The sequence below is a fragment of the Coptis chinensis genome, chromosome 7, assembly GCF_015680905.1.
Source record: "Coptis chinensis isolate HL-2020 chromosome 7, ASM1568090v1, whole genome shotgun sequence".
NCBI lineage: Eukaryota > Viridiplantae > Streptophyta > Magnoliopsida > Ranunculales > Ranunculaceae > Coptis > Coptis chinensis.
In genome coordinates this window covers 86,934,648-87,075,623 of record NC_141462.1, presented here as the reverse complement: position 1 = coordinate 87,075,623, position 140,976 = coordinate 86,934,648, and the positions used below count along the sequence as shown (strand labels likewise).

The window sequence follows — 140,976 nt, the reverse complement described above, 5'->3', positions numbered from 1 at the left end:
AAAGGTGGAAGCAATATTTGACATGAAGGAAGGCTCCTTGCCTGAGGTATACTTGGGGGTACCGCTATTCAAAGGTCGTGTCACAAAATCCAGCATGCAAATTCTAGTTGACAAGATAAAAAAAAGAGCAAGTGGATGGGCAGGAAAGTTACTTTATTTCAGGGGAGAGTGGTCCTTACGCAGACTATACTGAACAACATGCCAGTGTATAACATGGGAATCTACAAATGGCCAAGACAGTGCATAAAAGAAGGGGGAAGAAGCCATCAGAAACTTCATATGGTCTGGAAACCCAGTAGTAAGAAAGACTATCACACTAAAATGGGTGAAAGTTTGCAAGCCAAAAGCAGAAGGTGGGCTAGGCCTTAGACCCCTGAAGGAGTTGAACCTTGCACTTCTCATGAAACTGGCATGGCAAATGATCACGACGGACAACCAGTGGTCACAATATATGGTACAAAAATACAAATTGAAGTATGGAAGGTGGTTAGTGAGTCATAAATGCTCATCCATCTGGAAATGGCTTAAATGGGCTTTGGAAGAGATGAAAGGGCATATGGCCTGGACTCTTGGCTCAGGTAGCTCTCTAGACGTCTGGAGAGATGATTGGGCTAGTCCAAACTCGGTGATGAACTTGCATCCGCACTTTGACTGGAGTAACCACTCTTCAAAAGTTCGGGACCTAATTGTGAACAACCAATGGAGCTTCCCTGATATTTTGATCAATGTCTTTGCTTTGCTAGCAATGGATCTAAACTCCCTATTGCCTCCCAGTACCGAACTTGAGGATAGAAGAATTTGGAAACTGGATAAAGAAGAGAAATTATGGGTGTTCTCTGCCTTCGACACAATCAGAGAGAAGGGGGCAGTTGTTTTGATAGGATTATATACTAAAAGCATTACTTTTGTATTAACTCTAATTCTTTATATTTTGAATGAGAATCATACGGGCAAATGTTATGCATATTATATATGTTATTAGTTATATGCATGTGTCTAATACTTTATGTTGTAAATGATATGGTGTGAACACATAGAAGATCATATCATCAGCACCTTATAAAGTATAAGTAATCGTTCACAACCTAAATGGATTTGGACAAACCATTGGTACAGTTGTAGTATAATCTGATATTAGTCTATCTTGACTATAGGATTACACTAGTACACTTTGTGTGTATTGAACAGGACCAAGTGAGGTTATTTCTCCTTATACTGACTATATAAGAGAACAAACACCTCTGTTATTATGGATGCTTGTCCTCTTAATCCGGATATAATAACAGGCACTTATGTGCATTGTATATTACTTTAAATCATCAATGAGTGAGATTCATTTGTGAATCAACAAACTCGATGAATTGGGTAATGATATTGTATGTAAGGTGTGCTGTTGATTATAGAAGGAATCTGTGGCCCGCAGGAAGTTGGGTTGATGATGTCCCCTTGAGGAGCTCAAAAAGATTGTCATGTAAACCCTGCAGGTGGATTTATTCCGACATGACAATGAGGTTGAGTGGTACTACTCAAGGACATAAGAAGTTGATCAATGTAGTTGTTAGTAACTTGACTTAATCAACGGACATTCGATATCTTAAACACGGGGAGATCAACGAGCATATAATATGGAGCCCATAAACGCTGACACGTAATTTGGGATTAGGGCAGTAGTGCAACAATGGCCTTTAGTGGAATAAGTCATTTGTTGACGGACTTGGGCCGTGTGTTCTGGGCAAACATGGGAAGCCCAAGCCCGTCAAGAGGCCCAACCTTAATTTCTCCTCATGGTCCCTGTTGTAGCCTATAAATAGAACCTTTCTCTCCAGGCCGAAAATCACTATTCATTGTTTAGAAAAAGAGGCAAGAAAACTAGATCTGATTTTGGTTCTGATCTTGAGAGAGAGAAAGGGGTTGGTAGATCATTGCCACACAACGTCCAATCTATTGAAAATAATACAACAGAAGATCAAGAGGTGGTTGCTGATTTCATTTCTATTGGATTCACAGAGATATCACAAAGCCGGATCTAAAGGTATGTTTTCCAATCACAAATCGTGGACACCCATTAATTCTGTTACGCGTGGTGTTCGCGGTTTGTAGAAAAAGTCATTCTGAAATAACGGTTCCTACAGTTTTGTTGGGATCAACCATCTGGAACAGCTACGTGCACCCCAAGACAGCTGGAATTGCATGGAAAGTCTTACAAAGAATCATTCCAATGGATGATAAGGTGAAGCGAAAATGCATTCCAATTGTTTCCAGATGTGATGGATGCAAAGAAGAGGAGAGTTATGAACATTTGTTATGGAGTTGTCCCACCTCTCAAGCCCTTTCGGAATGGATGTTACAAATATTCCATTTGAATCCACAAATAGCAAGTGGAGTGGCAGACATAAAAGGACTTATCAAAGCAAAACGACTTGCAAGTCCTTTGATCAGAGAGCTGTGGACTTCTGCGGTTCTAAGTATGCTAGTAGCCATTTGGAAGATGAGAAACTCTCAACGATACAACGACTCAAGCTTCAGCTCTGGACACATAAGGAAACAGGTAAGGAAAGGCATTCAAACTACTGGGCGTCTGTCCAAGAGTCACATGTATAACACTGTTGCTGAACTCGCTATACTCCACTCTTTGGATATCGAATGCAAGCCTAAGCCGTTCAGTGCAATCCAACAAGTTAACTGGTATCCACCTGAACAAGGAGTGATTAAAATTAACTGTGATGGATGCTCACTTGGGAACCTGGGACGTGGAGGCGCTGGACTAACTATCAGAGATTACCAATCCAATCTACTTGGAATTTTGGCACAAGGTCTCGGGGTGGTTACAAATTATGAGGCAGAAAGCATTGCGCTTGTATTAGTAGCAGAGAGTGCCATTGCTCTCGGCTGGAGGGTAATATGGATAGAAACTGACTCCCAATTGGTTGCTCATTCTTTCGCAAATGGACACATTTCTTGGAAACTGAAAACAAGATGGGAAAGAGCCACTCAAAACTTGATCTCCTACAGGATAACACATAATTGGAGAGAAGCTAATTTCAGTGCAGACTCGATAGCTAAGCATGGTGCAACTTTGGATAAAGATGCATTGGAATGGAGTACATCAAGACCATCTTTTGTACCCAAAATCGAGAGTCCAAACCAGGTGTACTTTAGATTTAGCTAGAGTAAGCTCACTTCTTTTGCTCTATGGTGGGAACCTATCCTGTAACATGTAGACAGCTGTCTCATCATGTAACCTTATATTTATATTAATATATTCACATTTTGCTTGCAAAAAAAACTACCATAGATCTACATTTATAAAAGTGCATCTATCATTTAATTCCATAGCGCTATACTTTTATTTAACTCTAGAGGATGTGTGTGACATATGGGTGTAGCAAACTCATCAGTTGGAAGAAAAGAAGGGTCATCACTCTTCATCGATGAGTTTTCTTTTTTGAAGGAGAGTGCTCAACTGACTTAGATCCTTATGCCGCAGACTTACCTTAGATTTGATGTCCTTGTCCATTCTTTCCCATGGTTCCTGCATGACACCCCAAGATCAGATATATCTCAACACACACACACACACACACACACACAAGTATTTTCAGACATCCATGGTAACCCTCAACCAATAGCCAATCATATCAATGCTACAATCAAGAAACAGTGCAAGTACAAGAAATGAGCCCTAAAATAGATGTGTACCCAGATGAAAAATCTCACAAACAGTAGTATTATATACTAAGTTATTAACTATTTTATGTATTGAATAAATAAGTAGAATTATATATGTACTAAAATGCAGATATAAGCAGTTGCCTATTGAGAAGTTTACCCTGCAAATAGGTGGTATATATTGAGATAAAGGTGGTATATGGTGAATATGTGATGCAGTGTAGGTTTTTACTGAGAAGTACCTAGATACACATGATGGTGTCGTGAAAGTCTGAGAGTACTATTAGTGGAGGTGCGAGGGTGCGCGCGCTCAGTTTACCCTTCTGATAGGCGTGCACGTGCTCCAGGCTTTTCTTTGGGCTTTTTATGAGTCATCAGTCTTTTGTTTTGTTTGTTTTCTGTAGGATTGGTTCAGTGAACTCACTGCTTATTTGTTTTAGGGTTATAACGCCTATTTAAAGGCTTAGGAGAATGGTGACATTATTATTAAGAGATTTTATTAAATTTATTTCATCGTTTCTTAGTTAAAGAGCTATTATTTGATTATTCGTGAGCTAACGCACTTAGTATTACATTAGTTGGTATTAGATTCAGATACGATCTAAATATGCCTCGTCTAGCTGGAAGAGGACGTGATAGACCTCAGAGAGAAGCTAATCTGGATGATGTGTATGCTCGTGATCTAATGGCCGAACTTTAAAGGCAGGTAGCAGCGCTTAACCCATCAGGTTGAGGCCCTTAATCGGCAACCCGACCAACCACAAGACCGTGAACCACAGCTGGTAAAGGACAATCTGGAGGCAGATGATAATAACCCCTTTGCCGATTTGGGGGAGATTGACAATTTCCAGCATGTTCTGCAACACCGAGAGAACAGACACGGGGAATCTAGTTTGAAAATTGATTTGCCCGAGTTTCATGGTAGCTTACAACCAGATGAACTGATTGATTGGCTCGGGACTGTGGAGGAAGTTATGGAGTTCAAAGACGTGCCCGACGACAAACAGGTGGCACTCGTGGCAACTCGGTTTCGAGGTCGTGCTATGGCTTGGTGGCAACAGTTGAAGGCGACTCGTGCACGAAGAGGTAAATCTAAGATTGTTGCACGGGAGAAACTTAAGAAGCATCTCCGTGCGGATTTTTTACCCTTTAATTATACTCGTGAATTGTATCAACGACTTCAGAACTTGCGCCAAGGTGCTAAGTCTGTTTATGACTATACTAAGGAGTTTTACCAATTATTGGCTCGCGTAGATATCACATAATCGGATGAACAGTTGGTGGCACGACACATTGGTGGTTTTCATTCTAATTTACAGGATGCCTTGAATCTGTTTGATGTGTTTTCTGTGTCTGAGGCTCATCAACGGGCAGTCTTTCTGGAGAAACAGTTGAGCCGTCGGGGTGGTATTACTCCTTCCCATACTCCAGTTGCTCTTATCCCTAAGCCGCGGGGCTTTCCAGAAGCTGTGGCTTGTGGTCCTAACTCAGCTAAGTGTTTTCGATGCGGGGAAGTAGGCCATTATGCTAATCGATGCTCTAAACCACCTGCTCTTGGGAAGATTTTATTTGCTGAGAATGAGGATGTGGATGAGGACCCTGTTGGTGGTATCTTGGGCACCCCCATCTTTGATGCCGACTCTACGAATGTGCCTGAAGAGCTCATATAGGTGAACAGGGGTGAACTTCTTGTTGTTCGCACGTTATGTTTGGCTTCTAAGGAGACTGAGGGTGATGGTTGGCTTCGTAACCATATTTTTTAGTTTACTTGTACTACACAGGGTAAGGTCTATAAACTTATTATAGACTCTGGGAGCTGTGAGAATGTGATCTCTTCTGAAGCAGTTTGCAAGCTTGGGTTACCAACTGAGAAACACCCAAACCCTTATTCATTGTTTTAGCTTAAGAAATGTACTGAAGTTACAGTCTCTAAACGTTGTTCGGTTCCGTTTTCCATTGGTTCTACGTATACAGATAAGGTGTGGTGTGACGTAGTCACTATAAATGCGGGTCATTTATTATTGGGCCGACCGTGCCAATTTGATCGTAGAGTAGCCCATGATGGTTGGCGCAACACATATAGCTTCTTGTTCGGCGATGTAAAGATCGTTCTAGTACCCAGTAGAGAGGCGGCTCCAGTTGCTCCTCCAGGCCCCAAACCCTCTTGTTTGGCTATGCGTAGTTTTGAGACTGAGCTGCTAGAAGCGGGTCAAGTGTTTATTTTAATGTGTGAACCGAGTTCCCTAACAGCCACAGTTCCCAATTGTGTACAAGGTTTGGTACAGGAATTTTCCGATCTTTTCCCAACTGAATTGCCTACGGGTTTGCCCCCCCATGCGGGACATTCAACATCAAATTGATTTCATCCTTGGCTCAAAAATTCGAATCGTCCTCACTACCGCATGAGCCCAATAGAGCATGCCAAATTATAGAGACAAGTGACTGATTTGCTTGATAAGGGGTTTCTTCGTGAGAGCCTCAGTCCTTGTGCGGTGCCCGCACTGTTGGTTCCAAAGAAAGATGGCACTTGGCGCATGTGTGTCGACAGCAGGGATATTAACAAGATTACTACGAAGTACCGGTTTCCCATTCCAAGGTTGGACGACCTCCTTGCTCAGTTACATTGTGCTGGCATATTTACAAAGCTTGATTTGAAGTCTGGATATTATCAGATCCGCATTCGTCTTGGTGATGAGTGGAAGATGGCTTTTAAGACAAAGGAAGGTCTTTATGAGTGGCTCGTTATGCCTTTCGGCCTCTCTAATGCTCCTAGCACCTTTATGCGTGTTATGAATCAAGTCCTGAAGCCATTTTTGGATAAATGTGTGGTGGTGTATTTCGATGACATTTTGGTTTATAGCAAGGACACCCAGTCTCATCTCCAGGACCTCCGAAATGTCTTGTCTGTACTCCGTCAGGCTCAGCTTTTTGTTGTTGTGGCTAAGTGTGTGTTTTGTACTGACTCAGTGTTATTTATGGGTTATGTGGTTTCCAAGGAAGGTATTTGGGTTGATCAGTCTAAGGTGGAGGCCGTTCGGTCTTGGCCTAGCCCGACGACCCTGACTGCAACACACAGTTTTCATGGGTTTGCATCGTTTTATCGCCGCTTTGTTCATCACTTTAGTACTATTACTGCTCCTATTACTGATTGTTTGCGTAGTGGTAACTTTATGTGGTCTCAGGCTGCGGAGGAGAGTTTTCAAGTGCTCAAGACTAAATTGATTTCGGCCCCAATCCTTAAATTGCCGGACTTCTCTTGTCCTTTTGAAGTCTGTACGGATGCGTCGAAAGTTGGTATTGGCATTGTTCTTAGCCAAGGTCATCACCCCGTGGCTTATTTTAGTGAAAAACTCATTGGGGCGAAACAAAATTATAGTGTTTATGACTTGGAATTCTATGCCGTTGTTCAGACTCTCAAGCATTGGCATCACTATTTGATCCACTCGGAATTTCTGTTATACTCTGACCATGAGGCCCTTAAACACATTGGTAATCAGGATAATGTTAGTGCCCGACAATTACGTTGGTTTAGTTATTTGCAGGATTTTACTATTGTTTTACGTCACAAATCCGGTGTTCAGAACCGTGTGGCTGATGCACTGAGTCAGCGTTCATTCTTATTGGTGCCATTGCGCACTACTGTGTTGGGTTTTGATTCCTTCCCTGATCTCTATCCGACTGATGCTTATTTTGCTCCTATCTTGAGTGCCATCCAGGAAGGTCAATTATCTACATTTTCTTTACAGGACGGTTTTCTGTTTAAGGGTAAGTGCCTTTGTGTTCCTGACTGTAGCCTCCGTCTTCGTCTCCTTACGGACTTACATAATGAGGGTCATTTTGGCCGTGACAAGACTCTCAAGATTTTATCTGGTTCATATTTCTGGCCATCTTTGGGCAAGGAGGTTCAGAATTTTGTTGCTCATTGTCAGGTCTGTCAGGTCTCTAAGGGACATGCTACTAATGCAGGTTTGTATATGCCTCTTCCAATTCCCACTCTCCCCTGGTGTGATATTAGTATGGATTTCATTCTAGGTCTCCCTCGTACTCAACGAGGATTTGATTATATTTTTGTGGTCGTGGATAGATTCTCCAAGATGGCTCACTTCATTGCCTGCAAAAAGACTACTGATGCTGTCAATGTTGCACAATTATTTTTTCGTGATGTTTACCGTTTGCATGGTTTACCAGATTCTATTGTTTTTTATCGTGACACGCATTTCCTTAGTCATTTTTGGCGTTCTTTCTGGAAACTATTGCACACTGAGTTGAAATTTAGTAGTGCCTATCATCTATAGACTGATGGTCAGACAGAGGTCGTTAACCGTTCTTTGGGTAATTTATTACATAGCTTGATTGGTACTAAGGTGAAACAATGGGATTCTTTCCTCGCACAGGCCGAGTTTGCTTTCAACCAATCGGTTAATCGGAGTTCTGGGTTTAGCCCTTTCCAGGTTCTCTACGGGTTCAATCCTCGGGTGGCTGCTGATCTAGCGCCTGTCCCTGGCTTATACCCTGTTCATGTTACTGCTGCGGAGTTGATTCAGCACGTTACGAATATTCATACTGCTGTTCATTCTAATCTCTTGGAATCTACTGCTAAGTACAAGGCTGCTGCTTTTCGGCATCGTAGACATGTTGAGTTTGAGGTTGGTGACTTTGTTTGGGCACAGCCCTCACTAAGGATCGTTTTTCTGCTGGTGACTACAATAAACTGAAACATCGCAAGATTGATCCTCTTGAAGTAGTTGAGAAGATCAACACCAATGCATATCGTCTCCGTTTACCTAGTCATATCCGGACTTTGGATGTCTTCAATGTCCGGCATCTCATACCATTCTGTGGTGATTCGTCTGACGATGAGGATGATTTAAATTCGAGGACAAATTCCTTCCATCCAGGGGGGGAATGATGCAGTGTAGGTTTTTGCTGAGAAGTACCTAGATACACATGATGGTGTCGTGAAAGTCTGAGGGTACTGTTAGTGGAGGTACGAGGGCGCGCGCGCTCAGTTTACCCTTCTCATACGTGCGCACGTGCTCCAAGCTTTTCATTGGGCTTTTTATGAGTCAGTCTTTTGTTTCGTTTGTTTTATGTAGGATTGGTTCGGTGAACTCACCGCTTGTTTGTTTTAGGGTTAGAAGCCTATTTAAAGGCTTAGGAGAATGGTGACATTATTATTGAGAGATTTTATTAAATTTATTTCATCGTTTCTTGGTTAAAGAGCTATTATTTGATTGTTCGTGAGCTAACGCACTTAGTATTACATTATCTTGGTGTAGTAGTAATACAGTATACACAACGTAAATGTTAAACACAACTAGTAGAAATAGAGCAAGAAGGTCTTAAATTATTGAAAGTACACAATGAGCATGCTCTAAAAACAACATATCTAATCGCCAAAAAAATGAATAACACAAACAAGATAGGGGCCCGCACAGCTACACTTAAGTCTGTCAACTTGAATATGCCCTTACTCCCTCTTAAAATAACATCAAATGAAACTCAAGAGAAGGGCCTACACTTAAGACGGTCAACTTGAATATACTCTGACTCCACTCCTCCTAGCGCCAGGGGAAGGTCCTTAAGTCTCTCAACTTGAATATGCCCTTACTCCCTCTTAAAATAACATCAAACGAAACTCAAGATAAGGGCCTACACTTAAGACGCTCAACTTGAATATGCCCTGACTCCACTCCTCCTAGCACCAGGGCAAGGTCCTTAAGTCTCTCAACTTGAATATGCCCTTACTCCCTCTTAAAATAACATCAAACGAAACTCAAAATAAGGGCCTACACTTAAGACGCTCAACTTGAATATGCCCTGACTCCACTCCTCCTAGCGCCAGGGCAAGGTCACCAATGAAGCGTAATATGTGGATTGGGACATGCACGATTAAGAGTTGGTTTGAGATGGTGCTAGCGGTCTCCGAACCAACCTTTGATCACGTCATAAGTCACAATGTCAAATGATATTCCTATGAGTTGCTATATTATATGAAGCCCTTGTTAGGAGTGTTGTTTTTTTTTGTATCAAATTCAAGAACAGTAGCAAAACTGAAGCAGTTAAAGTTATAATACTTGCATAATGCTTAGAATTATTGGATACAGACATGACTCAAGTAAGCCAACGAAAACTGTGGGCACACTCGATCGATAAATCTCATTCAATCATAAAATGAAATAGAATGCAATAAGACTAGCTTTTTAGAATGAAGGGGAACTTTGGACGTGGACATAAACTGCTGACCAATGTAGTGTTCCTTTTCTAAGCTCTATGAAGGCTTGCTTTTGTTACTATCACCTAAGTAAGCAACCACATCACTTCATGTCACAAGCATTGAAGGAATGAAGGGTATCATATCCATGAAAGTTTTGACAAAGAACTTCCATTATAGGTGGAGGGCCGATTGTTATGCATTTTTTAAAAAAAAGCTTACCACTTGCAGAGTCAAATGAAACAAAAAAAAATCAAGTTTTTTGACGTTTATAAGTAAGCTCATGTTTTCAATCTAAACACTAATCAAGTGAGTGGGTTTTAACGTTCTGGCAGAGGGGAGGGGTTACCGGACAAAAAGTGTTTGGTTGGTTTCTGTCTGTCCGTCCTCATCTCTTCTATTCTACTTGTCCCTCTCCCTCTCCATGCACTCTCAATCTCCCTCCTTCACTCACACTCTCCCTCTCCCTCTCCCTCCTTCTCAACCAAATCCAACTCTCTCTCTCCCCACGACAAACCCATCTCTCTCTCTCTCTCTTCTCCACCTCCGCTCATGCCCCCACTACTTGCAGTTATCTAGTCTAACAAAGTTAGTATTTAATTCAAAAGTCACCCTTCTTCAAATAGAAAATGAATAAAGAATGGGGTAAAGGGGAAAACCCAAAAAATGAAACAAAAAACAATTGAAAAGTTACTAATTACCTTTAGCACTAGAAAGTAGAAACCAAACGATGGGTTGTCACGAGAAGGAGACCAATTCGGAACGCTGTCACGAGAAGGAGACCAATTCGGAATGCGACATGAGAATGAATCGAAAAGATTAAATCCAGAAGTTGTGGGGTTGGTCACACAATTTCCAGTGAGAAAGCGGGTTTCTCACGAGAAGAAACCGATTCAATTCGCGCACGTTGGGTTTAGCGTGGGAAACATTCTCAACAATGGTGAGTGGTAGGAGTTATTGAGTGGTGAGATGAGATGAGATGAGAAATTAGAACATTTTGGGTGGGTGGGGAGCATAAACCAACAAAAAACAAGCAAGTATAAGGTGCGTCAAAATAATTCCAACAATAACAATGAAATCCCACATTTTTCTATTTAATTGAATATGGCTTCGCCAAATACAAAATGTTATTTGATCAACAAATAATAAATTGGTACAAAGAAGAAAAAAAATGTACTATGAAATAAGAAAATCGTTTCCAGTAGCCATCTCGGTCTTTTCTTGAAGTTAAAGAGCCTCTTGAAGTAATCCTTAAATGCAAAGTTCAAGGCCTAGTGCAAATTACAGAAACTCTGTTAGTACGCATCACCCAAGATATAAAATAATTTTGTTAATGTACGTTACGTAAAATCTGATAAGAAAAAAAATGTCACCTGAGTAGGGAAGTAATGAATCACATTTGCAATGTTTCCTCTCCACAATGACCCAAACCCTTCTTCCTTGATTGTTATGCTTAAGCATTCCCCAACACCCTTGTATGGCGTATAAAAAAAAAGAGAAAATAAATAATATGTTACTAAACTTGGACAAGAGTACTAGAAAACAAGTGCACCTATATCCAACATGATATGGTCAAAATTAGAAAATGTCTAACCAAAATTTACAAGATGGCATTCAACTAAGGATTAGAAGATTGCATTCAGCTAAAAAAAATGTAGAATCTTGAATAAAAGTGCATAGAAAGAAACATTTATTGAACCAACCGGAGAAGATATAAAATACAGCCAAAATCCCATTACTTTGTTGATGTCGATATTGATGCCAAACCTGAGAAATACAACCAAAATCCAACTATTATACGAGATTGAATGAACCAACCTGAGAAGAGACTAAGTACCAAGATCCAATAGTAATAGGCCAAAATAATTAAGATTGAAGAATTATAAAATAAGACAGCATATGGCTGTGCACACAACAATAAGAACCACGCCTATTATATCCTTGGTAACTAGCATACAGATATGAACACTAAAATATTGTTGGCTCAATCCTCATATTTGTTATCTCATACTTTGACTGAAATTGTTTAAATATAAAATTTTAATGCATGAGTTCTAAAATTTACATTTAAATAATGTAGCGCCCCGAAACCGATCTCTTTAGTTCTCTCTATCATTTTCTCTGAAAACTTAACATGTTGGTTTCCTTTGATGGAATGTACTCTAAAACGTTATGACATTAGTAGAGATGATAAAAAAATAATTTAAGACACGTAGTATATAGTACTGGGACATTTACATGATACAGCTTAATTCACACTCATCAATTAAAGCAAAACGAGTAGAAAATTCAGTTAGACTAGTCTATCTTCGACTAAGTACAACTTTTGACTTCGATATCCAAATGCAACGAAACTAGATTCATTATAAAACTGACATAAAGTACTATCTTTTTAATGTAGGTAGCTGAACCTAATTTGGACAGTAGCTATGTCAAAAGTTATCTCAAAACCAGTCCAGTGCACTGCCCAATGCAAACTACCACACTATTCAACCTTCTAATACAAGTAGTAAACAAGACAATGGATATATTAAAGTAACTAATTACCTGACCATTGAACATCTAAACAAAACAAGGAAAGCAAGAAAATATCAAACCAGTTCACGTTGGTGATTAGATTTCAATTAATATGCGCAAATGACGCGGACAATTGAGTGTGAACAGCCCACCTTTCAAAATAGTTAACTCTCAACTCAAATATCCAAATCCAACATGGTTTGATTCGTTGGAAACTACATTCCAAAAACTAACTTTTTCATGTTTTAACTAAAACGTCATTGTCAATCAAACTCTATGATAATTAAGCCCAAAAATAGTTCATGAATCAACCATGGTCTAGGAGAAGAAAGGAGTCATTTCCCTTTCCATTCATGTGTCAACATCCAAGGAACTATAGTTGATTGAAAAGGGGAAGCAAATGTAAACTCCACCTTTTCCACGCCCAGTAGCATTCCCAATAGGTGAAAAAGACATCTAGTTAAAGTGAACTGTGTGTTCTGGACGTCTTTTTCTCCCCTCCTTAATTATCTAAAAACCTCTAACTAAGTGTATATTATCCTTGCTTTTTTATCAAGCTGGTGTTGGGTTCCTCCCTCCTCTTATTCATAGTGCTTCCAATTGTAAGGTTTCACTCTCTCCATGAGCCGAATACCTTCCTGGTCTCCCTTTTTTCCGATCCCCACAGATAAGATTAAAAGAGAACCAATAATCCCTTTTTGAATGCACAAACACGAGGTGTATGTACCTCTTACCTCTTACTCTCCCCAGGTGACACTTAGAACCTACTTAAGAACATATCCTAATCTAAAACCAAAGTCACATAATATAATGTAAATTAAACTAAGTAGGCACTGTAGCACACGCTAAGCTAATCTCAAGCAAATAAATCTACTTGGAAACATTTCTGCTAAATTAACATCATTCATTTGTCTAAATTAACAAATATTTGAATCAACCATAAACGACAAGATATAACTCACATATAGTAGCAAATTATAAATAATAAAAAACATGAGTTGCAATCAGTTCAAACATTGCATTCGCAGTTCTCAATTTTAGAGCTAAAATACCAACTAAAAACCCTCATTTCAACAAAACTCAAGTCATTCAATATAGCCATACTTAACTCTAAAACTGGTTACAAGCTAGGCCATTTGTCTAAATTAACAAATAGTTGAACCAACCATAAACGACAAGATATAACTCACATGTAGCAGCAAATTATAAATAATAAAAAACAAGAGTTGCAATCAGTTCAAACATTGCATTCGCAGCTCTCGATTTTAGAGCTAAAATACCGACTAAAAACCCTCATTTCAACAAAACTCAAGTCATTCAATATAGCCATACTTAACTTTAAAACTGGTTACAAGCTAGGCCATACTTAATGTAAGTGAGCTTCTTTAAACAGTTAAATGGGTTAAATGGGATCATCTTACAGCCTATAACTTCTTTATCCACTTTAGTTGATTATCAAGTTACTAAAATCATAACAATGAAGTCAAAAACCTCAAAGCAATACTACATAGTCTAATTGCGTTGATGTTTAGCTCTCAATTATATAACTGCATTGATGTTCGATCATTTACTTTCTGGTGTGGAACTGATTTTTTTCTACAAATGTGGGGGATAGACTGTCCATAAGACTTGCAAAATATTAAATTAAACCAAGTCCTATAAGTAACTAACAAATTAGCCTTAGGTAAATTCAGGGTCATAACAGTTACCTTAAATTTACATGTGTATTTCAGCTTTTCATCTCTACGAGACTCTTTCTCCTGAGACACACAATTCAAGCATAATGTTCATTAAAAACAGGTTTCTTCAATAAATAAATAAATAACAGCATGAGGCAAACAATGTTAACCTAGCATGCATAACTAGATGACCAAGACAGATACGAAGCTTATGTTAAAAAAAACCTACCTTTTGTATTCTTGAAAACAGATGCTCAAAAACTCTAGGAGTCATCCCGCAATTAACACTATGTCTTCGAGTGCCTCCCTCAATGTCTCCCAACATTGTGTGGGTCTTTCCACTACCAGTCTGCAAAAAGCAAGCTTTAGTAAATAATATGTACTGGTTTCAAAATGAAAAAAAGTTACCCAAGGAAAGGGAAGCAGCCAGTGTCCTTAAAGAACAATGCAATGACAAAAGGTAATGTGGAAAGTAACCTGTCCATAGGCAAACATGCAACTGTTATAGCCACCCATGCAATTCTCCACCATAGGCAATCCTGCAACTTTGAATAGGCTTTCTTGTTACAAACATTACTTTAGTACTAAGGCTACATAACCACTTTCAATATCAAAATGCATATAAGTGAATAAATGGACTTAACCTCAGGTAACATTCTCATCAGCCACATGATCGAATGTAAAACGAGACTCGGGGAGGCCCACTCCAAGTGCTTGTTTGACTACTATCCCTGTCTAACACATTTTTTTGTTGCCTTGTATTGATATTTCGTAATTGCTTAGAGGACGTATTCTAATGATAACCTGTACATAATATCAAAAAAAAACGACAAATTTATCACTAAACAGCATTACAAGATAGTAACTCTAAGCTTGCACACCAACATTATATACATTAACTAACAAATAAAGTAAACCCTAATAAATGAAGTATATACCTACACATATTGATCTTTCCAGAAAGATAAATCTTCTTCCAACTCAAAACTCTGAACACTATCAGGTTCTTCTACTTCACCGAAATTTAATGAAGAAGAAGAAGATTTAAAAAGGGTATCTTACGAAAAAAATTAGCCTTAGGAAAAAAATTTACTTTTTTTGGATGGAGATTTCAGTAAGGTGGAAAATGGGTTTAACTATATATGATCAATTAGAAAGAGAAATGGTAGAAATTGGGTTTTACTTTAGCCGCCCATGTTCTCTTTAATACTGGTGAGAGAGAGATAAAACCCTTAAAAACTTGGGTGGCGAGAATGAAACGCAATCTGTTTTATTTTTCAATTTTTTTGTTCGATAATGAGCGGCGAGATAACGAAAACATGGGCGGGATAACGAAATAAAGCCACGGGTCTTTTTTATTCGTTTTAGATTCATTTATAAATTTATTCATATATTATAACCAATTAAAAAAATATATTTTGCCGCGGCCAATTTCCTTCCGAGACTAGAAGTGAACTTGTAGCTGCGGGAAGCCTATAGCCGTTGCGAGAAACTGAGATTTGGCTGCGGATGCTGACAAGCCGTGGCCAAACACCATATTTTGCCTCAACCGAAGATGGCTGCCACAAAAGGTTCTTTTAGCCTCAACAATTTATGGCCGTGACAAAAGACTCACGGCAAGAAGCCCTTTTTTTTTTTTGGGGATTTTACACCTCTCCAAAACAAGCCAACTCAAGAACGTTCGCATACGCTCACTTGATAAATAACAACGCATTCCCATATTCGTAAATACTAGAATAACTGCCATAGCAGTGGAGAGTGAGCAGAGGCCCTGCGTATCAGCGTATGTTATGGTTATTTGACAAAATTAACAGTTAGCAGGAAAAGAGAGATATCTCGGCAGCAAGATATTCGAGGAGTAAAAAAAACAATCAACAAGAATCAATACTTGGTTCGCTCAAAATCAACTCAACAAACATTTTCATTAACACTAACTATAATAAAACAAAAGTTATGATATGCTCAATTTCCAACTTTTTCAAGTTTGTGGTTCTATAAAAAAAATTAGCATATTATATTTTTAAATTGGGGGTTAATAAAGTTATTCTTCTAACTTCTACTTTGCATGTTTATACTCAATGAACTATAGTGTAACTAAGAAAAAAAATGTGGAATGGGAAAATGGAAAAACTCACCTCACTACGGCAATCTGAAATCCCAGAAAGAGAATCAATAAAAGCCAAATGAAGAATCAATCCACAAAGCATCAAGTGCAAACATAACAACTCCTAAAATCCCAATAAAATAAACCAAAAAAGAAACATTTTGGTGGTATATATAAAAAACAGTAGCATCTTCACCAACCTGAAATTCATCCACCACAACCGAACTCTTCCATATTGTTTATTCAAGTGAAGTTCTAGCCCAAATTCTATTTAAAACTTGTTGAAATATAAAGGGGTTGTTTGGATTTCGATTTAAATGTGTTTTGAAGATGAGTATTTTGAATGGTATATGAAAAACAAAAAATATTGAATTGAGTATAACAGTGAGAGATAATAGTGGGTTTGAGCATAAAGAGATAAAGAGAAGGATGAAGCATAGCAGAGACGAGCGAGAGAGGTGGAGGGGAGGGAGAGAGAAATTTTGAGCGAGTGTGGAGAGATTAAGGACAGACAGAAACCTACCAAACACCATTTTGAGCCACATACTGCACCCGGCAAAAGAATGTTCGCTCCGCTCACCTGATTAGTAAACATTTTGTACAAGTAGGCATTTCATCAAACAACATCATATAAGCATATACCAAACCCCATTAATGTTATAACTTAAGGACGAAAATGAAGAGAATAAGAAAGAAGTGGGGTTTGAAGATTACCTCCTCCGCGACACAATTGCTTTTTTAAAAACGAAATTCTTGTATTTTCTTTGCTTGAATCTTTCTTTACCGGTTGGAAAAAATGAGGGAATTTTAAACTAGTCAAGTGAGCGGAGCCAACGCTTGGGGAAAGCGGTAAGTATGCGGACAAAAATGTGTTTAGTTGGTTTCTGTCTGTCCTCATCTCTTCTCTTCTCTTTGTCCTTCTCCCTTTTCCTCTCCCTCTCCCTCTCCCTCCGCTTATGCCCCCCCCCCTGCTTAGTAGTATACTAGGTTTTATTTTGGATTCGAGGATTTTTTAAGTAAAAATAAGGACCTTCCATTGGGCTTTTGATGAATCTACTGTAGTGTGAATCTATTTTAGTGAATTTATTTTATGATATTATGATTGTTATTTATGATCCGTTACGTCCACTTCTTATCAAGAAGCAGAAATTTTATTGCCACAGATTCAATGGGATTTAAATCCAAGGTGGATTTAAACAATTAAATGAATGACAACAAGATGTTCCTCCTCAGCTAGTATGGCATGACATTTTTTTTTCTCTCTTAGAATTGCCAAAAGAACAAGGTAGTTTAATTGGGCACTCATCAAATTGGATTGGGCAACCCCTAAAATTTTTTTTTTACAAGTTTGCCATATTACAAATTTGCCATCAAAGCCCAGGCCCAACAACCAATTCAACCGGTCTTGTCATAACGAAACCTCCGGGTCGTTTGAGTGTACACCTAAACGATACTGCCATGTCGTTTGAGTATACACTCAAACGATACCACTATGTCGTTTGGGTATACACTCAAACGATACCACCATATCGTTTGAGTTTACACGCAAACGATACCACCATGTCGTTTGAGTGTACACTCAAATGGCTTAACCATATCGTTTGGTATCACATGAAAGTGGTACGGCTGGGTCGTTTGGGGCTACTATGGGGCAACTTGATTGAGTCGTTTGGACTAAAATAATTGATTAGCCCGATTAACCAAGGAAATTCCTGATTAACCAATAAAAATTGATTATATAAACACCAATTACATTTTTCTTATACATAAACACTGAACACTTTTCTTATAATACAAAATCATTAATCGGTCATAATTGTACAATAATTTATTTAAACAATTATTTGCAAAATTGAATTAGTAATGATTAATTATCAACACATCCCAATTGAATTAGCAAAATTGAGATCCAATTTAAAAAATTAGGTTAGGACAACACAATTAGTTGCACCAAACACAATTACATGCACTCAACACTCTTTATCTGTTATGACATAATATCTATATAGCCAACTTAAAACATGTAATCAAATATGCCAAAATCTAAAATAATGTAATCAAGCATGCCAAAATCTAAAATAATAATTTGTTTTATATCTAAACTTGTTATTTTTCATTATTTTTTCAATTGTGAATTATAAACTAGTTCAGGGTTTAGGGTTCAGGGTTTACAAATTTCGTACCAACATATTTCACTTAATTATTCGAAATAATAATTTGTTTTATATCTAAACTTGTTATTTATTTTTATTTTTTTTCAATTGTGAATCATAAACTAGTTTAAGGTTTGGGGTTTAGGGTTTAGGGTTCAGGGTTTACAAATTTCATACCAACATATTTCACTTAATTATTCGAAATAATAATTTGTTTTAGATCTAAACTTGTTATTTTTTATTATTTTTTTCAATTGTGAATCATAAACTAGTTTGGGATTCGGGGTTTAGGGTTCAGGGTTTGCAAATTTCGTACCAACATATTTCACCTAATTATTCAAAATAATAATTTGTTTTATATCTAAACTTGTTATTTTCCATTTTTTTTTCAATTGTGAATCATAAACTAGTTTGGGGTTTGGGGTTTGGGGTTTATAAATTTCGTACCAACATATTTTACTTAATTATTCGAAATAATAATTTGTTTTATATCTAAACTTGTTATTTTTCATTTTTTTTTTTCAATTGTGAATCATAAACTAGTTTAGGGTTTAGGGTTTACAAATTTCGTACCAACATATTTCACTTAATTATTCTAAATAATAATTTATTTTATATCTAAACTTGTTATTTTCTATTTTCTTTTTCAAATTGTGAAAATATTCGAAATAATATATTCGAAATAATAATTGTGAAAACCCTAAACCCTTAATTATTCGAAATAATAATTTGTTTTATATCTAAACTTGTTATTTTTTATTATTTTTTTCCAAATTGTGAATCATAAACTAGTTTGGAGTTTGGCGTTTAGGGTTTAGGGTTTACAAATTTCATACCAACATATTTCACTTAATTATTCTAAATAATAATTTATTTTATATCTAAACTTGTTATTTTCTATTTTCTTTTTCAAATTGTGAATCATAAACTAGTTTAGGGTTTAGGATTCAGGGTTTACAAATTTTGTACGGATAAAAAAAAAAAATTAATTTCAAACATATTTCACTCAATTATCTAAATCTAAAATAATAATTTTTTTTTATATCTAAACTTGTTATGTTCCTTCTTTTTTTTTCAATTGTGAATAATAAACTAGTTTGGGGTTTAGGGTTTAGGGTTTACAAACATATTTCACTCAATTATTCGAAATATATTCAAATTTCAAATATCTCTACATAGAATACTCAAGTTTCTCATTTACTCCTTACTCCTGTTTTCATCAAAATTCTTACTCATTACATAGAATACTCAAGTTTCTCTACATAGAATACCCAATCAAAATCCTAAATGGAACATGAAGATGAAGATGAAGCATTTGAGGTAATGCTTGAGGTGTAACAAAAAATTAGAGAAGGAGAAAATAAAAGAAAGTTTGAAAGTGAAGAAGTGGCATAAAATGTTGAAGGTGAAGGTGAAGAAGTTGGAGAAATAGAAGATGCGACTAGTCGAGCAAATGAGATACTGAGAAATCGTTGACAATAAAGACAGCCAAACCTAAATAATGAGGTAATACTTGATTGATTGAATTAATGAATGAATGAATCTACAAGAGAGCATTGATTAGAATGAATGCAAAACACTTGATTGATTGAATGAATGAATGAATGCAAAATACTTGAATTAAATATTATAGAACCCGAGCCCAAACGAAACCACTGGGTCGTTTGGGGACTCTATGGAACTACATGGCTGGGTTGTTTGCGTACCCTATGGAACTACATGGTTAAGTCATTTTACCTTTGAACAAAACGATGTGGCTGGGTCGTTTGAGCTTTGAGCCAAATGATCTGAGCTGGTTGTAACGCCCGTATTTAAAATACGTATTTATTTATTAATTTATTAATTAATTAATTTATATAAAATCTGTTGGATTGGATTTGAGATATGTGGGCCTAGTTTCTAGGCCCGAGTCTGTGTTAGGCTTGGGTTTCAAACCCAAGTATATATTCGTATTGTTCTGGAGAATAGGGTTCTTAGATAAATAAAATAATAAAAATGGAGGCAGAGATAGAAACTCATTTGCTAGAGCGTGGGAGCGCGACGGTTCGGACGATGAGGAATTCGTTGGGTTTTAATACAGGTGAGTAGTTAGTTTTCTACTTCATCGGTATACAGTAATAGTTTTACTGTTCATCATTATTCGTCACGTCGCGTTATTTATTAAACTGGATAATTATTAGTATATTGTTTTAGTTATTATTGAACTGTCCGTATTACTGGAACTCGGAAGAAGTCGCCAATGGCGGCGCGAGACAGAGAAGTCGTCTCTGTATTCTGGTGGAACTATTCTTATGTTTTGTATGTGGTTGGATTGGTTGTAAAGGGAGGCGCGAGCCCCCAAACCTCCTCCCCTGTAAACATGCATTACTGTGATACTGAGGGTTTGGATTTTTATTTGTAATTTTCATTGTTGTGAACTGTTTTGGTTGTGGTTTTAGTTGGATTTGGATTGGTGATAGTGGGGTGTATGAGGGTTGTTGGGACCTTGAATGAGGCGTTAATGGCGGCGCGATTTGGCCGGAATTCGTGCTGGCGTTGGTGAGGGTGAGAGGGAATCGAGTTGGAGGGTATCGAAATGTTGGGTTTTTATGGGATTGCAAAACCGAGTTGGTTTAGTTTGGGTTGGAGTGCCGGTGAGTGGTGGCTGGTGGCTAGAAGCGGTGGAGGAAGAAGCATGATGGAGAAGATGAACTGTTGGGATTTGGGCCTTGGGCCTTGGGCCTTAGCTAGATTAAGTTGTTGAGCTTAGCTAGTTTAAGTGTTTGGGGCCATTTCATTTTAAGTTTTGGGCCAGCCCTATTAGTTTTCTTTGGGCTGAACCAAGTTAAGTTTTGGGCCAGTTCTTTTTGTTTTGTTTTAGGCCGAAATCTATTAGTGTGTTGGGCCAGTTCCAGATTAAGTTGTGGACTAGTTTTGGTTTAGTTTGGGCCTAGTTTAGGTTAAGTTGTTTGGGCTAAAACTAATTGCTTTTCTTTGGGACAGTTTCAAGTTTGTTTTGGGGCCGGTCCATATAACTTAAAATAGATCTAAATGGGTCTTTCAACATTTAGACTTTTGGGTTCTAAGGTTTGGGTTTGGGTTCGGCTAGTTGGGTTCGAACCATTTCCTTAGTCATGAGCCCATGAGCCATGCACCTTTGCCCTTAGCCATGAACCATGCAGGCTATGACCCTGAACCTATTGAACATGGGAACGACAGTTTGACTTTGACTTTGATCATTGACCGTTGACTTTGACCTTTGACCGTTGACTGTGGAATGTTGACTTTTTCCAGTTTTTAACATATTTAAGAATAGGGACACATGTAGTAATAAAATATTATCGAAAATGGTATAACGTTGATTGTCATTATCTAATTAAGTTTTGACGTGAGTAGTGCAATATAATATTGGCACGTAACTAGAGGGGAATTCTGATAATAAGAATTTGATATATTTGTTTTTATGAGTATTAAATTTTATATGGACTTAGATTTATGGACTTTAGTATTGGGCTTTGATTGTGGATATTTCCCACGGGAATGTGGCGTAGTGCAATAATATATTGGCACGTGAAAGAATGAAAGTGATTATGAGATATAATTGAGATATTTCTAAATATTGTGGCATAGTGCAATAAGGTATTTGACCTGCACGTGTTATAGTGGAATTATTATGAGTCATAAATGTATGACACTTGAATAAACTACGTAACGAAAATCCTAGAACCTAGCTACCACAACTCATGTGATTTGGCCCTTCGGGCGTTTCAGTGAATCTGAATGGCCCTTCTGCCGTAAGTAATGTGATTGGCCCTTCTGGCGTTTTGGTAAAATTTGAATGGCCCTTCCGGGCGAGCCGAATGGTGGCTTGATTATTCCGTCGCAAAATTAGAATGAGATCTTGCCGATATTGTATGCGAATAGTGGCGATACTTACATAATGGCTTTCGTGTGAGGGTTACGGTGTCGCGCATCCATTTCGGTAGTTATGCGCACGGAGTGGTTCATTATGTAAGGGGAGGCATGTGGATGTACATGTTTGGCGTTGGGAAGCGATTGTGGTAGCCAGGGAAACTAGGTAAGACATAGATACGACGTGATTTTAGGGACACGCAAAGAAAGCCTTAATTAATATAATTATGGTAATATGTTGGTTAATGATATATCTTTAGATATATGATTGTATATGGCTTTGCTGAAGGGTGGGTCAAACTAATTACTTGGGTAGAGACGACCCACTCTGTGATTGAGCATGAAATGCGGTACATATATAATATGCTTGGTTGGTTATTTGTTTAGTTCGAACCTAAGGCGCCTCGATGGAGGAACTACATGCCTTATTTATTATGCGTATAGTTTGTTGTGTGGTTAGTGGGAAGTTAAGGCGTCTCAATGGAGGAACTACCTGCCTTAATTATTGTACGTAAGGATGTTACATTAGTCGTTGAAAGTTAAGGCGCCTCGGTGGAGGAACTAACTGCCTTATGGATTGTGTATATATATGTATAAGTATATGTTGTATTTTAGAGCTACTCACACCAGCATTTTTATAATGCTGACCCGATTTGCATGTTTGTTTATCGGGTGTGTTCATTAAATGAACATAGTTGATAAGTCTTGACAGGTTTAGTGTCGAAGAAGGTTGGTTCTTTCTTGTGGTTTTGCGTTAAGCGTTCATCTCGGGGATATGTTTTGTTTTCCCTTGAGGTGATATAGATTTTCAGTCTAGACAATGTTTTGTATTTTCATTTGTAAATTTAATTAAAGAGTTATTGAAAGGGGTATTTAGCTTTTGGGCCACATTATAAATGGGTAATTTGCAGTTGGTCACCAATTGTTCGTTTATTAGCGATTGGGCCAAAATTGACGGTGATCCGTCCATATTTTAGAAATTGACACATTTACCCTTACACGTGTGATGACGTCATGTCATCGTCCTCAACATAAAACCCAAAACAAAAAATTGAGATGTTAAAACCCAACAATCTTAATTAGTGATGACGTCATGTCATCGTCCTCACATCAGAACAGTTTCTCAGCTATATCTAGTTTATCTGCTTCCACTAAATCAATAAGCAGACTGTTCAAGTCTTTACTCAATACAAACCCACTATCTTTTTCGAAATAGTTAAGAAACTTGCTTCCTTCTCCAGAGACTAATAAATTTCTAACATTTTCAACAAAATCACTTTCAAAGTTAGTGTTTTTCTTAGTAGAACAGGCATTCACTTGATTTTGTGGAGTGGGTATTTTAGTTACTTGACCAAGAAATTTATTGTTCTTGTTAAGAGGATTGAGAGTTGCTGTTGAAGTAGAGAAAGACAATGGTGCATGGAGAGTCAGCTTAGCTTGTTGGGTTTTGAGATGTTGTCTGGTTTTGAAGGAAAGATGGGGAGAGAGAGGAAGAGAGCAAGATAATGGGCAAGTCATTTTTCATGAACGCGTGTTCAAGGAAAGAGGACAGGACTCACTTTCCAAGTCCAGTTTAATTGACTGCAAATTTTATGTAATTCAGCTGTTGTAATAAATTTACATTTAGATCAAGTTAAACAATTGAAGGTTCAATTAACAAATGAAAGGGAAACACCAGTTCTGACAGTACATTTCTGAACTCTTTTTGTGTTGTCAATTTTGAGCGACTGTCAGCTAACAAGTTGGGACACTTACAAGTTACAACCCAGTTTCTGTAAATTCCCTGGTCTTTGACTAAATAGACGTCACTTAAATTAATTTCATTGAACAGATTACGGAAAAAGCGGAAGCCCTCAGGGCTGATGTCTCTGCACAGTAACCCTTTGCTTTTAGCTGTAAGAAGATGCTCCTTTGCCATTGCTGGAGCAATACCTGTTATTGCTGCATCACTTGGGCTTATCCAGTGGTAGAGTTGTTGGTGGCAGTCAAAGTAGTGTTAGCAGTAGTGGTGGAGGAAAATTTGGCAGTGGAGGAAGTTTTAGTGGTAGTGGAGGAGGAAAAGTAAGCGGTGGTGGTTTCAGTAATGGTGGAGTCACTGATGGCACTCAAGGCGGTTATACCAGTAATGGTAATGTTTGTGGTGGTTTCAGTGGTCATGGTGGTGGTGATGGTGGTCAAGGTACTGGTAGAGGTGGTGCTGGTGGTAGTGCTGATGGTGGATTTCATGGAGACACGAGCAAGGGTGTTTTAGTCATTATATAAAATTTGTTTATTTGACCAACGGTAAAATCACGGTCAATGCAAAGTCAACGCAGTCAACCGTTAATTTTGGCCCAATTACTAATAAACGAACAATTGGTGACCAACTGCAAATTACCCCTTTATAATGTGGCCTAAAAGCTAAATACCCCTTATTGAAAAGAGATTTGTAACCTAATCTTATTTGTGAATTTTTGTAATGAAGAGGACTTTTGTTTAAGTTAAAATTTTTATTGGTTTTTAATTATCCGCATATTTAAACTGTTTATGGGTTTTTGGAAGTGGAGAGTGCGTCGCACCTCGAAGATCGAAGAGTCGGGAACAAATAATGTTTTTCCGAATTCTGTCGAAATTCGGGGTGTGACACTGGTCGTTTGGGAAATGTTGTCTGTTTTTTTAGCCAAACGATCTGCGCATGTCGTTTGACCATTATACCAAACGATGTGGCTGGGTCATTTGAGCTTTAAGCCAAACGGTCTGAGCTGGTCGTTTGAGAAAAGTTGTTTGTTTTTTAGCCAAACAATCTGAAGTGGTCGTTTGGCCTTTATACCAAACGATGTGGCTGGGTCATTTGGACAAAAAAAATTTAGAATTTCATTTCGTTTTTACAACACTTTCATATCCATACAACCACACAAACATCAAATTCCACTTAACATCAAATAACAACAAATTCCACTTAACAACAAACACAAACATCCATCATTCATTCAAAATCAAATAACAACAAATTCCAAACATCCATCATTCATTCAAAATCAAACATCCATCCATTCCTTACAAATTACAAATTCATTCATTATAACGCCCACCACTGTACTTACACCTAGTTAAGTTGTACGCCTGTTCGAAGGAGGACCTTGCTTCCTCTGGAATATTATTCCTAGCCAATTGCAGACCTCTCTCTAGCATGTGAATAGTTTCATTGATGACGTCGTTCTGTCGAAAAAAGGGAAATCAAGATAAATTGTCAATCGAATGCAAAAAATCACAGTTAGAGAAACTCAATTAAAAATCACAATATTCACAATCGGTGAACAGTTAGGAAGTGTCTCCAAGGAGAAATGAATAGGAAGACGCTCAGGGTTCACCAATCGAATATGAGAATTCCTCACATACCAAGTCATGTAGTTTGGATGACACTCCCATGGATAAGATGAGATAGGTCCTCGATTGCAGGGTTGGATTACGTGATTCTACCATGACTCCCAGTAAGTTGGCCCAATATTGGTCTATTTCACCTCATACCCGTGTCCTGCTACATTTTTTGTTCTCTAATTTGGTGTTGGAGGATCTACGAGTATAAGTTGCACGTGACCCAACTGACGCACAACCCTTGCGACAGCGTAAAGCTCGACAATGTTGAAAAAACATAACAATCCCTCAAAAAATACAATGTCATCGATCGGGCTTGTAGCTTTGACATTATTGTAGGGATGTCAATCAACCTGAAACAAAATCAAATGTGTCATTAACAACTCCAATGATCAATTACTTAAAAAAATATAGATATAAACAAACTTAAATACTTACATTGAAACAATTCATATCATAAAGTATCGCTCGATAATACTGCAATGCATGCATTGTACCGTCATAGTGTATAGCGACTACTGTGTGTTTATGAGCACGCGCCTGAGACAAGCTATAGTCCATGTTTGGGATTGGTCTGAATACCGGAAAGTACTCATAGATCCACGTCTAGATATATATATATATACACAAATAGTTAACATATTGATAAAGTAATAAAGTTAACATTAAAAAAAATAATCTCTAAAATACTAAAGTTTTACCTGTAGAAGAGTCATATAGCCTGTAACCCCTTTCACCTTTGCATATATGGCAGCCCCAAGACCTCTATACAAAAATGCCAAAACTGCTGCACCTCATGCATACTCTCCTATCTCACTGAATTTCAACAATGGGCTCAGATAACATAGAGGCACTCCAGTCCCAGACTTATCAGTAAAAACGGCACATCCAAAGAAAAACAGGATAAAAGCTCTGACATCCCGTTGGACTTCCTACAAACTCGAGGCCTTCTCCACCACCTTCCCAGTAGCGTCACATATGGGGCTATCATGAACCTTGTTAGCAAAATGCTTCCAGAGGAATTCTAGCCTTACTTTTGAAGTGAACTTGCTAGCTTCCATCTCCGCCTTAATCAAATCAATGGAGAGACCTAGAGCACGATGTAGGAGATTTATCGATTGTTGTAAGTTTAACTCACTGTCCCCGGCCTTGCACCACTCTTCCTTTAATTGTGACTCCACAGATTTGCACAACATCGTCCAAAGTCACAGTCATCTCCCCAAATGGCATATGGAAGGTGTTGGTCTCCGGATGCCATCTCTCCACAAATGCAGAGACCAATGGTGGATCCATATGTTCGTGATAACTTAACACGAGATCATGCAACCCAGTCCTTCTCAACTCGTGGGCAAATCTTGGAGACCTTCTAAATTCATTTATAAAATCCCATTGGCAGAACTTCGCTAAGTGCGAAACACACTTCAACGCTCCGCGATCTTCCTGAAACAACCAAGCACGCATTAGATATATATGAGCAGAAATAAAAGATTTTGTAAAAGAAAATCAAAGTACTACAGAAAAACAAAATATTACCCTTCTCTCCCAAACATCGTGAGCGACATGCACCGCATAGTCATACAGCAACTCTTACTCATACGGGCCACCCCCATACTCACCTCTTTTAAACTCCAAATCATCATTGGATTTTCTTACAAAATCCAATACCAGAGGTGCTTCTTTCACTGGTGGTACGACTTCTACCACATTTTCTTCCACATCATCATCCTGCTCATCCTCCTCATTCTCATTGTCATCCTCTTCGTCACCCTCCTCTTCCCCCTCCACTCTCCTCTTCCACTATACTCTTCTCTTTGTCCATATTTACATCTAGACCTATATTGCTATCACTATCTTCACTCGATGGATGAACTTCAGGAACCTCAGGAACCTCTTTTTCTTTGTGGTCCCCTCTACGCGCTGATGCCGTTAAACCCTCTGCCCTTTTTCTCTTTCTTCCAACTGCGTCACCACTAGAGGAACTTCCGCCAAACAATTTCTTCACACCCTTGAATGTAGTTTTCACTACATTCTTCACATTCTTTGAACAAGGACCCATTGCTACAAAGAAAAATAAAACAAGTATTAGTAACTATAATAAGTTTAATCAAATCTACACCTATGTTAGAAACTTTTGTTCAACACCCATTTACTAAACCAAAAGGAGTGAACTAAATTGTTTTTCACATAATAGATAGAAACAACAAGTAATACATAATAGATAGATGTACAGCCATAAATAAACCCAACTAACAAAATTAAAGAAAACTTAGCTCTAGACTAGGTTAATTATCAAACCAAAATACCTAGATTTGCCTAGATTTGCATCAATTTTGGTAGGATTTTAGTGGTGTAAACACCTACCTAGTCCTTCACTCAACCCCGTTTAAGTTCAACATCTACCTAGAAATATTCCCAATATATGCAAGTAAATAAGAATAGGCAGAGTCTAAAGTCTAAACCTAAGTTACATTGACACGGATAGATGATCCCATATCCGACACGGATACAAACTATCTAACACGGCAAAGTATAAAAAATGGAAATATATCACATACAATGTGTCCGACACGGATTATTTTTGACATATGGCATGTCCATGTTACATAGGTCTAAACTGATATAGTAAATCGATAAATTCAAAAACTCTTAACTTCGTAAGACCCATAAATAAACTTCAGAACTCAAATGGCAGTTTATCTCCCTTAACATATTCCCTAGTGAAAAGATGTGAAACTTCTATCTGCAATACTAAACAATGACCACACAATACAAACCAAATAGGTTCCTCTACTATACAAAAAACTCAAACCATCCCATCAACAACTAAAGAACATTGCTCCAAGCTTCTAATGTAAATTCCGCAAAGCATAATAATTTATTTCGGGTTTGTTCTACCATATACAGAGGCAAGAAAAATCACACTATAGATTATGGATTAGCTAAGGTTACTAAAAAAGATTTGAGTCATATCTCTTTGATTGCGTTTAGAGGGACTAGAAACTATGCTGCCCCAGAAATGTGGATGCAACTACCAGCAACTTGTAAAAGTGATATTTAGAGCTTTGGGATGATGCTGTTTGAAATTTTAGGGAGGAAAAGGAATATTGATGACCAAAATTGGTTTCCTGGACAAGTTTGGGCAGAGTTCGCAAAAGAACAACTAGACAAAGTTTTGGAAGATTGTGATATTGAGGACAAGGACAAAAGAAACGCAAGGACATTAACTATAGTTGCGTTATGGTGTACTCAGCACACGCCCAATGACAGACCAAGCATGAGCCAGGTTGTGCAAGCTCTTATGGGGGACATGCAACTTCCTTCGCCTCCAAATCCACTATATCCTTATAGTGTATCTTCAAGCACAAGCAGTAGGGGAGGTGTCTCCACTACGGTTGGAAGGTACGATCACTAGCTATGTCATTTTTCTTTCTGGATAATGGTCCAACTGCTCACACGTTCCAAAATGAGTATAACTGTGGTTAACATACAACATTATTTGCTAATGTAGTAGCCAAACGGCCCAAACTAACTCTTATTTTTTCAGACCGTACAAATAGTACAAGGATAAAATTCAGGCCAGAGAAGACAATTCGACTCCAAACGAGGAACAACGAGAAGTTAGAGAAGAATTCACCAATGAAACTCCCAAGAAAGAAAGTAGTTTACCCATTGGGAAAGATAGTATGAGTCGAAGTGCCGTCGATAACAATGTTTTTTCAGTTTTAGCCCATAAGACTGCTAATGTGCACGATCTTTACAAGTTTGGTCGTGAATTAGGACGAGGTCAATTTGGAAGTACTTATTTATGTATCGAGAATTCAACGGATATTTTGTACGCTTGTAGATCTATATCGAAGAGGACGTTCATTTCTAGGGAGGATGTGGAGGATGTTAGGAGAGAGATTCAGATAATGCAACATTTTTTGGGTCTTAACTGTTAGAATAGTTGTATGAACACAGCAACTAAAGTAGAACAGAAGGAACGATTGATGGCGGGAATAACCAAAGTAGCGGATTAGGGTCGTCCTTAAGGAAAGATTTAAGCCCATCTTCCAATGGTGCGAGAAAGGCAATAAAGATGGCGTCTTCCTCCACGGGATTCAATGGTTAACGGAGAGCGACTTTGCACTAGAACGGACTACCCTCTAGAACGGAACGCCGATGAAGAAAGAAGAAGAAAAAGCTGGTTTGAGTTTACGTTTCTCTCGAGTTGAGTTTCGATCAAGTTTTTTCTCTATGGACTCACGGTCTATTTATAGAGGTTAGGAGAAAGAGACCAACTCTAATAGAACAAGGAAACTTGTCGCTTTCAAGAAAAAGGCAAAACAAGTTTAGGCTATTGGTCAAACCACTTGACGGTAAGCCCAAGCCCAAGCCCGAACCCACCCGATGTGGTGGATAACCAATGTGGGACTATCTACTATGCACTAAAGTGGAGAGAACACATATGGTTCATCTCCTCCACTTTGCACACACTCACAAGTATTTCGAAATACACTTAGAGATTCCAACAATCCCCCACTATTTCAAAATACTAATAGTCCCCCACTATTTTGGAATAGGATATTACAAAAAAGAAATGGGTTAACGAAATGCCAGAGAGAATCGAAAAAACAATGCATAAGATACTGGTGCTTTTCGGGCTTGAACCAGTCATAGGGTAACATGTCTTATAATACGTGAAAGTGGTGGATTAAAAAATCTTTGAACCAACATTCCCTTGTAGTAAAATAGAGGACATGCACCCACATTGCTCTTTCATTATATGCGTTACTGCGGATTGCTTTTTGGCCCTTGCTTGTTTTTTGTGTTATGTGAATGCTCTAGAGTACTTGCACGAATACTCATAAGAACCAGGCCAGTTCTACATTCCGTAGGTGGATATCCATCAAGTGTACATAGCGGTTAAAATACACTATCTCATAAAAATAATGGACTATGGATTCCATTAAAGAGTAAAATAACTCATCCTTTTCTCATTGCTATTCAAGTTATACAAAGTATACAATAATGCTATCTAGTCATAGGGTGGGACGTCTCAAAGAAAGACAATAGCATACCGGGCGGCGAGGTGACTTGTTTTTCCCTTTGAACCTACTTCGTGGGATCTCAATCACATAGGTGGGGTTGCCGTCGATGTAAGCCCTCTATCTAAGGCAAAAGTCCCATCCCCTCGACGTATAACCGGTTGCCTCCAAAGAAGTGGTGCGGTTAGACATGTGGCCAAACTAAGTCCAACCGGAGCTTGATTAAGTTATATCTCAACTTACATGTATTCTTTTCCCCATTGCACATAAGATAACATGTCTTAGCTATTGCAATGAGGCGGTTGCAAAGCATATACACATCCTGTTTAGAGCCAATGGGAAGATTTGCCAAGAGGTTGCTAACCCACTCCGGCATCATCACATGCCTTTTCTAAAGGCGATTAGCTTGGATGATATCCAAGACACTCAATTTCCACCAAAGGTAAAACACATAAACATTCTTTGGATCCGGTTTATAACATATTACCTTCTTAACAATGATGGAAATCTACTAAATATCGATCCATAATCAATGGCTCTGCTATAGTACTTGGATAATCGACAATATACATCAAAGTTCCTTATAAGGACACAATGGGTTATCATTTCGATTATGCCATTAATGTAGGCAATGTCATGTCTCACATACATTATCCATCAAGTACAATTGGCTACCAATGATATTGACTTATTTAGTATGAGAAAACACAATGAGATTATTTTTCATAAGATGGATATTTGCCACAAAAGGTGTTAACACATGCTTACTATCATAATATCCATACTTTTCAATGAAAAAATATTTCTACTAAGTGCTATAACAATATAATGAGACCAATATAAGTTTTAATTCCTATATTCACGGGTCATTCAATTCAGTAGTGCCGAAATTCCCTATACCATCCGGCGATGCGGTTTAAGATGTATGTTGTGGCTTTGACCATATTCAAGCGTCAACATCTTGACAACTGAATATAGCAATTACAGAAATGAGTTTAACAACATAATAAACTATCATTTTCAATGACGGTTTATGATGTGTTTCAAATAGGAATTTCTCTGTCTCATACACATTCTCAATGCTAGCACTCATGATATTAAATCATCTAAACAAAAGAGATTAACACATATGTCTTGCTTTGCTCTAAAGAAAGTACACATTTTTTATCAACAACGGTGCTTTGACATCCATATGACACTAATATGTTGTTGAATTGCTCATGCCATTTATAGGCGCTTGAATCAACTCATACAAAGATTTAACTAAATTGTATACCTTCAGCTCATCACTTGGTACTACTTGGTATTGTAGTTCAAGACAACTACTCAACTAGAGTCTTTAGAATGACGTAGAAGAAATTCTAGTTATATGAGCAAGGTTTCAAAATAGTATAAATCTTGTCTCTCGATTGAAACCCCTTGGCTATTATTATTAGCATTGTATGTTGCAATACAACTATCACGTTTTAGTTTTCTTTTGAAGATCAATTCAACCTATAGATCCCCGATAAATCAAGAGTCCGGTTTAGAGGAGTTGTTTCCTCAAAAAAGGACACTTCTCGTAGACGGACAACTTCTTTTATAGGTTAATGAATCTTCCTCCGAAAACATATATAAACATCATCACCGTGAATGGTGGAAATACTCATTGATAGTCTTCCAAATTTCTTGCGAGAAATAATGGGATTATCTTATGTAGTTCATTATGAACATTCAACCACTTTATGCGATTTCTCGAGAAAGCACAACCTCAAATAAAATTAGCATATAAGACATTCAATAATAGTGTGGTATCTACAAAATTGTTATCACTCATGACAACCGAAAACAAACATCACTATTATGAGTTTCACCAATGAATATCTACTAGATAATTCTAGGTCTCAAAAAACTTCTTTTTAAATTCATTCATGATAGCCTTGGCAAGACACCCCACATTTTGAAGCATTTTTTGGATAGGCCCAAGACCTTTCCATACTTTATAGTTCGGTGTCTTTCCAATTATCTTGTGAGATGAACTATGGTAAAAGCAAGATGTTATGCATATGGGTCACCACCCCCCAGTTCAATAGTTACTCAACCTAATCAAACTTACATGCAAAACACATTATACCATTTACAAACACTAAAAAGAAACAACAACAATAAAATGCACTCTTATGACAAGAATGTATTTTACTCAAGTCTATGATTTGGATCATATAAACATAGTCATATTATGTTCATGTTATCTATATGAAAGGAAATCCACAAAAGATTCTAATGAATCTTAAAGAATAGAAGAATCGGATGAAAAGGGTTTTACAGAGATAATATCATTATCATCCTTCTTTTCATTATTCAACATTCCAACTATCATGGGGAGACAATCCACGACTTGTACATCACCTTAGCTATTTATCCATAGTCATAGGAGGATAATGCCTAATAAGACAATCCAAAGGCGTTACATCTCTTTGTCTAAAATAGTCATTTGGAGGATATTGTCTAAGAAGACAATCCATAACCTTACATCTCCTTGACTAAATTAGGTTTAGGAGGATATGATTGTTTCCCATATTGTTTCCTCTAAGTGAACAACGATACTCATTACTTAATAATATATGACATGGTTAAACTTCATGTCAATGTTAAATAATGCATTCATGCCAAAACATGATAAATATCATATCATAGGTTCGGGGAAAAGTAAACTTTAAGCTGTACCCTCACAACAAAAAGTATCACGATATTTAAGCAAATCTAGCCTTTGAATATGCAAAACAACCGAGGACTTCACCTCCTCTTTTTACATGAGCTCAAGCAAGATAGGATACCCTATTAACAAGACCTCAAGTACTACCACAACATCTAATGGCTCAACCCATTAATGTCTTCAACTAGAAAATTTTACCAATAAACTATTATCAAGTTTAAATTAAATCCATCCACGATGATTAATATCCAAAACTAGCATGCTACACAACTTTAACATATGCTATATTGGATATATGCTACAAGTTACTTCATCTAACATGTATTTTCACAACAGTACAATTATACCCATCGTCTAACAACACGTTCACTCAATAAAGGTAAGCAATTTATGCATTGAATACATTATAATTACTATCTAAGATTTGAGAGTGGTTGATATTAACTATCTTAAGGTCACTCTTAGACCATCTACATACATCTACATATGTACAAAGAAAATAATATCAAACTACTTATAGTCAAACCAATTAATATCTTAGTGATAAAACATTATAATTTGTTGACTAGGTTATTAAAAAGTTTAAGCTTAGGGATTTTCCTCCTAAGAAAAGCTAGCATGCAACTCAAGGCAAGAATATCACCATATAATCAAACCAAAAGAATTGCAATGAGTGAAAGAATCGATTTATACCTAACCGATTGAAAAACCGGATTACCATATTTTTCTCCTTCTAGAAAAACAATTCAAAAGAACTATAATTCTGAACTAGCTCAGGACGAATTGGGTATCAAGCCTTATACCACTGGAAAGCTCTTTGAATCAGCTATCCAACACAAGAAGCGGATTGCAAAACCGAGCTCTGAGCTGAAAGTTATAGCAGTTTTCGTAACGAGTGACGCAGCTGTCAAAAAGACGAACTTTGACGTTTTTCTTGATAGAAATCTCATATTTGACTCCCACAAACGTAGGAGAAAAGTCTACAACCATATAGGGTTTGATAAACCACAAAAGATCAATAAATATTCAATCTTTAATTGGTTTCCCTATCAAAAACGAAATTATTAGAAAATTTCTAAAGTCATAACCCAATAACACAAACAATAACTCAAAGTAAAAGACTTATCTTTTGATTAATGATTATTAAAGCACTCTCCTTTGTTCTACTACAAAACTCTTTCCTTAAGATTGTTAGAATAGTTGTATGAACACAAAGAACTAAAGTAGAAACGAAGGAACAAAGAATAATAAAAACAAGGACGGTGATGGCAGGAATAACCAAGGCGGATTAGTCCGTCCTTAAGGAAAGATTTCCCCCTTCCAATGGTTTGAAAGGCAACGATGGCGTCTTCCTCCACGAGGATTCAATGGTTAACAAGATGGCGACTTTGCACTAGAAACGGACTACCCTCTAGAAGCAAAGATATAACTCTCAAGGCGGTAAGAGAGAAGAAGAAAAAAAGCTGGTTTGAGTTTACGTTTCTCGAGTTGAGTTCGATCAAGTCTTTTTTCTATGGACTCACGATCCTATTTATAGAGGTTAGGAGAAAAGAGACCAACTCTAATAGAACACTTGAAACTTAACGTCGCCAAGAAAAGGCAAAACAAGTTTAAATTTATTGGTCAAACCACTACCCACAACAAGAAGCCCAAGCCCAAGCCCGACCCGAAACCCGATGTGGTGGATAACCAATGTGGGACTATCTACTATGCACTAAAGTGGAGAGAACACATATGGTTCATCTCCTCCACTTTGCACACACTCACAAGTATTTCGAAATACACTTAGAGATTCCAACATTAACTACATGGTGTCGATTAAAGGTGCTTATGAGGGTTCTTTGTATGTTCATCTTGTGATGGAGCTTTGTGCTGGAAGGACATTGTTCGATCGTTTTATTCAGAAAGGACATTGTAGTGAGAGGAAGGCGGCTGAGTTGACAAGGATCATTGTGGAGGTTGTTGAGACTTGTCATTCTGTTGGGGTTATGCATAGAGATTTGAAGCCTGAGAACTTCATGCTGGTTAACAAGGACGATGATTTCTCTCTCAAAACCATTGGTTTTGGGCTCTCGGTTTTCTTTAATCCTGGTATTATGTTACTTCTGTTATGTTTCTACTTTCATCAAACAGTGTTTGGTTAGTTTGCAAGCCATAATAAACTAAGGTACTCGTGTACTTCTGTTAACTAGTTCATTTATGGACTAATTAAAATCTACATGTGACTTTCTACTCAGGTCAGCTTTTCACAGATGTAGTTGGAAGCCCATGCTATGTTGCTCCTGAGGTACTTTTCAATCATTACGGGCCAGAGGCTGATATGCGGAGTGCCGGAGTCATTATGTACATTTTGTTGAGTGGTGTACCACCGTTTTGAGCAGGTATGTTAAATTCTGGCATCTTGAGCTGCAATTTGTTTGGTTCAATGGGTCTGTTGTACTGAAAAATGTTACATGTTTTGAGTTCAGAGACTCCAGAAGGGATATTTGATATGGTTCTGAGGGGAGTAATTGACTTTGAGTCACACCCATGGCCTTTAATCTCTGACAGTGCCAAAGATCTTCTCAGAAAGATGCTCTGTTCTCAGCCATCGGAGCGTTTCACTGCTCATGACGTATTACGTACGTTATGTAACTATAATTATTCATTGTGCAGCTTTCAGCATTCCTTACTAGATGTATGATTGTATGTGAGTCAGTGAGTGTGATGGGGACAACCACTTAAATATGCTTTTGCCAGTCAAACATGTCATCAGACAAACTTCTTACTTGCAATGATATGCATTAGCTGTTGCCTTATTGGGCTTGCAACCACAGTTTAGTTGGTCGCCATATTAGATTGTGATTTGTGGCCGGTCTGGCGGCTACTTGTATCAAGATATGCATGGTGACTGTTGATTCAATCCTATTCTATTGCATACTATTATTTTTCTGCAGCTTGCAATGATCTGTTTATATGTGCCACTTAATACTACTTAAGGTCTATCACGTTGTAATATTGTATAAATCTTTTTGCAATTTTAGGTCATCCTTGGATATGCGGCAATGGAGTAGCTACTGACTGTTCTATGCATCGAGCCTGTCAATTTGGGTTTTGTTCTGAATGTCCTCTCCTTGTGAGAGTTGCTCTCTTTATATAAAAACTGTCGAGCTAATTACAAGGCTGAAAATCAGCCATTACATCGGACTATGTAAGGTAAGAATAAATGTCTATCAATTATGTTTATATACAATATACTCTTCTATATATAGCTAGACTAAATAAGATAGAATATATGCTGCCTTAATAAACTAGCCCGCACATATCCAGCTATCAATTCTGCTAACATCCCCCCTCAAATTGATGCAAGGCGATCAAGTAGCAACAATTGGTCAACCATGAACTGATGGCGAGGACGAGAGAGAGCCTTGGTGAAGACATCAGCAGTTTGGTGTTCAGTGGAAATGTGTGGAAGAGTAATCTCCTTGCGAGTAAATGCTTCACGAATGGAATGACAATCCACTTCAATATGCTTGGTGTGCTCATGAAAAACGGGATTGGCAGCAATATGAATAGCACTGGTATTATCAGTATGAAGAGGGGTAGGAGTAAGCTGTGGAACACTAAGTTCACCTAACAACCCTCTAAGCCATACAATTTTAGAACAGTGACGACATAGCTCGATATTCGGACTTCGATGGATGACTTGAGACAAGAGCCCGCTTCTTACTCTTCCAAGAAATGAGGGCATTGCCAAGAAACATACACCAACCCGTAGCGAGCGGCGGTATCCACAACAACCCGGTCGGCATCACTAAAACCTTCCAATTGTAAAGAATTCCCTAAAGGAAAAAGCAAGCCGCGACCGGATGTCCCTTTGAGATATCGAAGAAGACGGACGGACGGCCAAAAATGTCCGACACGGTGCCTGCGATAAATTGACCGACTCTTTGAGCGACAAAGCGAGATATCGGTCGAATAATGGTCAAATAATTCAAAGCGCCCACCCAAATGCCGGTACATGAAGGATCGGATAAAGGGATCACCACCGCCTAATGCGACTTCAAATTGACCTCCATAGGTGTAAGAACCAATTATTGTCTTGAAGGCTCGCTAAAGAAAGAAGTTCTTGGGTATACTAATGCCGATGTAAGAGTGTGCCATTCGGACAATGTTGAACCTCAAGGCCAAGAAAATACTGCGATGGACCAAGATCTTTCATATGAAGCGAAGATTTGGTATTTGTTGGAGTTGTTCAATTAATTGGAGATCGATCCAAGTAATCACAATATCATCGACATACACAAGAAGTATAACAATCCCAAGGGCACTCTTGCGAAAGAAGAGAGGAGTCATATTGACTCACGAGTAAATGTGAAATCCGGTAGAGCGAAACTTCTCAAACCAAGCCCGCGGTGCACGCTTCAAACCATACGAAGAGACCGGCTTCAAGCGACAAACCTCAACCGTAAGAGTAAAGGAAACAAGCGGGGAGGAGGTGACATAAATATTTCTTCCTTCATATCACCATGTAAAAATGCATTCTTCACATCCATCGACGGTGACCATCCTTTCAAAACAGCAATGGCCATAACGGTCGCGGACGGTGAGTCATTTTGCCCACGGGAGCAAATGTTTCCTCATAATCCGACCCCATACTCCCGCCAATTCCCGAAAGTGCCACCGGACGAGCTTTATATCTTTCGATAGAGCCATCAAAGATGTAGCTTGATGGTGTAGACCCATTTGCACCCAATAAGCTTAACTCCAAGAGGGACGGGGGCGATGTCCCAAGTGTGATTGTCCCGAAGAGCACGAAGTTAGATCTGCATAGCTTAAAGCCAACACTCTTGAGTGGAAACCACGAGAATAAGACTTAGGTACGAAGTAGTATCAAGAGTAACTGAAGAGCGGAAGAAGAGAAACCATACCAATCCAGGGGCTGGGAAACCCGAGTAGACCGGCGGGGTTGAGGCAACACAGGATCAGGTGGAGGTTCAGAGGAAGGAAGAGGCAGTGGGAGACGTCGCTGTCGCTGATACACAATACCTGGCTTAAAACGAGAAGGAGTACTAGGCACATCATCAAAATCAGGAAGTGAAATAAAGGAAGAAACAAGATTAGTACGAGACGGAAAGAAATATTGATGTTCAAAAAAAATCACGTTGCGAGAAATACGAAGCTTGTTAGCATCCACATCATAACACACAAACCCTTTATGAGAGTTACTATAGCCAAGGAAAGCCCACTGAACTGATTGAGCAGCAAGCTTGTGACGTTCAATGGGAGGTAAGTGAACAAAACAAACACAACCAAAAACATGCAAAGAATTATAATCAGGAGGAACACCAAACAAACGAGAATATGGGGAATCAAGATGCAAGGTAGGAGAAGGCAAACGATTAATCAAATATACAGCCGTAGATAATGCTTCTACCCAAAATCTCGGAGGGACAGAAGATTCAAGCATCAATGTACGAACAACATCTAAAAGATGTCTATTCTTACACTCGGCAACACCATTCTGTTGAGGGGTGTAAGGACACGAACGCTGAGAGAGAATACCCTTCTGTTGGAGAAAAGATTGAAAGGCATGAGACATGTATTCTCCCCCAGAATCTGAGCGTAAGATCTTAATACAGGTAGAAAACTAGGTTTCTACATAGGCAACAAAGGTTTTGAAGGTTGAAAACATATCAGATTTAGAACGAAGAAAATAGACCCATGAAAATTTGTAATGTCGTCAATAAATTTCACAAAATACCTGTATTGAGCATGAGAAAGAATATGACTCATACCCCAAACATCAGAATGAATAATTTCAAAACATGTAGAAGCACGACTACCCTGCGAGGGAAAAGGTAAAGATTTGCTTTTTCCAAGTTTACAAGGAGCACAATCAAAAGACAAGGAAGAAAACTCATTTGTATTACTCAAATAACCATGTTTCATAAGATGTGTCAAAATTACAGAGTTGGGATGACCCAATTTCTTATGCCAATAATGGCTATTATTATTAGCAATAGCAGAACAACCAACATAAATTGAAAGAGGAACGGAAAATGACTGAAGAGGAAAAAGATGTCCCACTTTAGGCCCCTTCGCTATCTCCTGTCCCAACGCTTGATCCTGCACACGACAACCAAAACGATCAAAATGAACAGAACAATTTTCTTCTACTAATTGTCCAACAGAAATGAGATTGGCAAATGAATCAAGAGACACGAAAACATTAGTAAAGGAAGACCCCAGATTTCCAACCGCAGTAATAGGAAGAGTATTGTCATCTGCGATCTGAATATGTTGTTTACCATCATACTTACGAGCATCATGTAAAGCTGCTGGACTGCCAGTCATGTGATTGGAAGTCGCAGAGTCAATTAACCAAGGAGAAGTAAGGAGATGTTTCTTGCCCTAGAGACCAAGAGCGAAAAAGCGGAAATAATCATATGTTGAACACCTTTCGGGAGTAATGTTGGAAGCGAGAACGTGAATAACACGGTAGTAGAAGCGAAGATGTAGGCATAAAAGTGGACTGAATAGCAAGTATGAAAAGCAGGAACGGATTGATTCCCGAGGGTCTTACAGGACCTCCTTAATGATATGACCCTCCGCTTGCAATAATTGCAGAATTTCTTCTTGCTGCAATGTTTTGCAATGTGCCCAATTTCCTTGCAACTATAACACGTTGTGGTGGAGATCCGGATCGTCCTGCGCCTTGAGGCGTAGGCCATATTAACCATCTCGGAACCACCGCGTCTTGAGCAAGGCCAAGCTGTGAGGCAAGACGTATTTGTTCTTCACGCAAAGAGTTCACCCAAGCAAATCTCCAAAGATGGGACAGGCGTGCGATTGATTAACCCAGCTCGTGCACTTTCAAACTCGGGTCGGAGCTTCATCAAGTATTGATCCCGCTGGCTCTCATAGTGAATCGCTTGTAGTGGTGCTAAAGCTTCTTTGGGAACTTGAGAATGCACCAACCCAGAATAATCACTCCATAAATTAACAAAACCGGAATAAAATTGCTCAATAGAGAGGTTCCCTTGGCGATAGTTTCCGATGTCTAACTCCAATTGAAACTTTCGGGCAGAATTATCTTGATAATAAATTCGCCGAAGGTAATCCCACATCATCTTAACAGTAGTGAACCCACGAAGATTGTTGTCCATATAAGGTTCAACAGAGCTGAGTAGCCAGGAAGTAATTTTGGCATCCTTGCCTTCCCATGAACTAAGTTCCTTGGGATCAGTTGGAGCCTCAGAAGACCCATCCAAATGTCCCCATAACTCCTTCCCTTTCACAAACATCCTGAACTGGAATTCCCAACTGGTGTAGTTCTTGCCATTAAAGCGAACAATAGAATTTTCCCTTTCTCCAAACATAATAACTATCAAGAATTCGTCACAACCAAAAATGCTCCAAGAAACCAAGAATTCATCACAACTAGAATACTCTAAGAAACCAAGAATTCAGCCAAGCCGAGAGAAAACCACGAAAATAATTTGTGGCTCCGATACCATGTCAATTTGGGTTTTGTTATGAATGTCCTCTCCTTGTGAGAGTTGCTCTCTTTATATAAAAACTGTCGAGCTAATTACAAGGCTGAAAATCAGCCATTACATCGGACTATGTAAGGTAAGAATAAATGTCTATCAATTATGTCTATATACAATATACTCTTCTATATATAGCTAGACTAAATAAGATAGAATATATGCTACCTTAATAAACTAGCCCGCACATATCCAGCTATCAATTCTGCTAACAGAGCCATCAATTGAATTCTGCAGATTGAGTTGTTGGCTAGGGTTCAGACACAAGAAGCGGATTACTTGTTCTACATAGGTGTGACCCATGTTCAAGTTGTGGGCTGGCCACTATTACCTCCATTTGCAGAAATGAATATAACCACTCAGGCAAGTGTGCTGAAGTATTGCCCTGAGAGTGATGATTGCACTGAAGAGCCATTGGAAGAAGATCATGGTGAACCCTCTTGGTTGAATACTTACACAGCAAGGTCAATGAGGAGAGTCGTGGTTTTGTGTGAGTTGTTTATACATTACTGGCCGGGAATAGTAAGCAGACCACAATACCACATTAGAGACAATTATTCTGATGATGAGTTGGTTGATTAATATTGATATGGTTAATGTGTTACGATTTTTTTGTTTGCTACTAAGTGGTACTTAATATTGAGTCAGTTTTCGTGTAAATAATTTGAGCTGGAATTAAGGCTAAAAAATAAGGGGAGGTACTATCACTTGTTTTGAGAGATCCTCATCTCGTTTGTTGGAGGCTCGAGATTTCCTTTCTTTTTATGTTTCTTTGTTCTTCTTCGTTTTGTGCTGGTTATTGATTGTCAGAGATTTGTTCTTCTTTTTTGGTAAGACCGTTTTAAATGAGATCAGTAACTCTTTGATGTTGGCGGGGTTCAAGCCCCAGACCTCTGGTATCATCACCCAAAGATTTTGCCGACTTTACTAGTCAGCACAAGTAGGTATAGACTTAGGATTGTTTGAGCTAGATTAGTCTACGATTCATTGTCTTATCAACCATTCAATCCCCAACTTTGCACTGGGTGCAGCTTTGACGACATTCGATGGCACATTGTCACCATTTCTCATCCGGTGGCCACCTAGTAAACTTACACAGTTACACGGTTACACCACACATGCTTGGACTCCTGTGGCCACGTAAGCACTTGACGAGAGATTATGAAAAGCTGCCAAAAAAAAAAGGTGATTTAATCGGGCACTCATCAAATTGCATTGGGTAGCCTCCGGCTCAAGCCCGATAACTAAGTCCAATAACAATAGCCCAATACACCCCCCCACCTCAACGCATACCGGCTACCATTTTTTTCAAACCTTTTTAGCCGGTATCATCTCTCTCGCGAGACTGAACCCAAAAAAAAAAGAAAAAAAAAAAGAAACATCGAGTTTTCTGTCGTGTTCATACTTCGAGTGTTGAGTTATGAATCAACAATGGGAATTGAAGTTGGCGACTTCACCAAATTCGAGTCGTGTCCCGTTTGAGTATATACTCAAACTTGGTTGAGTTGATTAAATTTGATTGGGTGGAAAATTGGGTTGATTAAATTTGATTGGGGTGGAAGATTGGGTTGATTAAACTTGAGTTCGAGTTTGCCCAAGCTTGATGAAGTCGTTTTGAGTTTGAGTTCGAGTTTGGGTTGATTAAGCGGATGTTGATTTTTAAAATGAACATCATGACAAACAAACTAAATTTTTTAAGTTCAAACGACCCAGCCATGTTGCCTAAGAGAGTCCCTAAACGACCCCGCCATATTGTCCTGGAGACCCCCAAACGACCTCGCCATATCGTCTAGCTAAAAACCAAGAGTTTTGTCTCAAACGACACGCGCAGACCACTTGATTGTACACTCAAACTACATGGTGAGGTCGTTTGAGCTAGTGTACACTCAAATGACATGGCGAGACCGTACACTCAAATGACCAGAGGATCTCGTTATGGCGAGACTAGTTGGATTGGTTGTTAGGCCTGGGCTTTGATGGCAAACTTGTAATATTTTTTTTTTTTTTTGGAGTTGCTCAATCCAATTTGATAAGTGCCCAATACAGGACCCAAAAAAAATAGTAAAATGTATAAATTGAAAAACAAGAAATAGTTCGTTGCTTATTTTGCCTATAGACGTTGAACTTCCCTCAAATTCCATCTCTGTCTATGCTATCAATATCGGATTTCTCGCCGATTAATCGTGTATCGCTGGTTAACCGATTAGTTTTTACCGATTTTTTAATTTTTTTCACCGAATTGACCGATTAATCGGCCGAGATGAACGATTTCTCGCTAAACTGAGAAAAATAAATTATTGAAAATATCGGTTACCCACCCAAAAAAATACGTAAAATTAACGAATTGAATTCTTAAACCGTATTAATAATAATAGAACTCAATCAATATACAAAGCTAAGAGTTTACTTATTTTCCCATCCTTAACGAAAGTTAAATATACAAATTATTGTATTATCTCTCTAATAAACATTATCGCTTCTCAATCCCCTTATTTCTTTAAATATTTAACGTAATTTTTGTGTTTGTCATTTCTATAGTATTCCAAAATTGAGATAGTTAGATGTGATTATGAGAATTTAATAATTTTTATTGTATGTCGGATAACTGTTTAGAAATATTTGATATGATTATACTATAATATATTTTGAAAACGTCAAATATATACCTCCGATTAAATCATTGATAATTGTATATCGCTCCTCGACCCATTAGTTTTGAAAACCGATTTTAACTTTTTAGATCTATGTTGAGGAGTATTCAGACAGACAACTTCAAATTGTACAAATTGATGTTTGGGAAAGAATTGATGTTTGGGAAAGAATGCAAATTGAAATGCCAAGTTTTGGTCCACTTGCCATAACAAAACAAAGAGCGCCTCCAATAAATTTTCTCCTGTTTATCGTTTTTTTTTCTTTTTACCAAAATGATTGTGGCCCGTACCTGCATTTTGGGCCCATATACCAATAATCTCTGCCAAAAAATCTGAAAGCACTAGAACGCTTTATAGTTTACTGGCCTCTTTGGTACGGGTCTTGCCGTAATCAATCCCAATAATTTCCTTTTTTTTTTTCCCTCACGTGGTGGATCCCATTTGAATTTAGATTGTTTTTCTTTAATAATTTATTGGGTTTTTTAGACACTAGGGTATCTCTGTGCCTACGGCCCGCGAGACCTCAATGCGTCTGCGGTGTTATCCCGACAACTTATCGTGCCTTAGGTGCAAGGCGTACGTGCGCCTTTTGCGCGAAACAACACATTGCGCCTTCGGCGCAAGGCTAACCTAATTACCCATTATCCATAAGCCCAATAACATTAATTGAGCCAGCTAATTGATCCCAATTGCCTATTATCCATAAGTCCAATAACATCAATTGATTAATTAATGCGATATCATGTCAAATTTAGAAGCCCGTGATCATAAAAATTTGCCAACGGTTTATAAGCGGTAGCAATTGTTGACTTTTGACTAATTTTTTGATAAATTTCATGATATTAATTGCACTTAACAAAATTGCATAAACCCTCCAAACACTTGAATCTGCCAAGTCATATTTTTATGAGAATAATTACCTACCATTAGATGGAGCTTTTTGGGCCAGACACTTTCTTATTTTGTTAGATAAAAAATACCTCCTTTATAATTGGGAATTCGGCATACCCCACTCTAATTTTCTTTAGACATGCCCCCAACTTTAACACCTTGATGCCGGTCAACAAGGTTTGACTGTTAGTTTAGATTTTTTATTTTCTTCCAATAAAAAAATAATAAACAAAGCAAAAACAAAACAAAACAAAAAACACCTATGATAGAATACCGAATATGCCCTTTAAAAAAACCAATTTTTAACGGTTAGTCTAAGTTTTTTATTTTCTTTCGAAAAAAAAAAAAAAAAAAAAAAAAAAAAAAAAATATATATATATATATATATATATATATATATATATATATATATATATATATATATATATATATATATATCGGTTTGTCTAGAGTGCCACTCTTATAGTGACACTCTTATCTCACACTTTTCGGTCCCTCGGATCTCAAGATGAGATGACCGGATCTAATTTTGATAAAACTTCGAAATTTTGAAATTTGTAAACTAAAAATGAGGATAAAAACGTCTTTTACATATCATCTTCTCAAAAAAAAAAAAAAAAAACAAATAATGGTTATGGTTATGCGGGGTTATTTGATTTACCGTAAAGTGGAAATTTGAGTGTTAATGCGGTTGAGTCGTCTTTCATACCGGATCACGGGCATTCTATCGGCATTTAACAAGGAAAGAGGAGGTACAACAGGATTGGTTTTTGGGTACAACAGGTTATTTGATTTTTTTTGTTTTTGTTTTTGGGTTTCAACTTGTTTTACTTGCGACATCATTCCCAATTAAGGTTGCACGTGATTTGAATCCCTTGATAACGTGGACAATGGGCTCTAATAGCACCATGGTTTGAAAGGCAAAAGAAGGAACTTGATTTGAACACACAGGCCAATCTTCTAATGGCCAGATGGGTGGTATATGGTGTTTTACATAGGTGTCGCACGGTGCAACTCTTTGAGGGTTTGCTTCTTCACATTCTTCCACTTATCTTGGTTTGGATAAATTTTCTTGAAGGAATCCATGTTCAATGGAGAATTCTGAGGCAAATGGGATCATATGCTCCCGCTATCAAAGTTCTTGAAAGATATTGGGAACAATTCTTCACTCAAACATAGTAAAACTGTTTTGCTGTATTTCTTGTGAGAGCTCAGTACTTCTTGTTTATGAATACATGGTGAATAGCAGCTTAGACCGATGGTTACACAAAAGAAAGAGAGAATCAATATTTTCAGATTCGATTAACCATGTTCTCTTGGATTGGCCTACAAGGTTGCATATCGCAATTGGAGTTGCTTTCAAGGTCTTTGCTACATGCATCATGGATGCTCTCGATCCATCATTCATTGTGATGTGAAATCGAGCAATATCTTGTTGGATGCCAACTTTAATGCTACGATTGCGGACTTTGGATTGGCAAAGATGTTGGTTAAGCATGGGGAGTCGGATACTGATCTGCGGTAGCGAGACTCTTCTGGATACATTGCGCCCGGTGAGTCTTATTTGAGTACATTTCTATATTTTATAACATACTTAAAGTTGGAAAATCGGCTAAAACTGCGGTTGGTTGATTGAATTTGAGTACACTTACACAACCAAGGTGAATGAAAAGATCGATGTATACGGTTTATCTTTAGTTATTCGTGTTTTATCTTTAGTTCCTAATGATATTGTTCCAGATTTTTGTCACTTCACTTCGTTCATAAAAAGCAGGGGATTCATATGTTTATGAATAATCAATAAGTTCAAATAGAATGTATATGGTTAATTTTTATCATTCCCTTTGCTTACCTTACGGCCCGTGTTCTTTGAACTATCTAGGAAAATGCGGTTAAGCTCATTTTGCCTCATCTTTCAACCAAAAGTTCCTTCATCTCCCTTTCTTTTGATTTTGTTCTTTACTGTTGGGAAAAATTATTTAACTTCGTGGCTAAACCATTATATCCTAATTCGATCAACTCTTCTTCATTTTTCCCCTTATATTTGCCCGAATTTGAGTTTGTAGTTTTTTTGCTAGATATTAAGGGTTCTTGCTCATTGCGAACGTCTTTTCTAATTTGGAACTCATTCATTTCATTTTTTCAGTTAGACATGAAAGTGTTTGGGCGCTTCAAGTGGTCTACTAGCTTGTGCTCTTCTGTCAAGTTGCAAATGGCATGGGTAGCATTGAACTGTTGCTTCCTTATTGGTCATAGGCTATTGATACTTCAGTTTTTTTTGTTTGTTCTTGGTGAGGTGTTTAATAGCATTTTCTGATTTTACAACTTCCAAGCGGGATCAAAGGCACCACCTCAGTTGAAATTGCGTCCCGGTCTCAATTGGTATTTGAAGTATTGGTGCGGTGCTCATATTTAGGTGGGACAAAACTGGTGGTGTTAGGTTTGTCGTCCATTAATTCCAAGCCACGGAGCACTACCGGTTGTAAAAGTTGATGTATCTAATGTTATTACTCATTAGCGAGTCGTGTTTCTTATAATATTGTAGTGAATATGAAGTCCTTTTTTTTTGGTAAGCCATTTAAGCGGGCATGGATGTGCTTGAATTGAAGAATGTAGGATCTGTTCATGTAAAAGTAATTGATTATACTTTTATCAAATTTGTCTCTTTTATTTGCCTAGTATTTTTTGTCTTTCATATTTCTAGTACAAGGAAACAATGTGAATTGAGAAACAAAGTTCATTGCGATCTGCTTTTACGAGCCCAAAGATGACAAAAGAAGCCTATGCCCTAACAAGGCATCTTGTGATGTTCCTTAGCTTCCAAACAATATGACTATGTTAGAAGAATCTAGCTTTGTGGAATTTTTAAATTTGATGAGAAGTAGGCTTTTGGGATCGGGACGTGTGTACTAAAAGGGGCAAGTAAATTAGGCTTTTGTGCTAGTGGGAAGTGTTGGAATAGCAAGCAAGTACTGCTTTTTTTTTTTCTAACTTTTGAGAAGCCGTGTACATTGCAGCTATACATTGCTTAGTAATAGAAGTTTATGCAGTTCCTTAAAGCTCGAGGGAATTGCACATCAAAATTCTAGAATGAGCGGGATAGGCAGATTTTACTTGCCGGGTTCTCGGCAAGTTCATCTAGCTAGAGCATCCCATCTTATAATTCGACTCGACAAAATTCGGCATAACAAAACTTCGACATGCATACCAAACTTACACTAACACTATAACAAACTCGACATGCAGCCTAATGTATAAACTATAACTCGACATAGTTTATGACTATAACGTTTGACTATTTCTTGCGAAATTTTGTTGTTATATCGAACCTTATGAACTTGCAAAAAAATTAATCTGTTTGGACTTAGTCCCCAAAGCGGCATGGCCACACCGTTTGGCCTTAGTACCAAGCGGTGTGGCCATGCCGCGCCGCCTTAAACCAAAGCGGCATGGCCACACCGTTTGGTACTAAGGCCAAACGGTGTGGCCATGCCGTTGGTACTAAGGCCAACGGTAATAACCATGCCGTTTGGGACTAAGTCCCAAACAGACCGCCATTTTTTGCAAGTTCAAAAGTCAAATCACCGTTTGGCCTTAGTATAAGCGGCATGGCCATGCCGTTTAGTATTAATCACCAAGCGGCATGGCCACACCGTTTGGCCTTAGTACCAAATGGCCACACCGTTTGGTACTAAGGCCAAACGGTAAATGCCGTTTGGTTTATGCCGTTGGGGACTAAGTCCAAACAGAATAACGCCATTTTTTGCAAGTTCAAAGTCCAAGCGGCATGGCCACACCGTTTGGCCTTAGTACCAAACGGTGTGGCCATGCCGTTTGGGACTAAGGAACAACGGTGTGGGCATGCCGCTTGGGACAAAGTCCAAACAGAACCGCCATTTTTTTTACAAGTTCAAAGTCCAAACGGCATGGCCATTTATGTTGTCTTGATGTTATATTTTTTCTGTTGTCTTGATGTTATATTATGAGAACTATAACGGCTTATGAGGGTTGGCATGATAACTTGAGAGACACTACTATTTTTTCTGTTGTCTTGACGTTGGACTAGGTCCCAAGCGGTGTGGCCATGTCATTTGGGACTAAGTCCAAGCGGTATGGCCACACCGGTCAAGGGCCCAGATACCGTCATTTTTTTATCCAAGTTCAAATGATGCTAGTACCATAGTTAAGAGTGGCAAGTCTCCAAGTTTTCAACAAAGATCTCCAATACAATGAGGATGGACATGGCTTTGGGTGGAATCGTATTCGTTAGCTGCACTCAAGACCTCCAAATCAAGTGCAACGCTATGGATAGTCGGATCAAGATGGGAGATGTAAAAAATAGTCTGCGCCGCCTAATAGTCTCAATGCCTTTGGGAGACATAATCTTTGTAGCAGATTTTTGGTGTAAGAATGTAAGATTACAAGTTGACGACACTTTTTGTATGAAAGGACCCCATGGTTATATAAATGGAGGTCCGAGACCAGTCTAAGAAAATATCACTTAACACGGAAAATACTCTTTTGGCCTACAAGCACTTTATTGACTCGTTGACATACATATATATGGTCCGCACAACCAAAAGTTTACAAGCAACTACACCTCACAAAAAGTACAAATAACCCTTGTAAAGAAAACAAATGAAAAACTGAATAAAGATGCACATCACAAGATTAAATATCAACCAAATTTAATGCCCATTGAGAGAATCAAAATCAACCAGAAGCACAATACTCTTTAACATAAAATAGTTTCCATTTTCCTCACAAAATTAAATAGAACAATCTTCGTTTAAACACCTTTAACATGAACTTCACCAGCCCAGTAAGGGAATTCAACCTAAGCTACCAAAGTCTTTGGCAAAGTGGTGGATTCAACGCACAAAGAAAGAAAAAGAAAAGCATCGAACGAGCTAGACAAGCATCTAAAACAGATTTTATATAAGTAAGAAGCGCGAACACGTGAAAGATAGCATCATAAAGAAGAGCTCCGATTATCATAGCACTAGATACCATTTCAATAAAATCGAGAAAAGCCAAAAAGAGGTTTGATGGGGTGTTATAATCTGAGAAAATACATGGGAGCGGGATCTTATAATCTGAGAACCACCTTCCCATAAAATCGGGGAAAATGTCCCTACCTACAAGTCATGGTCTATAAAGAACCAACAACAACAAATGAAGCAAGACTTTTTAAGTTTTAGCATTCAAGAACCAACAACAACGAATGAAGCAAGACTTCTAACATTCAAGAACCAACTTATTATAATTCATTATACATTGAACAATTATGAAAAATACAAAAACACATGCAAGCACCATTTTGGTAACTTATGGATTAAGACCTAAATCTACAATTATTAAACATAAATATATCATTGCCTTTGAGCATAAACGGACTTAATTAAAACAATAAGGCAAATGAGCGATAAGCAAATAAGTTAGCCTTAAAGGGGAGGAACACCAAGTTTCACATTAAAATACAATCATTTCTTAGAAGTTAGAACTTAAGACACTACATACCATATTCTAATAACCATAGGCATTGACATAGAACCAAGTGATTTTGGTAGGAAGCTTAAACCTAAAATGCATTGAACCCGAATGTATAGGTTTATATTGATTTTTATTGTCTACTCTTTAAGCGTGAAACGAGAGACATGCATCCAAGCCGCCGGATCTCTAATTTTGCAACCATAAACCCAAACTTCACCAATTATTTCTCAAAACATTGGGTTCATATAAAATATGAATATTGACATCAATACTAATAAGTGCATACAACAACCGGTGTATATAACTAAACAATGTGTGCGAGTCCACTCACTATTTCGGTGAGGGGAAGCTTCTTGGTCCTCTTGTAGTAACGAGTGAGCTTATGAATCCTCTCAACCAAAATCAGCCTAAACTTCTTCAGGGTCCTTATCCTTCCCCGTTCCTCTCCAAATGCTTATGGATACGGCTTCTTAATCAAATGGTACAGATCTTGGGAATTTTAGGTGCAAGCCCTACAACCCCACAATATAAAGCAACCATTTTAAAACTAAAATACAAAAAAACAAGTGAATAAATAAATAGAAAACAAAATGGATTAGTACCGTGGGACTTGAGAATATGCAAGATCTTTAGCACGAGTAACACTTTTGACCTGCGCGATACTGTGATAATCACGAAGAAGCACACCGATTTGAGATGGTGGTAAACTCTTCTTAGCAAAAGATGTTATCCAAAACCGAGAAAACATTATAAAAAATAAAAAGGATGAATAAATATTATAAAATAGATTTGAGGTTTTTATTGCTTACATCTTGAGATTGGACTTTGAGCCTGGTGAGTTTCTCTTGTATGCCAAACCGTATGCTTCATCGAAGAGATCTAGTTATAAAAAGCTTAGATCGAAAATTTCTTGTGTGTTCATAAGCGAGATCTAGTTATAAGAAGCTTAGATCGAAAATTGAGAAACTTTTTTCGAGATTTGAATAATGTTCTCAAACCCGAATAATGTTCTTGTTGATAAGAAAATTGATTAATTGTTTGGTAAACAATTTTTCTAGATCGAAAATTTACGGGTGGTGGAGAAGAGGACGACCGTGAGAGATGATCAAACATTTCGCATTTTTTAGCTTTTTGGTTTCGAAATACTTTAAAATCTTGAAATATCGGATATTTGAGTGAATTAGATCGATGATCTAGAGAAGAGATCCAAGTTTTTAAGTGTGAGATAAGGGTGTCACTATAAGAGTGGCACTCTAGACAAACCGATATATATATATATATATATATATATATATATATATATATATATATATATATATATATATATATTTTTTTTTTTTTTTTTTTTTTTAAAAAAAATTCTTTAAAAAAAAAACAAGTAAAAAGCATAAATAATTATTTAATTTATTATTTTTTTAAATAAAAAAAACAAAAAAACAAAAACTTAACAATCAAACCCTGTTGACCGGCATCAAGGTGTTAAAGTGTGTGTGTGTGGGGTGGGGTGGGGGGGCATGTCTAAAAAAGATTAGAGTGGGGGTATGCCTAATTCCCAATTATAAATGGGGGATATGTCTAAAAAACGGATGTGTAAGTACAATTTTACTCTTCCAAAAAAGACAAAATAAAAAAATAAAAAAACAAAAATAGCATAAACTGTAATATTGGCGTTTGGCAAGGGGCAAAAAAAAAAAAAATAATAATAATGACGTGATGATTATTTATTGTAAAGCCCTCCGTTTTTTTTTTTAAAGAAGTAAGATATATTCTTGTGGTGTAGAAGTGACTAGGCTGTGAATGGGTTTCGATAACCTGATAACCGATTCGAACCAAATCGATAAACAACAGTTTGGATTTTAATAATTTTGTTTGCTTTTTACCGACTCAAAATCGAATCGAACTAATAAAATATTGGTTTGGTTTTGAGTGGAGGATGTCCGAACCGATAAGATTGTATTCTAGTAATACTTTTAATTAATTTTGTATATATTTATCAATTGTGTGACTGAAATTAACCGAATTAATTTAGAATTTAATTAATTTTATAGTGTTCGGTTTAAAGTATAAATCAGTTTGCAATATATTTTATCACTTCGGTTCGGTTTCAGATAAAATATAATATTATCGGTTCGGTTTCGGATTCTCAATTTCTTATCGGTTCAGTTTCGGATTTTCTCTAATCCGACATAAACCGATCCATTGAGAGCTTAGAACTCTAGAAGTGACCAGTTACCGGACCTAAAAACATTCATCAGCTGGCTTTACCGAAAAAAAAAAAAAAAAAAAAAAAAAACACCCGACCAAAAAAATAATTGTTACTCTTCTCATTACCATCATCATCAGCAGCTCAAATTCATTGATTGAACAATCATAATAAAGTAATTGGAGAGACGGTAATAAAGATGGATTCACCAGCAGGAGTAAAATTTCTATGTACTTTCGGTGGAAGTATTTTGCCGAGACCACAAGATGGTAAATTAAGATACGTGGGTGGAGAAACGAGGATTGTAAGTTTACCAAAAGATATATTTTTTGAAGAACTCAACTTAAAAATGATAGAACTTTTTGAATCTGCTGTTATATTGAAGTATCAACAACCTGATAAAGATTTAGATGCTTTAGTTTCTGTTGTTAATGATGCTGATGTCATTAATATGATGGAAGAATATGATAAATTGGGTGGGAATGATGGGTTTACGAGGTTGAGACTATTTTTGTTTCCACAACATGAAACTCCTATGAATAATGACTTGGAACTATTTTTGTTTCCACAACATGAAACTCCTATGAATAATGACTTGGAAAAAGTGGGCAGTGGAAGCTCAATAGCCGTTGAAATGTCATTAGGTGAACTTGAAAGAAATAGAATGCGACGATTTTCAGAGGAGGATCTTACGAGCATTACTGACGACTTTAGTAGTCATATAGGTTCTGGTGGGTATGGAGATGTCTTTAAAGGTCAATTTCCTAATGGGGTAAAAGTAGCTGTTAAGAAACTGAAAAATATCGCCATGGATGTTTTGGAAAGCACATTCATGGCCGAAGTGAGAACAATGAGCAGTATTTCCCATCGTTATTTAGTTCGACTCTACGGGTATTGCTTTGAGACCGAAATGAAAGCACTTGTCTATGAGTACTTGGAGAATGGATCTCTGGACAAGATTTTGTATGAGAACCACCTTAATTTACCGTGGGAAAAGCTGTATGATATTGCAATTAACACAGCAAAAGGATTCTCTTATTTGCACGAGAGTTGCATTGATGAAATAGTTCACTATGACGTAAAGGCAGGTAATGTGCTCCTTGACAAAAATCTCCTTCCTAAGATTGCAGACTTCGGATTAGCTAAGATAACTTCAAGGGATTTGAGTCATATCTCTTTGATTGCATTTAGAGGAACCAGAAACTATGCTGCCCCAGAAATGTGGATGCAACTTCCAGCAACTTGCAAAAGTGATGTTTACAGCTTCGGAATGATGTTGTTTGAAGTTCTGGGCAGGAGGAGGAATCTGGATGGCCAAGATTGGTTTCCAGGGCAAGTTTGGGCAAAGTTCAGTAATGGAGAACTAGACAAAGTTTTGGACGACTGTGGTATTGAGGACGAGGATAAAGAAAATGCAAAAACTTTAACAATACTTGCGTTATGGTGTACTCAGCACATGCCCGATCACAGACCAACCATGAGCGAGGTGGTGCAAGTTCTTGAGGGGATCAAACAACTTCCACCGCCTCCCAATCCATTTTATCCGTATAGCGTCTCTTCAAGCACAAGCAGTCGGGGAAGCGTTTCCACAAACTCTAGTAGAAGACTCCCTTCACAATTTTTTCCAGTTGCCTCTCTCATTTCTGCTAAAAGGTACGACCATCACTAGCTATATATGAGACTTTTCTTTCTAAAATCAAGGGTTGTTGTATCAATTGAGCTTAAACATCTATTGTTTCTGAAAAACGAAGGCGAGGTACCCTCTAAATTGAGATTTAGTGCGAATTGAGTACATAACAAACTCCTGAACTAAGTTCTATGACAGTAAGGGTCCTATTGCTTAGGCATTCTAAAATAACTCTGAAATAATAACAGTGGAAAAATGTAACTCATGTAGATCTTCTATATAATATTTTTACTGGCTTGGTACTAGCCAAATTATCCTTTCCTTTTTCAGCCTGTATGAGAACAGAATTGAAGCCAGAGAAATGACTTCAAAATTTACAAGTATGGTCTTAACACATTTTCCAGAGAAATTACTTCAAAATTTGCCACTAGTTGTGAGTTATGACAAATTGACAAACAAGGCCTTACTCTTAGTGTGATGGAGTACTTTTCAGGTTCCAACTCTTGGATTTAATACACAGAGGAAGGTATAACCCACTTTTCAGGTATAACATTAGTGCTGTTGATTGTAAGTGGTTGTCTCTGGAGTTGAGTTCGAGCAATGATTGGAGTCGCTCCAAGTCTTCATTATTGATTGAAGCCCTTTGGAGCATGGCTCTTCGCGTCGGTGGCGGAATGGTGGCAAGGGGAAGTACATGGGGTGCTTGGTGAATATGACCATGAGGGGAGAACTGCTAAAAATTGGTGGTTCTCATTCATGTATTATGATTTGGTTTCCAAGTTTGAATTGCTTTGGAAACCAACTTCAAATTGGTTTTAGAAACAGACAGAACAGAACAAGGTGGTTTTGTATATGAGAGTAAATTTTGAGAACGTGAGATTTAAGGCAAACCACTGATTAGAATAGTATGTGAAACCAGCAAACAGTTTCGTCCTTTACTGTTTAGTAGCTGAGCTTGTAAACTTCTCCCTTTAATAGACTCCAACCTATCGATTCTGCCCTTGCATTAGGCAGCACACCAAACCACGTTATATACTGTGCTCTTTGCTATTGTCTGTGTTTCATTCTTCGTTATTGCTTTGTCGTTTTAGCATGTGATTTCAATATATATAACTGGTGATCCGTTTTTGCTTCCAATTTGCCCAACAGGGAGAACCCAGTGGGGTTATGGAAAAATGCAGTTGAGTACTCCATTTTAGAGAATGTAGCTGCAATGAAGATTCAACATGCCTTCCGCAACTATCAAACACGAATAAAGATAAGAGCTGCTGCGAGGATCCAATCAAAATTCCGATTAGAGAATGTAGCTGCAATGAAGATTCAACATGCCTTCTGCAACTATCAAACACGAATAAAGATAAGAGCTGCTGCGAGGATCCAATCAAAATTCCGATTAGAGAATGTAGCTGCAATGAAGATTCAACATGCCTTCCGCAACTATCAAACACGAATAAAGATAAGAGCTGCTGCGAGGATCCAATCAAAATTCCGTACTTGGAAGCTCCGGAAGGACTTTCTCAATATGCGTTTTGTCAAACACAGTGATAATTTTGTCAAGCACAGTGTTATATATTTGTGACCTTCATAGTATAGCTTTTAGGCTTGGTAATTCACTGCTCTCTCATCATATCCAGCAGTCTTCGAAGCAAGTTTCATGTTTCGATTCAGCTAAATTCATGCCAGCTTGCCATTTCATAACTAAAGTCCCTCAAATATGTAGCCTTTGCCGTTTTGTTGTCTATTCTCTTCTTTCTTTTCGAGTTGTTATTTAATCTTCTTGTACGTCTCCTATTCCAAATACAGGCTGTTTTCCGAGTGCACCAAGTACGGAGGCAGTACTGTATGAACCCTTTTCATCTGTCAGGATCGTTGAGAAAGCGATCCTTCGGTAGAGCCAAGGACAACAGGGGCTCCGTGGCCTTTAATTTGAAGTGACTGAGGTTGTGGCTTTGGAACAAAAACAAGGAAGTGGTGTGAAAGAGGATTTCTTCTGGATCAGCTGGAAGCAGGCAGAAGAACGTATTGAGCTCAGTTGTACGGGTGCAAGCCCAATTCTGATTGTACCGAGCTCAGCAGGATTATCGGAGGATGAAGATAGCATATGATCAGGTTAAGGTAGGTATGAGTGCAAAATTTTGAAGTTCTAGTTTTGTTGTTGTTTGAATTGTTGAATTTTTCTTGGTATGTTCCAGTTGAAAGAGCTTCTTCATTCTGAAGTGAGGATATCAACCTAAATCATTCCTGGTCATGCCATGATCCAAGGTGATTAGTAATGTTGATCAACCCACTTGTAAATTAATTGTTTCGACTGGTTGTGTACAGTTTGACATCTTAAGAAACTGAGCTGGTCATGCGTAGCACTTATCTAGCTCCATTAAGTTTGAAATAAAATTCTAATATTTGGGTCTTGGGAATTATCTACTCGTAGAATATTTAGGCACGTGGAGAACTGATTTTTGTGGAAAAGAGCAGAGGTGTACTGATCCTGAAATGTTGTTGACCCCAACTTCTGTGCTACGTAGGTACTAAGATAAGTTACTCTTTTGAAGCTCAAATTCTGCAAGCATTTTTGGTCCCCTTTTACGCATTCACTGTGACTGTCTCAACACAATCTGAAACCCCCATAGCAAGTGCCCATGAAGAAATATGAGAAAGATTGCAAATTCGAAATTGTATGTTCTTAGAACTACTTCTTGATATCTGACAAGAACATGAGCCTGCATAATACTTTATTACATAAATAAATAAATGGTTAGTTCTGAAATTTTGCAGATTTTCAGATAGAGACACAAGCTCGCACACTTGATACTCACTGAGAAGGTTTGATGTTATATGGAAAATCTTAATAACAAAGTGCCTTGGCTGGTTGGGTTTCACTAGATTTACTGTGAGTCTGTGAGCGGTAAGATCATCTACTGTGATACCGAACCCTTTTGTGATTTCTAAACATTGTTCAACTTTGCATGATAATGGTACGGTAATAAAACTTGGACTCCCTAGTCCCTAATTATTTATTGCTAAATCCTAAAAAAAATTATGGAACAAGCCAAGAGAAATTATGACAAGGCCCCACCGATGTCGTCAAAGCCGCACAGAAATCTCATGTTTGGCGACTCCAGCTCTAAACTGATTCAAACATGTTTGGCAAAACTCGTCTAAACTTTGATTAGTTGATTACTGATATATGGGCGGCTATTAATTAATTAACAAATAGATAGAGGTTTCCAATGGGACGAATAAAAACTTTGCCAAGTTATTTCCATCTCCTTTTATGTGATTTTGCTGGCGGAATCACGCTTTTCGTTTAAGTTATTCCAGATTTCAAATTCAAAGAAGATTCAGTCAGAGTCGGTGTCTAGGCAAAAATTAAAGATCAACCTATGAGTCAAATACTGTGTCTCTATGCCATAACCATATTAATTTGGCTCAGGTTAATATGGTTATTCTCGAAAAAAAAAATATTAACTTGGCTCAAAAAAATATTAATTTGGCTCGAGTCATCTACTATCTACTATCATTTTTCTCTATATTAAAGCAGAATACATCTTAGGTGGACAATCTCTCTTTTAGGTGGCGCAATCTTAAAGAGAAGAGCTGCTGATGGAGACTCTTTTGTGGGAAGAGATCCCCACGTCGGCTCCTTGGTGGGAAGAGATTTTCAAGGCAATTTTTTCTAATCCAGACTAACTAAAGTTTCCTAATCCTGATTGAATACTAACCAAAGTTTCTTATCACCATAAAAACTTCTAAATTGATTATCACAATTATTATCGTTCCTGTCTCTACCTCTTGGTCAAATCCAATAAATTTTGTTTTGTTTTTCCTGTTTCGGTTGATGTACTTCAATTTTGATTATTCTGTAACATCTAGTATGGGACTGTATCTCATCTTTCTGAAGTTTTGAAAAGTTATTTGTAGAGTTTAGTTTAGGTTTAATTGATAGAAGCGGTCATCGAGAACCATTAGAAAAGAAGAACATTCAGTTGACACAAAGAGAGGTAAATTTTTAAAAACTATCAGTTTCTAAATTTATTTTGTTATATTGATTTCAAATCTTTCAATGTATGAAATCTAATGTCACATGTCAGCGATGAATTATTAATTTGTAAGCTATTGTCTCATGGTAGCTGTAGAAAGTACTCTGAAGATGAATTCAAATTTAAATGCCACTTCGACAACCTTGAAGATGCATGGAAACTCAACATTAAGTTTTTTTATGAAGATATGAACTGTGCAAGATGATAAGTGGAATCTATAAATGAGCCCGGCTGTATCGCCCGTATTTAAAATACGTATTTAGTTATTAATTTATTAATTAAATTATTTATTTAAAAATTCACTGGATTGGATTTGGATATGTGCCCGATTTAAGGGCCACAGTGCGTGTTGGAAAAACCCAAACCAGTATATATAATCACATTATTCTAGAGAATAGGGCTTTTAGAGAATAAAAAATAATAAAAATAGAGGCAGAGCTAGAAACTCGTTTGCTAGAGCGTGGAGCGCGACAACTCGGACTCGGAGGAATTTCGTCGAGGTGTTCATTATTGTGAGTAGATATTTTATGAATTTTTATTTTATAAAATCTTCGTTACTGTCGATTTCTTTTCTGTTAAAATCTGTCGTGTTGTTAAAACTTAAAACTCTGAAATTCGATATTGAACTGTTGAACTGTTGAAACTCTTAAGTGATGGTTCATGAGGCGCGAGCCCCAAACCATCACTCTCTCGTTTATACTGTCAATCTGGGATAATGAGGTGGTGTGGGTTTTTGTTATTTGAACTGGGGTATAATGTTATTGGTTGATTGAAATTGGTGGTTGAACTGTCGGGGGGGGTTGTCGGGATTGAAACCGGAATTGGGGGTCGCCGGCTATGAAACACCAAACCGCTTTTTCGATCTCCGCCCGAATTGATGGGGGTTGAACTCGTATAGCCGTGGTTAAGATTGGTTTAGGATTGGTTGTTGTTGGGAAGTGTCGGATAGGTGTTTTGACGCTGGGGGGAGGTGTTGTTGAAGCTTGAGTGTTTGTTAATGGCGGCTCGCCCAAACACTCCAGTAAAATGTGTTGAACTGTTTTTCGGTGGTTGTGTGGTGAATTGATGATGGGTTGAAGTGGGGGAGTGTAATAGAGTGAGGAGGCAGCTGTTAAATCTTGATGAACCATTAATGGAGATCGAAATATTGTAGATCTAGGTTTGATGAAATATAGGGATTGAATGATTTGGGATTTGTGCTTTTGTTAAAGTTGGTTGGTTTTTGCCAAGGGCAAAAACCGATATGATGAAGTGGGAGGAGAAGGAGAACCTGACTTGGTGGCTAGTGGTGGAGGAGAAGCATGAGGAAGAAGATGACCGGCTGGGCTTGGGCCTGGGTCGGTTTCTCTTGGGCCTTGGGCTTAGCTAGGTTAAGTGGTTGGGCCTTAGCTAGGTGAAGTGGTTGGGCCTTAGCTAGTTTAAGTGTTGGGCCTATTTCATTTTAAGTTGTTTTGGGCCAGTTCAGTTTAAAGTTTTTTGACCGGTTTCAGTTAAATTTTTAGGCCGAACCCATTTGTGTTTCGGGCCAGTTCAGTTGAAGTTTTTGGGCCTAAACACTAGTTAGTTATTGGGCCGGATTAATCCTTTGTTGTGGACCAGTTTTAGTTTAAGTGTTGGGCCGGTTTCAGTTAAATTTTTAGGGGTCGAACCCATTGGCGTTTTGAGCCAGTTTCTAATTTTGGTTTTTGGGCTGGTCATATAACTTAAAATAGATCTAATTACGTCTTTAAATGTTTAGACTTTCGGGTTCTAAGGTTTGGGCTTGGCCCGTTGGGTCCGAACCATTATCTTAGGCATGAGCTCATGAGCCATGTACATTGACCTTAGCAATGAACCATGGCGACGACCCTGAACCTGTCGAACATGGAAACGACAGTTTGACTTTGACAATGACAGTTTGACTTTGACTTTGACTTTGACCGTTGACTGTGGAATGCTGACTTTTTCCAGTTTTTTAACATGTTTAAGAATATGGACAAATATAGTAATAAAATATTATCGAAAATTGTATAACTTTGTTTGTCATTATCTAATTAAGATTTGACGTGAGTAGTGTGTAAATCATATATATATTGGGCTTTGATTGTGGACTGTGGACTGTTTAATTGTGTTACATTTTATGTTGTAAATTGTATGGACAAATCCAATGCTAAAATGCTGTGGAAGCTTGTATAAATTTGGTGGTTATTATCTAATTAAGATTTGACGTTGATATTATGACATTATATAATATGTTGGAATATATATATTAAATGCAATAATTTTGGAGACATAAATGTATAAACGCTCCATTATTTTATATGTGAGATGCTACTATGAGGTAGTATAGTATGTGTGGATATTTTCCCACGGGATTGTGGCTTAGTGCAATAATATATTGGCACGTGAAAGAATGAAAGTGGTTATGAGATATAATTAAGATATTTCTAAATATTGTGGCTTAGTGCAATAAGGTATTTGACCTACACATGATATAGTGGAATTATTATGAGTCATAGATGTATGACACCTGAATAAATTACGTAACGAAAATCCTAGAACCTAGCTACCACAACTCATGTGATTTGCCCTGTGTGGGCGTGTGTAATTTGATTGAGCCCTTCTGGCGTTTCAGTGAATCTGAATGGCCTTCGGGCTAAAAGTAATTTGATTGGCCCTTCGGCGTTTTGGTGAATCTGAATGGCCTTCGGGCATAAGTAATGTGATTGGCCCCTTCGGCGTTTCGCCAATTAAAATTTGAATGGCCCCTTCCGGGCGAACCCGAATAGTGGCGATACTTGCATAATGGCTTCCGTGTGAGGGGTTTACGGGTGCGCGGCATCCCGCCGGGATAGTTACGCACGGAGTGGTTCATTATATAAGGGGAGGCATGTGGATGTACATGTTCGGCGTTGGGAAGCGATTGTGGTAGCCAAGGAAACTAGGTAAGACATAGATACGACGCGATTTTAGGAACACACAAAGAAAGCCTTAATTAATATAATTATGGTAATATGTTGGTTAATGATATATCTTTAGATAGATGATTGTATATGCTTTGCTGGTTATAGTTTAGTTCTAAGGCGCCTCGTGGAGGAACTAAATGCCTTTTTATTATGCGTATAGTTTGTTGTGTGGTTAGTGGGAAGTTAAGGCGCCTTAGGGGAGGAATTACCTGCCTTAATTAATATACTTAAGGATGTTGTATTAGTCGTTGAAAATTAAGGCGCCTCAGTGGAGGAACTACCTGCCTTAATTAATATACTTAAGGATGTTGTATTAGTCGTTGAAAGTTAAGGTGCCTTAGTGGAGGAACTACCTTCCTTAATTAATATACTTAAGGATGTTGTATTAGTCGTTGAAAGTTAAGGCGCCTTGGTGGAGGAACTAACTGCCGTATGATTTGTGTATATGTATATATATATGTTGTGTTTTAGAGCTACTCACACCAGCATTTTTATAATGCTGACCCGATTTGCATGTTTGCTTATCGGGTGTGTTCATTAAATGAACATAGTTGATAAGTCTTGACAGGTTTAGTGGTGAAGAAGATTGGTTGCTGCTTGTGGTTTGCGTTAGCGTTGCATTTCAAGATAGACTTTGTTTTCCTTTGAGGTGATATAGATTTTCAGTTGAGATAAATTTATTTGCATTTTTCATTTGTTAATTTTTGTAATGAAGAGGACTTTTGTTTAAGTTAAAAATTTTTATTGGGTTTTTATTATCCGCATGTTTAAACTGTTTATGGGTTTTTGGGAGTGGAGAGTGTGTCACACCTCGGAGATCGAAGAGTCAGGAACAAATAATGTTTTTCCGAATTCTGTCGAAATTCGGAGTGTGACACCGGCCATATGGCCGAGTCCAAAACTTTGTCTATATACTAAAGCAGAGACTTTTAAGAGAGATTTTTTTTTCTCTTAGTTGGCACTCTAATATGAGAGATAGCCTTTTATCTCAATTTCCACTTTCCAAAAGAGTGTTTGCACATAGATCTACTTGTGATTAATAGATTTTTGTGGCACTCTAATATGAGAAATAATATTTTCTCTCTCCTACGTGGATTTTTACAATGCTTTATACCATGCCACATGGACTATTTAGAGAGTTTGATTCAATTTCCACTTTCCAAAAGAGTGATTGCATATGGATCTACTTACAATTAATATAACTCTACCATATGGTTTCCTATTTTAGTATAACTCCCCCTACTTAAGTGCAATTCAAATTAGTATGTATATTTATTTCCTAAAACATAATTATTTTTAACTAGTTATTATTTCCTCAAAAATATGAAAGAAATTACCCACAAATTATGCACGTATAAAGAATATATCAAATATTTCCTAAAAAATGGGAAACATGATCTTATTACCCCCACAAATTATGTATTTTTCTTTAATGTTGGAATTAAAGATCAACATAAGCCATTTAATAAGACGTAAATCTGAAGCTCTCTCCTAAAAATCTTAAAATAATTAGAAGTTTCGGAGCAACAAAATCAACCAGGGATTACGCCCAAACACAAAGCCCAATAATAGTTTTGCCCCAAGTCCACCCTAAATTTTAATTACAAATTTAAGGAAAACCGTCAGCAATCTCCATTAATAATTTTGATTTTAGGACAAATCTTCATTAATCATTTCGACTCAAGGGCAAACCGGGATTTATATATGACAATATAAAATTACAAGAAATTTATAACACCCCGTCTTTTTATTTGTTTTTCCTATAATAATAATAATAATAATAATAGATAAAACTAAATATATGATAACTATCAGCTTAGGGATAAAAGTCCCGTAAGTAAATAGATAAGTGTTATCCTTGTTTTTCGGTGAGGTTTTTAAAACTAATAAAAAAAGGAGTTTTCTTACGTAGAGTTTTTGGAAAAAAACACAGAGAGTTTTACACAGAAAAAAATAAGAGACGGAAGGGAGAGTAACACCCGTTAGTGGATTGTTGTTGGAGAGTAAAAAGAAAAGGGTTTTGAACAAGGAAGATCGTCTTTTTCGCGCGACAGTCGACTTCGATCTTTCGGGGTTTTTCCGCTTTCGGAAAGCTGTTCGGTTTATAAACTGTGAGTAGATATATTATGTTTTGATAAAGTTCTCATTGTTTACTGTAGATTGCATGAGGATGGAACCAATATGATTTTTTACTGTTCATATAATGTTGTATGAGTCTGATTTAGACTGTATACTATTTAGTCTTAACTACGTATGCAATTTTGAATAACCGTCTCTCTCCGGAAAACTTAAAATGAGGGTATTAAATTGATGATGGCTGCTGTAAAAAAACAGTGGTCGACTTATGTATTGGCTACGCGTTTTCGCCAAAGAACCAAATTGTCATGAACTGATATACTGTTGTTCTACTGTTGTGGTGTGGGTTGTTTGTTTTGATTTGGTTGATGTCGGGGGTTTAGAATCGGTGGTTGGGTGCTATTGGGTTGAAATTGGGTGTGCTGTTAAAGCTCTGAAGGAGCGTTAATGGTGATGCGTTAATGAAGGCGCGAACTCAAATTGTATTGTTTGATTTTGTTGTTTGTTTTGGGTGGGTTATGATGTGGTTCTAGTATGGAACTATGTTGGTGATTGGAGAGTTGATTTCGTAGTGGGTTGGGGTTGTTGAAGCTCCAGAGAAGCCATTAGTGGCAGTCGATCCCGATTTACACAGTATAAGGGAATTGAGATTGGTTGGTATAGGTATGTACGGGTTTTCAAAAAGAATCAAACCGCTAGGTTAAAAAGTGGTGGCGAGCGGTGGCTGGTGGTGGAGACGCTGGAGAGTGTGAGAGAGGAAGATGAACAGTGATTTTTGTTGTTGGGCTTGGGCCGAATTTCGTGGGTGGGCTTGAATGTTTAATTTTTGAATTTTCATTTTTGGCCTTAAGTTTTAGACTTTGGGCCTTAGGCTTTGAGCTTTTGGGTTAGAGGAGTTTAGGTCTGGTTGACTGTTGTTGACCTGGCTGGTTGACTGCTGTTGACCATTGGCAGGTTGACTTTGACTGTTGACCAGGGTTGACTTTGACAAGTTGACCCACTTTGATTTTTAACTCGGATTATGATTCGGTCTATTAGGATAGGTCTAGGGCTATTAGCATGCTTGGCTTTAGGCTAAGACCTTTCTATATATACTTGTATACGTGTATTAACTACTATGTGATATTTCAGTCTTTTGTGATATACAACGTTATGATACTTAGACATCCATATAATTAATAACGTGTAAACCAAAAAAATACAAGAAACAAGATACTCCTTCAATTCGTTCTCTGAAATAATATATGCAATAAAGTTCAATAATGCGTAAACAAATTTACCGCACCCTTTTAGAACTCTCCACGCCTCAAGTTTTGGAAATGAGTTTTATGACTGATGATGTCATATGCTAGGTGGGCATTTATTGAATGTGCCATAAATGACCCGTTAGCGTTATAAATGGGTATTCATTGAATGTGCCATGAATGACCCGGGTATTCATTGAATGTGCCATGAATGACCAGATTGTTTGGACTTCCCTAAAGAGGAACTAAGGTATTCACCTTGCTGGTTAGTTGTATTCCTTGAGTGTACGGGAATGTAGGGTTGGGTTTTCCTTGAATGTGGTAGGAATGACCCAGGGCATTCATTGAATGTGCCATGAATGGCTCGTTAGTGATATGATAGGTATTCCTTGAATGTGGCGGGAATGACCTAAGGTATTCATTGAATGTGTCATGAATGACCTGAGTTTTATGCCTTAAGAGGTTGTGAAATATGTGTATGAAATCCCAGAGATGGCTATGATATTGTGGTATTCGGTGGGAGAGAGAGGCACATAGAAATGTGTGTTTTGGCAAATGTGTGGAGTGCAAATCGTGGAGTAGGTACTAAAGGGTGGGTGTATAAGAAAAGTAATTGATTAATTGATAAGAGAAATTGATTTGATTATGCGAGTGTGTATGGGCTTACATTTGAATACATATAGGATATGTACATATGTTATATAAAATTACTAACTTTCTTTTGCATGAGGGTAGGACTTAATAATATTTTGTGCAGGAACGCGGTCCTACCCTTATACCGTATTGGATATCGGTAAGTTTTAATTCAATTACTTAGTTATTAAAACGAGTTATTATAATGAGTTATATAAATGGAAGTTTTGCTTGGGAAGAAACTATGCCGGTTGAGATGACGAAACTACCTGTCTTCCAAGCTGAGAATGATTAGGTTATGATAGATTTAAAGTGTTAGTTTGATAAGTAAAGTCTGGAAATGTTTATATGTGGTTAGTCTACTCATACCAGCAAATTCCATTTTGCTGACCCATGTTTGCTTAATTTTGGCAACGTGGGTGTGTTCTTGGGAACATAGGTGGAAGGCAGTGGAACCGCGGCGTGTGATTTGGATTTTTGCCTGGAGCAGTCAGTTAGTCCTTTTATTAGGTCCGATTCTTATTAGAAGGATGTAATAACGTAGTTTACATTTCAGCATGGCTTGAGAATAAGATATTGAAGACTTTTATTCTTAGAAGTTTGTTTGATGTTTTGTTTGGACGAAAGATAGCTTAATAAAGTGATGGCGGTTAATTATGGGGATTATGTAATTCTAAGTTGATTCTGTTATGATATGGCTTTTATGGGTTTTTGTATGTGTTGTATTCACCCCGTCATAATCTGGGTTTTTAAACAAGTGAACATAGTGATGTTTGAGATATTTATATTTCAAATCTTCACTTTGTTATTGTTTAGAAATTTGGGTTGTGACAAAATTGGTCCCAAGACCCATTTTCGGGTGAAAATCACTCTCAAAGCCAGTGTTATGAAAATACAAATTGACCGGAAACTAACAGAACACGGTGATCGTGAAAAGAACAATATTAAATATGCATTGATTTCCATTCTCAACAACATAAATAGACTTCATATTATTATTCTAAAACTATTTATTTGCAGCATAAACCACATGTATACAGACATATCACATCGCATTATCTTACCCCCAATGGTATTAGCAATTTAGCTGAAAAGCACAAAATCTGGGTGAGAGGATGTCTTCATAAAATTATAGGCATTGACTCCACCAAAATAAATGTGCATAATGGAACTGTAAATGAAACGCATTCATTAAATTCAAAGTTGTAAAAGAATGACCATTGTATTGAATTAAGCAAGACTTGGCACCAAGACATCTCCACCCATGTGAATAGATTTTGATCTTTCATGTTGGAATTAAAGAAAATAATATCATTATTGTTGTGGCCAAGTAACATCATTGCCAATTAAGTAATCTTTTGATCGGAACCAAAAATTAAGCAAACAAAATTGTGTTGCCTAGTGTATGAGTGGAAAACACAAAACGGGACTCAATTAGAGAAATTGTGTGTTTTTAAAAATCATGAAAAAAGTCTAGAAACTATGTTCTGTACGTGTATAGGTTCTATCTTAACATAAAATCCATTTGACATAACATCACAAAAACCTTTACTGAAAATGGGACTTTTGTTTGGACTTAGCTTCAAAGGGGTTTAGGGAATGGGACATATGGGATAGATTGATGATAGGCGCAATTGAGCATAGAATACACTTGGTCCAAATAAATACCTATTTTGAAGTATTGACAGGTGGCCAGAATACCACTAGAGATGAGATCGACCAACTGTACGTAACTTGGAAAAATACCATAATTTATTCAAAATCTATAAGAAAGAAATAAAGAAGAAGATAAATTGAGTATGGAAAATACACAAGGATCAAAGACTCTTAATTGTTGAGATGGCCAAAAAAATTTGAATTAAGCTATCAAGTTTAATATTAATTAAGGGGACTAGGGGAGATAAAAAAAAAACTTGGATATTTTGTACTTATAACTTATAACTTACTATTTATAGCTTATAAGTTATTACTACTATAAGTGTTTGCTATAGTTTGTACCTACATAGATTAATTGTGATGTATTAGTTGGGGTGTTAATGTGTGGTACGTGTCAGGAGTTGCTACCAAATGCGTAGTTAAATCCTATTGTATATTGGAGGGTTTAACTAAAGCATCACATTTTGTGCTTGAATTAGATTGGAAAATTTTTAAATGTAAAATCTATCAAAATGAAGCATATCCTGTTAGGAAACTCTCGATCTATATGGGAAGTTTAAATCTTATTAACCTTAGAATATCTAAAAGATCCCGAGCGTATGCCCGGCCGGATCCAAAACAAGCTTTTCAAGTCAATAATGTTCTGATAAGTATATTTTCAAATGCTATCATCTTTTCAATTTGCATTATTCCCTGACCATCTTAAACGCGAGTTGATAAAGCTAGGTGTTAGAAATTTCAGATACAAGTAACATCAAATAAGGATTTTTTTTTTCTCCTAAATCGATCAGGTGGGTACTAAGTGCACATACACTTATGTTGGTCATGTAGTTACACGTATAACATGATCGAGCTGTAGGCAATTACTCATAAAGCAACCCTTAGAATGTGCAGAAACATTGGCAGTATATGTGATTTGGATCAGACATAATAAGTTGAAACAAGGTTGTAGTGGAGAATACATAAACGACTATTGAAGAATTATAACCCATGGAGAACGGCAGTTAGCAATATTAGGAAGCACTCGGGACTCAGCAACATAAACCAAGTCCATTCTTCTTTCTGGATGAAGCATTAGGCCATAATATGTTATTGACTAAATTTTTACTATATTATGAAGAACCCGAGTCACACCAATTAAAGAAGCACAACGATAAGATTTGCCTATCCTAGAATTTATGTGTGTGATCTAAACTAAGGTACACTAAATGTTTTTGTACTACATACTTTTGTTTTTTTAAAATTAATTTGCTAACTAACAGTAGATTTGTCAAATTAAAGATCGTCATTTAGGTTGACAAGTCATTAGTCTTGAACGAGTTGATAAAGCTAGGTGTTAGAACTTCCATATACAAATAGCATCAAATAAGGATTTTTAATTTTTTTTTTCTCCTTGATCAGGAAGGTGCTAAGTGTTTACCAAAAAAAAAGTAGGTGTCAAGTGCACAAAGCCACACACACACTTATGTTAATTTGAGTCCAGTTGCATAGCACACTTATGTTGGTCATGTGTAGTTGCACCTATTACATGATCGAGTAGAAGGAAATCCTTAACAAGTGCAGAGAATGTTGGCAGTGTATGTGATTTGGACAAGACACACTAAGTCGAGACAAATTTGCAGTGGAGAATACATAACCAAGTTTGGAGCACATAGAGAACGATAGCTAGCAATATTAGGAAGCACTCAGGACTCAGTAACAGATATGTTATAATAGAATAATGTGTTAAATGAGCGAGAAATATGAGTGTGCAGTGAGTGTATGGTCAAAAGAATTAATTACTACTTATTATGGAATTCAATGAGTAATAATATGCGTAGGGGATGAGTTTGGTTTGAGGACAACGACTGGACATGAAAAAACTTAACATGGTCTTAATCTAAAGGTGTTGTACATCCAAGCTCAATGCCTAAAGTAGAGCTCAAGGCTTTCAATGTCATGTTTGAAATTCAGAAACAGAAGATATGCACTAAAAACCTTACGCACAAGTTTGAAACAGAAAACTACTTATGGTGTGTTGAAATCTATGGAATATTTAGTGTGATAGAAAGAAAAAAAAATGAAAAGAAATTTGTTGGATTGGCACAATGTTGGTTATGAGTTATGAGGGACTTTGAGCAACAAATAAATAAGGTCATATATCTATCTCTTAATAAGAATTGAAGTAGCAACTTAGTTCTGAAAATGATTTCAATCTGTCAGTGTAATATAATATACATAATGGTGTGGCAGCATATGCAAGGGAGTCACTCAGATCAAATGTAGGTGAAGATATTGTATATGACACTTTCAAAACTAAGATCACTAATGCTATTTTAAAGTTGCAAAGTTGTTAGCTTAATTACTCACAAGGGCAGCTTGAGACAATTGGGGATCCTAAGCAAAGTTCGAATAGGAGGCATCTATACTATTAATACTAAAATTCGAAATATCAAATTATAAGATAATAATTAGAGTAAAAAATTGATCACAACCTTTTCCTTTTTCTTGCTTGAATAATATTCTTAAACTAACAAACTTCGATAAATTTATTTAACAAATAATATAACTATCTAGATAAAGAAAAGAATAATTCTACACCACAAAAGTAGAAAGAATAAAGGATTATAGAGAAAAACTATAGAAGGCAAGGAGAGATGATGGAGGTAAGATTCTATTGTAGCTTTTAATCTTTTATATTTGTTAAAAGAGAATTTAGGTTAAAAACTTTTATTAGTTATGGATAGGCGAGAAGTTTTTTGTTAGAGAAGGATGAGGGAAATGTGGAGAAGACGAGGGAGTATTATTGTTAGCTAACGGTTAAAAAAAAGATAGAGAAAAAGCTAGGACAATAGTGGGCTAAAATATATTGGGGGCCCCTTAGGCTGTAGGGCCCTAAGTAATCGCATATTTCGCTATATGGTTGAGCCAACCCAGGTTACTCAACACTAAGCTCATTATCATGTATTATTTCTTCTGAATATTCCCTATTAATTTTTTTTAAATTTCGCAGGCATCAACTAAGCTCATTATCATGTATTATTTCTTCTGAATATTCTCTATTCATTTTTTTTAAAAATTTTGCAAGCATCAACGTTAAATTTTCTTATCGCTATAGTCCATGATAAGAAAGTTTTTCACATTGTAGGGCTTTTGTACTTTAGCTATTAGGGTGTGTAAAAGTTTGTTTTTAAGACAATTATGAGGGGCAGTGTACCAATATTAACTGTTTTACAATGAGTTTTTATGAAGCAGTTTAAAAATTGTCATTGCTAAAGGTACGTGTTCTATAGACGTGTATATGCTTGACTTGATGATAGCTTCACATTTTTCTTTGATGGGGAAAGGATTTAATTTTTTTGATATCTAAAATAGTAGTCCGGCCATGTGAGACTTCTCTAACATCCGTAATATATAATGTTTACAATAATAAATTGCTTAGAAACTACAAAGTCCAAAAATTTGAAATGAAATTGGATTAAAAAAAAATCATCCTATCATGCAAAATAACTAAAAGAGGTCGGGGGTCCAAAATTTAGTATGCATCTAAATCTAAACAGTAAAAAAAAAAAATTGGGGTATGAGCAATAGTGATAGTAATTCTGTTTCTGTCACGGTGGTAGAATCATAATTTTTCCGTTTTCACGTGGCAATTTTGTAGTTTTACAATTTTTTATTATTTTTTTGATTTGTTAGCGCATCTTTAGGAGAGAAACCATGAAAACACTAATTTTTGAACCAAACCAAAAAAATACCAACCAACTTTAGGAGAAACATCAAATTTTCGACATCAAATGACGTAGTTTTGGATAAATTGCGCCATATAGCCCACACAGTTTTCTCAACACCGCGCACTAAAGCCCATCTTAAAAGCCCAAGCACACGCGGTTTTGGAAAAACCACGCAATGTGTCGCACATTAACTTTCTTATTTATTTTCTTTTCAAATTTCTCACGCGGTTTTGGCAATAGAAGCCCACTTAGAACCCCAAGCCCATAGGGTGTTAGAAAAATTGCCGCCGTTTTTCCAAGAGATTTGATACAGTACCAAAGCTGGAACTAAATTTTGGCCAATTTGGTATTTGGTTTGGTGTTTTTTTTGTGTTTTCATCAACATGTGACTCTCCTGAAGAGGTGTTTGATGCTAGAAAAGTATCTCACCTAAGAGCATCTTTAGCAGAGCAACCAAAAAAACACCAAAATTTTGAACCAAACTAAACACCAAACTAAAAAAACACCAAGCAACTTTAGGAGCAACATCAAAAAAACACCAAGCAACTACGCGGTTTTGCCAAAACCGCGCCATATAGCCCACGTGGTTTTGCCAAAACCGCGCCACTAAAACCCAACTGACAGGCCCAAGCCCACGCGGTTTTGGCAAAACCGCGCGGTGTTCAGAATACCGTGTGCTACTTCTATATAAACAACTCCAAAGCCGCGCGGTTCAGTCACTTTCACCTCTTCTCACAATTATAAAACCCTCTCTTTAGTTTTAAAAAAAACAAAAACCTACCTAAACTCCTAAAATTTGATATGGATCCTTTTGAACCTTTCAATGGTGATGATTGGCAGTACACAGACGACATTGGCGATGAGGAAGTAGAATACGGTGGGGGAGAAGACAGTGGGGAAGAAGAACCCGAGGATGTCGCGCCGGCTGATAGACATCCCTATGTACTGGAGTATCAGATGAATGACTTTGATTGGCAATTTGCACTGGAGAAGCACTTGATATGGAAGTTGTGTCTTCTACACGTGATACAAAACACGTGTCGAGTGCAGTGGCTAATACTCAGGTAATTAATTAGTTTTGATTAAATATTTTGAATATTAATTAGTTGAGTTGGACTAATTAATTATTTATCTTATACGCATTATTTTTTTTTATAATATCAGCATGTTATTGACTACCGAGTTAGATCGACTTTATTTGGTGTTAGAGAGTGGTGGAAGGTTATTAAGAGTTTGGATGAGTTTGTACATATTAGAGATAGTATTTTGTATACACCTTTGGGTATTTTGATTGATACGGATTATGAGAAGGCTGATTGGGCAGTGGTCATAGCTTTAGTAGAAAGATGGTGGAGTAGAACTCATACATTTCATTTTCTTTGTGCGGAGTTAGGGTTCACACCACTAGACTTCACTATGATTTCTGGGTTGAGTATCGGTATAGGCCAACCGATACCTTTTCATACAAATTATGAGAATATGGATAGTATGCTTATGAGTTTTCCTCGTTTGGGTGCGGATGCTTATGATTTTTCTGGGATTAAGCTATCTCATATTAAGATTGCATATATGGAACCCCTCTTGCATCCCGACGATACGGCGGAGTTAGCTTTGACCGTTCTACTTAGGGTAGTGAGGGTCTTGTCGGTATGTTAGGACTTTTTGATGTTTTTTATTGGGCATGTTTTGTTTCCCAATGGTTATTCTACGGTACGATTGGGATATTATGCTTATGTATCTGATTTGCATACTATGAGAGATTATGACCTGGGTAGCTCAGTATATGCCACATTGATATCGGCATTTGATAAAGCTTCAAAGACATTCGGAAGTAGAAGTCCTCAGATTGCAGGATTCATGGGACTTTTAGAGATTTGGTTTTATGAGTACTTTCAATGTCTTTGTCAAAACATAGACATGATTGCTGATACTCGCCCTAGATTTGCTAGTTGGTCAGGGCCTCACTTGACTCGTAACAGAGGGCAAATTAGGAATAATATCTGTATGGCTCGTGCTCAGATTGATATTAGATTATTGTCATCTATTGAGTGGAGACCTTGGCGTTTGTCTACTGCCTTTAACGATCCAAATTGCGGCATGTTTTGTGTGTTGTCACGTCCGCGAGTTGTTTTTTGCCGCCGACGGATCGGGTTTTAATCTTGTGGAGAGGCGGATGTTGGAGGCGAGATGACCGGGCGTTATGGAGTTCCATGTGCTCCCATGCCGATGTTAGTGATGCAAAGTCGTGGGGTAGAATTCAAGTTCATGAAGTTCATGCGTGGTGGTCCTTGGCTAGATCGTCTTCTTTTGTTGTTGAAGCGGGGCTGGCAAGTATTATAGATGGTGGAACCGTGTCTCCATGGGTCCGTTGTTGCCTCTGTTGGTCGGGCTAGCAACTTCGAGTTTGTGGGCTGGAAGGGATAAGGCGTGAGCTACGTATTCCTCATCCGCCCACGACCGTTTATTAACCCACAACCTCGAATGCATATCGGCCGACTCTCGTGGTAATGCGCGGTAATCCTCAGATGTTTGCCGTGTGTGGACCTGATGGGGAGCCTACTTATATTTTCATTCCTGAGGTGCCTCATGCTCGTTTCTCTGAGTTAGAGCCGCATATTGATCAGTATACCATGGTGAGTTTAATTGTTTTATTTATCTTCTTTATTATATATATAATATGTACTCACACTATATTTTCTTGGATTTTCAGGCTGAGGTTCGGGAAAGATATGAGAACCAGGTTCTTATGTTTGATGGGATGAGGACTGCCCTGTATCATTATAGCCAAGAAAGAAAGGAGGCATATTCTCAGACATATCAGCAATCCCAACGTGCGTATGACGAGACTCGAAAAGCGTATAAGGATATGCAACAAGTGTACACGCAACAACATCTGGGATGTGAGGAACTTCAGGCTGAAGTAGTTAACCTCCGTGCAGACAGAGAAGATCATCAGTCTCAGATTAGGAACTTAGAGGAGCAGCTTCGAAATGTCCAAATAGAGAGAGGAGATGGATCGAGTGGTAAGGGGCGTAAGAAGAGAGCTAAATAAATTTGATGTAATATGATAGGTTTTGGATTATTTTGGATATTATATGATTATATCATAATCATAGATTTTGGACTGCATAATCATAATCATAGGTTTTTAATTTCTTTAATTTTTTCGATTTTGAATTACAATTCTTAATTTCTTCAATTGCACAAATGTTAATTTCTTAACTTCTATGCACTCATAATTTTTCAAGTTCTATGCACCACAGTTCTAATTTTCAGAAAAAACGCACGCGATTTTGGCAAAACCGCACCCATTGAAGCTTAAGCCCACGCGGTTTTGCCAAAACCGCGCCATAGAAGCCCATTTAGCAGCCCAAGCCTGTGCGGTTTTGGCAAAACCGTGTGGTTTTTGCAAAATCGCGTAAGTGATTTGATACAGCACCAAACCTAGAACCAAATATTGGTCGATTTGGTGTTTGGTTTGGTGTTTTTTTGGTGTTTTCATCAACATGTAGTTCTCCTGATTTGGTGTTTGATGTTAGGTTAATATCACTGCTAAAGATGCTATTAGGAGGCAAAATGGCTATTTTCCAAATTTGTTTTTTGTGATCAAAGTGCAATTCCACAATTTTAAATTTTGTGTTTTTTTTTGCCAAATGTGGTGGGCCATGATGGGCTAGTGGGATATAAATACACTTTCAAGTTTCAACTTGACATAAAATTTCTTCTTTGTTTATATTTTTTCAGCTTTACATGTTGGGTTATTAATTGGACAAAGCTTCATTTCGATATATAATTTGTATCACCTACCTAAGACGATCATGGAGAAACTGAAAAAAGTGGGAAGCTCAAATTCAGTTGAAAAGTCATTAGATGAAGTGGAAAGAATGAGAATGCAGCGATATTCACACCAGGATCTAATCAGCTTTACCAAAAACTTCACTAGTCAGATAGGTTCTGGTGCGTACGGAGATGTCTTTAAAGGTCAGTTTCCTGATGGTGTGAAAGTAGCAGTTAAGAGATTGAAGAATATCGCCACGGATGCTGAGGAAACCGCGTTCATGGCTGAAGTTAAAATATTGAGTAGTACTTCCCATCGAAATTTAGTAAGACTTTACGGGTATTGCTTTGAGGCCAAAATGAAAGCACTTGTTTATGAATACTTAGAGAATGGATCTCTGGATACAATTTTATATAAGAAACCCCTTAGTGTAAAGTGGGATAAGTTGTATGCTATTGCAATTGACACAGCAAAAGGGCTCTCTTATTTGCACGAGAGTTGCCCGGGTGTAACAATAGTTCACTATGACTTAAAAGCTGGTAATGTACTGCTCGACAAAAAAAATCTACCCAAGGTTGCGGATTTTGGATTAGCTAAGGTTACGAAAACAGATTCGAGTCATATCTCTTTGATTGCGGCGTTTAGAGGGACTACAGACTATGCTGCCCCAGAAATGTGGAGAAAACTGCCAGTAACTTGCAAAAGTGATATTTACAGCTTTGGGATGATGCTGTTTGAAATTCTAGGGAGGAAGAAGAATCGTGATGGCCAAAATTGGTTTCCTGGACAAGTTTGGGCAGAGTTTGATAAAGAAGGAAATCTAGACAAAGTTTTTGAGGATTGTGGTATTGAGGACAAGGACAAAAAAAATGCAAGGACATTAGCAACAGTTGCGTTATGGTGTACTCAGTACATGCCCGATCACAGGCCAACCATGAGCGACGTGGTGCAAGTTCTTATGGGGAACATGCAACTTGGTTCGCCTCCAAATCCACTATATCCTTATAGTGTTCCTTCAGGCACAAGCAGTACGGGAGGTGTTTTCACTAAAGTTAATCAACCAGATTCTTCTGTTGCCTCTCCCATTACGGTTGGAAGGTACGATCACTAGCTATGCCATTTTTCTTTCTGGATAAGGGTCCAACTGCTCAGACGTTCCAAAATGAGTGTAACTGTGGTTAACATAAAACATTATTTGCTAATGTAGTAGCCAAACGGCCCAAACTAACTCTTCCTTTTTCAGACCGTACGAGGATAAAATTCAGGCCAAAAAAGACAATTCGACTCATAACAAGGAACAACAAGATGTTAGAGAAGAATTCACCAAGGAAAATCCCAAGAAAGAACGTAGTTTACCTATTGTGGAGCCCAGTGCGAAAGAAAATATGAGTCAAGGTGTCGATAGCCATGTTTTTTGGGTTTTAGGCCACAAGACTGCTAATATGCGTGATCTTTTTAAGTTTGGTCGTAAATTAGGACAAGGTCGAACTGGAAGTACTTATTTATGTATTGAGAATTCAACGGGTATTGAGTACGCTTGTAAATCTATACAAAAGAGGAAGTTGATTTCTAAGGAGGATGTGGAGGATGTTAGGAGAGAGGTTCAGATAATGCACCATCTTTCGGGACATAAGTACATTGTGTCGATTAAAGGTGCTTATGAGGATTCTTTGTGTGTTCATATTGTGATGGAGCTTTGTGCTGGAGGGACATTGTATGATCATATAATTCAGAGAGGACGTTGTAGTGAGAGGAAGGCAGCTGAGTTGACGAGGATCATTGTGAGGGTCGTTGAGACCTGTCATTCTCTTGGGGTTATGCATAGAGATTTGAAGCCTGAGAACTTCATGCTGGTTTACAAGGAGGATGATTTCTCTCTCAAGGCCATTGATTTTGGGCTCTCGGTTTTCTTCAGACCTGGTATGATGTTACTGCTGTTACGTTTCTACTTTCATTGAAAAGTGTTTTGTTAGTTTGTAAGAATTAACTGCGTATAATAAATTAAGGAACTCGAGGACATTTGTCAACTAGTTCATTTATGGACTAATTAAAATCTCTTTGTGGCTTGGTACTGCAGGTCAGTTTTTCACAGATGTAGTTGGAAGCCCATACTATGTTGCTCCTGAGGTACTTTCCAAGTGTTACGGGCCAGAGGCTGATATGTGGAGTGCTGGAGTCGTTCTGTATATGTTGTTGAGTGGCGTGCTACCTTTTTGGGCAGGTCTGTGAAATATTGGTGTCCTGCAATTGTTTTGATTCAATGGGTCTATTCTACTGAAAAATGTTACCTGTTTTGATTTCAGAGTCACAGCCAGGGACATTTGATATGGTTCTGAGGGGTGTAATTGACTTTGAATCAGACCCATGGCCTTTAATCTCTGACAGTGCCAAGGATCTTCTCAGAAAGATGCTCTGTTCTCAGCCTTGGGAGCGCTTCACTGTTCATGAAGTATTATGTGCGTTATGTAACTATAATTATTCTTTGCACAGCTTTAAATTCTTAGATGATGGTCGTATGCTAGTGAAATGAGGACAACCACTTCAAAATGCTTTTGCAATTGAACACGTCATCAGAGAAAAGTTTTACTAGCAACCATATGCATTAGTTAATTTCTTATTGGGCTTGGAACCACGGTTTAGTTGGCCGGAATATTGGCTTGTGATTTTGTGATCTGCAGGATACTTTTATGAAGATATGTATGGTAACTGATGTTTTCAATCCTATTCAATTGCATAACATTATTTTCTGCATCTTGCAAGGATCTGTTTATGCATGCCAGTTACTATTACTTGCAGTTCTATCTCGTTGTACTATTTTTTAAAATTTATTTCTATTTTTAGGTCATCCTTGGATATGCCGTGCTAAAGAGCCAGCAGTTCTATCTTGCCTAAAACGATTCTCTGCAATGAATAAACTGAAGAGAATGGCTGTGGCGTGGGTAAGTGTTTTCATTTTATTTTTTTAAGTGATATGTAAAATACCTGTTAAGAAGTTTTCGTATGTTTATATGCATACCTTTGGTGTTTCAGGAATTTTATACTTGAATTTACCATGGGCTGAGGATCTATTCCTTAGTCTTGCTGTGATTATGTTTCAACTTTTTTTCTTCATACTGATTTTACAGTATGGTCCCTGAAAATATTATAGTCCAGTGAATTTAATTTATTGTGAATAAAGTAGGACATCAATCACAAAAACCCATCCTTTTCCCTTTGCCGTTCTGCTATATAAACTGTTTCCTAATTAGCATTGCACTTTCTATAGATTCACATTCTTTTGCACGCTTTAAGTGGTGTCCACTTCCATCGTCTTGAAATTCCAAATTCAATGGAACTTTTGTCGTAGCTCCTAGTGCATGGATTTCTTCAGTTCGAATTTCCCTTCGATTTGCTCATTTTTTTACTGTTATTCTTCATAGTGATTTTTAAAAAAAACTTTATATTGCATAATTTGTTATTTGACTTTGACCGGTTCTGATATGTTTTGCCTTTCGTTTTTCCAGATTAAAATCTTCATTCCTTCATAGATTAAGTTTTAATGTCTTTTTTTTTCCTTTTATTTTTTGTTGATCTGTTCTAGGTTATAGTTGAAAGGCTATCAGAAGAGGAGCTTGCTGGATTGGAGGAGATGTTTAAAGTAATGGACACTGATAACAGTGGTACAATCACGTTTCATGAGCTAAAAGCTGGTTTGAGGAGATACGGCTGTACCTTGAAGGAGTCAGAGATCCGTGATCTGATGGAAGCAGTAAGATTTTATGGTTAATGCGGAACAAATTATAATGGATTACTTTTATACAATATTGTTTGATCATGAACAGTTAGAGAAAAGTAGTAATTCTTCCTGCATAAAGGTTGTGCAGTTGTGAAGGTTTAGTAAATACTAACCTATCATTAGTCAGATTATTTTCTCCTGTACTTTAGAATTCACGCTTGAGGTCATTCCTCTACATTTTAATTATTGTTCACTTCCATTTGATTACGTCCACTGGCCTACCGGTCAAGCCTTGGAAGGTTGGCCCCAAGGTCTTGGGATCTATCCGACCTTCCATGCGGAAAAAGGGGGTGTGTGGGGTTCAGGGACTAAAGTTCTAACTATAAAGAAAAAAAGTTTTTTACTTCATTATTCATGATTACAATTTTTGGAAGCTGTTGCAGGCATTTCTGAACTGATCTGCTTTGAATAAGATAATCTATTATAAGAACTAATTTTTGTGAGATGCGCAACCTGATGGAAAGAAACTCTGCAAGAAAAAATGACCTTTTCATGACCCTATAGATACCTGGACATACTCCCTTGAAGAATTTGTTGAGAACTTTAAAGAATAAAGGCAGAACAGCTTTTGTCCCTGTAGAAAAATATGAGTAGTACAGTAAGGTTTTAGTCCCACATTGAGTTGGTAGGAGTCAGAGTATGTGTTCTCTACTTATTTAAGGTGAGTGAGTCCCTATGTAAAGCTCTCCAAGTTTAATATTCTAAATATTTAGGCTTTGAATTGGTTATGGTGCCCTAGGGGTTTCAAGTTTTCCGGTGAGTCTCTATGTAAAAATATTCGAGTTTAATATATCAAATATTTAGACTCTAACAGGCCCATTTGTGTCAGTTGTAGATTAATCAGTTTTCCTGTGAGACTAATCGTATTGCTAAACTGTTGTTAGAATTGTTCGTCCAGTTGGCTTTATATGGCTGCCTGCTTGAACATAGTATAGTGAATCAAAGAAAAAAAAGTGAAGAGATTGGGGAGGGGAAGGGGGGGGGGAGAGGGGGAGGACCAGTATATATGGAAGCATTCAAAGGTCGTATTTCACTTTTAAGGCGTTTCTGGATGGTGATAAAGCTCAAACAGAAAATGCTGTTACGGTAGCGTAATTGTACGCTTTCTTCTGTATTTGTCTTATGTTTGGATGTATTACACTCTTAGTCTGCTACTGATCATTGCGTTTCTTTCTGGACTAATGAAGTTAGGCATCAACATTTGAAGCTGTACCATTTAGCTGACCTAGCTTATTTTATTTTAGGCTGATGTCAACTATAGTGGGACCATTGACTATGAGGAGTTCATTGCAGCAACAGTTCATTGTAGCAAGCTTGAACGTGAGGAACATCTGGTCGCAGCATTTGCATACTTCGACAAAAGCGGAAGTGGTTATATTGCATTTGATGAACTTCGGCAAGCTTGTTTGGAGCATAACATGAGCAATGTTGATCTTGGAGATATCATTAGTGAAGTTGATCAAGATAATGTAAGTGATGGTTTTGTCTTTTGAAGGTACATGTGGATAATAGTCCTTTTTCCTCCTTATTTCACTAAAAGTTTTCATTTCTTTTTAGATAGACATGAAAAGGATCACCTCTAGTTGTAGAAGAGTTGAAGACCCGGAAATATAAATGGCAATTGCCTGATGGATTACCTTAGACTAGAAGGCTGTGATTTTTTTACATCGTCTGCATCTTGATCTAGCAGTTAGGCTTGATATTTTCCTTTTATGATAGGTGCTCCTGCATCATCTTTCTCAATATCAATGTAAAAAAAGTCTTATTCATCTATCTGCAGCTAAACAAATGCTGTTCCTCCATATAAGTCTGTCTAACACCATCCCCACTGATAATTACAGTATCTATCTATGTTTCTATTCCAGTACTCAAATAGGCAAATCCACATTCCACATTTCATTCTCTAAATAAGATTCCACACATGGGGTTGATCCTAGATGTGTTTAGAAAGAAGCATAAAGTTACATATCTGTAATTTTTTGGGACTATAGATCATATTAGTATTGACATTTGAGGTTTGCTTAGTTATACACATGCACCATGTTTACGAGGGAATGCACTGCATCATGCAATGGAATTAGAGGGAAAATGCTAACACGAAAGTGGAAGAATCGAGTGAACCAAGCAATGAACCGGGTCATTTTGGACCAAGACCGACAATTCCACCTATCAAATGCTTGACACGGGAAGAAATGGCAGAACGGCGCAGGACAAATCTTTGTTATAAGTGTGATGAAAATTATTTCCGTGGGCACCGTTGTAAGATGAAACAATTATTCTTGATTGAAGGAGATTAGTCTGAAAGCGTAAAGTAAAGGGAAATGGAGAAGTATGACTATTCCTTTCTAATGGAATTTGACCTGATCAAAGTACTCGTTAGCTGAAATAATAGAAAACAAGAATCTGCCTCTGCTGAGACGGGCCTTGATTCCCTGTATGCCTAATTTGTTACTCTATAAATAAATAATTTACCCTCAATTCACTACTCTGTGTTCTGTTTCAGGATGGTCGTATTGACTATGGCGAGTTTGTCGCTATGATGACGAAGGGAAATGAGGTGTTGGAAGACTAACTGTACGAAACAGTCTGAATAAGTGAATATAAGCATGAGCGATATACCAAGAGCTTTTTAAATATTGATCTTCTCTTCTTCTGTACAGGTATTTGCTAAATTGGTTCTTTTTATCCTTTTATTTCTTTCCGGCGTAAGCTGTACCATTCAGTATGAGTGTATGACAGTGATACAAAATTAAACTAATATAATAGACCAATTTAACTAATTTAACCCTAGTTAAACCACAAGCACACAACTATCGTTGAAAATAGTTGTGGCAAATAGGTCGATCCCACAGAAAATGCTACTAGGGGCAATCAAGTACTAGAATATTACTTAACTAATTCGAACAAGATTTTTATGGAAATTTGGATTAACTACTACTACAATTTATTTAACTAGTGTCTATGAAAGCAATAAAATTTGGCTTTAAATCAATGAAGAAAACACCAAGGCATGTGAATCCACCCTAGACCTTTTATAGATTAAATTGGTTAGTAATCGTGTACTTTGGGGTGATGGTGACAGGGTTTTATCAAGTGATCAATATGTGGTGAACAACTGGAAGGGGGTGGCTCCAAAGTCGCAATATGGGTTCTCCCCAGCTTTTAATCCTTGACACGCCACTCAATAAAGCTTCTGCTGATTTGAGATCTGAGCTTGAACATATATCTTCCTTTGCCTGATTGGGGCCGAACTTTCTAATCGTTCTTTGGTAGAATTGAATAATGTTTTTGTTGTTTAAGTTGGTCAGGTCTTACACGTTTGAACTCCCAATTCTTGAACAAAATTTGGGCGGTAGTGACTTTATTTTACCTGTTGTTGTGTGTAAAGATCATGAAGTATTCGGGTTACAAACTTGCAACTTACAAGAATTACAGGAGGTGTGTTTTTCAGATTAAGAGTCAATGAATTTGCAACTTTCTTTTGATTTGAATCAGTTCTACGTGACTTGCGGAAGCGCTGACCGATAAATGTCAAGCTCAATTTGTCTAGTCGTAAAATTGCAAAACTATGCACGTATAGGGTGGCAATGGGTCGTGTTGGGTCGGGTTCGTGTCGTGTCATACTCGGGTCACGTGTTAGGAGAGCAAATCCAAACCCGACCCAATTACTAATCGTGTCAAATTTGTCAAACCCAAACCCAATCCGCATATATAACGGGTTATCCAACGGGTGACCGCTAAGCCAGCGGGTCAATTTCGGATCGGATTAACAGATAACCCGTAAACTCTATTTATTTTTTTTTAGATAAAGAATATTTATTAATCTAAATAATAAAAGAACTTGCAAAAGTCTTGCAGAGTTGTTGAAAACATGCATCTTTGAACGCCTTAACCAAACAAAGTGAAACAACCTATTAGCCAAACAAAAACATAACCAAACTAGAAACACAAACCACGTGTCCAGGTTTATCCACTTTTTCTTTATCTCGAAAGCAAATCTATTATTAAATAAACGCAAAATTATTATTGTGACTTTTGGCGACTTCTTTGTTCTCTTTATATAATTGAGATTAGGGTAAGGGTTCAATGTTAATAATGCGTGATAATATATTTTATTGAATGAATCTATAATATTCTATATCTTTGGATTAGGCTTATCCTTCTAAATCTAGTTGATCATTTTCTGTTTAGTATTTTCTTTTAGATAATTGGGATTATGAGATTTAATAAAATTCGGAAACATATATGTTTAAGGACTTAAAACAGGTCATACAGGTCACGGGTTGATGACCCGACCCATTGGACTTGGGAACTAATCGGGTATACTAACGGGTTATCCGGGTTAACATGTGTGACCCTAACCCAACCCATTTATTTGACGGGTTTGGCGGGTCAACCCTTAAATGACCCAAAAGCCTTTTTTTCCAACCCAAACCCGCTAATTTCGTGTCGGATTCGTGTCGGGTTAGCGGGTCGTGTACAAAACTGCCACCCCTATATGCACGTTTAGTATTAAACATTAGAACTGAGGGATAGAGTTCGGGGCAGAGCTTCTTACTGGTCAAGTGATGGACAGTGTGATACTGGGGGTGCCTGGGAGATTAACATATAGATTGTCCTCAACGTTGTGTTTTACTACAGAAACTAAGGTAAATCAAGGTACAACCATTCACAGATGGTTTTCCTATATATTCCGCAAGGACGTTCGATTCAGAATGGGTCATCTCAAGTCACCGGGAGAAATGGAAACTGATTTTGTGGATGCAGTTCATACTGATGACAACTTTGTGTAGAGATAGGTTTCACCCGAATTTCCAATCACTTGGGAAAATTGCTTACAGAGATTTAAGCTACCACAGAGGCACAGACAGTACTATGCATCGGTGAAATTCTGCAGTTTGAGTTGTTGGGTCGGGTTCAAAAGCAAGAAACGAATGGCTTGCTCTACATTTGTGTAGCGCACATTTGTGTAAGCAAGTAGTTGGACTTCGGTCCAGCGCACTGAAGGAGCATGCAAAGCAGATCCTGGCGAAACCTCTAAACCGAACTCATTCACAGAAAGGTTGAGATGACTAATATTGAGATGGTTAATGTGTTATGATTTTTATTGTTTACTATTACTGAGTGGTAGTGAACTTTTTAGTCAGTTTTCCTAAATAATTCTTAGCTGGAACAGAAGCTAGTTGGAGTTTCTGTAGAACAGAAAAAAAGAGATGTAGTCGCGTAGTCTCGTACAATCACTAGAGCATGAGAATTTTCCTTCTCAAGTTATGCTTAAAGTTATGCTTAAAGGTCAAGGTTTCCTTTCTTTTGTTCTTCTTTTCTTCCTCTGTTTCTTCGCAAAGTGGTTATTGTTACATCTTATCTTTTCGTAAACAAAATGGCTTCGTATAAGTAATATCTTCACTAAGTAGATGTCCACAGACGGTCCTTCAGACGTTTGCAGTGTAAATCTTGATTCCATGAAATATTCTAAGGGCCTGCTTGATAACCCATTTTCCCGCTGGCAAATCGACATTTTCCCACTTAAACCAATATTTACCGCTGCTTGATGCCATATAAGGGTCTGGCAAATGTAAAACCAGTTTGCCGGCAAAACCCTCACGTGACCCTATTTTCCCACTGCAAGCGGGAAAAAAAAATCCAGGTCGGGGATGGATATATTTTGCCAGAGGAAATCGACCAAAATTTTCTCGCTTCAACCCTACTTGCTGGCAAATCACAATCGCTATCTCTTCCTGTCCAATGAAAGTGGTGAAGCACGGAAGAAGTCTGACAAGAAAGTAAGCAAAGGGAAGAAGAAGAAAGCTGAAGATGGTGGTGATCGAGTCACAGGAATGAAAAGGAAAACCGAAGACATATAGAGAGGTATGGATCTGCTCAAGTTTTATTTCGAATCGAACTGGTTGCTTCTTTTATTTTCTGGAATAAAATTCTCTCAAAATGATTGGGAAGGTGGGGGGGTACTTGATAATACTGCTCGATGTGAGTATTTATTAGGCTTATGACACTTGCGAGGAAAATCTTAAGCAAGTCCAGAAAAGAGTTTTAGAATCATGGTATTCTAAAAGCTCAAGTAGTCGCTCTTGAGCTTGTAGGCTAGTAGCTATCTTTAAAGTTCGGCTATAAACCTAAATGGCCATTATAAGAATCCCACATTAATTGTTATTGTAAATTGCGTTATGGGGATGCTGTTTCCATGTGTTCAGTTAAACCAAAATAATTCCTCTGTGAACAAAAAATTTCCATGTTTCCATGCTGCCCTGTGAACAAATTTTTTAATGGTGTGAATAATTCCTTTGGCAAATTAAATGGAGTCCTTGTAAAGGCAGTTTGTCTCAATTTCCTAATTATGAGTAGCTTAAAAATGCATGTATTTCTGAAGCTTTTATCTCACATGTGCCACTTTTAATCTATATATACAAGCAGAGGAACAGAAAATCGAAATGATTCTGCTGTGGATTCTTTGGAGGCTGGACAAGAAAATTTTGAAAAGCCCAAGAAGAAGAAAAAGAAAGAAAGAACTAAAGAGGGGAAAAGTGGCGGAGATAGGGACGATAGCATAAATGACGACCAGAAAGAAGATGATGCTCAAACCGAGGAAGGAAATACTGATCTCATCAAGAGGGTGCCTGTCTATCATGAAGCAGATGACAAAGCATCCAACAACAAGTGAGAATCTTATTTAGCATCTTATGCACTTTAGTTTTCCTCATCTTTATCTGTTTCAAATGTTCCTTTCAAGAGAAAAAGGAGAGAGTTTCGGAATTTTAAGAGATTAATTGACCATAATATAGTCTGGTTTTGTTGCTTTGGAAGCCTTCTTATACTATTAAAAGAATAAAAATACTGTCACCTTGACTTGAATTCGGATAACTGGGGACGCCATATTGCTACTTCTGTCACCTTTACCCTTTCTTTCTTTGTTTGTTAGAATGTTAGTGGTCTCTGTTTCGATTGGTCTCTATTGAACAAGTCATAACTGAAAGTAATATATATCACCATGTGGCTTTTTTTCTTTGTCTTCACAGGAATTTGAAATCTCATGGCAATGGAGTTTCTGATGAAGATACTACTACTGGAAAAAAGAATAAGAAGAATAAGACACCAGAGAGTGACAAAAGTGCAACTGCAGACGAAGCTAATAAAGGGTCTGTAGTGGAAATTGAGGACAAGAAAGCAGAACTGAAGGCAACGCAAGCAAGGAATTACCCCAACGGCCTTGTTGTTGAGGAGATAAAAATGGGCAAACCAGATGGAAAAAAAGCATCTCCTGGAAAGACGGTAACTACTTCCATACTTAATGGGTTTAGTATTATGTTTTAGGCTTTTAGCCAGTGCTACATGTTGTTATGGTTATGAAGAAATTGGTTAATAAACATTTAAGTGATGTTGTCATTTGTTGGTTTCAGGTATATGTTCATTATATTGGGAAGTTGAAGAAAAATGACAAAATTTTCAATTCTAACGTAGGGAGAGTACCTTTCAAGTTCCGTCTAGGTACTGATTCACTTTTTTGGTTAGCTAGTGCGTTTCTTAATGTTATCCTATATATATATATATATATATATATATATATATATATATATATATTCTGTTGGTCTTTGAGTGATTCTAAAATCTGATTTTCTTTTTGCAGGTGTGGGACAAGTTATTAAGGGGTGGGATGTTGGTGTTAATGGTACTAATTCTTGTTGACTATTTAAACAAACTTGTTATGCGGATTGGTGACAAGAGCAGGCTGACAATTCCACCATCAATGGGGTATGTATTTATCTGACCTTTTTAGTTTTTCTTCTTGTTATATTTGTTCATATAGCTCGACACTAAATATCCCACGTTATCCTCTCCGTGATGCAGATACGAATCGTAGGGATCACCTCCTGCAATACCACCAAATGCGTGGCTTTTGTTTGATGTTGAGTTGGTGAATGTTTGTTAGTGTTTACTGGAGTGCGTTATACTATATCTTGTTTATACAAGTATAAATGTTATTTTTGGCACAGATTATCTGAACTGGTGAACAGTAGTTTCAGGGCACGAGAATATTCAGCATTCACATGGGAATTTTTCTTCTCTCCAAACTGGGAACATAGTTGAGTTTTAGGTGTATAAACTTTGTCAAGATCCACCCATTTATTGAAAAAATTTAAACACAATTGTTTAGTGCACAAACTCACAGATCTAGATAGGCCTTGCACTGACTAAGTTGCCATAATTAATAGATCTACTTCATGCTTATGCTAAATGCCTTGCACCAAAACAGAATTTGTTCTGGAAACATCCAAGTCGGCTTCAGTCAGAACCAGTGAACTGGAGTGTTATATTTTATTTTCCAGGTGGACTATAGTGTATTGCAATTTTTTTAGCAAACATAACAGTGTAGTCTGTACTCAGTACCCAGTAGGCCAGTACATGGACAAGGCAGAAACACAGGGTGGACACGGCCATTACCAATCCAAATGTCGAACGAAGTCATATAAGAGAAGAGGGTGAAATATCAAATTTTGCAGAAAATGAGGATGAGCCCATCAGCCCATGCACAGCTAGTTCAAACCACTGACGAATTGCCAAAGTAATGCAAAAGAGTTCTGCAGATTCAACAACCAAATACCAAATGAGAAGTCACATATATTGAAATCCAAGTATTTGATTTGTGCCTGAGGTATCAATGAATGAGAAGGTTAGAGTTTAATGAGATAATTACTAGACTAGACTCTTTCCTTCACATCAAACCCTAACAAGGTATCGTCCCTTCACATCAAACTCTAATAAGGTATCGAGAATTCGACCTTTTCCCAAGATCCTCTTAACACAACAGAAAATAAAAGACTGACATGAACTGTTTGAGTTCTCAATAAGAGAATTACAAGAAGACACTATATCCATCACTCTGACTTTATGTTGCCATCCTGCATCTTCTCCATTGTTCCTCAGCAGTTGCATAAGATATCTACTATCTCCCAAAATAAGTGTCTGATTAGGCTGATACTTCTTCAGCAGATTACATGCCAGTTCAGCTCCAGCTACTTCTGCCTCTAAGTCTCTAACGCATTTAGCCGCCCTGAACTTTCTGTAAATATTCTTAATCAGCCTAAAGGAAATTCTAAATTTCTAAAATGATGCTAATATATAGACAAATGGAATTTCCAGAGCATCAATAGACACCCATTACATGAGCAAAGTGACCAAATGGTTTACAAATGTTTTACATTCATAAATACACAACTGTTTTACATTCATAAAACCACAACAATTTCAACAATGGAAATACTTAATAGCATAGCAACAATACAATGCAAATAAATTCACATCACTCGCATAGTAACGCTTCTGCAGTCTCCTTGAACTCTTCTGCAGTCTCGCATAGTAGTCTCCCTGAAGTCATCTTTCTTTTTTCTCTTGTAGCATCACACACCAGTAGCACACTACAGCCAACAGTCACACACTAGCAGCCCAACCACCAGCACCACCAGCAACAGCAACACTACACACCACACATCTGCAGCCCACACTTCACACACAGCAGCATCACACACCAACAGCACAGCACAGCCTACACTTCGCACAACAGCAGCACACACTTCACACACAGAAGCACACCACAGCACACACATAAGCACACCTTAACCCTGACAATTACACAGCAACAGCCCACACACTAACAGCACACACAACATCACACACTAGCAACACGCTGCAGCCTACACTTCACACACCAGTAGCCGAACCATCTCCACACACCTGCAGCACACATTTGCACCACCAACACGACACACACCTACACGATACACCACACACATCCTAGCAACCCCATCCACCACCACACACCACCACTAACGGATTGCATGAAGAATCTCATTCTAAAAGATCTAAAACACAGATGAAATTCACAAAATAACAAGTAATTTCAACAACTACGAAGTCTACTGCCATGAATACTCCACTGAAGGGAATGAATACTCTACTGAAAGGGGGGAGGGGGTAGTATCAACCACACTAGAAGGTTCACCAAGTTCACCAACGCTTTCAATACTCTCAACTTGTGTATCACCAAGTACACTCGCAGTTAGTGGAGTGTCAGCAACAACTGGCCCAAAGCTTTCACAAACATTCAGAGTATGATATGAGTAGTCATTCCCAAAAATTACACAAGCTTTAGCAAAATAGGGAAACATCCTCCCTCTTAGGTGCCTCGCTGCGGGATGTGCCTATAACAATAAACAATTTCTAACAAGCACGCTATGGTTATAAACATAGTAATAATTTGTTACAAGATAGTCAAGTAAATTACCCTGAAATACGCATCCCATGCTTGACGATCAGCGTCAATACACCTGATGTGAGAGCAAGTAATAAACCCAACCGTAAGATACTCATTGTCCAGTGCTTCTTAATCAATCTATTAATTAACTTGAATGAATGAGTGTGAACTGTGAAGTGGGTTTTTATACTGATGATTAAATGTACCATAAAGGAAGGAAGAACGAACGTAGCGACCCAGATTTCATTTCATTGCATCAAACTTTAGTAAAAGGGTCAATATACTTCAAAGGTACACCTTAATCACTAAACTTTGGAGTATTACACGAAGAACAATATCCTATAGTATCTGATAAGGAAATTTGATAAATTTTAGTTCTTCATTTAATACTCACATTGTGTTATGAACAGTACCACCCCACCAACTATTCCTGCAAACCAAAGCCATGAATGAGTTATAACACAAGAACCCCGCAACCATACCTGGATAAAAAAACAAAAAATTAAAACCTATCATATGAGATAAACAACTCTTAATAATCAACCAAACAGAAATTATTCTAACCATTTCGCTGAATTTAACTAATAAATCGTCAATCATTTCATCTGAACTCCAAGTAATCATTCTAAATCGAGGAAAAACAATCAAAATGTCACAATGAAACACTACATTACATATTCATACAAACTTATAACATGTAAAGCAAAGTAAAGTTACAGTTAATTCAATCAATATACCTTTTGCTAGACAAAGCCATCTCAATAGGTAGTTCTTCACTATCATCAGTTGATCTAAGATCAGTTCGAACTCGATATTGACATCGTTTCGAATGCATTTTAGCTGCACGTACAATGTAAAGCAGTTTTCCCAAACTCATTCACTTGAACACCTGGATCAATTTTTCCAACCATTATAGCTTCAGCACACTCAACCGAATCAATATGACACGCGAGAAACTACTTATCTTTCTCAAAGCAAATCTTCCATCATTCACTTCAGTTTCTGTTCATTAGAAATTACTTGAAACCAAGTTTTTAGACTGATTAACAAACTTATCTTTCTCATCTTTAACAATCATCTCAATTAAACGCTTCTCAGCTTTAATCGCATCAAGATCGTTATCAGTTGAAGAAAAATGAGATCTTTACTCGAAACTGACATGAATTTCGGATATAAACTTCTTCTGCAGTGATTTGATTCAAACATCATCGTTCTTGCGTAAATTTGTTCAAAAAACACAAATCAAAGACAAAAATCGAAGTAAAAGCACATTTCAAAGTGATTAATACGAGAGAAAGTGAAGTTGATTACCGTTTCCATGTTTGAAATCGATGTTTGACAGAGAGAGAGTGAGAGAAGCAAATGATCAAAACTAGGGTTGAAACATTTGCCGAATTTGCCAATGGCAAAAATTGTGTTATCAAGCACTGCCAAACCTGGCAAATGAGATTTGCCAACATTTGACTGGTGATGAAACAAGCAGCGGCAAAACTCTATTTTCCTGCTAGGTAGTTTGCCGGCAAAATTTAAAGTGGGAAAATGTTTTCCCATTATATATTTGCCCCTCAAGTGGGAATATTTATCAAGCACGCCCTAAGGGTCTGTTCTTTTTGACAATGTCCCAATAATACAGCTAGCAAATTCTACCAACTTTGCATAGCAAACAGAACCCTTTGCACAAAAGGGATATATATTCCATTTCAAATCTCGCTAATTCCAATTCAAATGAATATCACGACTAAAGCTACTTCATAATAGCATCTACTAATTCTTAAAGACAATACATTGTGTCAAATGTGATGATATAAGCCTTTTACCGAGATTTTACAGTTCATCATCCAAGAAAGCACAAACTTCCCTACTACATTTGATTTGTCCCTTCTGTTTAAGCAAAGAGAACTCTACAACTTAATGCCAATTTTTCCTGTGAAAGGTCCACTCAGAGGCGTTTATAGTGTCCTTCCCATTGGCTGCAACAAGATCATATGTCGAGTTTTCCGAAAATTCAGTTGGCAAGGACTTCCAATGTAGACTTGGCTCCCATTCGGCTTCTTTTAGGACATTTAGTATCTCCTCCACCACTATCTCACTGCCCTCAGAAGATAAATGAACACCGTCTCTGCAAAAGAGATGAAGGAAATTATGCTATCATGTAAACAGGGACAGATAATCTCGTTAAAAAATGGATAAACTGGGTGATTTATCACAAAAAAATTCTTTGCAGTACCAACTTAAAGCCAAGACGGTTTATATCCATGCATTAACTCCAACAGTATATCTTGTGGAAACACTTAGACTCGAAAAACTAATCGATTTTACCTATAAAGAGTTACACCAATCTTGGCAGTAAACGTGGTTGGACAAAGTACAAAGTCTCCGTTGTCAGAAGCCTCTAGTGACACCTTTTAATTCTGCTCTTTTGTAGAGCTGCTCTTCCTATAATACATAGATTAGTGTGTCATATGGTTCTAAACTGCAACTTCCCACACTGAAATACGGGTTGACTTCCTGCCAAGAGATAGAACTAATGCAGTCTAACCAAGGTTCCAACACCAAAGATTGTGGATCAAATCTTTGTCATAACCATTGCATACAGCAAACATTCCATAAGTAAGACATTGGTTGGATCTTGTTCCACCATAGTAAAGTCCAGTAACTTGAAACAAAAGATACCAGTTGTGTTGGTAGTTCATGTAAAATATATTAACATCCCCACCCCGGCCCCTTTTCTTTTTTCCCTGTGATAAATACTAACTTCATTGATATAAAAGTGAGAGAAAATTCCCTACATGGGAGGGGGCAATAAGTCACCTACATGGTACAATGGTATCCCGAGTATGTTCACAGCCATTAGGCCACTCCTATCAATATGTTATCCATGTCCAGACTCCAGGCTTTATACATGATGGATCAAAACCAAATCCAATCCAACTGCTATTGGCTCAGATTTAACACAATATGGTCAAGTAAGGCTACGCTAGGATGCCTCATTGATTAGGATATAGGACCCTGATATATTCAAAATCAACCTAATGACAGCCCTAAGTGAATGGCATTATCTCATTTAATTTTAAAGTTACTATTGCAACATTTGTGACAATAAGTTAGTGTAACTGAGTAAGACAAATTCAGATATAGGAAGTATTTGGTCCACAGACTTGCATTACTCATGGAAAACTTATTTCTAAGAAATTGGTTTTCTAGAAAGTACTTTTTTAAAGATTACATTTGTTTAGCTCCGCGCAAGATTATATAACCAAATAGAGATCATGTATCTGACATGCCTACAACTCTGACAAATATAACAATTCTTTGCAGCCTCTAAATTTGACCTTGAAACAAATGCGGACATCTATGTTCAATATTGTAGGGGGTCATATGAAGATCCTCAATGCAGAAATGTATGATGTAAACAGATATTTGAAGGATATAAGCAAACTTACGTAAAGCATGTACTCTTCCAATTTTCTCTCTTTTGAATGGTGGTCCAAAGATCAATAACCTTCACGTCCAGATCCTTGCATAGCTCTACACAAGCTTCTGAATATCTCCCACAAAGCTCATTAGAGCGAATAAGTTCACTAAATATGGTACTGATTTCAGAAAAAGACATGTTAACTCAGATTGTTATTGCGGATAGAGAAAAAGAATGTTAAACAGGCATTGGAGCACCTTGTCGATTTACGGAACTGGTCCTCGTTGATAGGAGGGCAACTCAGAAAAATAATGCGTGTTTTGTCTGAAAGGCTCTGGATCGGAAAAGTTTGGGTTAGAATGTTTGCAATATACCATTTTCAGCTGGAACATCTAAAGATAAATTTCAAATTGGTTGAAGGATAACTCAGTGACTAAACATTTCAAGAGTGTGGGCACACTCTAGCGTCCAGCCGCCGACCAAATTAGTAATGCAGATTCCTTTAAATGTAAAGACAGTAATTTGCAAGTAAAAATCATACCTTGAGATGGAGTGCGATTTTCCTCAAGTTGTCAATGTATTCCGCGAGTGGTACATGAGGACCTAAGCCAGATGAATGAGGCCCCATGGAGTCATTACCCCCAAAGTAAACTATCACCAAATCAGGTTGTAAAGCTGCATCCTAGAACAAAATAAGTAAAAGTTGCGGAGTGAAGACTGAAAAGTGAGGAATACCCCAAAAGAAGAAAAACTGGAGATCCCTCTTCCTTAAGATATGAGTCATGGCTCCAATTTCATTTCAAAGATGGTCCCAAGTTTCCAGTTAGGCTCCTAGAAGATACATGGATATGGACTATAATAATAAAATAAATGAAACTCTGTCTCGTTACTGGCTCCAATTCAATTATAAGGCAACCCATGGCACAACGTGTATAAATGTATCATAGAACAAGACAGAAGTAAAGTTTCAGGCATTCCCCTCGGAGGAGCTTGCTTACATAGAGTGAAAGTCCTAGGAAATCTTAGTTACAAATGAACCTAAAAACAACCAGTTTTTCTCTGGTAAACATGATTGGACAATTTTCCTCACCAGATCTAATTACAGATGCTTATTTTTATACCTTTGGAAAAACTTGATTGACAACTTGGAGAGCACGTCTCGAGTTCCAACTAGTGTAACCTCTGAACAATATGTCTGCCTGTAACAAAAGGCAAGTTTCAAATGGTCTACAAAGACTAATAATAAAATAAAGGCCAACAAATCAATAAAAAAAAATTGGTGGATCCCACGAAGATTCAGTCTCCAAGATATAATATATATTCAATCTAAATGTACAAAAGAGCTTAACCAACCAATTCTAAATAAAATAATAATAATAAGAGAGATTTAAGGAAAAGAAGATTACTTTACGGGCGTAGATGTCAGCGAGATGAGCACCCCATCCACCATTGGCGTAACTTAACTGAACTATGGATGATCCGAACAACACGAACAATGGCCTCCCTGGTCCCACCATCTTTCTCTCTCGGCCAAAAACGAAAGAAATCAGAGTGACGATCAATTTAAATGAGAGATGGGAGGAGTATTAAATTCTTGTCAGTTGTCTGGACTCTGCTGTTTCATTTGAGGAGTTGCACTGCTGCATCCCCATTATTAGTTACATGTGATTTGCTAATTGTGGCGCGACCAGTGGCCACTTAAATCAGAGCGCCAACTACCTTTCTCCCATTCAATGCCTGCCCGTTAAATGCGCCGCTAAACAGATAATAATTATTAAGAAGATCAAGTTTGTTAGGTGGAAACAGAGCAAACATACTTTATCTGTTTATTATCCACGGGTCGATGGATCATGTACTCACTTAAAATGAAGCCCAATACGTTACTTGCCCTAAGTGGCTAACTAATTACCAGGTTGTATCCTACCTTGCAGTAGAGTGCTGCTACACTGAGACACATTTATCTGACATAGTCAGGGCGGATGCTGGATTCAACAATTAGGGGGGCGCTAGCATTAATTCTCACTATTATTATTATTATTATTTTTAGAGTAAACAGTTACTATTGTATTTTTGGGTTTTGAACAAAATTAGGGGGGCTACAGCCCGGGTCAGCCAACTCATAGATCCGCGTCACATAGTGATGTGGCAGATAATACATGTTTTGTATCATCGTGCTATATGTTATATATCATCGTGAATTCGTGATACATGTTATGTATCATCCATTTCATCCGCCACATCACTGTGTTGGATGAATGCGTCAATTTTTTTGTGGGCGCTAGCATTAATTCTCACTATTATTATTATTATTATTTTTAGAGTAAACAGATTACTATTGTATTTTGGGTTTTGAACAAAATTAGGGGGCTACAGCCGGGTCGATAACTCATAGATCCGCGTCACATAGTGATGTGGCAGATAATACATGTTTTGTATCATCGTGCTATATGTTATATATCATCGTGAATTCGTGATACATGTTATGTATCATCCATTTCATCCGCCACATCACTGTGTTGGATGAATGCGTCAATTTTTTGTGTCAGTACAGAATTATTGATGGGAGTTGGACCAACTTCTCCATTTTCAAGTGTTATTTGGAAATTCTCGCCCATGTTAACATTTGGTTTACATCAATTTTTAAGAATTTCATAAGATGAAGATGATGGAGTGATGTGCCACTCTACCATATTGTTAGTGTTTCAAATAATTTGGTAAAACTTAACCAAGTGCTTAAGGGCAAAAAGGGGAGGGTGAAATGTAAATCTAGGGATGCATCAATTTGAGGGAGTGGAAACATTTTTTATTTAATCAAAGACCATTAATACTGAGTAGTTGAGAATGCTCCCAGTGACCCACATCAGTCCCTTTTTTTTCTCTCATACTGACACATCAGATTTTACCTAAAAAAATGAATTATACGTTTTTTTTTTGCGATTTTAATTGTTAGTAGCCCAAAATACATAAAAACCCAAAATAGATAAGTAGATAAAAACCTATTTCTTATATCTTATCTCCATTCTTAAATCTTATCTCCGTTCTTAAACAAAAAGAAACCTGAAAAGATAAAAACCTCTTTCCATATTTTCTTTTAAATTCTACAAGAAAAAAAAAATTCATCTCTTCAAACCATCTCTCTTATTCTTCTCTTCTACCAAAATTAAAGTAAGAAATTGTAAATTTGATTCATGCAACAAAATCTAGGACTATATAAATTTTCCCAAGTGTCCGTTATAGTTTACCTGAAATACTCGGATTACTTGCTCTGTGTTTGTTGTTTTCATATATACTAGCTCTAATGATGTGATTACGCGATTGGTTGGTTTTATTTCAATGAAGGAGCATAAGTGGAATTGGCACTGAAACCACACGTGTTCTTTCTCTGCGTGGAGTCCATGTAGTCATGGCAGTGAGAAATATAGATGCGGGTAACAAGGTCAAAGAAGCTATAGTCAAGGAAAACCCGGGTGCTAAAGTTGATGTAATGGAATTGGATCTCAGCTCAATGGCATCAGTAAAGAAGTTCGCGTCTGAGTATACTTCTGCTGCTCTTCCACTGAACATTCTCATGTAAGAACGTCATTACTATTTCCACTCTTTAAACTTTCGTTTTGTTTTTGCTTCCCAGTCAAATGCACTGATCAAATCAAGAGGCATTAATGCTAGAAACACTTTAACCTTACAGAACAAACTGTGAAACACTCAAAACCAAACAAATCAAAACAACACTCACATCAAAAGTGCTAAAGAATCAATTTTTATTCAAACCCAATATAACCAAAATGCAGAACACACCAAATAACACCAATCAAAACAACACCCAGAGCTGGAAAACCTACTTAAAAAACAAATTTTATCATAATCAAAAGACATTAGTGCTAAAAGAAGACATTTCATTTTTGTTTTATGATATTAGAACTCAAGACTTCAAATTTATCTTTATGATGTTCTTCAGAAGAAATTGTTCAAGATGATGAACAATTCTATACTGACGCCGGTGGGCGTAAAATTTCTGGATAAAGAAGAAGAAATGGAATATTCATTTGCTATTGAATATAATGGTCCACCTCTTAGTTATGAGTTACCTCGAGCAATTCCAGTTGATATGAAAGTATTCCAATTGCTTCTGTGGTGTCATTGAATAATTTTTCCAATGAATTGTCGTTGCCCATCGTTCAACCGCTTGCTGACCATGATACTAAGGAAAAGAAAATTTCTAGGGAAATGATTTTAGGTTCTGATTGTGTTGTTTCTCCTACTTCGGTTATTACGTTTGAGGAGGATAGTCGAGTTAGTCCTGAATGTGAGTTATCTGGTGAGTGTAGTAGTTCTCCGAGTGGTCATGAGCAGTGCTTTGAACTCTCTGATGTAGTTGATAGGTCGGTAGAGTTAGGGTCGTGTAATGACTGTAATTGTTCGGGTATTAGAACTGACGACAATGAGCATTCGGATGAGTTGTCGGATGAGTCAGATATATGAGCTTTTTCCATTTTTTCAAAACTCAACACCATCTCCTCCTCGGCCTGTCCAAGGTTCACCACCACCACCGCAATCGAATTCAGGTAATATGATTAAAAGACCTGCTTAGTAGGATTACGGTATTGGGAATGGATTGTAATTGAGTATTGTTGTTTGTGCAGGAACTGGACATGGCAAATCTGTCAACGTTGTTGCAATTGTTGTTCCAGCAATTGTTGCGGTAATCTTAGCTGCAATTTGCGCATATTTTATAACTAGGAGAATTAGGAAGAATAGGAAGAAAAGGAAACCATAATTGATTTGTAAGTTAGACTTCACTGTCTCGAAGTTTCTTTTGTCAATGCATCCCATTGGTCAGTTGTTTGTTTCCTGTTTGAAGCACTCAATTAAAGACAACCTGATCCGACATGCATTACCTTAGAGTACTTTATATTATGTTAATACGTCAAATAAATCCATTCGCTTTTGTGATAGTACAAATTTAACGTTATATTTATTTATATTTTTGTATGAAGAATGTTTTGTGGTGTATTGGAATCCTCTCATTTGTTTAAAAAAATCTGTTCATTCTTTTACCTTAATTGATTGATATAGGTTTTCAACCATAAGTTCAAGTGGGATACTACTACATCTGGTAAAGTCTGTAATATAACACATGCTAGGATTCAGGTGAATTTCTTTTTCATTTAGTTTTTCTTAATTAATCATCGCCTAGATTTAAAACTCTGTGTTTTTTCTGGAACAAAATTTGAACTTATGATTGGTGATATTGTAGGTAGGGCAGGGATCGGGTCGGGTTCGGGTCGGATATGGCTATATCCGAATCCGAATCCGAATAGTTTTATAATATCCGAATCCGAATTCGAACCCGATTATATTCGAAATTTAATATTGAACCCGATTATATCCGACTAACCCGATCGGATAACACTAAAAATTCAAAAAAGCAAAAAAATATATCCGAATCCGAATCCGACAGGGAGAAACAAAAATGAACTATTGTTCATGGTCGGGTTTCAAACATGCCATTCCCTGCCCTAATTTAGGGGAGGGAGAAACTGACTGTTCATGGTTTGCATGCCACACCGACAGTTCTTGTATTATTTACACGCCTAGAAATGGAGCTGAGTCTACAGGATCAACTCGTTTTTTTTTATTGGAAGACGAGCTAGGTTTTGTCGTTGAAGGTGTTGTTAATGGTTTCTTTGTTCACAATTCATCACCAAGTCTGGGGACCATAGGTTTTTCGATGTGCTAATTCTTAATGTAGCGCAACTCCTATATGATTATCTGCTAAGGTACAAACCCTTTCTTTCTCATATTATTTTTTCTTTCCAGTGGTTAAAACCAACATGACTACAAATCTTGATTTAAATTATTACTCTCTCTCTCAAATTTGCTATTATAAGCTTTGACATGTAGTCGTGTTGGTTTAATTTTCTTTTATCTTGACAGGAAGATTCTCTTTTCTTTTGACAGTAAAATCATTTGGAACTGAAGGACGAAAGAAGGATGGCCAACAGATTCCTTCAAGTGACAAGGTGTATGAGTACATACTCTTCCGTGGAAGTGACATCAAGGTACAATATATTTGTTTAGAATTGTTGCTGAAAATTGAATTTCGATTCCAATTCTCTCTCCCATATTCTTCTGTGCAATATAGTTTGGAAGTAAAATTTATGAGAGGAGAATTATTAGTAACAACGCTTTCAATATTATCAAGGTTCGTTTTTCTTCTAGCGGCTATGGCAGCTGCACTTATTTACTCTCCACCTGATTACGCTACAGAGAAGGACGACACCACCACCCAAAAACCAACAAGTGATTCAAAGGTAACAATTTTTTCCTCTCTATTCCAGATTTACAGCTGTCTCCTTTTTTAGTTATATTAATTTAACCCGATGTCGTAACTAGGGTTTGTATTACTGTTTGGGTGAATTGGGGAATCGTTTTAATCTCACTTTGCATTTATGATGTGTTAACTTCGGTTGCCGTTTTAGTTGTATAGATTGGGCGAAATCAGGTTTCACTTTTAGAAAATGTCTCAGAAGTGGTCTAGCAAATGGAAAACCTTATGGCAAACCTTCTCTATTGGAAAATTTTCATATGGTTTGGTTTAGCATATAAGCTAAAAAGTGAGTTAGGAATATTGAGAGACAGTTTCTTGGTTTGCTGGTTTTCCCACTTTTTCACCAAGTCATCCACAGCTTGACTGCATGAGTATGACCAACACACCAAAATCCTACAAAGTGAAAATCTACCAAGAATCCCAAGTCCAAATGGTTAATACAATATATAATAGACAGAAGAAGGAACACTTCACTGATGAAGAAACGCCCCCCTATAATTTCAACCGACCTTTTATATGTATCTTATTTTTTCAACAGTACTAGAAGAATAACTTACAGAAAGAAACTTTAAGAAAGGCGTACACATGAAGTTTCAGAAGAACAAACAAAGCATCTCTGTGTACATAAAGGAACATGTTGTCACTGTGTTATGGCCTATGGGTACAATTTGCCATCAGAAATATACACAATAATTAGACCAAAGGGCATTCGTAGAAAATTCCAGTGTTGCTATACCACCTTGATTCCACAATATGAAATAAGCTTCCACTGTTAGTTAGAAACTCAGTAACCTTTCCAAGTTCCAACTCTTGCAGTGTTAACAAACTAATGGCAGTTAATAACCAGAAGCTCATGGAACTCCAATGGGGTCTTCAAGCAATCAAGTCAGAAAGTGTAAACCTGCACAGCATCAGCTTCTATCTTTCTCAACCCACTTCCTGCTGCTATACAGAGACAGCTTAATTCTTTAAACATAAACATTTCCATAGACAAAGACAGCCTCCAGTTCTTTTCACAGCTTCTAAAAGCAATTGGAGAAGCAAAGAATGCTCGAACAACTTTAAAAAATTTTGAGTTTCAAAAGGTTTCATGGGACTTGCAGCAACTACACAATCTTTGCACCCTGCTTGAGAAGAATATGAATGTCAAGCAAGTCGTGTTCCAGAGAAACAAGTTCAGTTCGGAAGCTTTATCAGAGCTTTCAGAAATGCTGAAAAAACATGATGGAATCAAAGAGATGATGTTTTCTGAATCACGTATTGGGTCTTTTGGAGTTGGGCTCCTTGCTTTCGCTCTAAAGATAAACGAGAGTTTGGAAGAGTTGCAGATATGGGAGGACTCAATTGGTTCGAGAGGGGCAGAGGAACTCTAAAAAATGATTGAAGTAAACTCCACTTTGAAGATGTTAATAGTTCTTGATTCAAACTCGATCACAGCAGGCCATCTCATCTCCACAGTACTTGCAAGGAACCGGACCATGGAAATTCATGTTTGGAGTGGAGGGAATGGAGAAAAAAGCTCCAAAGTTGTGGAATTTGAACCAAGCAACAGTGCACTACACATTTACAAACTAGATCTTTCGGGTTGCTGCAGGGTCGCCTGTGCATTGGGGTGGAATACGACTGTTAGATCTCTAGATATGACAGGAATCAGATTGAAGTCCAAGTGGGCAAAGGAATTCAGATGGGTTTTAGAACAGAATCAAAGCCTCAGAGAGGTGAACCTATCCACGACTTGCCTCAAAAACAAGGGAGTCATATACGTCGCAGCTGGGTCATTCAAGAATAAGTATCTAGAGAGCTTATACCTAAACGAGAATTGGTTCAGTGGAATAGGTGTTGAACATTTACTCTGTCCACTCAGCAAGTTTTCAGCATTGCAAAATCAGGCAAATACAATACTTATTTGCAAAAACTCAGAAGTGAAGTTAGGACAGTTTATATGAAATACTTTGTTGAATATGTAATCCTGAACTTAGGATATTTATGTGAATCGGTTTTACTACAGTTGAATTCTGAGATAACATTATCTATATTATATTTTGAAATAGAAGTTCACTTGGAATCATGAAGTATTGCTTTGAGCATGCACCAGATTATTGTTCAGTGGTTACAGTTGGAATTAGTAGGCAATCCCAACAACATTTGGACTCGGAATGTTCACCCTTAGAAGGTTAGACTAATTAATATTGTTTTGAGAAATTCTTATGATATTTTAGCTGCTTACTAACGTTTAACCTTCATGACAGCATCATCTTGTCAAATAAGTTCAATACGGCCGAACAAGGATGCTCGGGTTGGAAACGATATACCACTGTACAAGTTCTTTGATTTAAATATAAGGGGGGGAGCAATCATTCAGGAAGAAGAAGAATCAACAACGTTCCCCTACCCAGAGCAGCAATGACAAGCCTTCACCTAGAGCTGTTCTAGATGGACCACACGGCATAGAGGAAGGCTACTTAAGTCATGAAGAATCTAGCATTGCAGAATCCCCTAAGATGCAGTTAAAAGAACAAGGTCGCTCCAATATATGGAAGCATTTATCACCAATGAGGCTTTTATTTCCTTTCCGTTCCACATTTGATGGAAGAGTAAGGGACAGAAGTCAGAGTTTCTCTGACAAAGAAAACAGGCAACCTTCTTGGAGTTGCTTCAGCTATGAGGAGATCTCAAATGCTACAAATCACTTTCACCAAGGTGAACAATCATCGTGCAATTTTTGCTTTTGGTCTTAACCAGTCTAAATCTTTCAAAATTTCACCACTACTATGGGTTTATCCAAATAATGATAATTATTTTTCTATATTTCTATTGGTACCAGTTATCATGAACAATATATGATTCTTAGTGAAAGAGAGATATGTCAAAGACACAACTCTTATTTAAGTTCTTCTTCATTCTTATGTCCAGCAATTGCTTTTGCAGATAATATCGTGGGACAAGGAGGATATGCAGTGGTATACAGAGGTGATTTATGTGATGGGAGAACAATAGCGGTTAAGAGACTGGAAAAGGACAACACTGATGAAAATAAGCAGAAGGAATTTCTAATGGAAGTGGGTGTATTAGGCCATGTTTGCCATCCTAATACAGCATGCTTAATTGGCTGCTGCCTTGAGAATGGGCTTCATTTGATTTTCGAATTTTCTCCAAATGGAAACTTGTCATCAGCATTACATGGTGAGGATCTCTCGACTATTTTTCCCTTAATTTAAGATATTCCTCTATTTTGTAATATTGATCCTTATTTGGCCCCTTTTAGGCAAAGACTGCAATATGCTGGAGTGGCCAGTTAGATACAAGATTGTCATTGGAATTGCCAGGGGTTTGCATTATCTTCATAAATGTTGCAAACGCAGGATAATTCATCGGGATATAAAGGCCGTCCAATGTGCTTCTTGGGCCAGATTTCGAACCACAGGTGAAATAGCCGAAAAGAAACTGCTTCATGATCTATTATAAACTACTACTTCATCTTTACACTGTTATGCCATGTGCAGATTACAGATTTTGGACTTGCAAAATGGCTTCCTAAGCAATGGACTCACCACTCTGTAATTCCTATTGAGGGTACATTTGGTTACTTGGCACCGGAGTATTTCATGCATGGTATTGTGGATGAGAAAAAAGATGTTTTCGCATTTGGTGTTCTTCTACTAGAGATAATAACTGGGAGAAGGCCTATAGACATGTCAAAGCAAAGTCTTATGTTTTGGGTATGAACACGCCAACAACTAACTCTTAAATATGTTTCAGCTAACTTCATTAGTAACTAAACTTGAAGTATACAATGTTTATTTAGGCAAAACCTCTTATTGAGTCTGTAAACATTGAGGCTTAGCAGATTCAAAACTTGAAAGTAACTAATAATGACGTGGATGAGATCGTAGACTGGTCCTAACAGCTTCATACTGTATAAGGCAATCCTCATTTGGTCCATCAATGAATGAGGTGAATGATTTTTTTTCATACAATGATTCTTTACTTTGACCAAGGTTTTTCAACACTTTTATTATGTGATTTTCATGTAGATGGTTTGAGTGGGACGTCCCAGAGTCCTCTGAAAAACATCAAGTGGACCTAAAGTCTTCTGAGAAGATGTTGACCCAGTTGGAAGATGTTGGACAACAGTTAGCAATGACTTTTAGCACTGATGGTTCTGCATTTGCTGTTGGTGGTGAGGTATGTTCAATCTGTTTTGATTGGAGATACATGCTTGCTGATTGCTGATACACATTTGGTAAGTGAAAAATCAGTAATGATACTTTAGTTGTAGCCTTTAGGCTCAGTTATTGAAACCATTTCCAGCGTTGTCTTTAAACCAGAGTACTAGATGTTACTTAGTGTGGGGTAATTAAGTCTATATTTTGTTCTTCAAAGAAGATAGGAGGCATGATTATACCTTTTATCTAGGAGGCAATGATTTAGAGTGGTTCTTAGGTTCCTGAAATGTGAAGAAGAATATCTATATTAATAGTTATAGGTATTATGTGACAAATGATACACTACAAAAAGATGGAGATGGTTATTCCTTTGACTTCATTAACATTATGTTTATTCTGACAAAAGTATATTTATAGGTGAATATGTATGTATATGTATTTGCAAGTATTGCCACTTCTTATAAGTTTAAAACTTAAAAAGTATATCAATTCTTAGGTAACTATTTATTTTCAACGGATCAATTCTGATTTGTAACTTGCCTGTTCAGAAACATAAAAAGTGGAGGATATCAGTTTGAAAGGGATCAGAGTATGGCAAAGAAAAAGAATGGGGAAGATTCAGCCTGTAGCCAGAAATATGGGGTTCCAAGTTACGGCGCTGCTTGGGCTCCAACAAACAACATCTTCAACAAGCAGAAACCGATGGAGAACGATGAACAAGATTCGGAGTTGTCATCATTAAGAAAGGGTCTCTCCTTGATTTCAATCTTTCATCACATACATGCAAATGCAATCAATATCACATTGAATTCCATTGATGTCTTCAACTTCCTACCTACACGTACAGTTTTGGTTTGTCTTCTAGATTTTTTTCATGTATTAATGGGGATATGCTCAATATAGTTGTAATAAGAAAACCTGTAGTTTTACCCATTTTTTTGCCTGCCTGTCACACTCACACATTTGCAGCACATCCCATGGTAGAGATGTACCATAAGATGGTCTTTTTCATTGAATTTGATAGGATATTAGTGCTATGAAGTCACTGAAGTTGATACATGTTTCGGTTTTTATATTTCATATGAGCAACCTTGATTTGTTTACTGATGCACTACCGTAGCCCTTAAGTGGGTTGATTAGCAGCGATTAGGGTATTCTATAAGATAGTAGATAGTACTTTCTTTTCCATTTAGGAATTTTGACTGCATGTACTCATGTGTGTTTCTAGACGGAACAGCTCATGATAAAGGTTGTTTGGTAACGTACTTAAGTTCAACTATGGATTAAGACTTAATTATATGCCACAACAAGGTGATGCAAGCACCAGAGACTGTTAGATATGTTATTCTCAATAGCTTAATGAGTTTCACTTCAGAGTTCAGATAAAAGCAGATACGTAATGACATAAGTATTACGTAACATGCATTTAAGTGAGGATTAGAGTTCATTACTCGGAAACTAATGGTCTTTGTTCTGAAAAATTATGTGGCAGAAGAAGTGGATTCGTTATTATATTGATGACAAAGGGTTGCAAGTCGACTTGCAGGCAGTAGGCCTCCTCATATTGATTGAGAATTATTGAAGCTTCCTGTATTGTTAAGTCAATATGCTTTAGTTTAATGAGACGATGTACATGTTTTGAGGATGCAAAAATGTTATACATTTTCCTAAATTAACCGCACTCAAAACCCATAAAGATGATTGATATACAATAGGCTGTTGATATAAAGATTTTAGAAACATTGGAAATATGCCAAACGCATCACAAGTTCACAACTTGTGAAAATTTACACTTCAAATAATCACCATCTACCTGACCATTTTTTTTCATAAACAAAACAAACATGTTTACAACATTCAGAGCTTTGCATTCAAAGGCTTTCGGAGGTAGGAGAGAGCACATTCAAATTTCAGCATTCAAAAGCTAAAAAAAACCAAACTGGTCCTTAACTCTAAATTCCAGACACGCCCATAGATAAATGAGAAACACATTACATTCAGAGGCTAAAAACTCAAACGGCTTCTGACTCTAATTTTCTAACACGCCTATAGATAAATGAGACGGTATTCATAACAACATACCCTTCCAAGTGACTAGAGAATAATATCACAACTACAATTACATTCAGATGGCAAATATTTGTGTGGTGCAAATGTGACTTATCTTAGCCCAACCTGGTCTCGAAAATAACTGCCTCAAAGACAAGCTCTTAAAGTTGTATCTACTTCGAAAGACTATAGAATTCAGCTATCATGTATAACAGTTTCCTGAAGTAGTCCTAAGTACAAGAAATTGACGAAGCAAATGTCAATCTCCAAAACAGGTAACCTGAATGATCAGATTGACTTGAAAATCTAAAGAAATTACATTTTTTTTGTGATAACTATTATTTGTCTCGATACTTCAATATTGCAAATTGTGCAATATAGTGTACAAACAAACATTTATTGTCACCTATATCATGATATTTATCTAGATTTGAAATTGACATCGATTTGTCTTTTGCTACTGCTGATGCATCAGCCAGAAAAAAAATAATACGCATTACACGCTTAGATCATGGCTTGATAGCTTGCAATCTCTTAAAAAAAATATAAAAACATAAACTCTTCAAACAAAGTATGCAATGAATCATTAGCTATCAATATATATATATATATATATTATTTATTTAAGTGAACTTTAGGCTTTTGAGTCATTAGCTATCTATGTAGGAAGTCCGGCCATAGGCCGGGCCAAATGGCTAGTTTTATTCTAGAAACTAAGTTTTTATTTGGTTTTAATGTTTTATTTTTGAAATGGCCTTATAGAACAAGCCCAGAAGAAAAAGTTTGTGGAAACACATGGGTCAATGGATCATGGACCAAGACCCGTTTATTTGGGCTTATGTTTTGAAAGCCCAATATATTAGTTGCCCTAACTAAGTTCAAAAAACAAGAATTGAGTGCGCGTCCAACACACTCTTCTCTCCATAGCTCTACACGTGAATCTCTCTTCAGGTAAACTTAAACCTCGCTTCTCGAATTTATTATTATTGATATTGTTGTTAGGTTGGTAGAAGAATCTTTTTTTGGTTATCTTGGTTGTATTAGTAGTTGGGTTAATTTTAGTTAAGAATTATGACACGTCACATTTCTTGTATATGTTTTTGCAAACTATGATTTTTCAAATTTATACCCCGTAAGATTGGAACAACTGTTTTGTATATGTATTACTTGTTGGTGATTTTGGGTTTAGGGCTGGTTGAGTGGTGCCATGATTATTAACCTGTAAGTTAGTCCATTGTTGCAATTGGGTCTTTTCACCTCTTTAGAAAGGATTGTTGTTGACAGTGTGTGAAATTTGGAAGTTATAGAATGAAGTTGTGGTTCTGTTTTGGGGAGACAGGGTTTGATTCTGGTTTATACTTATCTAAGATGGAGACGTTGTTTTGTTTTAGTTGAGACATTTTAGACTTTTATAGCATATTAGATTTGGCTGGAAGGATTTCCTACAATGTTGCAAGTTGCAACCAGGCTATAAACTAGTTGTGAAATTTAGTTGGATTGATACCTTGACTTTAGACAAGTGAAGCAGGTATACACTACTTCAAAAAATTTAAGCACTGCCTTGATATTGACGTGGGCCATTTGAAGAGGTAGGTGATGGTATCTCAGCTCATTAAAACTGGTAATGGTGCACTTGTGGCAGTACCACTGCTTTGATTATGCTAAGATGTTTGGGATGAAGAGAAACCTTTTCTTGAAGTGTATCCCCCTCTTTAAAATTGTGGTTGTCGCGAAACACGTTGAACTTGATGGTGATAACAATACCTGGAGTGTTATTTGACAAGGCACTTGAATGGTTGGGAACTTCAAAAAAGTGTCTGATTTCATCTAAAGGTTGAAGAACCCTTCAGCATTTTGGAGCATAAAGTTGACTAGTAAAGATTATGGAGTAGTAATGGAACGTCTACCCTGAGGTATTTCATTGATGCTACTGTTGATAAAATTGGAGAACCTGACTTGGTGCATTTCCAGTAAACATCGTCTGGAATGTTCCAATTCCTAGGTGCATTTCCTTTTGTAGAATCTCTTCTCGGGATGATTATGACAGTTGAAAGGCTCTTAAGTTGAAGAGTGAAGCCTTTCCGGACAGCTCTATGTGTGGTCCAATGTTACCACAATTCACTCCCCCTCGTGAGCTGCGTTCCGCATTGCACCTGGCCAATCGTCGTACATTTTTAATCTTAAACTTCAGTTCTAACGTTCCAAAAATAAACCAAAAAGAGAGGAGATAAAATATATATATAAAAAAAAAATGAAGAAGATTAAGGTAAGATGAATAATCTGCAAAATAAGATCAACATTCCTGAGTTGAATTGTGCCTGCGATGACTGATTCAATCGTTTCCTGATTTGCTACGTATGCATGGAGATGATAGTTAAGAAGTGATTCAATGGACAATAAAGTAGAATATACTTGATTTGTTGAGGCTAGGAGCAAGGTTTGTAAGATGGTTCAGTTAGTTGAACTTTTTCTTATTGTAAGTTTAAGTGGTTAAATTTGAGAAATATTGAATTTTAAAGTGGGTCAAAATGAGTAGAAGTCTAACAGATATTGAAGTTTTGACTCATTAGGGAGAAAAACATGTTGTGCTATATGGGTAAACTTATTCCTTATCAATTGAAGCCGGTGACGTATGCTTCCAATGTACCATGTTGCAGACAAATTGATGCAGAGCATTATTTCGTCTGTCAAGTGTTATACGTGTGCACCCCTTAGCTGAGTCCAAGCCCATGGGTCGTGAGCCCACTAGTTTAAGTTATTCTATTTTAGTTGTTGACACATGTCGTGTTCCTATTAGTTTATAGTTTTTAGGATTAGTATAAATAATGGGCTGGTAATTAGGGTTCAGGAAGAGTTGTGTTATTAAGAATATTTCAGAGAGAAATAAAGATTTGTTTTAGTTTTAGTTGTTTTGTTTAATTCAAGAGTAGATTTGATAAACTGAAGCTTCCGCTAGTTTAATCTACATCATTTGGTATCAGAGTACGAATCGTTCCTGAGTAAAATCCAATTTTTCTTTTTTCTTATTCGTTTTAATTTTTCGTGTTACTGTTCATCGGGAACACCATTCACGGGGTACTGTTCATCGTGTTATTGTTCACCCGAAATTAAATTTCAATCTTTTGCTTCTTTTCTCATCGGAGATTCAATTTTTCTTCTTTCAAGGTAAAAAAACCGATTATCTTTATTTCTTAAGATTAAAGTTTCAATCTTTACAGAGCTATGTCGATAGTCTGACTGGCATGACAGAATCAGAGTTAAATCAGTTTGATGAAGACGACTGAGATGTAGGATGGGAATCGGGTAATCGAAAATTGGTGGGATGCCTAATCCCAATCTAGGTGAGCCTTTGTGGGAAGCACCAAGTCACCGAGGACAACCGTTAAAATACCGACTTCAATGTTCAAGCAAAACCGTCACCTCGAGTTCCCCGACACAAAGATCCACAAGTCGGTAATAATGTCGAACACACTTCTCCTTAGTTGCAACACCAGCAATGATTATTGGGGAGGGTGATAAGGAGACATGGAAGCGCCATTCTATTTTTAGAACTAGATGTATCAGTAAAGGTAAGTTGTGTACTGTTGTTATTGATGGTGGTTCTACTGATAACCTAGTTTCCCAAGAGATGGTCGATAAACTAGGACTACAGACCACTAAACATCCTAAACCATTTTCTATCCAATGGTTTAAAAAGGGAGATCCAGTGGTAGTCAATCATCAATGTTTAGTTCCATTGACTATAGGACCTTACGAAGATACAGTAATGTGCATTGTTGTTCCAATGGACGTTTGTCATCTCCTACTAGGGCGTCCTTGGCAGTTTGATCACAGGAGTATTCATGATGGCGCCAAGAGCACTGACTCATTCTTGCATAACGGCAGGAAATTAATCTTGGAACCGCTCAAACCACCAGATATAGAAACCACTATATGTATGACATTCTTGGCTAAAACACGGGAATCTGGTATGTTTTTCTCTCTTACATCACATGAGAAAAATAAGTATTCTAAAAAACCAGAAATCGAGACAGCAAGTCCTGTTCAAGCCACACCAAGCACTACAGTAGACAACCATGATGTATCCACTTTTATGCCCGCTATAGTTTATTCTACTTCTTCTTCTACTAAGGATTTATTTGTTGGTGAGGGCTGTAATATGGAGTTAAACTGTGTTGATTGGGATTCCCCTCCTATTTTTTATGTTTGTCCAGAGGAGGAACATGATAGTTTTTTAGATACTCCACCAATATTTGATGAATACGGAGCAGATGAATCTGAATTTTGTGTCACTACTTCCTCTTTGTCTGGGAATCTTTTTGTTGAGTATGCCGATCCGGTTTAGGAGGATTTTGATATTAATTATACAAGACTCTTTAGTTCTGTGCATCTAAAGTTACAATTGGAGGTATGCGTATTTGTTGTTTTGGGATGTGGTAGTATTCCCATAAAGCAGAGAAATCATGATGGTGATTTTGCAAACTTGCATACATTGTGGTACATTCTTATTCTTGTGAGTAATTATCTGGGCAAAATTCGAGGTTGAATTCGTTTGAACAGCAGAAGAGTGATGGGTATTAGCTACAACAAATTTCATTAGTCAATTGCGTATACAAACTCGAGACGAGTTCTTTTCAAACTGGGGAGAATGATGCAGAGCATGAGTTTGTCTGTCAAGTGTTATATGTGTGCGCCCCTTAGCTGAATCCAAGCCCATGGGTCGTGAGCCCACTAGTTTAAGTTATTCTATTTTAGTTGTTAACACATGTCGTGTTCCTATTAGTTTATAGTTTTTAGGATTAGTATAAATAATGGGCTGGTAATTAGGGTTAAGGGAGAGTTGTGTTATTAAGAATATTTCAGAGAGAAATAAAGATTTGTTTTAGTTTTAGTTGTTTTGTTTAATTCAAGAGTAGATTTGATAAACTGAAGCTTCCGCCAGTTTAATCTACATCACAAATAGTGTTCGCTTTTTGCGTGCCACCAACTTATATTCAATGTGTGAGTCTTGTATCCTGTGATATTACATTCTCCATGGTTGTCGTCGTTGTCTGTTGAACTTGCAGAAGAACAGTTATTTTTTTTGTTATAGATGACAAGTTGCAACCCAGTTGGGTCTTTTTGATTGCAAAGCAATCTTGGTGTTCCTCGGCGTTCTAAAAACAAATATGATCGCTTTCATCAACAACAACATGAAAGCTATCATTTGTTCCCTTTTGACATTAAATCTCAAGCATATGATATGAAGACCCATCCTTGAATGTTTTATGTCATCATACAATCTTTTGAGCATATAATATGAAGGTTTAGTATGCAGTCATATAATTTTGGTATTTATTTTTCCAAATGTATACATGGCGATATTGGTCTAGGTGCAGCTATTTGGAAGTTGTTATCTCATGCTGTATGCTGGCATTTATGTAAGAAACGAAACAACCTAACTTACAGACATACCAGCTTATCAGTTGACAGTCTTTGCAATGATGTAAAGTCTCTAGTTTTGTTCTGGCTAGGGAGCTTGTGGATCACAGAAGGCCACATTTTGAGGAGATTTTGGTCGAATGGAAGGCACTGTCTGTTCAAGCGCATGAGTGCCATATCAATGGCTTGATAGTGCTACATTGTGAGATTTGAGGAACTTATTTGAGGGCTTGCAGCTTTGCTTTCTCGTTTACGAATAACTAACATATTGGCATGCTCGATGAGCGTTTACGAAAGTATGCATTTTAATTTTTCTGAAAAAACATAAATTTTTAGTTTTGACGTGAAAGAAAGATGTGAAAAGTTGTTGAATTTTTATGGTTGTGACTTTATATTACGCATTTGTTTATTTCATAAAAAAAAAAAAAAATTTCTATCTTCAAGGGATCAATTCTTTCTAATAACTTTTAGTCAAATCTTAGGTTTTGTTAAGATTCAATTTATTATTAATTAATTCTGATAAAAAAGAATATCTTTATTTGATATATTATTACTTACTAAGTTATTGCACCATTTATTAAAATGGGATAGTTACCATTGGATAATTGTATATAGTGGGCCCACCTTGGTAGAAAGTGGAAAACAATTTCATAGAGTATGTGTCCACATGTAGCATAAGGTGGTGGGCTCCCACATGTTGTTATTAGTAGTATAGGTATTATTTTGCACTAATAATGGGCTGACACATGTACATTAGGACTTAATTTCAATGGTGGACAAAGTAGTATATTGGAATTAAAGAGGAGGGCAAAAATGGGAAAAAATATGAACATTAGGAGGGTGCACCATTGAGTTTGATGTATCTTTTATAATAGTAAGATGAACGTGAGGAGCTCCCTCAAACCCTTTTACATACCATTTCCATCCTATACCAACAGATTTCCGTTTTGTCAAAAAAAATGACAAGAAAGAAAGCGAGGATATTGATTTGTGGTGTACAATTTCTATATGTGTGACAAACTTAGTAATATTTGAAACTAGTATTTCTATTTGTACAGTTGATTATCATTTTAGTTATGACGTGTGTATTATACTTGGGCTATCCAGTTGACCAAGAAATCCTGAATCTGTAATAATTAGACACATATATCTTATGAGCTTATGAAAAATCTACTATGGTAACAATACATTGAAAAATAGAAGATGAAAAAACCGTGAAAATATGACTTGTAATCTGTGGTGGAATATAGATATATGTAACTCTTAGTGTAATGGTTTGGGGCCACCTTATGCAACAGTATATATGTCAAAGGACATATATATCTGTATTGCTTTTGCATGTAAGTCATCTCAGTCTTTCCTGGATCCTTTTTTGAGGGTGCACCTGAAGGATAATGTTTTTTTTTTCTTTTCTCATTGGTACGTTTCAGGAGTTTCTAAAGCATTGATTCTGAAGAATGTTGTGTCCATGTCGTGATAATAAGTCACTGTATACGTATCAACCTTGTCTTGTGGTTTTTCCGTCTTTTTTACAAGTTTCTAATGCTTAAATTTTAAATATGTGGAAAGTGGAAACATGTGCCTTTTCAATTTGTACAAAAGAGAATAAAAGATTGTGTACCTCCTATATGCTTGTTTTTGGCATAGCGTATTTATTTCTGATTCTGATGTTGGTTTCAGTGTCCAAGCTAGGATAAGTTGGGTACTGCATCTGTGAAATATTTTTTGAGCAACGGCCGACATGCAAGCTGTTTCAAGAGAAGATCAGAATGCTTTATCAGCGGTCGGTCCGAGACCAATGGAATGGTCTACAGTTCCATATAGTGCCCCTCAAGCACCTAGTCCAAATGGGAAGCTGAGGACTTCAAGTTTGGAATCACCGATCATGTTGCTAGAAGGCCACCAAAGTGCAGTATATACCATGAAGTTTAATCCGGCTGGGTCAGTTGTTGCTTCTGGGTCTCATGACAGAGAAATTTTCCTGTGGTATGTTCAAGGGGATTGCAAGAACTTCATGGTTTTGAAAGGGCATAAGAATGCAGTCTTGGATCTACAGTGGACCACTGATGGATCTCAGATAATATCAGCCAGTGCTGATAAGACTCTCAGGGCATGGGATGTTGAAACAGGGGCACAAGTAAAGAAGATGGTGGAGCACTCATCTTTTGTGAACTCTTGTTGCCCTTCTCGGAGGGGTCCACCACTTGTTGTTAGCGGTTCTGATGATGGGACTGCAAAACTCTGGGATCTACGTCACAGAGGTGCCATCCAGACATTTCCTGATAAATATCAAATAACAGCAGTCAGCTTCTCTGATGCATCAGATAAGATATTCACAGGCGGGATAGACAATGATATTAAGGTATGGGATTTACGAAGGAATGAGGTTAGTATGACTCTTCAGGGGCACTCTGATACGATCACCGGTATGCAGCTGAGCCCTGATGGATCCTATCTGTTATCAAATGCCATGGATTGCTCTCTCCGCATATGGGATCTGCGTCCATATGCCCCACAGAATCGTTGTGTGAAGATATTTAGCGGACACCAACACAATTTTGAGAAGAACTTGTTGAAGTGTGGCTGGTCTCCTGATGGAAGCAAGGTCACAGCTGGTAGTGCAGATCGAATGGTCTACATTTGGGATACTACTTCTCGACGCATATTGTATAGGCTCCCTGGGCACACTGGTTCTGTAAATGAGAGTGCTTTCCATCCCACTGAACCTATAATTGGATCTTGTAGTAGTGACAAACAGATATATCTAGGTGAGATCTAAGCTGCTATCTAACCACTCTCAAAAGAATACTCAATCTTGTGCAGAAATGAACTTAATGTCCTTGGATGAATTCTGGTGAAAGCAGTTGAAAGTGCATTACCATTGGAAAGATTGTGTGTTATCTTGTAACTTCGCTGTTTGAGACTTTGATATCTGTCAGCTGTTATACTTGGCACTATCACGAGTTATTTTCATAGTTATCAAATCTTATTAGCACTAATTTCCATTTGGTCATCTTATTAACGATAAGCTTTGGCATGCTAATTTGGTTATGTTTGGTATTTCTCTGGTTTATCCTCTGTTATTAACCCTGGCTCCATTTGGTGTCCTTGAACTTTTTTGCTAAGAAATAATTGTAAAGCAGGGTAGCGGACACTTAGTGAAGCAATATATGCCTCATCTTGTAGGGTGTGTTGGATTTTCAGTGAGAGTTCCCACAGATTGAAGCTTTTCCTCCACAAATTAGGATTGCTGTGCTCTAGTTTCCTCCTCCAGCCCACCTGCTGTCCTCTCTCTCGACAATTTTGCCTCGAACAGAACTCTGAAGTTAGAACTGCTTTTCTGGATTATAGAGAGCTTGAGTCTAAATCCTTTGATCTGTTTTGAATAGTAAATAAAATTTATTTTTGGGGAAAAAAAAACAAACAAACAACAAAACAAGCAACTCTCTAGGAAGAAATCTGCCCTTCATTTTTTATCTTGCATGTTTTCTTATTTTATTTTTATATCATAGAACGAAAACCCTTCCATATGGCGTAAAATCCCTCCGACGAAGGAGATACACTGTCATTGATTAAGGACCTCTCTCTAGAAGATCGGTATTCGGTAGACCCCAAGTCTAGGCCAGCGCAGTATTTGCAAAAGATCAAAGTGCGTGCAGATGTAGAGCTGAATCATGCAGATCCTGAGACAGTACGCGTGTTACAAAATGATCGATCCTACAGGGAGGGCATTCGTGTGTGGCCCCATAGTATTCAGCTCGATAGAACCTACCATGTTTACCAGAAACAAACATAATTGAACTCTTCAGAAGCAAGGCATCACATGCTGAAGACTGAAATAATGACATGAAAAATCCCTGGTAATTTAGACGTCTAGTGAACGTGTTAGACTTTGATTCTTTTAATTGTTTAGAGGCGGCTTTCGACTTATGCTGCTATACACGTACCGAGAGACACCTAGGTGACATGAACTTTAATTTTGGATAGACCAATCTGTTGGTTGTTCATTGTTGCACTCTTCGGTGAAGTCAGGTGTGAATGTGTGATCTTGCTTGGACAGAAATAAACGAACACAATAGTTCCAAGCAAATTAAGGCTTAAGAAACCATGTGTCACACATACTTTTGTTTGGCAAGAAACCCAATTCATTAGACTAATTAACATTGCTTAGAAATATTCGAAATTCCTAACTACTAAAAGTTTAAAACATAACTTTCTCTAGACGAGCCGCTGATGATGACACCTGTCTTAGAAATCTGGTTTTTTTCACTCTTGTATCAAGGTCAGAATAATTGGATCGAATCCATCCCCAATTCACCATGTTAGCAATATGCCAATATGTAAAACTCATATTTTTCAATTTTGACGTAATCATTAGAATTTTCAACCAATCAATACTATGAGGCATTCAAATTGAGATTTGTATAGGAACCACATTGCCCGACACAAGTATAACTTCCCTTGGAAACACTTCTGCATAGATCTCTCATTTTGCTCCATTCAAATTGACTTTTGAATATTTGACCTGCTCCGAAATAGTGAACCGCGTTTGGAAAACGAAATGCATGCAAGTCTTGAAAAGCAAATTAGCACATGCTGCGGTAATTCCATAAAAAATCCACTGAACCGTGAACAGGTAAGGCACTTTTACTTCTTTATTGTTTGCAGCGCGTGTGTCTGTTTTTAGGATATACTCGTGACCTGAGCACAATGTTGTTGGCTATATCTTACATGTTCAATGAGGTCATACGTGTGGTTTTTGGTTGGACATAACGAAACAAGAACAAAGTTCATGTTCATGGCATAAACAAGCCACATTCCAGCTAAAGTTTGCTAGTTGCTACATCCAACAATTCCAGCTAAAGTTCGCTACAAGAGCTGGAGCACAAATTAAATCATCTATTTGGCAACATACATTATTGAAAGATTTTATGACAGCAAGTAATACAACTTAATCAGACATTATTGGACGGTCGATCAATTTCTTAATCCTTTTACAACGCGAAAGCTTATGAATTTATAAATGACAATAGCCAAAACTTGTCCAAATGGAAGGGCGCCAGGTAGTAGTCTATGTCCTCAATAGAGAATTCCAATATTCAATTGCAATGCAATCCCACTTTTGATGCTACTGCATAAATACACAGCCTAATGAATGACACCTAAATGGACTGATATATGTTACAAAGTTAGTTGTTAATTTTTTTTAAAAAAATAAATAAAAATAAGTTGGGGTTAAACTGACCCTCAACTGTTTTTTATTGAAAATGAACTTCTTACATATGGGGTACCTGAGGCATCATCGTCTATGATATCTCTACTTGAAAGGAGCGCCAGTCACAAATTGCTAGTGAAATAAAAGAGGAACACCGTACCATTGCTTTAATGTCGAGTACTGAATACTGGAACGCCAATAACTCAATAAGCAAAGAAACTGATACAAGGAGCTGTACTGGTGATATAAACAGTTGTATTGGTGGGGCTAGTAAGCTAGTTATTTAACTACTGTAAAGCCATTGTGCATCAGAATGCATAAACATCACTTGTCTCAAAGTGGACCTTGGTTCTCATAGTATTTAGTGGGCTAGTAGCTGTGTAAAATTCCATCCGTAGGTACATTGGAATATAAGATGATAGGAAGATCGTCAAAAGTACAAATCGAAAAAATATTGGTGATATAATAATTTCCATATATATATTATATATTATGGTAACTTTCGATCCATATCTTGATATATATATCTACTTTCTTTTGATTTTGGTACAACTTTCGATAGATATCTTGATCTACCATTCTAATATTCTAGATATCAGCCATATTCATCTTTTGGTCTTGTAGAGAAAGAAACTTAAAAGTGAAGGTTCGGTATTTACGGTTGAGAATCCTAAACGAATCAAACGCCTACTTCTTGGAAACTGAAGCTAACGTACAAAAGAGAAGCCTCTATTTGACCATCCCACTTCCGCATGCCTTTCACAGTTTCACTCTAATAAAAAGTCCTTGTCCTCGTTCCTTATTCCTCAACCAATCGGTAATAATAAATAAATAGAATCTAGTCAAAACCATCCTACCCCCTTCTTTGATTCCATCTTTCATCTCTCTCTCCTCTTCTTAAATCCTTCTTTCATACCCAACCTCATAAACAACGTTCTCCTCCTTTGTTTCTTATACTTCTGCAGCTTCGTAGTTTACAGATGGGCTTGTGCAAAGTTGAGAAAGCAAGAAGGGTATTAAGAGCAGTGAAGACTCTAGTCTTTTTAATAACTATGCTAGCTTCTCTTCTCCTTATTTCAGCTCCTATAATACTTGTTATAACTGATACCCTTCTCCCTTCTGCTCTTCTTTCTGTTTCCATTCCTTCTCTTTCAGTAGACACTCTTTCTACTCATCTCAAAAACTACGATTTTCGATACTCGCTTATCGACATACCTCTTATTTCAATCATCAGATCAGTTGCTATATTCTGTAAGTATTTTGACACTATCCACTTTGAATTCAAGTCTAGTTTTGCAAATTTGCAAGAGTACGTTCTAGTTGAAGAAACTAATGTGTTTTTTTTATGTTCTTGTAGGTGTTTATTGCTTGTGTGATGGGCCTAGATTATCTCGTGGGCCGTATTTGGGTATCACGTTGTTGTGTTCTGTGTTGTCTTTGGTGTTTGTTTCGATTAAAGCTCCTTATGTGTTTGGTGCTCAAGTTGGTCTTACCGAAGTTGCCTTGTTTATGAGTTCAATTGTTTTGGCTGTTGGACATATTGTTGTTGCGTATCGGATCAGTTGCCGAGAGAGAAGAAAGTTGCTCATTTACAAAATCGACATTGAAGCTGTAAGTTCTCATATATATATATATATATCTCACTCTTTTTAATGTTTAGATTTTAGACCGGAGTAACGCGGTAACCAACTAGCTAATTGACCGTGGCATAAAATTGATGTAGTACTTTAAAAGACACACCACATCAGCTCAAAAGTTAGACTGGAAAATCTCAAGATCATATCACTAGACACTAGTAAAAGTTTGTTGTGTAAAACATTGCATTTTGATTTTTGATCATGTGATATATACCAATGTACCATGAACAATAGTAATTTTTTTTCTTTTTCACGCTCAAAGCCAATATTGAGCCCAACCATATTAAGGTCAAGTGGTTGGGGGTACTTTTCCTATATCCCTTCTTGAATTGATAATGAAGTAGGTGAATGTTTGATTTTAACTAGTTTTAGAATTGCCATATCGTTTACGGGTTTGGTTAGAACTTTAGACAAACACAATTTTTAGCTCACAACATTAGCAAGTCCATAATTAGGGTACGCAACCACGTGTATTTCCTTAGAGCATCCCAGTAAACTGGGGTCTCCCAAGGAATGAGAGACTACAACTTGAGACCTCAAAAGTGTGAATGTGTGATGATTTACAGTGTCGATTGTATTCTTTCTGTTGATATCATATGACGCTAAAAAGATGTCCTTATCATCACTGATGGAAAAAGTGGAAGAGGAAAAAATCAATTTCCATGTCATCTACCTTCTAGAAATTCAAGTGGGAACACCTGTGATGAGTTGAGAACGCGCAAGCAACACGCAATTGGATAATGCACACATCACATACGCGCATGAAAATTGCTTGCTTTTATGCATGTAGGTCCTCTTTTCTGTTTTTGTTCAGTTGATGTTATACAACACAGTCCAATCTGATTCCTTTCTTTCTATTTGGTTAATCTTTGATGGACAATGGACGTTAAACTAGATAAGCCACTTGGACATCTTTTTAGACCAATTGTTCCACAGGTCCATTTAGAATGAGAATGAACTAGTGAGTTCTCAATTCTGGGCCATGACCAAGTCATTTCAAAAGATTCTTACTTTTAATATCTTTCAATTATACGTGTACGACCTATTATTTGTCGAAATAATTTGTTCTGTTCAAATTGCTATTCTGTAATAATACGAGTACTCAAAAATATACATGTATTTCCTTTTAAGAAAAAATTGTTAAACATATTGTTTGCACTTACAGGTTTCCGCTTGCGCAAAGGGTTTCCCTACCTACAACAAACTTCTACAAGAAGTACGAGTGAAGTGAAAGAACAGTAAATATTCACAAATGCAAATTACTTATTTATCTTTACCCGCCCATCATAGTCCTCACCAGTCTGCTCTCTGGTAATTTTGATCACTCAGTAACTATTTCAGTGTTCATTACTTCATTGTGTAGACTTAAGTTTTCTAACTTGTCTTGTGCCTGCTATTTTATACAGGTTCATCCACAATAGGATTGCAACCGCAGCAAATTGGATGAAATTTCGTCCAAACAAATACATCAGACAATCAAGATCGAGTAGGAATTCATGTATTGTGGATCTTGCAGATCACAAAAAGTGGTTTCAGCTTTGATGTCTTACACCAACTAGTAGAAATTAGAAATCTAATTGAATTTTTTGTGTATCATTACAGAGGCTGTGGAGAAATGAAATTTTGAGGAATTTAGATTTAGTATGTGTAATTATAACTTGTACAGATGACAAATATATACAAGGAAGCTTCCGAATGTTTTTGAATGAAATGGAATTTGAGCAGTTAAAAGCTGCAACTGATAATTGTGTTGACTTGGCCCATAGCCCCATACATTGCACTATTGGCAAAATGGCAAGTTCGAACTTGTGGTTGTTACAAATATGTGAAATTTGGTTATTTTAAGTAGATATAAACCAAAAAATGTCTTTATTAATGGTTTCAAAATCTAGCTGTCCTGTAATATGATTAAAATTGAAAATTGGGTTTTTTGGTTTATTTTTTGTTCATATATTTGGTCCGATCCAATCCATTGCTAGCCCTACCTCCAACTATAAACTAATTAATGATTACTAGAATAGTAATGCAAGAGTAGTTGGATTTTGTGTAAGGATTAAAATATCAAATAGTAATCGCTCGGGTTCTAAAAAAATATTAAAATATTATTTTTGTTGTTCATGTGAAGAATATACAAAAAGATAAAAATGACTAAAAAAATTAGATGAAAGACTAGCTATTTGGGTGTTTGGTGAACGGAATGTGGGTTCAATATTGATTGGTATTGCGTGTTTTAGTGTTAACTTTATTGTTCGTTATATATCTTTTGGCGAGGTGTTGATTGTCTAACTTTAATTTATTTATTTTTTCTTCTTTTCAAGTGATTTTTCTGGCCAAAGGTTGAGACCATCTATGACAATGTTCCCAAGACGTGGCTCCTCCTAACAATTTTTGTTGTAGGACACAATATCTTTACTCCATTAATGGTGTTTAAGATCGACGACATGGAAGCAGTAAGCTACTCTTTTCGTGAAGGATGGAAGGTGGAAACAGTAAGAATAGTGCACATGCCAATACTTGAGTATTATAGGCTACTTTCTTGCAGCTCCTAAGAGCAGATTACATCAAAAGCATATGATAGAAAATCTCCCTTAATAATTGTGATTAAGAGGTGTTCTTGAGGTGTCATGGGTGGAATGTACCCTAAGAAGTGCAAATGATGGGAATTTATATTACAAGTAGTGTTGATGCATGTGACGCTGCATTAGCATTTTCTGGATTTACTTTCTTTTTGAAGTCTTTCTCTCGCGCTCTCACTCACTCTAGAGTATGTATGAGTAAACAATGTTCAATGTGTGTTACATGTTATCCTAATGTTAAGAAACAACAGCTATTCTAAATCCTGAATATTTTTTTATTTGTTTGCTGTCTTCTTTCTTTTTCTCTCTCAAGTAGTTAAGAAGACATTGTGTCTCCTTTTTTCAGAAACTCTCTCCACTCTTTTTGTAGCAAATTATTCAAATCCCTCTGAGTGTAATCTTCATTCCTTCTTGAGAACCATTTATTGATTTGGAGACATCAATAAGTTGGGGGCACAAGATCGTGACTATGTTCACTAAAAAACTTGGTCAAAACATACTTCTCATTCTTTAGTCTAATCTCAAATTCCGCCAAACACCCAAATCACATTTCATTTTTTTTTCCAGGAGTTTTTATCTTTTTGTATACTCCTTCGCATGAATAACAAAAACAACATTTTAATATTTTTTTTAGAACTCGAGCGATTACTGTTTTATCTTTTAATCCTTACACCAAACCAACTTCTCTTGCATAACTGTTGTAATAATCGTTAGCCTCTTTTACACTCTCGAACGTCATTCAAAGTATAAGAGCATATAATGGTTTATTTGATTTTTATTCGGTTTCGCTTTCATCAGTTTCTATTTTTACTAAAAGAGAATTTTTTTTAGAAAGGGTATAGAACGATTGGAGAAGATGAAGAATGAGGAAAGCGGGAGAAAGAACGAAAGTTTGAGAGATAGTCGTATTTTTTTGAGTGAAAATATTGGAAAATCTTTATTTTCATATATATCTTTTGTTGATTTCGAGTTTGTATTTAGGAGGATAAAATTTACCTTTTAGAAAGGACTGCAATTTGTTGCACGTTTGTCTTATTTATTTTAACACTCATATCAATAAAATTTTCATTTGATTAAAAAAAATTATTAATAATTATTTGTTGGACACATGGGCCACTAGGGGCGTTAGTATATTCTAATTTGGACACTTTAATTCAAACTTTCATTGATGTATATAGCTCACAAGTCACAACTCACCATATGAAATAGAAAACTGGAAAAGAAAAAGAGAGCGAATTTGTGGACAGGACAGCAACTTCTCATTGGTCCAAACTATTTTCAGGCACATAAATAGTTTTTGCAAATAGAATAAATAGTTTTCTCGGGCACCAACTCCACCGATCAGTATTTACTGTCTTGGGGACAGCAGCATGTCCACAAAGTTATTCTGAAAGAAAAATGGTCCTAATAGATTGATTGAAGAGAAAAAAGTTAAACTTGGGAGTGGCGCATCTAATCTGAATACGATTATTTTAGAAGAAATGTCTGTCGGGGCTATGGACCTGCAAAAGAGCCAATGTATCTATGCCAATATATCATAGATCAATGGATATATTAGGACTAGAGCAATTCTGATAGGGTACCCTCACAAAACGTAAGGGTACATCCGTCGTTTTCATACTGAAAGACCTCACTTTAATTTTTCACGAGGATACTCTTATTTGAAGTTTGTTTCGATCTTAGAACCAAAATTGAGAGGTTTAATAAGCGGTGGGTTAGTGCTTCACTTCCAAAATCCTTATGAAACTAACGCAAATAGTGACTTTTCAATTTCGAAATGACCAACAAAGTTTACATTGAATTAGCATTTTATTTATGCTATTAGTGTTTTAGAGCATTTTTAAGAGTGATATCAACTTAGCACTAAACACTAAATTTCTAACAATTTGGTGTTTTTTCAACTTCAGGAGAGCTACATGTTGATGAAAACACCAAAAAAATACCAAACCAAACACTAAATCGATCAATATTTGGTTCCAGGTTTGATGCTGTATCAAATCACTCACGCGGTTTTCCCAACACCGTGTGGGCTTGGGCAGCTAAATGGGCTTATGATGCAGTTTTCACAAACTGCAAAACTGCATGGGCTTGGGCTTCTATGGGCGTGGTGTTGACAAAACCGCACGGTTTTTCTAAAATCGTGTGCGCTCAATTACAACAACGGGCAAAAAATGGCTATATCTTTCTAACCCTATAAATTGAAACACTCACTCCAGAGTTTTACATTCACTTCTTTTCTCTACTCTCTACTCTTAAAACAACAATGAGTCAAGAACCAAAATCAAAATCTAGAGGGGCTTCATGGATACAAGAAGAAGATATTGCTCTCACCAATAGTTGGCTACAAGTTAGTCAAGATGGTATAGTAAGAAATGAGCAAAAGTCGAACGATTTTTGGGCTAGAATTCTAAATGCATTTCATGCAAATTTAGGAAGAATGACCGAACGCAACTTGACGGGTATGAAACACCGTTGGACTCTCATTCAAGCTAATATCAACAAGTTTCATGCTATTCTTTCTAAAATTCAAACATCTCATCCAAGTAGCTATAATGACAATATGATTGTAAGTATTTACTTTTTATTTGTTATTTTGATTCACAAATACATTTTTCAATTCTAATTTAGTTTTTGCTTAATTGGTAGGTTGAGGAAGCAATAAGTGCATATGTGATGCATAATGGGGTTTGGAAGTGGATGCAATGCTATAATATGGTGAAAGACTCACCCAAATGGAAGAGGCTACAGTTGAGAAATGATTTGCATCCCACCAAAAAGTCGAAGTCAAACAGTGGGGAAGGAGGTTCATCAATTCCAATATCAACTGCGACAACTCAACCAATAGATTATGATCCACACCAAGTTCATGGGCTTGAGGATATGCCTCTTGGAAAGAAAGAAGACAAGAAAAGAAGGCAAAAAGAGAAAGAAGAAGGTGATTCTAAAGTGGAGGAATCCGTTAAGAAACTTGATGATTTTCTGGTGGAACTTTCTAAAACCACCAAAGAAGGCTATGAATTGGAAGCTCAAAGACAGTTGAAGAAATATGAGATGGAATTCGAAAAACTTCAATTGAAGAAAAGTTCGATGGATTGGAAGCTCCAAATCCAAAAAGAAAAACTTCAATTGAAGAAAGATGCGCTCCGAGTTCGAGAAGATGAAAATGATGCGAAAATACTATGAATGAAATTAGAAGGATTACCCGAAGACGAGCACGAAATTTGGCAACTCAAAAGGGCAGAAATCTTACAAAAAATGAAGAATCGACTTGGCAATATCATTGGTAGTAGTCAAAGTAGTGCATAGTCTAAATTTGAGTTTGTGTGTCTTTTAATTTGAGTTTGTATGTCTTTTAATTTGAGTATTTTAATTTGTCTTTTAATTTATGTCTTTTAATTAATGACGTACTTTAATTTGAGTTTGTATTTTGATTTTAATTAGAATGTACTTTAATTGAATATTTTCTTTTAATTTAAAGTTGATATTTTTATCATTCTAAAAAAAATTCGGCAGTCTACTTTGTATTTTCAAAATTCTCATATACACAAATCCTTTCATAAAACTACAAATACATAGAAATAAACTTGGAACACAAATACATAGAAATTGAAACGATAAATAAACACAAAGTTCAAATGAAGTGCAAATAGAAATAGAAATCAAGTCTAACCACGCCGCCCACGCCTACTCCACAAATGCTCGACCAAGTCATTCTTCAATCTATCATGAACAACTTTTGAGCGAACCCCTCTCGGCCGGATGCCCAACGAGATAGAACAAAGTGGCGTTGATCTTCAGATGCACCTTCTCTACTTGGTATTTCCAAATCAGGAATATACTGCGGGATATCCGTTTCGCGTTCATCTTCCATAATCATATTGTGTAAAATGATGCAAGCCCTCATAACAGTAGCCATGTTCTCCAAATACCATAACCTCCACGGATTCGCTAAAATAGCCCAACGCGATTGTAATATACCAAACGCCCGCTCTATGTATTTTCTAGCAGCTTCTTGCTTCTTTGCAAAATGTTTATCTTGTGCAATAGTCGGTTTAGCAATCGTTTGAATCAAGGTGGCATAATTAGGATAAATATCGTCAGCCAAGTAATAGTCCATATCATAATGATGGCCATTTACAGTGTAGTTACAAGGAATAACTTCATCATTGACTATATCATCAAATATTGGTGAGCGGTCAAGTACATTAAGATCATTGTGAGAACCCGCCATTTCAAAAAAAAAGGCATGCCAAATTCATGCGTCACGATCGGCAACTGCCTCCAAAATCACTGTTGGTTTATGCTTATGGCCAGTGTGAGACCCTTGCCACGCGAATGGGCAATTCTTCCATTGCCAGTGCATGCAATAAATGCTTCCTAGCATTTCAGGCCATCCGCATTCCTCAGACTCTTTAAGCAAACGTTGAATATACAAAGATTTGGTTTGCGCAAAGTATTCACCTCAAAAATTCTAATAATTCCATCACGAAATAGCGATGCATTCATGAGCAGTTGGCTCAAAGAACATGTAATATATCATCTACTAGATCATTTGCGGTCCATAAGCAAGCATTCAGATATAGCGACAATATATTACTTACTTTTTATTTTTGGGTTAATTCCAAACTTACCCGCACAATTAACTTTTTGTTGAAAATATGGTACATTATGATTAAGATGATTGAAAATATGAGTAAATAATGACTAACCAATACGAAATCGGCGTCGAAAGTCGTGGTCACGAAATATAGGATTTGCACCGTAGTTAGCATTTACACGAGCCAGTGTTGCCTCGTATTGACGATTCTTACATTTTATTTCTTTTTGAACCACCATGCGGTCTATAAGAAGGCTCTGCTTCTTACTGATGCAATAAACTCATACAATGTCGAACCAAAGGTAGAGCAATAGTCACTAATTTACGAGTTTTAACTGTAGTGTTATCATTTGAAGAGGTTGAGCTTGAACTCGAGCTTGATAAAGAATCAGAAGAAGATGAATGATCCATTGAAAAATCGTCAAGAGTTTTGGTAATGTCTTTTTTTTTGGTTCAAGGAGATGAGTTTAGATGGAAGTGAACATGAAAAATGAAGAGAACATCGCATGACCAAGAGGGTTAAATGGATATAGCACGCGATTTTTGGAAAACCGCGTGGGCTTGGGCTTGTCAGTTGGGCTTTAGTAGCGTGGTTTTGAGAAAACCGCATGAGCTATATGGCGCAATTTTGCCAAAACCGCGTAGTTGCTTGGTGAAAATTTGATGTTGCTCCTAAAATTGCTTGGTGTTTTTTTTGTTCAAAATTTTGGTGTTTTTTGTAGCTCTCCTAAAGATGCTCTTAGTGGTTGAAACGCCTAACAACTACTCGAAACATTTTCCATTCCAGGTCAAATCTATCTGGAAGAATATACCTTGTTGCATTCTTATATACAACCAGGGCCGGCTCTGAGGGCAGGCCAACTAGGCGGCCGCCTAGGGCCCCCAGCTTGTTGGTTAAATTTTGGGCCCCCAAATATAATTTTATACCCACTAGACCACATGTAAATGACTCAAGGTTGTTTAGTCCAATCAAATTATGTGCAGTCCAGTCCACTCAAACATTGGCCTATGTCCCCTTGTGTAAAAGACTTATTTTTTTCTCAATAATATAGACTTATTTTAATAAATTTGCCTTGGGCCCCTCAAAGTTCAGAGCCGCTGTATACAACTAATACAAGCACTATCTCTTTTCATAAGAATGAGCGATGATGGTCTAGATTTTGATTTAAGTGGTCGCAATTCGCAAAAATTAGTTGTGAGATACTGCGAAATATATCATTTCTATTTTAATAGTATCGTTTGAACCATTATTGACAGCCTAATAGAGTCATTCAATTATATGTATGGTTTTGAGGCGGACTAAGAAAATAATACATAATGAAGACACTACAGGTAAATTCTTTTGTCTTACTTACGAACTACAATTGTGAGTACAACGAAATGTACATATTCGAAAAAATCAATGTCAGATTTGGACATATCGTCCGTATTATTTGGAACAATCTTACGTGACAGACAGAAGAAAACTTCAATGAAATTGAATATAGTATGTGCACTTGTATTCTTTTTACTGCCTTCTTCCTATACTGAATATCCTCGTCATTAAGAGTAGGACGAATTGTCCATTTAGATTAATTCAAATGAGAATTCAGAACTGGAGGTCCAATCTTCACTTATTCGCGCAGTTTTCTTAACATAATTGAGTGTCAACAATTTTGATTTGACCTTTTCATTGTCTGACAATTTAGAGCAAAAGATCCTAGTATCCAACACCATGCAAGATACATGTGAAAGTCCAAATTGGGCCATTACTCTAAGCCCAACCTAAATGGTTATGGGCCCTAACGGTAAGTTGATTGGACCAGATCCAGAGGCGGGCTATAACCGGCTAATGCTTAAAAAAGATTTGTTTTTTTTTTTAAATTGTAATTTAATTGGGCATTCATCAAATTACATTGGGCATCCTCCGGCCCAAGCCCGACAACTAAGTCCAACAAAATAGCCCAATACACCCCACCTCAACACATACTGGCTACCATTTTTTTAAACCTTTTGTAGCCGGTATCATCTCTTTCGCAATATTGCACCCAAAAAAAAAAAACAAACAAACACACTTCGAGTTTTTTATCGTGTTCATACTTCGAGTGTTGAGTTGTGAATTAACAATGGGAATTGAAGTTGGCTACTTCACCCAATTTGAGTCGTATCCCGTTTGAGTATATATTCAAACTTGTTTGGGTTGATTAAACTTGATTAGGTTGATTAAATTTGATTGGGTTGATTAAACTTGATTGGGGTGGAAGATTGGGTTGATTAAACTTGATGATTTCAAACGAACTTGATATTTTTTTAAAGTTTGGGTGGAAGATTGGGCTGATTAAACTTGAGTTCAAGTTTACCCAAGCTTGATGAAGTCATTTTCGAGTTTGAGTTCGAGTTTGGGTTGATTAAGTGGAAGTTGATTTTGAAAATAAACATCGTGACAAACAAACCAAATTTTTTAAGTCCAAACGATCCAGCTATGTCGCCCAAGAGAGTCCCCAAACGACCCCGCTATGTCGTCCTGGAGACTGCCCAAACGACCCCGCCATGTCGTCTTGGAGACTGCCCAAACGACCCCACCATGTCGTCCTAGAGACTTCCCAAACAACCCACCCCGCCATGTCGTCATGGAGACTGCCCAAACGACTCCGCCATATCGTTTAGCAAAAAGCCAAGAGTTTTGTCTCAAACGACATGCGCATACCACTTGAGTGTATACTCAAATTACATGGTGAGGTCGTTTGAGTGTACATTCAAGCTACATGGTGAGGTTGTTTGAGTGTACACTCAAACTACATGGTGAGGTCACTTGAGTGTACACTCAAATGACATGGCGAGACCGTTTGAGTGTACACTCAAATGACCCGAGGGGTTCGTTATGGCGAGACCGGTTGGATTGGTTGTTGGGTCTGGGCTTTGATGGCAAACTTGTAATATGGCAAATTTGTAATATATATATATATATATATATATATATATATATATATATATATATATATATATTTTTTTTTTTTTTTTTTTTTTGGGGTTGCTCAATTCAATTTGATGAGTGCCCAATACAGGACCATAAAAAAAAGGGCTTGTAGGTTTAAAATTGGGCTTCAGTCTGGCTAGATCTTGGGAGAACTATGAGCCCATGGTAAATTTGGTGTAATTTTTACCTGTTGATTAAACTTCAAAGAGTTACATACTTCCCTAAGAGTATAATCATTAAAAGGAGAATCCTAATAAAACAACACTAGGATATAAGCCTTACAATCATGAACACTCGTGAACATATATAACTCACCCGAGTATACACATACATAACAACATATAAACATCTAAAAAATTTGGTGTAAATAATCACTTTAAAATTTAAATGACCAAATCGATACTATACCTAATTACCTATACATATCGCATTGAAATTCAGGATATTGGAATACAATCTACTATCTATATACTAAGCAGAGACCTTTAAAGGAGGATTTTCTCTCTCTTATATGGCACTCTAATATGAGAGTTAACATTTTCTCTATCTATATGACACTCTAATATAAAAGATATTATTTTCTAATTAATAGCCTACAATCCCACGTACATGGAACCTCTCTGGAGAGTTTGAGTGTATTTCTAATTCTTATATTTAGAGAGTTTGAGTGTATTTCCAATTCTTATATATTTGATCAAATAAAAAAAAATTGCTAAAAAATAGAATCAAACACTTTTAATGTTCCAATTCTTATATATTTGATCAAATAAAAAAAAAATTGCTAAAAAAATAGGTGATTTGTAGAAACTAATTCCCCATTACAAATCATACAATTTTAGTGTCTATGATAAAACATCGACTTATTTAGAAATTATCCTTAACACGGCCTCAAAACATAGTTAAAAACAATTATACAAAAAATAACATCACAAAATATATAATAGAAAATGAAAAAAAAAAAAAAGGACAAAGCAATAATGACAAATATTTTAAAATATATATAATACTGAATGAAACTAACGTCAAAAAACAATTAATGGGGAACCGAAAACTGGATGCAAATGCATCGAACTAATCTCAAATAATATTTAACAGGAAATAAGAAATTGGATGCAAATGCAAGCATTAAACTAATCTTAAAAAATAATTAATAGAAAATCAAAATATGGATACAACTGTATTAAACTAACCCCAAAGAATAATTAATGGAAAATCAAAATTTGGATGCAAATACATCAAACTAACATAAAAAAATAATTGTTGGAAAATTATAAACTGGAGGCAAATGCATTGAGTTAGCCCTCAAAGATTAAATAATTAACGGAAAATCGAAAATTGGATGCAACGTACTGCATTAAACTAACCACAAAGAAAAATTAATTATAAATTGGAAACATAATGCAAATGCGTGGAACTAATCTAAAAAATAATTAATGGGAAATCGGAAATTGGATGCAACTGCACTGAACTAATCTAAAAAAAAACCGGATGCAAAACCTCAAGAAATAATTAACGAGAAATCGGAAATTGAATGCAAACTCATTGAACTAACCTCAAACAATAATTAACGAGAAATTGAAAACTGGATGCAACTGCATTGAACTGATCTCAAAAAATAAATAACAGGAATTGGAAATTGGATGCAACTGCATTGAACTAACTTCGAAATATAAATAATGGAAAATCAGAAACTGGATGCAAATGCATTTAACTAACCTCAAAACATAGTTGGGTTATATGTTGTGGGAATGTCTCGATAAGTACAGTTTTGCATTTAAAATGGTGTTTATCTTATCTATTTCCGTATGATTGGGAACTCCTTGCTATTCAAGTAGCTTCAATATATATGAACTTCGCTTTATTAGGCAATTTCACAAAACTTCAATCAAACTTCTACTATTAAATAACAAAATGAAGTTGAAGGGTTTTATTAAAAGTGATTTTTTTTTTTAATTATTATTAATGGAGAGTGAAGGTTTCACGTTATAGAAAATTTGGTTGAGTGATCAATATAATATTAATATATAATAGTAATACATATTTGCAAATATTTTTCAGAATAATTAATATAACAACACCCGTTCATTCATAGATAATCTTTGAAGATTCCACATAGTGAGTTATGCATAATTTAAATAATAATTAACGGGAAATCAAGAACTAGATAATCTTCGATGATCCCACATAGTAAATTAAGCATAATTTACTTTTTATGTCATGTTTGCAAGGACACTATAGATAGATCAGTAAAAGTTGGTATTACACACCACATTAGATAATTATAAGGAAATCAGAAACTAGATTCAAATACATAACTGAGCTCAAAGAGTAATTAACGGAAATCGAAAACTTTATACAAATTGCATTAAACTAACGACAGAGAGTAACTAATGAAAAATTAGAAATTGGATGCAAATCCTTGAAAAATATTTAACGGAAATTTGAAAACAGTATGCAAATACATCAAACAAACCTCAAATAATAATTAAGGGGAAACCGGAAACTGGATGCAAATGCATTGAACATAACTCAAAAAATAATTAACAAAAAATCAAAAATTGAATGCAACTGCATTGAACTAACCTCATAGAATAATTGGTGGGAAATCGGAAACAAAATGCAAATGCATTGAAATAACCTCAAAGAATAGTTAACGGAAAATCAGAAACCTGATATAATTGTATCGAACTAACCTTAAAGTATAAAAAATCAGAAACTAGATACAGTTGTATTGAACTAACCTTATAGAGTTATTAACGGGAAATCAGAAACTGGATCCAAATGCAATGAACTAATTTCAAAGACTAATTAACGAAACATTAAAAAATGGATGAAACTGCACTGAACTAACCTAAATGAATAATTAACGGAAAATTATAAATTTGACGTAACTGCATTGAACTAACCTTAAAAACTAATTAGCGAGAAATCGGAACCTTGATGCAAATGCATTGAACTAACCTCAAAGAAAAATTAACATAAAATCGAAAATTGGATGCAACTACATTAAACTAACCTCAATGAATAATTAACGGAAAACCAAAAACTGGATGCAACTGCATTAAATTAAAATCAGAGATTAACTAACGGAAAATCAAAAATTAGATGCAAATGCATTGAAGTAACCTAAAAAAATAGTTAACTTGAAATCGAAGTTGGATGTAACTGCATCGCACTGACCTCAAAGCAAATATGTCCACTTTTTTTAGCATTCTCACATGAGTAATTAGGAGTAATTAGGAACCCAAAACAAAAGTGAGTTTATAAAAACAGACTCTTAGATGTATGCATGCAAACTGTCTAGAAATTGTAAACTATCGAACTAACCTAGAAAAACAATTAACGGGAAATCAGAAACTGGATGCAGATGTATTGAACTAACCTTAAAGAGTAATTAACGGGAGATTGGAACCTGGATGCAAATGCAATGAACTAATCTCAAAGACTAATTAACGAAACATCGAAAACTGGATGCAAATCAGATCAATTAACCTTAATGAATAACTAACGAGAAATCATAAAGTGGATGCAATTGCACTGAACTAACCTCAAATAATAATTAACGGGAAATCGGAAACTTGATGCAACTGTATTGAACTAACCTTAAAGAATAATTAATGATAAATTGGAAACTGGATACAACATACTATATTAAACTAACCTCGAAGAATAATTAATGGAAAATTATAAACTTGATGCAAATGCATTGAACTAATAACCCTAAAACATATTTGTATTATATGTAGGGGGAGTAAATGTCTCGACAAATATAATTTTGCATTTTAGGTAGTGTTTATTATAATTATTTTATTGTGATTGGGAATGTCTTCCTATTCAAGTAGCTTCAATATTATCTTTGCCACATTGGGCATTTTCACAAAACTTCAATCAAACTTCAATTATTAAACATTTAAACCTAACAATAAAAAAAAGTCGATGAGTTTTATCAAGGTTTGGTGCTTCCTTTTTATAAAGAGTGGTGCAAGAAATTTAAATGAGTAATTAATATAATTTTCATATCTCATAGCTATGCATAGTTGCTAATATTTTTTAGAATAATTTAATATAACGGCACCCGTTCGTAGGACACGTTCATGTGATAAATCTTTTCAAGTGGGAGTAGTGTATTCTTTCAGGATATGGAAACAATCAATCTGTTTTAGTGATTTGTACATGTTTCAGCAAGATTTGCCAAAACACACCAGTTGAGGGTCGGAAGTAATGTTTTGGAGATGGTGAAGGAGATGGTTGTTGGGGAAAGATGAGACTGGACTTCAATGTGAAGTTGCCTACGTACCTAAATGTATTGCTTGGGATCAAGTCTCGATGCGTAGTTCTGGAAAAATGACGAATGTTGGATTTTATAGGTAGGATTGGTGATAGTTACTTCATCGTTCTCTAATATTCCAATCGTGGGATGAAGTTGGAGAACTGGTGAGAGAACTGTCCAATCATGGGATGAAGTTGGAGAACTGGCGGGAGAATTGTCCAATCATGGGATGAAGTTGGAGAACTGGTGGGAGAACTATCCACTCGTGGGATAAAGTTGGAGAACTGGCAGGAGAACTGCCTAATCGTGGGATGAAGTTGGAGAACTGGCAGGAGAACTATCTAAGTGGGATGAAATTGGAGAACTGTTGGGAGAACTGTCCAATCGCGGGATGAAGTGGGTGGAAGTTGTTTGACTCGCAAAACATGTGCGCAATTGATATTGATTTTACGTGTAGGTATGTAGGCTTTGAACATGGGCTCTGAGCTTGGGCTTTATGGTAGATAAGCTCTGAGCGTGGGTTTTTTTGTAGATAAGCTCTGAGCATGGGCTCTAAGCGTTAGCTTTTTTGTAGATAAGCTCTGAGCATAGGCTCGAAAGTGGACTTTTTGTAGCTTGGACTCTAAGCGTTGACTTTATATTAAATTGGGCTTTTATTGGGCCACATTTGTGGGGGTCGGAACATTGCCCTCTCTTTGTTACATGGGCAAAGCCTGTGTGACAAAGAAGTAAGTAATTGTTACATGGGCCTAGAGATTTGGTTTAACACTACACTACATCAAGTGATATTTTAGCTCAAGGTTTAAGGAAGGTGTAAGTTGATTGGAAATGGTTGCTCTTTTCAAGAGAATAAGACGCCTACGTCTCTAGTATGTCTTGGGTGGAACTGGAATTAAGCCAATGTAGTTATGGGGGTTGTCTTTTATAGGTGTTAGGAGTATACAATTGGTAGGACACGTGATGGTATGGACATGTGTGCTATTAGAATGAGTGACACGTCCTCATAAGTTGCACATGTGTAGTGGTTCTAGATATTGTGTTGTTCAAGTTGGTAAATAAAGAGTGTGTTTAAGAAAATAATGATGGCAATGATTTGAGCGTTGCAGTAAACAAAGATCTGGTGCCAATGATAGCAATGATATTCCTAGCAAGTGATGATGTCATGTGATGAGGTCGATTGATGAGTCGATCTTGGTGACTACATGAGTGTAACAAGTGTTGGAGTCGAGTCGACCTCGTGTTGCAATGGACATCTGGAATATAGTCGAGTTGTCGTCCTGACTGTAGAGTTTGTTGCCTATGAATCGAGTTGTTTGGTGTTGCGTGCCTTGTCAGGTAAGTATTACGTAGGATGTCCCTTACAACCTCCTTGGGAAATTGGAGTGTGAAACTAGTCAATAGAGCACAAAATGAATCCTTATATCAAGTCCATTGGCTAAACCATGAGGAGCGAAAATGTGACTAGGACCTACCACACCCCAAACTATACTATCTCAATTAGTAGAGTATACTATAATTAACATAGACATTTAAATTTAACCAACTTTTTTTCTACCATCAAATACCCTTGATAAAATATTAAAATCAATTATTCAATGCCTTTGAGAAGGACTACTTTGTCATTTCAAAATTTAATACCATCTATACCCTTAAGATTACATAATCACTTAAGGACGTATGTGTAAATTTAGGTTGGAAATCAACTATACGCCCTTATTCAATTGTTCGCGGCTTGCCCTTCAGTAATTGACAAATAAATACCTTTTATTCCGAAATTAAATACAAGCAAACCAACCGTCTCTTTTCTTCTTCTCTTCTTCTTCTCTCTCCCAAATCTCCCCTACTTCTATTCAGAATCAGGCCTTAGTTCATCAAAGAGACAGTGAGACTTTTCAATAGGAGCAAAACTAAAAGTCTCAAAAACAGCCAAGCTAGAACTCTCCCTCAACATACACTGATATACTTCCTCTTTTTCTTCCAGTCCTTGGTGAATTATTATAGCCAAACTGCAAATGGGGTTGTCTCGGATTTTCAGATACAAAAATCATGAGGCCATATTTCTGCATTATTATCATTGATTAAATGGAGTCGTTTAAAGAAGCTTTGGGGGAATACGTTGTTATTAGACAAGAAATAAGAGGGAACAGTTTCAAAAGGACTTCAGCTATGTTTCAACTATTTGATTTTGAATCTGCACAGAAAGGTATGTCAAGAAAAGGGGACCATTTCTTTAAGTCTACTTCTAATATGAATTATTTTTTGCTTTTGATTTTTCCTCTTTCAACTAGCAGCAAACTTTTAATGTGTTTGTCCATTGAAGTGCTTTGCAAAAGCTTGCAGTTTGAACACCTCTAATAGTTTAAGTACAATTCCAATGCTTAAACATACGTAAGTATGTTTCTAGGAAATTTTCAGATTGATCAACGCCCTCAAAGCCTCTCGGTGGTAGACTGCCTTCTCATCGTGAACTAACATACACAAGCCGGGATGGAGAAGTTTTGTCACCCTTTTCATCTCCGGGGGGGCGACCGACCAATCTAATGTAGATATGATTCGTTTGCATCTTGCCGCACAAGCTTCGGAGATATCGGCTTTTTCGCACCTACAGATGACAACACCGGTTGTCGATTGAAAATCCCCTTTATACCGGTCAATTTCCAAGTCGGTGGTAACACGAAGTTAGGCAATCCTTACGAGAATAGAAATGAAGCAACACATTGATGCTGTAAAGAATAACTCCCATGATCACGACACAGTCGATCCAGGTCAGTTCATTTAGTGTAGGCTATCTTATTTAGAAGAAAATGGTATCCCTCATGTAATTATTTGCGTATTACTTTAGACAGCCTGAATAGATTTTCTTTTAGATTTTGACATGATGAGGGAAAGATTTTCGAAGCTGTTGTTAGGTGAAGACATGTCTGGAAGTGGGGTGTCTGCACAGCAGTTGCAGTTTATGAACTCTTATTTCTCACTGAAAGCTTAGGTTTCAGGCAACTACTTCTGTTTGCTTAAAGAATCTACTCATCTGACTGATAGTTCCCCCATCGCCTATTCTGAACTTAACATTTTTTTTTTTTCTTTTTGAATTGCTTCAGATTGCAGAAGAAGTGGATTTTTTGCTAATGATAGTATTGCAGCTAGATTAAAAGCCTTTGATAGTGTTCTTCGGTCAAATATTTTATTGAAAATCTCAATCTTTTTGGGAATCACATCGGATATGAAGAGCTAAGGTTAGATGAAGGCTGTATATTTTCAATTAGAGTAAATATTGTACTTGGAACAAATGGAAAATATCATGTCAACAAGTTTTCATATGTTACCCTCCTCCATCTGTGTATCGAGTGCCTGAGGTGTCTGCACAGCAGTTGCAGTTTATGGACTCTTCTTTCTCACTGAAAGCTTAGGTTTCAGGTTACTGCTTCTGTTTGCTTAAAGAATCTACTCATCTGACTGATAGTTCCCCCATCGCCTATTCTGAACTTAGCATTTTTTTTTCTCTTTTTTGAATTGCTTCAGATTGTAAAAGAAGTGGATTTTTTGCTAATGATAGTACTGCAGCTAGATTAAAAGCCTTTGATGGTGTTCTTCAGTCAAATGTTTTATCGAAAATCTCAATCTTTTTGGGAATCACATCGGATACCTACTTTATTTTGGTACCAGACATCATTTCTAATGTCACCTGTCTCTCCAAATGTCACTCCCTCTCCCTCGCAAGAAGAAAAAACTATCTACTTGAACTTTCTCACTATTTTGATTTCAAGAACTTGGTAAGTTTAACAGCGATCACCTCTTTTATTTATTTACTATGATTTTCTTGAATGGATTGTCGTTATTGTTCAATTTTATACATGTTTTGTTGTTGTTCTCGATGTTACAATAGGTTTGTGTATTTCTGTTGGTTTTTAGTTTTGTTTTTGTTTTTGTTGTTTAAATTATTGGGGGTGCTCTAAATTGGTTTCTCAGATCAGTTTCTGTAATCGGTTTAGTTTTGTTTGTCTCAGAAAATGACTTCTTCTTGGGACACATTGATAGAGAAAGCAGTATCTAAACTACATACACTGAATCTACTTCGTTCACTCTGACCCATTTCAGTCTCAACAACAACTACACATGAAAAAGATTTCAAGACTTTCGATGGGTTACAATCATGGGACCGTTCTTCAGTTGAAATTCAACTCTCAGAATTCACTTTCCAGGAATGGGTTCATAATGTTCCTAGCTCTGGTAAGTAACCATTCATTCTTTTTTAGATAGTTAGAGTAAATTTTGGGTTGAAAGACAGTGACTCTTGTGATTTTTATAGGAGGTAATGGAAATATGAAACCACCCGGGTCGTTGCGAAAACTTATTCTCTTTTCAGGAAATGATTATCTAGGCTTGAGTTCTCATCCAACGGTCCATAGGGCGGCTGCAAAGGTATGCTTTTCTTTGTAATATGTCATTTGTTTAGACATTGTTAACCTTTGTATTCAGGCAGCACTATAACATGGGATGGGTCCAAAGAGGTTCTGCATCAGATATTCATGGAGCTTTCACACCTTTTTTTCAATGGAGCGCCGGAACTACACTTAGCAAATTTCCTCCACATGATTACAACCATGGCAGAGTCAGACTCCACGGAGGAGCAGACAGAGTTCTTCATTGTAAATAGTCAAAAAAATTCAAAGCTTCCAGATGAAGAACCTGTTTGGTTCATTTCGTCTTTATTATCTCGTAAGAGAAGATAGATGATGGTAATTACCGACCCACTTTTGTTTAGATCCAATAACTGATAACCAAACCTGGTTAAAGTCTAAGAAGAAACCAAGTGTCAATACTAATTGGCCTCTGCTGATTGGAAGATCGCACAGATTTAACTTTTTCTCGAGAAAATTGTTTTAGGAAAAAACCTGCGGTCCTGCCACCAAGTGATAGGTTAAAGATAAAGAATCAAGCCGAAGGCATCACTTGCACGTAAGATCACGGTTGTGCCTGTTGGAGCCGGTGTTGATTGGATCATTTAAGATGACTCTGTAGATACTACCACTACTTTAGCTTTACAGGATTTGGGAGAAAGGGAAGACAAACCGTTATCTCGGGGTTCTGGTAACTACTGAATATTTTCCTGCTCACTACGTCAAGGTGTTGCATGGTTTCTTTGTGTATTACTCTCTATATCCCCATTCTAGCCTATAACTCCCCGATTTGGTTTGAAAGGTGAAACTTTTCAATTTGTTTGGAGTTCGTCACTTATGATTTATGTATTTTTTTATGAAATATTCTGAAATTGAGGTTTGGATTGCTTTGATGAAAAGAAATGACATGTCAAGAATTCAAGAGAATTGGGGTATGGTTAGGCTAGCTGGAGCAACCTCATGTCAACACGAGTCAAGAAAATTAAAGCGAGAAGGGTTCTCATGGATCGAAATTGCACTCCTTGGCGATCAAAAGAGCTCTTGATCTTCTTGATCTTCGAAGCAAAACTGCAAAACAGGTGTGTTAAATTAATTGTTGATGTCTAACAATATTTTTCTTCTTCTTTTATCAAATATGGACTTGATTTAATAGAAACAACTAATATCTAATGATGTTTGTTTACGTGCGGTAAGTCTTCATCGAGAACGAGAGATCCTTTAAGTAAAGGAAGACCAATGAGCGAAAATGGAAGGATTGGCGATTGAAGTCGTCATTTGAATCGGTGAAAATGGTGACACTATACCGGAATACTAATCAATCAACCTAAATTGTAGCAATAGTTAGATGCAGTAAGAGTTACCATGCAATAACATGTACCAACATTTCGGTTTCAAGACAAGTGTACAACTCAAGTGACAGAGTTTTGGCTTTAGAATTACAGGATTAGGGCATTTTGCGAAGTCCGATCATCTTCCCAGGCGAGGAGTTATGAAGTTTACTTGTTGAGGGAAAACACTTCTCCTTTTACCAATGCTGTGAATTCTTCTACTGAGTTATGAAGTTATGGCATTTGGAATTTTTGAATGTGAATTCTTACTTTCGAAGACACTTTGTTTTCATTTCTCAGTCCATTTTTTGTTCCAGCTCTTTAGCAATAACAGGTGTGAGAGATGGTCAGATTGTCAGTGCGTGTTAGTTTGGTACGTTTGTTGGTTCGATACTTGGATTAATATCACCCAAACTCTTCTACTCCCCTAATTACCCACTTAATTACTGGTAGTCTTTGAAAATAACCCGGATAGCAAAGTTTAACAGTGAGTGTACACTGTATACTAAATTTACTTGGCATTAATTCAAGTTCTAAATTTTTACTTTAAATTACAGTTCTACATCACCCAAACATCCGAGCAATGTAGATGAAGGTTTCTCATTTTTTAACACCTGAAAATAATATAATAATATAAATTTGATCATTCCAATAGATATATAGACACCCACGATCTCTCTCTCTTCTCTTTATATCTTTCTTCCCAAACAGTCGTCATTCTCTCTATCTAGCAGCTGTAGCTCCCTTCTACTTCTTCTTCAAACTCCAAAGCTTCTTTACTCCCTTCAACTACAGGTACATATATTAATTTATTAACAACCCCATTGTTTAGTTTTGAATGAGAAGAATGTGTGACCCCTTTTGTTGAATTTGTTTGTAGGGAAGAAGTTTTATGGAGGGATTGGAATTCTTCCCAGTAAGAAGGGGAGGTCTCATTTCCATGTTGATAATGTACCTACTGAAGCAACTCCCACTGAAAAGGTTCGATTTATTTAGATTATTGTTTTTTTTGTTAGTGCTCATTTTAACTTTAAGTGTATTTTCTTTCGTTAATGTTGCATGTGTGAAAAGTTTGGTATCTTTTGTTATCTAATCCAACATTGTTCTCTAGAGTTTCACATTTAAGTAAAAATGAAAAGAAAATATTACTGTTCTTAAATATATTTCGTTAGATCGTTTAAATCATATCAGTAGGCAGTTGCCAAGGTTATATCAGTAATGTTCTTTTTGGTATATCAGTAGTGTTCTTTTTGGTTAAATCATATTAATTATGATTTTTTTTGGATTCGTTGTATCACAGGCCGTGTTGGAGACAGTTGTCAAGGTTACTCATGAGAAGCCAAAAAAGGACGATACTCTAGAGAAAAAGTATGAGAACCCTTGGAACTCGATTTGTGGTTAAGAAATATATTGATTGTATGAAGTTATAAAAACTAGAAACTGTTCTTTCTTGATGACTGTCACAGTAATGTGTTTCTTGCAGTGGCACTAGACCATTTCAATTCGTCACTCCCACTAAAAAGGTTCGATTTATTTAGATTTTTTTTGTTAGTGCTCATTTTAACTTTAAGTGTATTTTCTACATTTAGAATTGAAGTATAGTTAACTTACTACTATAATCTTATCTGCGAGTCTGTCATTGCACATTCTGATTAACTAGCGAAAAACACAGATGCCCATTAGTGTGTGGTTGATTTTTTTGAGTTTAAGTATGAAAAACCATTCATTTCTAGATCACGCTGGTACGTTCATATACTTGGGTACATGATAACCACTATTGAATATATTGATGGTAATAACTATTGAGGGTGGATTTGAAGGAGGGTGTAGCAACTGGTGCAATAGCAAAACTACGGAGTGTGTCGTTAGATATATATTTTCTTTTACGTATTTCTAATTTGCTTAATCAAACACAATGATAGTTTTCTTAGCTTTTGTTGGGGAGACGAGGAATGAAATCTCTAATTCTTCTTCTTATGATTATATTTTTGGTTTCAATATTGGTTTTCTACTTTTCTTGGTTTCATTTTTCGTGCTGCCACCACCAAACGCAAGTTACCAAAGGAAGACCCCATAACTGCTGAGTTTCACATTCCCGACACGACAACTTAAGGACAAGATGGCCTTCTTATTGCTCAATCTTTCATGGTAAAGACAATTGCATGTGCAATTTATCTTTCCATACCCCGCCACGCACACACGCACACTTAGCCACCACCACTAACAAGTTTTGCCAGTTCTGACATGTCCGCCCATTTCTCTGTAAATTAGACATTAGCTCCAAAAAATGAAGACCCAACTGCCATGAGAACTTCATGTCAGGTGTGGAACTGTATTGTGTTAATCTCTCATTTCATTTTTCCGGTGTTTGTTTGATTATTTTAGTTTATTAATTAATCACTATTTATCTGTATTTCTCTTCAAACTTTTCTATTTTTAAGTTTTTGCAGTATTGAGATATGATTTTTTTCAAATGAATTACATTTAGTCAAATTCTATAGTTCAAATACTATTTTCTCTTATTAAGGTATCACCCATTGACATTTTAAAATTTAACCCTTTAAACAAGTTCACACACTCATTAGTTGTATGGGATTCATATAACTGATGATAGCAAAAATGACAAAATACTAAAGAAGTTGTTTTCTGAATGACATACGGTAACATCCTACTTGGTATGTGCCGCAAAGCCCGCAATATGGGAGGCATTAGATAGTCCCTTTGTTTCTAAGGTGTGGAGAAGTTATGGGCAAAGCAAGGTCTATGATTGTTTCCCATGGGCAGAGCTAGGTATCTTTGTTTTGTTGAGGCACATACCTATTAATAAACTAAGTATTTGATCATTGCACAGTAACTATTGGTTTATCCATAGCTGAAATTTTCTAAACTTACGTATAATGTCACCTCAAGCATGAGCTCAGATCAGTTTGAGAATGTGCCAAACTGAAATCAACTCAGCTCTACAGTATGCCAGCTCAAACAAACTGAAAGTCGACTCTGGTAACTCCCATTATAGTTGTAGCCCTTGAAAAGAAAGATCTGCTTTGGAAGATTCTGCTATGGTGTTAGTTGCTACTCTTGACTATTATATATGGTCATTCATTTTCAATCTTATGTGCAGGCGCACGCTGAGTTGGGTATTGTTATGAGATCTTTATGGCAAAACACAAACGAAGCTGAACTCCAAGATGTAATCAATGAGGTAGATGCTAATAGCCTATCACCTTGCTTGCCAGTCTTTTTTAATTCAGGTTACTTGCTGATTAGAAAAAAATTGAACATTTTAACAGAACTTTTTGACTTTCAATGTGATGTTAGTGTTCTCTTCTAGCTATTAGTAAAAGAAATTCTTCTAAGACAGACCCGATCCAACTTGCGAAAATGTGTGAATGGAATGTGCTCCAAACAGTTGCTTATTTGCAGACCTGGTAGTGACGTGCGCTATCTGTGACGGTGTTGCGTGGGGTCAGGAAGATGTGATACGTGACTATGGCCATTACTACAACTTGCGCTGTAATTCTGTTTGCAGTCATTTGCATTACACCATATACAGTGGATCTGCAACAAACTTACAATCTTATGCTCCTCCACCAGTACCTGCAGTAAATGTACAAGTTTACGCCCCTCCACCAATACCTGCAGCAAATGTACAAGCTTACACAGTTACACTCCTCCAGCAATATCTGCAGAAAATTTGAGCTGTATTATTTTGCCCCTTGAATATATATTACCTGGATTTTTTAGATTGTTTTACTCTTAATGCATTATTACTTATGCTTGATTGGATATATTTGCAGACCCGCCACCAAGTTGCAACATGTGTAAAGTTCCTGTGGGGCAGCTATTTATCTGTGGCCATATCTTCCACCCGTGGTGTATTACTTCCAATTATGGTGATATTTTTCATTGCCCATGTGGTAATTGGACAGATTATGGAAACCCTCAGTGAACATTGTGGAGGTTAAGAAAAGTCAAATGGTAATTGATGATCTATCTACTCTTTTCCCAATTTGAGGTCTACGACAGAGATTTGAATGATGAGATAATGGAGGTTGCAGTTGGGCAATTCGGATTCCTGTGCACATGTACTAAATCTGATATATGAACATGCCGATAATTTTCTCCTCAAAATTGAAACAACATAGGAGAAATTATTCATAATGTAGCCAATGTTTTTTTATCATTATTGATCCTGAAGGAGAATCTCATTGCATGAATCCCTTCTTCAAGGTAACTAATAAAATCATTAACGATTCTATTTCAATTTCATGTATTTGGAATAATGCAGCATTGCAGTTGCTCTTGGTCCCCACATCATTTTATTATTCTTTCTATGCCTCTATCCATCATCTATAGGTACATGTTCATCTTTTTTGTTTCACGTACACTTGATGGAAAATGAGTTAGACCGTGAAATTTAAAAAAAAAAATGTTATATACACAATCCCTCAGTTGGCCAAAGTAATGGATGTAATGGTAGATACTTCGATGAAATTTTTATGCATGTATGTATCGAGTGGAGTGGAACTATAAGTCTATAATATGGTTGGTCGAAATTTTGTATATTACAAAATTAGCAAATTAAAGACTCTTTAAGAAAAAAATTTAAAGGACTAAAGGGTATACAAGTCACTGTAGCACCATAAATCTCCACGAACTCACGAAGCATTCTTAGTAACAATGGCACTAAAAAGTAGTGTTAAAAAGTCAATTAGAAATTTAAAATTCAATAAAAGAAATTTAAAATCAAAAAGAAATTTAAAGTCAAAAAATCTCCTATAGGCTATAGGGATGACAAGAAAC

At 36.9% G+C, this 140,976-nt stretch overlaps 10 protein-coding genes, 2 long non-coding RNA genes and 3 pseudogenes across 41 annotated transcripts; 12 read left to right on the top strand and 3 right to left on the bottom strand.

The window, feature by feature from the left end:
* Positions 1-10,956: 10,956 nt before the first annotated feature.
* On the bottom strand, positions 10,957-14,682 carry LOC147489648 (kinesin-like protein KIN-12E). Its single transcript, XM_086573479.1, has 6 exons — positions 14,557-14,682; positions 14,309-14,428; positions 14,110-14,160; positions 11,587-11,650; positions 11,257-11,355; positions 10,957-11,154 (listed from the first exon to the last, which is right to left on the bottom strand). The coding sequence occupies exons 1-6, from the start codon at positions 14,608-14,610 to the stop codon at positions 11,135-11,137; spliced, it is 408 nt and encodes a 135-aa protein (XP_086429605.1). The 5' UTR covers positions 14,611-14,682; the 3' UTR covers positions 10,957-11,134.
* A 20,429-nt stretch (positions 14,683-35,111) lies between these two features.
* On the top strand, positions 35,112-36,639 carry LOC147489647 (calcium-dependent protein kinase 6-like; annotated as a pseudogene). The gene is made up of 4 exons (XR_015202465.1): positions 35,112-35,394; positions 35,541-35,684; positions 35,772-35,924; positions 36,327-36,639. The product of XR_015202465.1 is annotated as a calcium-dependent protein kinase 6-like (transcript).
* A 15,470-nt stretch (positions 36,640-52,109) lies between these two features.
* On the top strand, positions 52,110-61,446 carry LOC147489646 (uncharacterized). Of its 7 annotated transcripts, XR_015202464.1 has the most exons (7): positions 52,110-53,726; positions 54,850-55,305; positions 55,504-55,815; positions 55,893-55,962; positions 56,223-56,372; positions 56,473-58,249; positions 61,234-61,446. XR_015202464.1 is itself a non-coding variant. In XM_086573171.1 (3 exons), the coding sequence occupies exons 1-2, from the start codon at positions 52,273-52,275 to the stop codon at positions 55,277-55,279; spliced, it is 1,884 nt and encodes a 627-aa protein (XP_086429297.1). In that variant the 5' UTR covers positions 52,110-52,272; the 3' UTR covers positions 55,280-55,305; positions 55,504-56,108. The 7 variants fall into 7 exon arrangements, 2 of the variants coding, with proteins under 2 accessions (XP_086429297.1, XP_086429296.1); XR_015202462.1 differs by having other exon boundaries at positions 52,111-53,726; positions 54,850-55,815; XR_015202460.1 differs by having other exon boundaries at positions 52,111-53,726; positions 54,850-55,962.
* A 12,299-nt stretch (positions 61,447-73,745) lies between these two features.
* On the top strand, positions 73,746-81,048 carry LOC147489645 (calcium-dependent protein kinase 26-like). Of its 2 annotated transcripts, none has more exons than XM_086573168.1 (9): positions 73,746-74,877; positions 75,023-75,699; positions 75,857-76,000; positions 76,083-76,235; positions 76,621-76,718; positions 77,360-77,527; positions 78,799-79,023; positions 80,058-80,214; positions 80,637-81,048. In XM_086573168.1, exons 1-8 carry the CDS (start codon positions 73,820-73,822, stop codon positions 80,124-80,126), a joined length of 2,592 nt encoding a protein of 863 aa, XP_086429294.1. In that variant the 5' UTR covers positions 73,746-73,819; the 3' UTR covers positions 80,127-80,214; positions 80,637-81,048. The 2 variants fall into 2 exon arrangements, with proteins under 2 accessions (XP_086429294.1, XP_086429295.1); XM_086573169.1 differs by having other exon boundaries at positions 78,799-79,049.
* Positions 81,049-82,073: 1,025 nt separating this feature from the next.
* Positions 82,074-84,122, top strand: LOC147489644 (F-box protein At4g00755-like; annotated as a pseudogene). The gene is made up of 4 exons (XR_015202862.1): positions 82,074-82,143; positions 82,196-82,203; positions 82,354-83,422; positions 83,984-84,122. The product of XR_015202862.1 is annotated as an F-box protein At4g00755-like (transcript).
* On the top strand, positions 83,866-85,718 carry LOC147489643 (uncharacterized). Its single transcript, XM_086574693.1, has 6 exons — positions 83,866-83,876; positions 83,984-84,226; positions 84,586-84,838; positions 84,967-85,054; positions 85,194-85,318; positions 85,415-85,718. Exons 1-5 carry the CDS (start codon positions 83,866-83,868, stop codon positions 85,250-85,252), a joined length of 654 nt encoding a protein of 217 aa, XP_086430819.1. The 3' UTR covers positions 85,253-85,318; positions 85,415-85,718.
* A 1,032-nt stretch (positions 85,719-86,750) lies between these two features.
* On the bottom strand, positions 86,751-89,409 carry LOC147489642 (uncharacterized). 7 transcript variants are annotated; one of them, XR_015200700.1, is made up of 6 exons: positions 89,130-89,409; positions 88,556-89,001; positions 88,383-88,443; positions 88,213-88,248; positions 87,849-87,891; positions 86,751-87,765 (listed from the first exon to the last, which is right to left on the bottom strand). XR_015200700.1 is itself a non-coding variant. In XM_086569774.1 (6 exons), the coding sequence occupies exons 2-6, from the start codon at positions 88,693-88,695 to the stop codon at positions 87,741-87,743; spliced, it is 357 nt and encodes a 118-aa protein (XP_086425900.1). In that variant the 5' UTR covers positions 88,696-89,001; positions 89,130-89,400; the 3' UTR covers positions 86,751-87,740. The 7 variants fall into 7 exon arrangements, 6 of the variants coding, with proteins under 6 accessions (XP_086425900.1, XP_086425896.1, XP_086425894.1 ...); XM_086569774.1 differs by having other exon boundaries at positions 88,213-88,300; positions 89,130-89,400; XM_086569770.1 differs by lacking the exon at positions 88,383-88,443 and having other exon boundaries at positions 88,556-88,707; positions 89,130-89,403.
* A 68-nt stretch (positions 89,410-89,477) lies between these two features.
* LOC147489641 (SGNH hydrolase-type esterase superfamily protein) lies at positions 89,478-93,041 on the bottom strand. The gene is made up of 6 exons (XM_086569767.1): positions 92,640-93,041; positions 92,355-92,432; positions 91,775-91,915; positions 91,491-91,567; positions 91,262-91,411; positions 89,478-89,937 (listed from the first exon to the last, which is right to left on the bottom strand). Exons 1-6 carry the CDS (start codon positions 92,748-92,750, stop codon positions 89,727-89,729), a joined length of 768 nt encoding a protein of 255 aa, XP_086425893.1. The 5' UTR covers positions 92,751-93,041; the 3' UTR covers positions 89,478-89,726.
* A 1,265-nt stretch (positions 93,042-94,306) lies between these two features.
* Positions 94,307-96,802, top strand: LOC147489640 (short-chain dehydrogenase TIC 32, chloroplastic-like). Of its 6 annotated transcripts, none has more exons than XM_086571694.1 (4): positions 94,320-94,803; positions 95,874-95,932; positions 96,307-96,381; positions 96,759-96,802. In XM_086571694.1, the coding sequence occupies exons 1-3, from the start codon at positions 94,637-94,639 to the stop codon at positions 96,318-96,320; spliced, it is 240 nt and encodes a 79-aa protein (XP_086427820.1). In that variant the 5' UTR covers positions 94,320-94,636; the 3' UTR covers positions 96,321-96,381; positions 96,759-96,802. The 6 variants fall into 6 exon arrangements, 3 of the variants coding, with proteins under 3 accessions (XP_086427820.1, XP_086427821.1, XP_086427819.1); XM_086571693.1 differs by lacking the exon at positions 94,320-94,803 and adding an exon at positions 94,857-95,795 and having other exon boundaries at positions 96,307-96,487; positions 96,759-96,782; XR_015201541.1 differs by lacking the exon at positions 95,874-95,932 and having other exon boundaries at positions 94,307-94,803; positions 96,307-96,487; positions 96,759-96,782.
* Positions 96,803-98,937: 2,135 nt separating this feature from the next.
* LOC147489639 (putative receptor-like serine/threonine-protein kinase At5g57670) lies at positions 98,938-102,660 on the top strand (annotated as a pseudogene). Its single transcript, XR_015202861.1, has 8 exons — positions 98,938-99,497; positions 99,613-99,734; positions 99,905-100,261; positions 100,490-100,744; positions 100,827-100,985; positions 101,065-101,280; positions 101,367-101,515; positions 101,596-102,660. The product of XR_015202861.1 is annotated as a putative receptor-like serine/threonine-protein kinase At5g57670 (transcript).
* Positions 102,661-104,616: 1,956 nt separating this feature from the next.
* LOC147489638 (Transducin/WD40 repeat-like superfamily protein) lies at positions 104,617-112,196 on the top strand. 4 transcript variants are annotated; one of them, XM_086571236.1, is made up of 4 exons: positions 104,642-104,727; positions 109,149-109,196; positions 109,275-109,493; positions 110,878-112,196. In XM_086571236.1, exon 4 carries the CDS (start codon positions 110,939-110,941, stop codon positions 111,974-111,976), a length of 1,038 nt encoding a protein of 345 aa, XP_086427362.1. In that variant the 5' UTR covers positions 104,642-104,727; positions 109,149-109,196; positions 109,275-109,493; positions 110,878-110,938; the 3' UTR covers positions 111,977-112,196. The 4 variants fall into 4 exon arrangements, with proteins under 4 accessions (XP_086427359.1, XP_086427362.1, XP_086427363.1 ...); XM_086571237.1 differs by having other exon boundaries at positions 104,664-104,727; positions 109,290-109,493; XM_086571235.1 differs by lacking the exon at positions 109,149-109,196 and having other exon boundaries at positions 104,669-104,727; positions 109,290-109,493.
* Positions 112,197-115,220: 3,024 nt separating this feature from the next.
* On the top strand, positions 115,221-117,794 carry LOC147489637 (uncharacterized). The gene is made up of 4 exons (XM_086572102.1): positions 115,221-115,663; positions 115,770-116,023; positions 117,215-117,360; positions 117,456-117,794. Exons 1-3 carry the CDS (start codon positions 115,393-115,395, stop codon positions 117,278-117,280), a joined length of 591 nt encoding a protein of 196 aa, XP_086428228.1. The 5' UTR covers positions 115,221-115,392; the 3' UTR covers positions 117,281-117,360; positions 117,456-117,794.
* Positions 117,795-120,787: 2,993 nt separating this feature from the next.
* On the top strand, positions 120,788-122,102 carry LOC147489636 (glutathione S-transferase T3-like). The gene is made up of 2 exons (XM_086573253.1): positions 120,788-121,191; positions 121,272-122,102. The coding sequence occupies exons 1-2, from the start codon at positions 120,889-120,891 to the stop codon at positions 121,806-121,808; spliced, it is 840 nt and encodes a 279-aa protein (XP_086429379.1). The 5' UTR covers positions 120,788-120,888; the 3' UTR covers positions 121,809-122,102.
* Positions 122,103-133,126: 11,024 nt separating this feature from the next.
* Positions 133,127-135,186, top strand: LOC147489635 (uncharacterized). The gene is made up of 4 exons (XR_015202200.1): positions 133,127-133,862; positions 133,968-134,218; positions 134,453-134,675; positions 134,755-135,186. It is a non-coding gene; the product is annotated as an uncharacterized LOC147489635 (long non-coding RNA).
* Positions 135,187-136,340: 1,154 nt separating this feature from the next.
* Positions 136,341-140,471, top strand: LOC147489634 (uncharacterized). Of its 6 annotated transcripts, XR_015202573.1 has the most exons (7): positions 136,341-136,546; positions 136,885-136,968; positions 137,054-137,154; positions 137,474-137,541; positions 137,640-137,696; positions 139,295-139,874; positions 139,971-140,471. It is a non-coding gene; the product is annotated as an uncharacterized LOC147489634 (long non-coding RNA). The 6 variants fall into 6 exon arrangements; XR_015202574.1 differs by lacking the exon at positions 136,341-136,546 and having other exon boundaries at positions 136,663-136,968; positions 137,657-137,696; XR_015202572.1 differs by lacking the exon at positions 136,341-136,546 and having other exon boundaries at positions 136,663-136,968.
* The last annotated feature ends 505 nt before the right edge of the window (positions 140,472-140,976 follow it).

Coding starts and splice junctions, on each gene's coding strand:
- LOC147489648 (XM_086573479.1), bottom strand. CDS start 14,610: ATGGTGGAGAATTGCATGGGTGGCTATAACAGTTGCATGTTTGCCTAT. Junction 11,356..11,586: donor TGTATTTTATATCTTCTCCG/GTTGGTTCAATA, acceptor ACGCCATACAAG/GGTGTTGGGGAATGCTTAAG. Junction 11,155..11,256: donor TTCATTACTTCCCTACTCAG/GTGACATTTTTT, acceptor AATTTGCACTAG/GCCTTGAACTTTGCATTTAA.
- LOC147489646 (XM_086573171.1), top strand. CDS start 52,273: ATGGATTCACCAGCAGGAGTAAAATTTCTATGTACTTTCGGTGGAAGT. Junction 53,727..54,849: donor TCTCTCATTTCTGCTAAAAG/GTACGACCATCA, acceptor TTTGCCCAACAG/GGAGAACCCAGTGGGGTTAT.
- LOC147489645 (XM_086573168.1), top strand. CDS start 73,820: ATGGAGAAACTGAAAAAAGTGGGAAGCTCAAATTCAGTTGAAAAGTCA. Junction 76,236..76,620: donor CACTGTTCATGAAGTATTAT/GTGCGTTATGTA, acceptor TTCTATTTTTAG/GTCATCCTTGGATATGCCGT. Junction 79,024..80,057: donor GTGAAGTTGATCAAGATAAT/GTAAGTGATGGT, acceptor GTTCTGTTTCAG/GATGGTCGTATTGACTATGG.
- LOC147489643 (XM_086574693.1), top strand. Junction 84,227..84,585: donor GACAAAGCATCCAACAACAA/GTGAGAATCTTA, acceptor TTGTCTTCACAG/GAATTTGAAATCTCATGGCA. Junction 84,839..84,966: donor AAGCATCTCCTGGAAAGACG/GTAACTACTTCC, acceptor TGTTGGTTTCAG/GTATATGTTCATTATATTGG.
- LOC147489642 (XM_086569770.1), bottom strand. CDS start 88,695: ATGAGTTTGGGAAAACTGCTTTACATTGTACGTGCAGCTAAAATGCAT. Junction 88,249..88,555: donor ATGGCTTTGTCTAGCAAAAG/GTATATTGATTG, acceptor TTTGGTTTGCAG/GAATAGTTGGTGGGGTGGTA. Junction 87,766..87,848: donor CATGGGATGCGTATTTCAGG/GTAATTTACTTG, acceptor TTATTGTTATAG/GCACATCCCGCAGCGAGGCA.
- LOC147489641 (XM_086569767.1), bottom strand. CDS start 92,750: ATGGTGGGACCAGGGAGGCCATTGTTCGTGTTGTTCGGATCATCCATA. Junction 92,433..92,639: donor CTGACATCTACGCCCGTAAA/GTAATCTTCTTT, acceptor CTTTTGTTACAG/GCAGACATATTGTTCAGAGG. Junction 91,916..92,354: donor TCAATCAAGTTTTTCCAAAG/GTATAAAAATAA, acceptor ATTTTGTTCTAG/GATGCAGCTTTACAACCTGA.
- LOC147489640 (XM_086571693.1), top strand. CDS start 95,636: ATGACTGTAATTGTTCGGGTATTAGAACTGACGACAATGAGCATTCGG. Junction 95,796..95,873: donor ACCACCGCAATCGAATTCAG/GTAATATGATTA, acceptor TTGTTTGTGCAG/GAACTGGACATGGCAAATCT. Junction 95,933..96,306: donor TTGTTCCAGCAATTGTTGCG/GTAATCTTAGCT, acceptor TGATTGATATAG/GTTTTCAACCATAAGTTCAA.
- LOC147489638 (XM_086571233.1), top strand. CDS start 110,939: ATGCAAGCTGTTTCAAGAGAAGATCAGAATGCTTTATCAGCGGTCGGT.
- LOC147489637 (XM_086572102.1), top strand. CDS start 115,393: ATGGGCTTGTGCAAAGTTGAGAAAGCAAGAAGGGTATTAAGAGCAGTG. Junction 115,664..115,769: donor CAGATCAGTTGCTATATTCT/GTAAGTATTTTG, acceptor ATGTTCTTGTAG/GTGTTTATTGCTTGTGTGAT. Junction 116,024..117,214: donor ACAAAATCGACATTGAAGCT/GTAAGTTCTCAT, acceptor TTGCACTTACAG/GTTTCCGCTTGCGCAAAGGG.
- LOC147489636 (XM_086573253.1), top strand. CDS start 120,889: ATGAGTCAAGAACCAAAATCAAAATCTAGAGGGGCTTCATGGATACAA. Junction 121,192..121,271: donor GCTATAATGACAATATGATT/GTAAGTATTTAC, acceptor CTTAATTGGTAG/GTTGAGGAAGCAATAAGTGC.